The following is a 119,724-nucleotide window of genomic DNA, read 5'->3' as shown; positions in this document are numbered from 1 at the left end:
CCTCTAACTCCGGTCTAGATTTAACCATCAAGCCTTTTAACATGACAAAATGTCTATTTCAACAACATGGAAGTCTTCCATGTAATAATCTCTTAAATTGAAAGTTGTTTAGTGAAACAATAGTCCTTCACATTGTTGGGACTTTTAATTTGGGGTGGAAGACTAGGTTGGATTATTTATTGGCTTAGAGTGACAATGCACCTAAGGTTGGATTAGGCATAGCAATGGAGCAGGGTGGAGACGTGTTTTACTTTCTCGTTCTATATCCTACTCTCATATACTTACTCATTATCTAATGGAGATGAGAAATCGAATATCATCCCTGTCCCCGACGAGTTTGAGTATCCCTGCCTCATCTCCATCCCGGTAGTGGATAAACTTTTTTTTTATTAAAAACAAACATATTTTTCAGCCCCGAGCGCAATGTTGTAATGAATTATCAAACAAAGAGATGATGACGATCGATGGCTATGGTGATGGAGAAGAGAGAGGTCGAGATTGTGAGATATGGAAGGAGAAAAGAGTGTCAACTGAAAGACTGAGACTGAGACTCTGCGAGTAAAATGATTTAGGGTTTGGTTTCTATTTATATAAAAGGGATAATAAATTGATTTTCAACATTCGAGACAGGTTTGAATATGGGTTCGGGGTGGGTACCTATATCCCTGTTATCCGTCTCGTACTCGTGTTTTGAAATCGGAAAAAACTCAAACTCATATCCAAACCCAATCAAAGCGGGAAAAAACCGTCAAATTAGGTTTGGTTCAGGCGGGTACCCGCGGATATGAGTTTTGTTGTTATGCCTAGGTTGGATTTCATATCTTTACTTAAGAAACTTTAAAACATTAAATATTTGAGTTATCTTATGTATGTATATGTTCCTAAAAAAACATCTACTTTTTCATTCAACATGATACCTTTAACTCATGCTTGACACATCAACACAATATAATTCATTCACATTTGTTGGTTCTTTTTACTTGATAAAATCTAAACAAAAATATTAATATGTGAGATAATATGTGAGACTCTTCTTAAATTCGTAAGAGTTGCACTATTATAACAGAAAATAAAAATAAATGAGTTGTTTTAAAATGATTTGACACAGTACTAATGAAGTCCACTCAGTACAACGATTCACGAAAAATAATTTTTATTGAATTGATTTTATAAATTAGATTTTAGTTATAAAAGTTAGTTTAAAGGTAAAATAATTTGGTTTGTATATGTTCACATAAAAACAAATTAAACAACAAATTTAAATGTCAAGATCATATTTAGAGGCAAAAATTACAAACCTTAATTTCAATTAAGAATCAATTTTAAAAACAAAATTAATACTATTACAGAACTATTAAACATATCAAATCAATTTTAAATCTTCATAATCATGTTTGACTTTATCACAAGTGAATTCAAGCATGCAATAAGAGTATCTACAATAGATTTCTTCGTTTTAGATGTTTAAATATATATATATATATATATATATATATATATATATATATATATATATATATATATGTATATGTATTTTTATCACTCACTTTATATTTTTTAATGATAGTATTTAATAAACAACACTTTATCTCTCGAACTCAACAAATCAAAAAAATTCTTAAATATTATCATCAATAAATCTATATCATTATATTTTAATAAATTGTTTTATTTTAATATAAATTATTAAGAGATTTGCAAAAAAGTAAAAAGAGATATTGCATTCATAGCCACCATTTTTTATGAGCACTCAAATTATTTACTTTACATTGAAGTTGACTATTTAACTTGATGTTGTTAAGCACACACAATTCTACTAAATCCATAAAGTGGTCTATAGTTTTAATTAAGCTTAAATATGTAAATCGTCCATGTAAGTTCGTATGTTTTTGGTTTTCGTTCCTATATATTTTTTTGTTCTAAAACAGACCTTGTAAGTTATAAACATTTTGCTTTTGGTCCCTGCCGTCAGCATCTGTTACAAAAACGCTTATGTGTATGACGGAAGCTGACATGGTGATGTGTGACGTGGCAAGTGAGGCTTATGTGTCATTCCAGATGTCAAATGGCAAGATTATAGGGACTAAATCCAAAAACGAAAACTTACAGAGGGATGAAATTCAAAAACACGACTTAGCAAAACTTTAAATTAAAAAACTTTGATTTCCTTTCTTCATCTTCTTCCTTCCTATCTTCATCATCTTCAATCTCACCTTCATCAACATTTATCAATCTTCATAAAACCCAGAAAACATAAATTAAATATTCAAATTCTTTAATCAAAATCTCATTTTCCATTTCCTCTTATTAAACCCTTCTTTTAAACTCTTTGTTTTAAACATATTCTTTCTTAATTCTCAATTCTCCCCTTTCTTTCAATTCCATATTCGGGACACAACATAATTAAACAAAGGAAGGAAAAAAAAAACTTCAATGAAGAAAAATATATATGAAGGATGTTGAGAAGAAACCCAAAACCCAAATCTTCTTCTTCTAATTTCAATTTTAATTTCGTCAATGTGGACTAGAACATAAGCCTAGATCAAACAGACCTACGAATATGATAGAATTTTTTATGGCTGGAAGAACGTTGCAATGTTTCAAATTAGCATCTTTTGGAAAATTGGGCCTCTGAAATTTGCTAGAAAAAATGTGTTGCTCGAAAGAAAAAAATGCAATTGGTGTGTGGTCTAATGGGTTGTTGTTGTTGTGTGGTTTAATGTAAAATTTTGAAGGTTTCTGCATAATTTAATTCAAGTTATGTGTTGTTGTTGTTTGAAGATTTATGGGTACAATTAATTTTCGGTGATTATGAATGGATAGAAGGAAATAGAAAAATAACCAAAACAAGGATCCATAAAGTGTTCATTATACTATATAGTATATCTAAAGAAAAGAGATGCAATTTGGTTGTAGATGTGGAGATTTTACGGTTTGAGTATGATTTAAATTAGGAATTGGGAATACATTGAATTTGGTGAAGGAGAAGATTTTGATGGAAATAGAAAATAAGATTTTGATTAAAGAGTTTGAATGTATAATTTATGTTTTATGAGTTTGATGAAGATTGATGAATGTTGATGAAGGTGAGGTTGAAGATGATGAAGAAGAGAAAGGAAGAAGATGAAGAAAGAAACACAAGGTTTTTAATTTAAAATTTTGTTATTCTTGTTTTTTAATTTCGTCCCTCTGTAAATTTGTGTTTTTGGATTTGGTCTATGTAACCTTGCCATTTGACATCTGGAACGACACATAAGCCTTGCTTGCCACGTCGCCACGTCAGCTGTCGTTAGACACATAAGCGTTTTTGTAACAGATGATGACGGTAGGGACCAAAAGCACAAGGCTTATAACTTACAGGGTCTGTTTTAGAACAAAAAAAAGATACAGGGACGAAAACCAAAAACACGCGAACTTACAGGGACGATTTACATATTTAAGCCTTCTAATTATCCTGCACCTATGCAACCTCGTGGTTCCAATGATGGCGCAAATTCGTGGTGTAAGACAAATGTTAGGTAGAAGTAAATATCTTGGTCTCCCATTTATGATATCGTGGTGTAATAACAATGCAATGCAACATAGGGTGGAATGACATTGGAAGCTCATATGGAATCTTAAGCTACCTCATAAGGTTAACCCTGTCAGAATCATTGTTGTCCTTCATATGAAGAACCATAGAGAGAGTATGCCATAACTAGGTTGAACTTGTGGTGTTGCTACTTCTTCCTCAATCCTCTCATGCTCTTCTGAAACCATGTATGATCAATGTTGTTTTCTATCCTTTGAGGTAGATCAATACCTCTTTTAGGTACATCTTGAGCTTCACAAAGGGTAGTGATTATGATACAGTGTCCTAATGTGATAGCTTGTACTTCAATTATAAGACGACACAGGTTGCTAAGAAACCTACGGAAGTCATAAGTGGGAGTCTCGGTGGGTTCACTTTTTGTTCTCTTGCGAACCATGATATCTTATTTTGAAGAAGGAAAGGGGTTAAGTTGTTATAAAAATGAAATTTTTTTTTTTTTTGGAATGGATGAAGAGAAAAGGTTTTCAAGATGAAAAAGTAGAATCTTTGTTTTGTTTCAAAAATGTGTGAGCTTTAGGTAAAAGGAACAAGTGTTATTAATCATGATTTTAGGAGATTTGAAGAAAAAAAAATTGAAAACGGTAGAAAAAGGGTTTCTAAGAGGAATTTGGTTTAAGAATCAGAGTATAATAAAGGCTAAGGTCCACTTTTCGCCCTTTAAGTTTTAAAATGTTGCGATTTTAGCTCCCTATTAAAAAAAATTGCAAAAGTGACCCCCTATGTTTAGGGAAATATGCTCTTTTGACCCCCCTAACATAAGGAAAATATGTTTTTTGACTCCTTATCTTTACAAAAAGTTGCAATTATGACCCCTTTTTTTGGACATGTGGCGTCTTCTCAGCAATTTTAAGATGAAAGGGGCCAAAATTGCCATTTTTTTAATAGGGGACCAAAATCACAACATTTTAAAACATAGGGGGTGAAAAGTGCAGTTTAACCTATAATGAATGATGTTGAACTATTGAATGAAAAGGAGAGAAAATGGTAGCCATGATGTTGGAATGAATTTTTGTGGTTGAAGGGGGGGGGGGGGGGGGGGGTGGGGGGTTTAAGAAGCCAAAATTAGGGTTGTGAAGAAGGGGAACCCAAAATCCCCTTTTTTAAAGTCAGGGACACGCGCCGCACGTGAGACTATGAGCGCTGCGTGTTCAACGGTAAAAAATAAGGTTGTTTGTAGCGTGTGGCTGGCAATGCATCTTCACGCACCTCGCGTGTGTGTTTATTCACTCTCACATGTAAAATATATGAACTAAATACACATATCTAGCTTGATTTAAATTGGTTTGCATTTCTTAAAAAAAAAAAAACATATAATAACAATTATGATCGTTGTTATTTCTTACAAATAAGGTAAACTCAAAAAGAGAAGTTAGCAATAAACAAGGATCAATAGAAATATAAACTTGAGTTAATCTAGTTCGTTAGGGACTAGCGAACTATCACACGCCCTTCTTATACCCTCTTTTCCTTGAAATGGTGTTTCAACGTATAATTCTATGCATAAAAAATGAGATTAGTTACACTTGTAAAAATTAAGAAGAGAAAACCCTCATTTGAGTCATTGAAAAAGTCCCTCGCTATCAGATCAGTTCCTGGATCAATTTAATGAATCAAAAACTTCCTTAATGTATGTTATGTTAGTCAAATGCATCTAAAACGTTAACTTGGAGTTAACGGCGCTGATGTGTCTGTTAAACATGCCATTTTAGCTACATTGCTGGCCTTCCACAATGGCAGTAGACTTCAATCATAGTCTAAAGGTCTAGTTTTTTAAGAACTAACAACACAAATCTCTAACAATTGTGACCATGAAAAATCACAATTTTTCAATCCAACAAGGATGGTTGATATTTAATTATTAGTTCTTCAAAAATTATCGCTCTCCAATCTTCATAACCAACGATTAAGAAAATTTATCCATCGACCAATCCTACGCTTTAATATTAAATATTTTAGTTCTTCAAAAACTATATCACAAATAATCTTCGTAAACAATAGTTAAAACAAAAAATTCATTCTCTAAACAATCATTCAGAAATGTTTTAAACTTTTAATATTAAAAGTTTTTATTCTTCAAGAGCTAAACAAAGTTTATCATTGAAGTTAGTTTTTAGATCTTGAAGACGAAGACTTCTATGCCCGGCACAATACGGCGAAATGTGTAAACATGTGTTTATCCCACTTGCATGTATCATGCATACCAATACTAATTAGTAATTAACTAGATTTTTGACCTCCGCTCCGTTCGGGTTTATTGTAAAAGGATTGACATACGAATAATAAAATGTAATATATAATTGGTAACGGTGAGAAAAATAAGCTGTAAGATCGCGTCTTTCCATTTGCAAAGCTCTAAATATCAAAATATATGATTTTTGTGTTGTGTGTGAAATTTTTACACGGTTTAGGTTTTTTTTTTCTTCGAGAGAAACACGTTTAGGACTTGGTATATATAACCAAGTTCACATGGAAATTAGGGTAACCGAGTTTGCATGGAAATTAAGGTATTCTGTTTATAAACGTATTAAATAAGTGTAAAAAATATTGTAAAAAAAAAAAAGGACAACATGATAGGAATGAAATAAAGGTATGAAATTGGTTCAAAAAAAAAGTGTACAAAATATTGTCAAAAAAAAAGCATGAAATTAGTGCAATGAATTTTTCTAGTATTGTGTATAAAATATTGTCAAAAAAAAAAGGCAAGAGGATAGGAATGAAATTGGTGCGATCTATTTTTTTATTATTAAATAAGTGTACAAAATATTTCCTTAAAAAAGAAAGTGTACAAAAAATTGTAAAAAATAAAAATAAAAATAAAAGTATAAAATAGAAGACATCAAACGTGATCATTGATATGCTCATAGTTTCTAGAACAAACGTGCAGCATCAAATAAGTGTAGAAAATATTTCCTTAAAAAAAAAAATGGGCAAGAGAATATGAATGAAATTGATGCTGTGCATTTTTTTAGATGGAATTTATTAGATTAAATAATTGCAAACCTAATAAAGCAAATGAGCGGGAAAATTAGTTTAAATTATTACAAACCTAACAAAATTAATAAATAAGGATCTATCTATAACCTTTTTAAAAATAATAATCTATAACCATATCCATCATTCTCCAATCCCCATCATTCATTAAAAAATTAAGTACCCAAATTTAGCTTGCTTACAAAACAAGTCCTACTAATCTCACCATTTATTTACTGACAATATTAAGTTATAATTTGCAGATATTTAAAATGTAGAGTTAATAGGTCTTTACCCTCTGTAATATAGGTCATTTTCCATTTTTCTTCCTGTAAAATATTTTTTTGATTTATCCCCTGTAATTTTTGTTTGTTTTGATTTATCCCCTAATAGGCCAAACAAAAACGAAAAATTGTTGAAAAAAAAAAAGAATTCGTTTTTGTTTAGCCTATTAGGGGGGTAAATCAAAACAAAAAAAATTATAGGAGGGTAAATAAAAAAAAATATTTTACGATGAAAACCGAAAATGACCTATATTACAGAGAGGTAAAGACATATTAACATATAATGTATATCTTTGGACCTTTTAAAAAAAAAAAAAGTATATCTTTGGATCCGTCTATATATAACGTAAACATTAAACTTATTCCTTACTTTTTTCCTTTGATGGATTGTTCCTTATTTTTAAAAGATGGTAGTATCCTTATTTTTATATTCTAAGATTCAGGAGCTTTTTGCAAGGCATACAAGAATCACAAACATTGCAGCTGTGTTTACAGAAACAATGATTCTGTACTAATGACCAAGCCTTATGGGAATATATTGAAACTTCAAACATGCCCAACACATTTGGGTCCTCTCTGAATTCAACAGGTAGTCCGGTTATACCTTCATAATATATTAACTATAAAGCAGGGATACGGACACCGACACCGGACACGACATAGATACTGACACGCCGACACCGCTGATTATTTGAATAAATCATATAATTTAGTGTAATTGTGTGTCAGTATCGGACACGACACGTGCCCGACACCGAGACACGTCTAATCCGAGGAATGTCCGTGCTTCATAGTATATTAATATGCCTTCATATTTTATAAATACTGTTATCACTCTTCAGAAAGAAAAAAAAGTTATATAAACCACATAAACCTGATTTATTTATTTTTTTAAATGTTCACCATAGACTATATGTTTGTAATTGTAGTACAAATATGGTTATATATTTTTAATGTATACTCCGTCTGTAGTTTTTTATAAGACCTTGTAACAATAATCACAAATGTATACGAAACATTGATGGAGTAAAAAATTTGTGTAAAAAATGTGTGACTATTATTAAATTATCCTTTGTGTGTCTGCCTATAATATTTTTTTTTTAAACTAAGGTGTGACTAAGCTAGACAGCACTCAAAATACATTAAACTGAAAAGTGATGTAAAAAAAGGAGCCAAACCTGACCCACAGATAAACATTAACAAAACCTATAAGAGAGGAGACCTAGCTTATTTTTAACCAAATCCTCATTTTTTTTGTCAAGTAGTATAACGGTTAAAAAAATTCATCTTAAAAGTGAATAAGTGGGGTATCCTCCTTAACTACATAAGGGGTGGAAGACCACAAAGTGAAATATGTTGGTGAGTTTATCTACACAATGGTTACTTTCTCTAAAATTGTAACTGATCATAAAGTTCATGTTGGTAATCTTGTGCATGCAATTGTGTGCATATATAATTTAATGTTAACTTTTCAGTTAAATTGATAATATTAATAAATGATTTTTTTAAAGAAGTATTAATAAATAATATATTTGTAAAGTTATAAGAGGTTTTATGTTTAGAAACATTTTTTTTTAAGTCGTTTTTTTTTTTTTGGCTAATATTACCTTATAAGTATTACTAGTTACTAAGGTCATTTTTATGAAATTGGAAGCCCAACTTTCATAGTAAAAATAGACCCATAATAAAATTAAATAATTTTATTTAAAGAATAATATTTTATTTAATTGAAAATAACATCCGTAAACATAACATATAGTCTTGTAGCTAACACAAAAAAATTCAAGGATAGAGGGAGTAGCATGAATAGCATAAACTTCTAAGTTCAACGTGAACACTTAAATGAAGTAGTACCCTGAGTACACGATTTTCTTTTTCTATTTTTAAACAATTTGTATTCTTGCACTCATTTTAAAAAGTATCGTAAACTATACGGTACACACTAAACTATATTTATGTGTCGTAAAAATATTTATTACGTACACACATGGATATTTGGTTTATGATTCTTTGAACATCATTCATCCATTTCTTTCTACAAAATTTTATAGGGAAAAGTGGGTAGAAGGATAAGTTTGGTTTTTAAATGCAATATTATTTTGTTCTTTCTTACCCTTGAAGTTTGGACTAGCTAACCAACATTCTTAAGAGCCTTTTCAATTGCAAGATAACATTCAATAAGATAAGTAAAGCCACCTTCATTTGGCTAGAGCAGCTTTTTCAAATAACAGTAATGCTGACTAATCCCAACACCTCAGTAACATACATGGGTGTTTGACAAATTTGGTAGCATTGGATTGGAATTGAAAGATCTCTATGGTCTGTCAAATATTATTGAAAACCATGAAGTATGAGAAGGATAGAAAACAAAAGAGTTCTAATTACATTATATTTTTATAAAATGACTTAATTACTCTTCTAACTTATAAAATTGCTTATTCTCTTATATAAGCGGCAGTTAATTGCCGCCAACACTTTTAAGATCGGTTAAACCGACTTAAAATCTGATTGAACTGATTTTAAAAAGAGAGAAAAACAATTTTCATAATGTGATGATTTTTATTTTGTGCAATCTTAGTCCAATTCTTGATTTCAATAACCAACTTTAACTAGGGTTATTGGGATTGAGTATACTAATACCAATCTAGGTCAAACTATCAACTCTAATACCACTGCTGGGTCGCAAGGGGGAGCCTAAAGCACTGACTTGAGCACCACGTTTTTATCCAAAATTTTAAAGTATTGGACATATGGTCTCATCTCTTATATGTTTCTCAACGTTCACATTTCCATTCAATATAGGACTCTTCGCTCAAACTTGAGACACCTATATCAATTATATGTCTGCTATTTCAATTTTGTATATGGATACAAGGAGGAATCATCTAATTTACCTCAAGTTCTGGTGAAATGCCTTCTCTGGGCTTCTTAAGAGTCCATGACAGTCACCTGAATGAAAATATACCTCCAAGTCTTAGCTACCTAGTTTCTCTTCAAATAGTTTTATTATCAAACAACAAATAGTGGTATTGATTTGTAGCTTGGACAATACCTTGTATATAGAGTATAGACAAATACCAAAATCAATAGGTCAACTCTTGTAGCTCTTAATAATGTTGAACATTTCCAATATTTTGATTGAAGGGTCTTCCCTTCAAAATCTTCAAATGCTTCATCTTTCTTTTAACCTTATGAACCTCTCTGCCTTTCTAGTATGGTTACAAACCTATCACCCCCTTTTGCACAAAACTCACTGTTACGACCTGGTCGACGAAGATAGTTCAATTTAAAAGACCAGTCCATTAGGTAGGACTATATATGGAGTATTCTTATTTATTCAATATGAAATTCATAATATTTTTGCCTCCTTTAAGAACAGCATCCACAACGACTGAAACTATATCATCGCTAATTTTGTGATAGCCCTCTTCTCTTTGTTTACTTTACTCATCTGCCTAAAATTCGACAATTTACCTTAATGCCGTCTATAGGTAGCCATTTTCACAGCCCAAATCCCAATCAAAGTGCCAATTGTTGTGATTTCTCATGAAAAAAGTTCAACCCGAAAAGATAAGTCTATTAAGTAGGAGAATCTCGTGATTTAAGTACTGCATTGAGCTTTCTTATCTACTCAATATGAGACTCATGAACACTCACATTCCAATACATGAAGGAACTAGACCTATAATGTGATTGTCAAAAACAACTATTAAAAATATTGCAATGAAAACCATGCTTGTATATCTTATAAATAAATAATCATATATGTTTTTTTAATTGACAGCATGATTTTGCATCACTCAAGGCCAGGATAAATCAATCTCTCCCAATAAGATTATTAAATATTGTAATGAAAAGTGAAATCATGCTTGTATTTGTATATCTTATAATAATACTACTATAATAAACAAATTATCATCTATTTTTAGATAATTAACAGAAAAATTTGCCTTACTCAAGAAGGAAAGGATTAATCTCCCAATAAGATTATTATTTTGCACAGAATGCAAAACCTGTGACACTACACTATGATTCCATTATTAGTTGCTTTCAATCACTACTAACTATGCACACGTTCATCTACTTGTTAGCAGAAATTGTCCACCTCCATGAAAAAACAAACAGGAATATGACATTGTTTTTATATTACACAAAAAAGGACATTGTTTTCAGAGCTCACTAGTTTGAATTTATGTCTCTTTACCTTTGTTTCTTTACCAATAATAATAAATTTTTCATTTAAATAATGAAACAGTTCCTTTAGTATGTAGTATATGAATGGACCCTATATGGTTTTGAAATTTAAGTAGACATGAATGAGTAGTAGGTCCATGTTTCCTTTCTTGTGCCACTTGACCCCTCCTTTGACTTGTGGCTGGCATTGGCTATTATCACAAGACACAAACACAGTTTCTATCCCATCATCACACGCACGTTGCTTCAATAATTGTGTATGACAAGATGTCTTAGCCTATAAAATTTTGACAATGACACTTGACACATTTGACAATTTTGACATTGACACATGTTAGACATTAAACAATAGACATGTTTTTGACATGCAAGAGATTCTCTGTATTCATGTAATGAGCAGCTCGGAACCGTTGAATCAACTTTGAGCTACTAATTATGTGAATGTATGAAATACAAATCCATAGTAACAAAGAGTTAAATTGGGTTATATAATTATATTGGAAGCGTATACTAACACATTAATATTGCATTCATGCAATCAGCAGCTCAGAATCGTTGAATCAACTTTGAGGATTTGATTGCATGAATGCATGGAATCACTGATGGTACGAAATCAAAATTCATATTAACAAAGAGCTAGATAAAATTGCATTGAAAACTCATCTTGAAATAACCATTATTAATAACTAATTCCAAGATATGCAAATGCTTTTTCCATTATATTATTAGAGGGGATCTTGAGTTAGCCCTAGTTGGTGGTAATTCAAGTGGTCAATGCCATTTAACCTAATACAACATAATACTTGCTCTGGCAGCTCCTCAACTTTGTTCCCCTGAACCAAATATTATATGATAATAATTAGTAGAAGCATAAAATAAAATGTATTTGATTTTTTTTCATAAGATAAAAACTACTTGCCTGAATTGTAAGACCAATATCTAGAGTGCAGATCTTTAATCTGTCCATGAATGCTTCAAACCCTTTTCTTGAGATATAACCAAATCTATGCATATCTATATCAATCTCAAAGTAATTTTCTCCCTGCAAAAATAAATAAACATATTGGTTAGGTTAGGTTATTAGAAATAAAGGTCACAGAGTAAAGTACTACATCTTTTATAGTGGAATGACACCACTTTAAATAGTGGGCCAAAGATAAAGGTACCACAATTAATCCATAAAACTGTAAGCAAATAGTTGTACAAAATTATCAAAAAGTGGAAGGAGCCCCACATGAAAAATTGAAGTTTAACACTCACTTTATTTGATTGAAAGCCAATTATTTAATTTAGGGTCAGCTTGAATTCGCTTATTTGAGCTTATCTACTGATTTATATAACTCTATAGTATGACATGTTCATAAGCTGATATCTACTTAATTCTATAAGCTCTATAGTATACCCTACGAAAATAGCTTATAACTTATGAAAAGAGTTTGACTTTGTTGTATTTATTTTTATAAAAATAGCATATACATAAGCACTTAATCAAGCTATTTGTCTAGACAGGGCTAGTGATATAAATCTTTTTGTCTTTCTCAGTTTGAGATCCACTTGAGAATTAATTCTACATTAACTCTTAAACATTAAAGAAAGAACTAAACTAACCACATAATTACATGAATATGGATGGGATCAATAATGAAAAATGCATATGCATGTGCTGAACTTCACATTCAACTAAGGGAAAAAACAAACTTTCAAAATGAATGAAGGAAGTAGAAAACATTGATTGCAGTTATTGTCATATTAAGCTCTAAGGTGGTGTCAAAATAGATTATTGAAAGAAAACATTAAAAATTTACGATTAGTGAATGAGACATACCGAGTAAAACTCGTGTTGGGGACGCGAAAGAACAGGTTTCTCATTGTAAGCCTGCATAAGCTTCCTTTCAGCTGCACTCAAATGAAGGTCTTCTATATTGCCAACACGGCCTAGTATTTTCAATCGTTCTCGAAACGGAGCAATTGTATCAACCGGAAAGCCCTTTACCTTTTCAACTTCATCATCCATCAACTTCTGTCGAACGACATGGACATATTTTATTTCATTAGCAACACATAAGTCGGTGACATGTATCTATTAATTTCACAAATTTTTGTTTAATGACAACATTGTAAGAAATAATCTTAAAGAACTTATTGACTGAAAGAAACAGAACAATAGCATTTTTAGCCAGATATATCGATAAAATCAAGCACTAAATTGAGACATGAAGAATCCAACTTACTCTAATGTTTTCTTGAAAATGTTGAGGAAGTTCCTTCGCGTAACTTTCCGAAAGCTTAAAATACAAGACAAAACTCGCTCCTTCTCCATCAATTTCACCTTGAAAAAGCGTTGTAGGGTAAAGCGGAATCTGAAATCCACAAAACAAAGAGTCTGAGAATATGCAGCAACAATATGTTCATATAACTTTTTTCGAAAAAGACTAAAAAGTGTGTAAACAAGTTTAAGCAAAGTAAGAGTACCTGAACATTTACAACAAGAATTGGTGGAAATTTGGCAGTGGAACTAACATTAGGAAGTTCAACAAACCGAGCGATATGGTCCACTTTTCGCGGAGATAAGAAAACATCAACTCCAAATGGATAATATGCAGAATAGTTTGGAGCAAATTCCTTCTTCCTATCCCTGTCATAATGAACAACAGCTACTTCAACACTATTTTCTATGAATGTGTATGCATTCAAAGCATATGTTTATGATCATGTACCTTAAACTGTTTATGCATTTATTTGTGCACATGTATGCATTCTTAAACAAGTTACAGACAACCACCAGGAGTGGTCGGTGCACATTAATGTATGCGAGTGTTGTAAACTCTGAGATACCGAGTTCAATTTCTACCCGTAAAAACACAAATTACAAACAGAATCTAAATCTTACTTGAAATAATTTACGCTTCGGACTTTGAAAGTTCCTGGCTCAATGTGTGACCAACAATCAAGCATTTTCTTGTCAATAGGACAAAAGGGTACTTGAGAACCTGCAATTGGTCTTTGTAGTGTCTTTGAAGAAACTGAAAACCATAAAATGAAACAAAAAGAAGAATTAGAATATTTACGTTTACACACAACTGCAACGCAAGATGCATACTCCCAAAAAAACAGCGATTCCACACTATATATGAAAAAAGTATTCGAACTTACATCGACTAGAAAGTTTCGGAGGAGCCTTCTTCTTTGAATTAGGAGGACTTGAACATGATCTTCTTTTTTCAAGAGAAGGAATGGTAGATGCAAGACATGGCAAACAATTGTTTGGAATAATGCCACAATTATCCAAAATTCCTTCATCCTTATTTGAATTCGCATCAACCGAGGAAATATCGTCAAGGAACACAGGTTCGGTTACTTCAATCATATTTCCATCTACACCGACATGCTGAACATCTGAACTTCTAGCAGCCTCAGAGATATTCGGTTTCTGCGATTGATTGGCATCTCTTGAATGTGGAAAACTTGATACAGATCCGCCTTCAATTCCATTCAGAGATACAACATCTGCAGATATTAATTGTATTTTAACGATTTAGTTTATGTATACACCAGTCAATCAATCATAACTATCCGATCATTAAAAACGTTTGATTTTATTGACAGTGTAAAACTTTTTAAACCCGCAGTGTATCAAAATTAAACTCTTAGTTTATTGTTCCATAAATCAAGGAGGTTGTAAGAAAAATATTCAAAATCATACCATCAGGAACACTCTGGTAATCATCATCACAGTCAGAATCAAATACAGTAACTGAATCAAACCATGCCTCTTCAATGCTTCCTGCAAACACAAATTTAAAATATCATACAAAATTCAACTAAGATATGATGAAAAATAAATTATGCATTAAATGATGAAACAGATTCACATGGCCAAAAAAAATTAAAATATTATATTAACTGGTCAATAGTGATAGATATCATAATAAGAATTTAATATTACCATTACCCCATTTTTGACTCTGGCCTAAAATGGCTGAAAACTTAGACAATGCTAAGAGAAAAAGGAAAAAAAATGTAATTTGCACCAATCATTAACATCTTTTCTATCATCCTCCTAAAGTAATTGCTCAACTATAATTTTGCTTTGGTTGAAAATTTCCACAAGTAACAAACCAACTTCACCTACAATATTCTCTAAAGTCTAAACTTTCAACTACACCAAAAACATCAAAACAATTGAAAAAAAAAAAAAAAAAAAACTCATTAAATAAAAGAACCTCTTAATGCATGTTTGTATTCGGCGTAAGTTTGACAAAATCACGGTGATACTAGGATTCTGTAGAAACTATAAAGTGTAACTTTTGCCAAAATAGCGGTGAAATTCACCTCCGACAATCCAAACATGCACTTAAAACACCGAATTCAATTTGAAAAACACACAAACAACAAAACCAAAACAAAAGCAGCTCTATAAACTTAAAGTACAAAATAATTTATATGAAAAAATGCAAGTCAATAAAAAAAACAAAAACAAAAACAAAAAGAAGAAGAATAACATGAACCTTGGAAAGTTGGGTTGGTAAAAGAATGTTGAGGCAAACTTGGCAAATCAACTTTGTTATTATCCAATGATGAAAACTGAGAAGAAACTCTTCTTCTGAATCCAATGATTCTTTTCCTTTTTCTGTTTTTCTTCTTAAACCTTCCTCCAACACAACCTTGTTGAGTTGACACACATGCTCCCATGTTTGATGATGATTCAGATCCTTCTCCAACAACAATATCATACAAGAAAGTTCTGTCACATAGAAACAATGATATGAAAGAAAGAACATAAGCTTGAAAGTATATAATAGAATAGACAAAAGGAAAAAATAAAAAAGATATATTAATATAAATAAGAGAGGTTATGAAAGTTGAAGCCACCTTTTATTTATTTGTTGAAGTTACAAAAAAGACTCCAACTATCTTGTCCCCATAATCAAATTAATAAATAAATATTAGTATAAGATATAAGAGATATTTAATATCTTACCAAACCATGCGTTTTAATTTGATGCACTGGAATTTGCCAACTTCGGGGGTTAGTTATATTATATTGTTTTTCTTTTGGTAACATATTCTAATGACACTCATTGATTGTTGGTATCGTTTCTGGATTCGGCTCCTCTAAAATAAGTTGTTTAATTTAGAACGTAAAATAAACAATATCATTTATTCGTTAAAGATTATAACAAATGAATTTGTTACACTAACAATCTTTAATCTTTAATTTTCTTGTTTTACACTGTAATCATTTTAGAAGACCTTTGTCTATCTCCTTGAACCAAAATTCAAATTTTGATTTGTTATGATCGAATTCTCATGATTAGTATGTTGGTTACATTGTATTGAAGTATAGTTTTTGTTATAAGAATATTGAAGTACAGTTGGTTCAACTAATTTTGATTTGTATGTATTTTTTTTAATATATTTTACATTTTAGATATTTTTATATATTTATTAGTTTATTTTTCGGTAATTGACTAAATCAATTGAATTATGAATGTTTCAACAGTTTGATCTAAAAAGATATTTATAAAAGAATCAACAATACTAAAACTTTATCCTCTAAAAAAACATTAAAAATTTATAAAAAGAAACTAATGAGTGAAGATTTATTTAGTCTTTAACAAAGTTGGGCCATTATGTTTATTTTTTTTCAATTGCAACATCTCATAAAGTTCTTGAAAAAAATAAAAATAATTTTTAAATTACGAAAAAATAAATCAAAACGACTTAATCTTTACTTTTTTTTCTTCAGGAAATACATTGAATTTCATATTTAATTTGTCACAGAGATGAAAAATGAGACATCATTCAAATGAAGTTTTTCTCTGAAAAAAATGGCATCAAGGAAAAAAAATAAAGTCAAAATTGTGATCCTAATTTTGATTTATAGGAGGAAAAACCATGAACACAAAAAACATTGTCAAACAGTGACGGCAGTTGTCATAGTTGGCAGCAATATAAGGCACCAAAACAGGTCCCACTAATCAACTCCACGTGGCAAAAGACTATTCGACAAACGTGTGAAATAAAAATAGTGGCACAGATTGCAGAAATTGTGGACCAACTTGTATTTTCATATTTTCTACGTTGTTGTTGGAAAATACTGTCAAGTTTTGGAGTTTATCTAACGTCGTTTCACGCACTCATGTAAAGTTACAAGTATCTTTATCACCTATGTTCGTGTATAAACGAGAATAACGATGCATACGTGAGATAAGTCTTGTATCATATACAATTTTGTTTATGTGATCTATGATCGTAATTTTTAAAGGATGAGGGTATTCAAATCAACTGCCTGAAAACTTGAGCCATCCACCTTCACATTAGCGTGAGCCTGGACCCAATTCTCATATTACAATCTTTAACCTGGTTCTGATACCATGTAAAATGAACTTGAATCTCATCTTAAATGCTAAATTAAAAGATGATGATATTCAAACATATTTATACGTTCTAACATTCCAAAAACCTGATCGTTTCAAAACCAACTTCAACACTCCTATTAGATAAAGTCTTGTCCGTATAACTTGTGTAGTGTAGTCAATCCAATTGTGAGTTTGAATGAATGAATGAACAAAAACTCTGTGCACCATGACATTGACATTTGCTACATTCATATCATGTTTGTATAGTACTATATTTTTTGAGAAATAATTAACATCGTGGGTCCTATAAAGCTGTGCATGTGGTTTTAATGATAGGTGTTGGATATGTGAATCAGATTTTTAGATTTGTTTCAAGTGAATGAGTTTTTGTTTTGTTTTCTTAATTGTGTAAATTTCTCAAGCTTTGTTAATTGGTTAATGAGACAGAATTCAAATTTCACTTATGGTCGTTGGTTTTCTTTCTTTATGTGCTTTCTTCTCAAATTTAATCTTGATAAATGTTTGAGTAAATTATGTTAGATTTCATTCTTAAAGGGATCAAATTGATTATAGAAGTGTAGAATTGATTTTAACATGTTTGGTTGCTCACAAGATTGATTTTGTCTCTAAAATTTTAATTTCATTTGAAGTTATAAATCGAAACGTTTGATTATAAAATTGATGTTAACAATCGAATTTCTTATTCAACTTACTTTTTTCATAAATGATATATACAATAAAAAAAACTTATTTTTAATTAAAATAAATTTAAAAAAAATCAATTTTTGTCAACACAGAGTCAAATATATACTAAGTCGACATGTGGTTCTTCGAGACACTCTTAAAATATCTCTAACTCTCTTCATTTTTTAAATAGTCTTCGACTTTGTCAAACATTACGCAAGTATGTTCATCCGTCAACACATGTTTGATGATGATGTTAATGAAGTTGACATGGTCAATTAAGTGACCAAGTTGGCCCCTAACTTTGTAAGATGCTATCAAAATCGTCCCTCACTAAATCAATATTTTAAAATAGTATCTGACTTTGTCAATCATTATTCAGTTAAGTCACTTCATCGATAACATATTTTTATTGGTATTATGTTGATGTAGGAAACCGGAAAAGAAACACATGTTAGAGGGTCATCTCCATATCTTTAGGTATCTCTTAGAAATCGTGGTTGGGCTTAATACAACTCCACAAACTAGTTTGTGAAGTGAGGATTGCCCCACTTATAAACACATTGTTAGATCATCCCCTATTTGATGTGAGACTCTTAATCATATTACTTCCACTACCACCATAAAGTGAAACTTCTTTACGGGTACAAACCACAATGAAAACTATACCAACACCTGATCTAGGTCCTTTAGGACTAAATCAATTGAGTTTTCCAGCTCCTAATTAGCCTTGATGGCAACTCCAAATGCAAGTTTTATTATGTTTTACTTTCGTTGTTATTTGTTTTGAATGTTCATGGTATAGTTGCGTACATTTTGGATATAAATGGCATGTTATGCCTTTATCTTATGGTTGATCTCTACACTTTTTTTAATGTTATTTTAGATGTACATGATATGTTGTGTCTTAACTTATGGATGATCTCTACTTTTTTTTATTGCTATTTTAAATAAAAATGACATGTTATGCCTTTAACTTAGGGGTGAGCTCTAGTGGGTGTTATTTTGGCTTGACATGCCTTTACTTCATTGCAATGTGTTTCTTTATGGAGCTAGAGTATTAATAACTTTTTCACTTATTTACCATCAATTTAGTCTCTATCTTTGTCTAATTTTCTTTAAAATGGTCGCGACATCAACGAGTAACAATAGAGTGGGAAGCTTGGACACATACATTCACCTTAAACTCCAAAATACCTTTTAATTTGACCAAAAACAACTTACTATCATCACGATATACAACTCAAAGACAACATAAACATTAGCAAAATAGAACTCATCAAAGTGATACAAAATCTTAGCATTCTATGTTCAACTAATGACCCTTCAAATTTGAGCATAATTTATGTCTTTGCTTTTTCTTCTTTTCTAGTTACATCGGATGCACTCACAACAGGTGCAAGTTCACTTACTTTCAGCTTCATGAGAAAAAACAGCACCCCACCCAAAATAATTACAATTATCTAAATGGTTCTAAAAGAATAAGCATAAATATTACCATAAAAAAAATAAAAATAAAAATAAAAAAACTGAAAGATTCCTTCAAAAAATAAAAAATAAATCAGAAAGATATACATTTATGATGATTCATTTCTTGAATGAGAAATGATATTTGTACAATTATTTATGATAACTTTTTAACAACTTTCTCTTTCATACTTACATTATATTCCTATTTTCTCTCTTCCTTTTTTCTCTCTATTGTTTTTGACCAATAAAAAGCGAGAAAATAATAGTTGTCTTCAAAGTTGTCATCAATGGTTGTACATATATCACTACTCTTCTTGAATACCCATTATGAGTAATGTTTGACTTAGAGACTTTTTTTAATATGAAAAATGCTAAAAAATTGTTTTTCTAATATTAAAAATTTCACAATAACACAAGTAAAATACTTAAATGCCTCCAGCAGTAGTTAACTATCATTTAGAATCCGACGTAACTACCGCTGAATTCATCCTCCTCACAACTTTCTCATTTTTTCATTCCATCTTTTTTCTTCATTTTTCTCCAAACCAAAACTCTTTCAATTCAATATCCACAACAAAAACTTTATGTATACAAAATAAAAATACAAAGAAACCACAATTGGATGTGTTTCAACCATAGTCTTAATTTTAATCTATCATCCTTGGTGTCATCAAAGAAACCGTAGATATTCTGTTGAACCAGCAGAAAATTCTAGAACTAGAATTCATAATCACATGTCAAGTGTCTATCATCAATTAGAACGAGGTAGTAACAATAACAATAATTCTCTGTTCTGCAGTAATGTTTTTGGAAAAAGAACAACAAATTTGTTCAGCTGGGTTGAAAAAGAACCTTTTTCAATTGAATCACAAATAACATAGCCCATATTCTTTTCCACAAATTGTACCTTCACCGTACCATGAGGAGTTTTGATTACTGAGTTTGTTGAAGTAATTTTGTTTACAGATCTAAGTGGAAAAGGAAGAAGAAAAGAAGACAGAAAAGGAATCGTACAGGCAAACATACTTAGACTGTATTTAAATAAATTTAGCGGTAGTTAACAACCGCTGGCGTCTAGCGGTAGTTAACTGTTGTCAGATCTTCAACGGTAATTAACTACCATTTAAGACATTTAAGTATTTTACTTATGTCATTATGAAGATTTCAATGACAGAAAAGCAATTTTCAAAATGCTAACTACTCCTATTTTAATATTGATAAAATTTAACGTATTTAAGAATGACTCACAAAATTACAAACTAATTTGTTCACTTAAGTGGCCACATGAGCGTTGTTAATAAGGTCATCAAACTTATTTTGATAGAGGGACTTAACTAAGTATCATAAACTATTTTGTGATATTGATATAGTCAGGGATGTGTTTGAAAGATTACATCATCACAGACATACTTTATGGTTTATCCTAAATATCTTAAAATTTTAATGAGAAAAAAATTTCATCAGCTCTTTGTATGTTTTTGCAAGCAAATTTTTTTTTTAGAATTTATGAAAATATAGTTTATAGCATATCATACACTAATTTTCTAAACTCTATGGATCCATTTGGTGCGCAGGATAAAGAGACAGGATATGATAAAATTATCTTATCCTGTTTAAATCCTTTGTTTGGTGCTCCCATAGGAAAGGATAAAATAAACATATTAGTTATCTTATCATATTGTCTTTTTTTTTTTTTTTTTTATCCTTAATTTTTGGTGGGTTAGCAACTTGATAAAAAAAATACGAACTATTCTATGATTTCTCTGTTGCTACCAAACCGAATCTTCTCATTTCTCTCTTCTCCATCTCTCCAAATCCTTCGACTTCATGCCTCTCCCATTGCCGGCCACCTCTAATTCATCTTTTCAAATTTGATTATCTTTCAAATTCATGAAACCATGAAAGCCTCTCCATTTCATCTTTTCTGATTGTTTATTTCAAAGCTCGTTAACTTTCGGTTATTATTGTCTAAAGAAAACATTATTTTTTAATATTATTCTTATTTTTTTATTTTTATCATTTGTACATCGAACACATGATAGGATAATTGTCTATCATGTCACTATCATATTCTATTTTTATCCATCACATTATCATATCATGTCTCCATCATATCATGCGCACCAAACGAGCTCTATATACTTTTAAAATATTTATTTTACATGATAATTGAAAATGATTTAATTCATATACAATATTTTACATTGTTGTGAATTAATCATAATCAACATATCATTAAAAATGTTTGACTTTTATTTTCAAAGTCGTACACATGATTAATTATGATTTAATGTGAATATTTAAAAACCGAACCCAATTTAAAATAAGTACTTTTAAGTAACTCCAAAATTTAAATTAATTGTAATTTGAAGATGTTTGGATAATTTTAACTGGTACTCCATCCAGCCTATTCTGGTTTAGATTGTCAATTTGATCAATGATTGGTCTTGACAATTGACATCAATCATATTTATGGTGAGGCTAATTCTTGCATCAATGTTTTATGCTTGTCACTTTGGTGGCTTTTCTTGGACCATCCTAGATGACCCTCCTTCCTATTCATGTCTTGCACGCCTTGTTCCTTAAACTTTAGGCAAATTCCATTTATCATAAAATAAAAATAAAAAATTGAGCTAAGGTAAACTTAGCCTTATAATAAAATTTAATGGCCTTCAATCATTTTTTTTTCTACTAGAAATTCAGTTAATTTTGTTTAAAATTTTCATTTTAATAAAAGGTAAAACTACCCTAAGTTTATCTTTTTAAAAGTATTGTCAAAAAAAATATATTTGTAAACGTAGAGGACTTATCCTAGCTAATGTAACATCTTAAAATTATGGTTAATCTAAGATGTTAATAAAAAAAAATGTACAAAATATAAAATATACGTATAAATAATTTCATTGCTTAGGGGAAATTATTAGTTGTTATAGATATTACCAATACTTAGGAGTATAGGTTACATGTCAAGAGGGTAGTGACTAGTGAGCAGCTGGTACAACTGCAAGAGAGAAAAAAATAATAAGGTTGTGTAGAAAGAAATTAGTTTCACAAAAAGACAGAAATTAGGTAACTTTTTTTTGTACAAAAACATTGTCAATCAATGTAGATTGCACACCTATGTCTAGGGTATTTATATCAAATTGGGGACAAGTGAATTTCCTAAAATAATGTCCTTATGTACTTTTACCTAATCAAGATGGGGACCAAGTAATATTTAACTTAATCTCGAGTGAGTATGAATGAAATTGACAATGCCAATTTTCCCATAAAGAGGGAACTGTAAGATGTAGTAACTGCTGTTTCAGATTGAGATAGTTCATCGTAACAAGGACATTGATTGTTTTCCTTAGGTATATACTATAGGAATGATATAGGGAAATTGTTATACAAAAGACAAAACTGTTGATGGAATTGTTCTTTTTTGTTTATTTATAAATCCACTAAAGAAATGTCTATTACGATGATGTGAATGTTACTGAATTTGTATTTGTTTAGTTTTTTTTTTTATAGTTTCTAATTATGAATGTTATCGGATTTTTTTTTGTGGTCGGAGAGTTTGAACCCTGGATCATGTGCATTGTTCCTACCAACTGAGTTAAGCTCAGAAATTTGACAAAGCAATAAGTTAGTTTATAATTTATTCATTTTTTTTTTTTAGAAGGAAGTTTTTTTTATAGTTTATACTTTTATACTCCCTCTTTTTACGTTCTGCATGAATATGTGATGTATCTCTCTTATGATCATACAATATTGGTTTGTTGTTGCTCTCTTGAACTTCCTAACAAGTGGTATAAGAGTCTTTGTTTAGCTTGGTGGGGGAGGGGGAGCGAGAGCTCAATCTCATGTTGAATTTTGTTATATGAGGTGGAAACTCACATTTCATAGGAAGATTGTTTTGTTTTTTAAGTGTGGGTGAATGAAGATGTAGTGTTTCTCTCTTTTATGGTCATGTAACACTGACTCATTGTTAACCCATCTGGGTTGGCCTAGTGATATTGGTTTGGAACCTACAAATGTGTTCTTCTTCAATTTCTCAGGTTCAATTCTCTCTAGTACCAATTTAGGTAGGCTAATTTAACTTCTTCAAAAAATACGGACTCATTGTTGCTAGTTGCTATTGATTTTCTCAAACTCACCAACATGAAATTGCTTCTACTGTTTTGACTTTTGAGTAAGTTTTTTTAAAAATCATTTTTTAAATGTGTAAAGTAAAATAAAAATAAAAATTTAATCTATAAGAAACAAACTCAAAGTTGGCTTTGGAGGGATTTTCCCCTCTTCCTCTCTTAATAATTGAATCAAACAAGTCAAGTTTAAAATAAATCTTATCTCCTATTCCATCTAAAAAAACCGGTGGAAAACAAAACAAACTAACAAGAAAACATTTTTTAAAACAATGAAACCATGCTTTATCAATTTCACAAATTCTAAAAATACTTTATCTATTTTCGAAAATTACAAAAGAAAATAGTGAAAATAATCTTGAATTTTAGTTTTCTTATAGTTTCTCATTAGGAATAGGAATGTTATCTAGACTTTAAAGGTCTATTTGACAAGGCCAATAAAATGTTCCTAGACTTTAAAGGTCATTCGTCAATAAGTTAGTTTATAATTTATAGTTTTTTTTTTTTTTTAAGGAAACTAGTTTATATTTGGCTTCAATGCACTTTTGACTCCTTATGTTTGTCGTCGTAGCAATTTTGGCTCCTTAACAAAAAAAATACAATTTTGACCCCCTAATTTTCGCAACTATCATGAGAAGCCACAACGTGTCTCAAAAAAAGGGCCAAAATTGCAACTTTTTGTAAAGATAAGGGACCAAAAGAGCATATTTTTCTAAACATGGCAAAATTAGGGGGTCAAAATTGCATTTTTTTTTGTTAGGGGGCTAAAATTGCTACGACGGCAAACATAGGAGGTCAAAAATGCATTTAAGCCTTTATAATTTATACTCCAACTTTTAAGTTTTGGATGGACATGTGACGTCTTCTTATCTTGTGATCTTGCGGTATTGATCTGTTGTTGCTCTTAGCACTCTCTTAAACTCTCCAACAAGTGGTATAAGTTTCATTGTTTAGCTTGGTAGGGGAACGAGATGTGAATCTTATGTTAAATTCTCTTATATGAGGTGGAAACTCACATTTTAGAGGAAGATTATTCAATTTGAAGTGTGAGTGAGTGAAAATGTGGTATCTCTCTTTTTTGCATCATATAGCATTGATTCGTTGTTGCTACCGGTTTTCCCGAACTCCAACATGAAATTGCTTTTTGTAAAAAATCATTTTTAAATAAGTAAAATAGAAAGGAAAAAAATTAATTTATAAGAAACTAAGTCAAAGTTTGTTTTGGAGGGATTTTACCCTCTTCCCCTCTTAATAATTGAATCAAACAACTCGAGTTTAAAATAAATCTTATCCTATTCCATCCTAGTGGAAAACAAACTAACAAAAAACATTTTCAAAAACAACGACACCGTGCTTTATCACTTTAAAAAATTCTTTTTTTTTTTAAAGGACTTTCAAAAATTCTTAAAATGCCTGATCTATTTTTAAATATTATAAAAAAAAATTAGTGAAAATAATCTTGAATTCATATTCTCGTATATTTATTAATTAATGTAAAAAATAAAAATAGAAAACAAAACAAACTCTAATATTAAAAGAATATTCACAAGTTCTGATGAACCTAATCCATTACGGTAGCTTTCCCTCTCTGCACCTTGTCCTTGTGTTGTCTGAAATTCTTCACCTCCATGTCTAAGTAATTAGATGACCACAACACAAATGTGGTCCATTTCTACCCGACCAGAATCGTGAAGGAACTTTTAACTATACTAAAATTGTATCACAGTTTTTTAACTTAATTTAAAATTTCAAACAGGTCATTTATATTTTTAGATCAAAATTGACATTTATCTTTTTGAATAACAATGTTTGATCTTTAACGTGGAAAATGACCATATTTTGGTTTTCTTTTGAAACACAGTTTCTTAATTATTTTTTTTGAAGGAATATACAGTTTCTTATTATATTTTAGTTTGAAATTATGGCATCATTTTGGCCTTATTGTTTGAAATTATGTAGTACTTCCTCCGTCCTAAAATATAAGCAAACAAATCTCATTTTCTTTGTCTCAAAATATAAGTAAAAAAGACAAACTTTTATGCAATTTTTATGTTTTTTCAAACAAATTATCTTTTTCAATGTAAAATTAAATGCAAGTTGCATTTAGTTTGTTCTCCTTTTTATTTTCTCCATAATTTTTAACCAATGAGAATTATTTTTACATCTTTTCATGAAACTTATTCCAAAGAGAACACAAAAAATTATACCTCAAATCACTAAGTGTTAATTTTCTTAATAAGTGTGAATTAATGTTTTTTACTTATAAATTAGGACGGAGGAAGTAAGATTTATTATCAATTTCTATTGAGAAATATTAACTTGTGTCCGTAGACACATGTTAAGAATTTCATTAATAGAAATTATGCATTGAAAATTGTGTTAATTTATTGCTAAGAATATTTAATATTAATTTTTTAAGACCCTAATTTTTTTCATTAAATTCTTACAATTATTAGAATAAAATTAATGCTTATCATATACCCTAAAAGCAAAAGCACACGTTAACGTGACCCATTTCTTTTTTAAATCTTCATGGGTTCTATAACAAACACATGAGTCATTTAGTTAGCAAGACACTTCAGTTATTGATGTGCTAGATCTGGTTTTGGGATTTATTTATGATTGAATTATCTCACCGTGTTTAAAGGGACACTTAATCATTTTCCAAGAGTTATTATTACCAACATTTATGGTCGATGACCATATTATTATGGCCACTGCTTTATTTGACTTTGACCAAATTCAATTCGCGCGGGATCCAACCCATACGTTCATATCCATGCTCACCATTCCCAAAATTGCTCTTAAATGTGGTGTTGACTTATCATGAACCCATGCGATAAAGAAAATGAGTAATGTTATGAAACTCACTTTTCAACATTTTCTTTTAACACTTGTTCCAACTGTCCTAAATTATATGTCGTTTTAAAAAAAAATTATCTCAATATCGTCAGTGGTGGAGCCCTTCATGGGCTGGGGTCGACCACGGTCCACCTAGAAAAATAAAAAATTAATAATTATAGGTTCATTTTGTGAGATTTTAAACAATTTTACGACAGTTTTAGTTTTCGGCACATCCAAATCTCCACATATTACTACCTCCTTTCCTAATTATAAGACCCTTTTTAAAAAATAATTTGTCCCTTTTTATAAGACCCCTTTGATATTTCCAAGTACATTAATTATTTCTTTACCAACATACCCTTATTTATTTTGCATCTTTTTCTTCAATAAACAATAAATATTATGTTGAAAACATAAATTAATTCAATCTCTTAAGGATAAAATTGTAAAAACAATAATAATTATATACAAATTTAATATTACAACCAATTTTCTTAATCTCCGTAATTTTGACAAAAGACTCCTATATTTAGGGACGAAGATAGTATTTATTAAGGATAATTTTGTAAAACAACTCATAATATATTTTTTCCACACAATATTAATTGTATTTCTTAATATGTGTGAATGCCCAAAACATCATACAATTTGGGACGGAGGAACTATTTTTTTTATTGGATAAAACTAACGTATGTTCCATCATTTTTAATGAAACTCATTTTAATTTGTAAGACCACGTTAATTTAAGACAATAATAAAATGAGTGTTTGAAAGAATGTTGTTAGCTTAACTCACTTGAAAGACAATGTTGCTAACGGAAATAGTACTCCATCAACACAACTAAGGGAAATAGTACTCCATCAACACAACTTTATGAGTTATCTTTATATAAAATTGAAAAAGAATAATCGTAAAAAATACTCTATGAGTTATCTTTTTCATACACAATTTTTATATTTGTTAATATGTGTAAGGATTGTTTTTCAAAGTCACGCAAAATATAGGGACCAAAAATATACTTAATCCTAAAATAATTGGGATCCACTAACTGCCACACCACATCAGCATTCCGTTAGAGAATTAACAACAATGACTAATTTTGATAACGGAGATAAAATATGAGGATTTTAAAAACATTTAATAAAATATAAAGACTATTCTTCAAAAAAACGCAAAATGTAAGGACTAAAAACATATTTAACTATTTTTTCTTTAATTCACTTGAAAGTTGAACCGAAGATCTCTAACTTCTTTAACTTTTAACTCAAACCAACATAGCTAACTTGCTCAACACCTTGATCCAGATGTAGTATCTAGTGTATATGGTACATCATACAATCCTTTATGACTATTTTATCCCATTGTTTACAATCATGGTTCATCATGGACCATTTGAAACATTGTGCATATGGAAGTTTAATTATTAATAAAATTAGTCAAATGTTAATATGTGCTTCAAAGGCATATGTTAAAAAATTTAAAATAGAAATAATTGTCTTAAAAGTTGTGCATTCATCTTTATTCAACTTTTTAAAGTCAAAATTTTGTTCTTTTTAATAAAAAACTTTTAGTTTTAGATTCCTTAACTTGTGCCCTAAGAACACAAGATAACAAGACCCATAAAATTAAATGTGTAAAGATAATTAATTGCTCGAGGCATTGTTCTTATCCAAAAATATTACTCCCTCCGTCCTATAATAACCGAACCTTTGGAAAAAATATTGTCCTAAAATAACTGATTTATTTCACTTTACAATAGAATATTAAGTATTTTTTTTAATTATAACTCTAATTGATGCTACTTTCATCACTCTCAATTCAATATATTCCACTTTGCATTTATGATAGTTGAGAATGCACCAATACATAACAAAATCATTTAAAACCATTTTTTTCTCTCCTTCATTTATACATTTTTTTTAATACATGTGAAATGATCAAATAACTCAGTTAATCCGGAACAGATAGAGTAAGTGAAATGCTAACAAGTGTCTCATTGGCACTTGCTTAAAATTTAAACTGGAACCTTTTATCTTAGAAACCGTGCATTCAAGATATTGAAACAACAAAATATATATATTTTTTTTTATAAAATTTAACAATTATTTATATTTTTTAATAGGGCACTTGTTTGCATAACTCTGGTAATAATTACTTATTACACTCACGAGCAAAAAAAAATCTCATTCAATTAATTGGTTGAACTCAATACACGTACTTGTCTATCAGCTCGATGTCCGCCGAAATGAATTAGACTTCTACAATAGTAAGAATCAAAGTTCAAATTCTAACAAAAAAGTACCACCGTTTAATATCCAACAACGTCTTAATATGTCTCTAATGAAAAGAATGAAAAATAGGGTACAATAGTACTCTTAATGCAAATTTTAAATGCATTTAATACTCTTTTTTCAAATACTTCATCCGTCTCAAAATATAATTAAAATGGATCAAAGAACGTTAATGTTTATGATCCAAATTTTGCATCAAATACTATAATTTCTTTGACTGATTTTTGCTTATATTTTGTGAGGAAATTGAATATATCTCTTATTAACACTACCGATTTATTTTAGAAGATGAAAAGTTAACACTAAAAATACATAAATAGAAATTTAGTAATGGTCCTACACACATTATTTTTGTTATAAGATTCTACAAAAATGGATGGATAGAGTATTATATGAGTCATGTTGGCAAGTGTCCTAAAACATTTAATAAAAGCTTTACATGGGAAAACACAAAATTTGAATTTTAAAAAGTTTATTAACCACTTTTAAGATAATATTTCTATATTGTTTCATAAAAAACATAATATTTCTATATTTGTCTTCTTGACCAATATTTCAAGGATATTCGTTAGCATCTTCCTTAAAATAGTGAAATTGTATGTTATTATTTTTTTATTTATAAAATGAAGTAATATTTAAATTTAGAATGATGAATGATGCACGCAGACACAATTGATTTGATATTGGAGTCTCTTGAGACGAACGGTGAGTAGAACGGTCGTACTTCGGACGCAAACGTATAGTTGGTTAGCAATTGACAATATTGCTCTCTCAAATGTTTGTAACCAGGAGGTTAGGCAGCTTAAGTGATTTAAGTTAAGAATTAAAAGAGTTGATGCGATCAACGTTTAGGGTTTAAGAATTGAGGAGCCAAAATTTGGTCTCGGGCATTTCACAATTAGTTTATAATTGTTTCAATGTATTATGACCTCTACATCATATTTCGAAAAGTGTTATGGATTATTTCTGTTTAGTATTTGTTTTTTAAAGTTTCTTGATTACATGCGTACTCCTATTTGTTTTTTCTTGATTACATATTTTTTTTTAAGGAAAGAAAGTTTCTTTGATGGATTTACGCTTTTATTGTTTTAAACGAAAGCACAAAAAGTTTTCAAAATAATGTATGGATTAACGATGAAGAAAATAGCGTGGAATCTCCCTCTTATATGTTGTCGTGGCTCTTGATAAAATGCCATTATTTGTTTAATTTTTTTTTGAATCGGGCCACTATTTGTTTAATGAAATATCAGTCTACTGCAACAACAAAAAAAAAAAAGGAAAGCTATCATTTGAATGGTTTTTTTCTTTATTTTTTTATTTCAAAGATGTTTAGCAGCAAAAATATCTTTGGAGTGCGAGATATCAATTAATTATGCTCCTTTTCAAATTAAAGTTTTTTTTTTTTCCCTTACACTTTTGAGACACAAGAGTCGGTCAGTCTCTTTATCGTTCAGAGAGCACCTAAATTAGATCAAAAACAACTACATAACTAACATAAGTTCCGTCAAAAAAAAAAAAAAAACTAACATAAGTAATAGGGACATCACATCTTAACTTAAAATCCTAATATATTAGATTTTTGACCTTAAAAAGGTGTATACTTCATGATTTCAAGCCAACACCAATAGATCAATCCAAATTGGTTTAACAATCTTTACTTATCTAAACGATGTGAGACCTCTGCTCACATTTGTCATAACAAAAACATCACGTACAAATTTAAAAATTGCAAGTTTTAATATGTGCCCAACCTATGATCAAATATCCCCACAACTTTTTACTATTTAAATTGCACTTATGATGAAACCATGAATGGACATCTATTCCAGTTTACCCTTTTTATATACTTGTACAAACCCTTTTTACTATTTAACAAGCATACGAAAGAAATACTAGATACATTGCACATTATGTGTGTATGAGAGTCCAATCTGGGTTCTTAGAGCATAAATATTGACCGACACAAAGCAGTGTCTTCACGAAGTGCAAGCTTTTTTGTCAATGTGTCTTGTATGTTTGGCATGGTAAGAGAGTTTTCAAACTCATTATAGTATCGTGCACGTGAACTCTCTTTTGCCTTTACTTAATTTTGATTTTTTTTGTTCCAATTAATAGATGAAAAGGAATATCACAATGAATATTTTATTAATATGTGAGATTAGTGAGATCCATTTTAGAGTTTTGAAAAAGGGGTTTAGTATGAATATTTAGAAAATATAGTTGTGTGATTTGAATAATTGAAAAGTGTGAAGTAATATACTACTATATTGAACAGAGTCCATTTATACCATCAATATGGATAACGTGGATGTGAGTGCTCTTATATATTCTTGCTTCTACTCAATCACTTCACTAGTTGTTGCCATTCTAACCAAACTCCTGCCCCACATCATGTCACACCTTCATCCCAAGTTAGGAATTATAGGTATTTCCAGCTTACACAATTGAGTGGGTTTTGCCAAATGGTTAAGTCCTATCTAGTTATTTGCTCGATTGTTCGTGTTTCAATTCCTTTGCATATAAGCTACATTCTATCTTAGCTAAAATACAATTAGAACTCTAGGCTGACTTTGTTGGGAGTTAGGAAAAGAGACAAGATTTTAGAGAAAATGGGAGAAATGGTTGGAAGGAAAATTGTGCACCTTAATTTGGAAGAATGTCTTTAAAAGGGAGGGATGAAATAATACTCCAGAGTCGGTATTTTATGAAGAATGGAATTAAAATTTTATTCAAAACCTATTCTCCAAAATTATTTCCTATACATTTTTTTAGTTCTGTCATATTGAAAGGTTTTTTTTTTTTTTTTTTTTTTTTTTGTCAAATAGCCTAGTGGCTAGAGCTCACACAATTTAAATGTGGAGGAGTGGAGTGTCCGGGGTTCGAACCCCAACCCCTACATATAAAATGCAATATCTCTACCAACTCAGTTAAGTTCGCGAGAATCCTATTGAATTCCTTATGGATGACTACTCTTCCTTGCTACTATCTTTCTCCCCCCTTCATCCTCAAAGTTATTCTCTTCTTGTCCCTCCAAACTATCAAATACTACGAGTAATATAACTTATTGAATAATTTGTACTTAAATTACAAAGTAATTAACAATGAAATTTCATAATGTTTTAAAAGAACTTGATATAAATATCCAATATGATAGTTTTTTACTGAAAAGGTTCTGTTGCATTTCCAAATGAATGAGATGGGTAATACAACCGGTAACTACATTAAAAACTTGACAGCAATATGACAACTATAGTAATAGAATGAGCAACTATATTTGTTTATCGCCTCACAAACTCAACAGAAAAACGAGTGAACCAAAAACCTAAGTGTTGTCTACATTGACTAATAATGGCACCAAACTCTGAATCATCATCGACCCTTGGATAATTGATATTATCTACCAGGATTTTTGAATTTAGTTCAAAAACGATGTGAATCTATAGCTCGAATGTCCATTTCATAGCATACCACAAACCTATGGCTTCACCTTCATTGACTGTTAATGATTGACATTGCCTATAGTTTTAGCCACCAAGAACTCTCCCAATCATCGGGTAAACAAAGGTTGAATCCCATATGTTCATTATGAGATGAAAAATCCACATCTAAGTTGCCCCTCACCATATACCTTTTGACAGTTTCCTACATACAATCCCACTAGGATTATGCGATGACCAATCAATCTTAAGCCAAAGGTTATTATATTGATTTCTTAACTAAAATATTTAACATAGTTGTTGACAATGTTTTAAAATAATAAAACTTTGCTGAACTGAGACTTTAAAGACATTATTAAAAAACTTCACTAAAATTTCTAATACTTTTACAGACACATGTGAAGGTCACATGAGTTTCTCCTTCACTAGATTCGAACATTTCTTTCACAAGAAAACCCCAGTGGCAAACACCGCAGTTGCGGTGGAAACACTTTTATTTGAGGACTACAAGTATTTGTCTTGTAAAATGATGAAAGCTAAAGTGAAAACATTGAGAATCAAGATATGTACCATATTCCCTCCTAGAAGAATGAATAAAGGATCTTGTAAAATATAGAAACGATTATACAGATTAACGATTTCAAAAACCAACAATTTTTCGAAACCCTACCATTACAGCAAGTTCACAAGCACATAAGTAGGCTGTTATTTTTCATTCCTACAATGCTGGGAACTTTTTAGAGTTCCCCATAATAGACGACACATACATGTATATTTTGCTTCCTGCAGCTAAATATATAATGTAAGCAAAGTAGGATGTTCAAGTAACAATATGGATCAAGTCTAATTATATGATTGAACATCAAAACTTGCTGCACAATTATATAATACACTGAAGTACACAACAAACTTAAAAAACTTATGAGCACATCTTTACAATATCCATCAATTTACATGGCCAGTGGGAGCATAAATGAATAAAAAATTAATACCTTTCTGTCAGTCCTTAGAGATATAGTTGGTTGTAAGATGCCAAAGAAGATTGAAGCAAGCCAGCAGAATAAGCAGGCATATAGCCAGTGAATCATTCTATTAACACATTTGGTCTCAAAAGTACATGGTCAGACCAAAATATTTTTAGTATTCAAGTAAGCAAATGCCTACAACAATTGCCTTGAAAATAGAGAGTAGAGACTGACATTTTGCCTAAATTAGATCACTGACAAAATTAACCTGAAATTAAGCTAAAAATTCTTTTCAAAAACCAAATGTCCCCGGCCAAATTCAGAGTGATGACCACCAGTGGGGTCAAGCAGAATACTCCATGCCTGTGACTCATCATAGTTTAACTGTTCTGTCCATAGATTTTAATATGTAATGACAGATGTTTCCCTTACATAATGAAATAAGTCAATAATTACTTTTCAAACCTTTCATTTCTTAAAATTATTTCAAGCAAAGATTCTTATCCCACTGGCTGTCTAATCATTACATCTTTTGTTTTCCTCCATCACAAGATACAGATAATAGTTACAATTATGACTACCCAATCTGAAATTCCTCACTCAACGGAGGACCTTTTGCACTAATATGCCAAGTGCCAACCACAACCTTTATTGGTATATAATAATAGCTTCTCCTAGATTTCGTCATAAATCGGCATTGACTAAACATTTTCAGCACATGAATGCTGTTCATTTTTTTTTTTGGGTCTTAGAACCACTCTAGGAAACCAAACTCACTTTGCAAAACTAAGCAAACAAAATTATTTTACCCTTTTTTCCAAAAACTTTCGAGGAATACATGACAAGTTATGCAACAAACAACTAACCTAAGAATCTTCCTTCACAAAGATCCATTGCAGAAAACTGTAATTTTTATGCTGCTTTGGTTATTTGCAGACTATGCGTACTAACCAATTGCTAGTATTTGCTAACAGAAGTATAAAACAAAAGAATAAGAAAAAATCTCCATGAAAATTATGTTGTTTCATTTTGACCGCTATAGTTTAAAGTTATTGTTTCTCATGTAGCTAAACAATCGCAAACAATCTCAGTTGTTGTTTGTATAAGCAGGTCAAACTACTATGCCTTAAGTGTTTCAAAACAGAATTGAAAGACTACAAACCTGTGCCTTATTATACAACAATCAAGTAGGTTCTTGTGATTTCTCTTCATTATTTTGAACAAAATCTTCCGTCCTAGTAAAGAGACAATATTATTTTAATTTGAATGAAATGAAATGAGAGGACTATTCATCTAAAGTGGTCTATTTGCAATAAGGTCACAAAGCTGTGACATTATAAAGATGCTTACGCGTGTATTTCCCTCATCGAAAAACTATGAATTTCTCATCAGGTATGTTTTCTTTCATATCTCTCATCATGAATTGTAGGAACAAAATATTGGTTTATAAAGACTATTATAGAATCTGTTTCTTGTCTTATTCAATTTCAGTTTAAAAATCTATATCTTTTGGTTTTGCTTTGGAATTTGGTTAAAAACATGTTGAATATGGCATAAAATACAACCAAAATCAACGGGCTTGACCTTAACTACCAACCAAGAAAAGACATGTCTTGTCTCCAACAGAGTATATTATTTTCTTTCTATATTGAATAAGCCTGTATATTCAGACATATATTTGTGAAAGAGTTAAATTAATTAATTTTACCTAATATCTTCTATCTTCATATCTCTTTTTCTTGGATAAACGTCTATCTTCATATCTGTTGCAGATGCTTCTTTAGGTTGCAAAATTGACGAGAATAACTTTTTGTCCTGGAATAAAACAAGCTTTGCACTCAAATACACATATATAAATAAAACATGCTCCTCAATCTTGAGAACTAACAGGGAATGGTGTCAAAGATTTTCTAGAAGAATATTAGAATATCTTTAGCATTTACCATAGATATCAGCTTTATCTTATTTTATTTGAAAACATCTCTCTCTTACTGAAATAATGCAATTCTCAATTCATATAAATGCTAAAGATATTGCTCATTCTTATTAGTGAAAATCAAACCCTTCTACCTAGAAAAAGATTAAGAAAAATCCATTTACCTCTTCATTCATATTAGTAATAGTGCCCTGAAACCTCTGTAAGATGAGTCTTAAGCTTCCAACTTCATTATGTAAAGCCTTTGGATTATTTTAAAAAAAGGTAAGAAAATAGTGAGATTTCTAATCTGAAGTGAAAAAAATAATAAAAAGTTGAATATGATACCTCTTTGTCTGAAATTAAATTATGTATCTCTGCATCCTTTGCCAATATAGTTTTCTGAAGGTGACACTAGTTAAGAAACAAATTAAAAAATAATTAATGAAAATGCAATTTTTTTTTTATTACTACTATTTGATATAGATAACTATTCCGTGGTGGTATGGATATATCTTCTATTTGAGCTTGGTTATTGTTGCTAATTTTAGCCCCGTCCAGCTTTGCTTCAAGTTCTGAGATGACTCTATCCTTTTTTCTTGACTCGGCCTCTTTGTTTTCCAGTTTGTTTCTTAGGTCTGTGATATGTTCTAGAACAAAAAGGAAGTTATTTCAGTTGATAGAGCTTAGATGAATATATCACTAACATATTTTAAAATGTAGAATAGAATAAAGGGATATCTTAATTACCAACAAATTCTTTTTCAAATGCTGAGACCTGGTTCATTTTGTTTTTCAAGCTGGTCACTGAATAAAGGAAAGACAAAAATAACAGGAATATGCAATGAAATTTCCGTGGTTGATAAGAATATCCAAAAGTATGCATGCTTCGAACCTGCGCCAGTAAAAAAACTACTTACCAACTTCTTCTTTATCTTTGACAATGTTCTGGACTTTATCCAGAATATGCTTGATATAAAACACCTCCTTCTCTATAGAATCAAATAATAGTAGATGAGAATTTATCTTCTCTGAGAGGACACTAAGCATCCTATCTTTGTTTTCAATTGAACGTTTTAAATGAGAAGTAGATTCCTGCATAACCCATTTTTTCAAAAATCAAAAACACATTCAACGGCAGTCCATAATCAGAATTTCCAAAACAAAAACAAAAGAAAATAGTTCCGATATAAAGTATGAGCCGTCATTTTTTTAGTGATATTCACAACATCATCCAAAATTCTAATCCAAAATCTTGGGGTGTAAACCTACTAACTCAGCTTTTGCTCTCAGTTAAAATAAAAACTAATAGAACAGAATATTAAATAAAATAAAAATGCATACCCTGATTTCATTGCATGGTTATCTAAAAAGCTCAGAAGTTCCCTCATCTATTTCAGTTATGCTCAAATTCAGGCATAGTTTGTTTAACAGCCAAGTTGAACTACCAAAGGTAATTAAAAATCTTGAGTTGAGAGAGGGGTGAGAAAAGCCACGATTCCTCTCATACTTAGAATTTGGGCTGGGTCTAACTCAACCTTACAAAACCACCTTGTAAGGTGAGGGCTGCCCAAACTTTACACACACTACACAGGCCATATCTCTAGGCAATGTGGGACTAAATCCACCCCTTGACATCCAACACAATGAAGGTACGGAGGCTGCAATGAAGGCAACCCAAATGCCGCAATCAGGTGGCTAGGGGTGGACCGCAATGAAGGCGGAATTTGTAACACTTCATTACGGTTCATACCATAGGGAGCCTCTAACACAATCTTTGTAGAAACAACAGACTCCAGTATTGTGTATAACCGTTGTATTATAATATAAAAAACTGTGATTTTCAATTAACATGATTCCAATCAAACACAGAAAATCCAATGTAAAATCACATTCTATTGGAACCTAATAAAGGGAATATAGTAGAAGTCACATTATGCAATAACATAGCATCTAATAACAATTAGAAAACAATAAAAACGGCAATCACACACAATAACCTCGTAAGCAATCACAAAATTTTCCCTGGACTGAAGTAAGCTATTCAATGTTCCCTTCAACTCTTTCTGCTTATTCTCAAGCATCATATTATCATTCTGTACATAATTCACCTACAATACAAAGCCAAAATCAATAATCCCTTTTCCAAAAAAAAAAAAAAAAAACACACTTCAACAGCACATAAAATTAAATTCCCCAAACCTTTCTCTCCAATTTCTGTCTCTCTTCTTTAACAAAAGCCAATTCACCCTGCAATTCCTGTATCTTTCTACTCCACTCTTCCTCAGTCCGCTTCTGCTTCTATTCTCGAAAATCACAAACAAAATAAGGAATAAACCACCAATTTAGTCTCTAAACTATATCAATATACTAAGCAGCCTTAAAGTATATGAAAATCGTCAACTTAGTGTTGGGACCCGCGCAGACCTGACACACAAGACATCGACATTGGACACAACAGTGACACATTGACACCAGTAAAAATTTGAGAAATGAATTAATTGAATGTAATCACATGTGTCTGACACCGCCTGACACACCTTTGATCGGAGATGTCGGTGCTACACTAGTAGTTAGGACTAAATTGACGGATTTTCATATACTTTATGGACCAAATTGAGTGTTAATTAAACGAAAAATCGATTCAAAATGAAAAACTGAATTGAAGAATTTTGGAAAACCTGGATTAGAAGATGGTGTTGTTGAGTGGCGGAACGTTCTCTGTCCTGAAAAAGTTGAAGTTAGAAGAAGAAGAAATGGAAATGGAAATTGGCGTTGGAGAAGAAAATGGTTCGTTACCCTGAGATCTCGAACTTCGGTTATGAGAGATTGTAGTTGAAGCTTCAACTTCGAAAATTTCAGTAACTCCATTTTTGTTTTTTCTACTTTGCGTTTTCAAATCAAGGAGCATTTTATATTCTGGAAAACGTTTTCAAACGACGACGTTTATGGTGCGTGACGTGACCCGGGTCGGGTTCATAAATGGACGGGCAAATCCAAATTCAGCCCAGCACGGTCAGCACCGAATGATTGTGGGGGTAGGTGGTAAGTGTTTCTTTTTGCACCCCCCTATTTTTTTTTTGCTTATACTCAAAGCTAGAATATCCCAGAGACTAAAATATTGTTATTAACGTACTCTCTATGGGTTTTGCTAGAAGACACCCTTTATGAAGGTGTCTTTTAGCAAGTTATCTTATAGACATTTGCTAAAAGACACAAACTAATTTTTATGAAGGTGTCTTTTAGCAAGTTATCTTTTAGCAAATTGATAATCACACTTTGAGGTGTGAATTGCTAAAAAACACCTTCCTAAAAACTAAAAGGTGTCTTCTAGCAAAACACTAGCATACACTTTCTCTCTCTTTTTTTGTGTGTGAAAATTACACACTTTCTTTTGTATTAGTTGAAATTCATGAGTTTCATCAAATTTATACGAGATTAACAAGATTTAGTGAAACTCACTTGAACTTTAATCAATAAAAAAATATGTTGAATTGTGTGTTGCTGGCACTTCTATGTAAAATATACATGGATCAGAAGAAATATATATAGAACGATCCTTATTATCAACAACGAAAATAGAATGATCGACAATTTAAATAATTTTGTTAAAAATACTGCCGTATATCTATACCAATATATATAAAGGGAATACATGATTTTTTTTTGACTTAACTTTTTCATTATTCTAGTTATATCTTTAAGCAAATTATTTCAGTATAATTTTGTTGGTGTTATTGATAAAGAAGAATTTTTATTATATTTGTTACTACTTAAAAGTCAAAAATATCTATGCATATAATTTTAATCAAAATCAAAATTTCATAAAAGACATTGTTTATAATTTACACGTGTTAATACACTAAAAAATGGACAAAGGATGAATGCTGATGATAATAATAAATATACAACATAGCTATTGCTTTTTAGGCAAAATGTACTACTCTTCTATTTTATTTTCGTAGTACAATCTGCTTCTCTTTTGCTATCAATGTGTGGAGTTTGCGAAGATATCTCTTTTGCTATGAATTTGTGGAGTTTATGGAGGTATCGTAGTGATAGATATTGGGAGAATGCCTTCTAATTTGCTAACAAATCACAACAAAGTGTGTTCATGATTTGACGATTGAGAACTCTCGAAAGTTTTTATAAAGAGAAATGATACTTATACAATATTTTAAGACAACTTTTATAATAATTTTCATGTACTCACATTATATTTTTTATTTCTTTTTATTTTTCTCTAATGTTTTTATCCCAAAAGAAGAAGAAAAGATTGTCTAAAAAGTTATCACAAAAATAATTATACAAATATTTTTTTTTTTTTTTTTATAAATGTAATGTCGACGTTGGTTTCTTTGCGGAACTCAAACGTACTAGCTGTGATATGTGCGGTGCATGCCAGACAGTAATGAAAGTTTTATTGCTGCCCAGCAGATACCATAGTGTCTCTCAACGACAAAAGGTGAAGTCTTGGGTCTTCTTTTGTGCTCTCAAGTGGGTGAGGGACATGGAACATCAACAAGTCATCTTTGAGGTTGATTGCAAGATATTAGGGTAAATTTTGTGCCACGACAAGCGAATGGTGTAGTTCATTCTATAATTAGAATGACATCTATCGTGACTAGTCCTCATGATTTTTCATATTTTACAATACGTATTCCATTTATTGTGTTTGATAAGGTAGTCTAGTGACTAAAAATTCAAATAATGTCTTTACCAACAGAGATAAGCTCACGAAGAAATGTATTCTCTTGTTATCATTGAAATGAATAGACTATCTTTATCATAAAAAATAAAAATAAAAAAATTAATTGCTGTCAATGTTACAGTAAGGTGTCCCTTTTTCTATTCATTTACTTGTCTTTCGCTCTCAAACCTTGCTGGACAATAGACAATTACCAAATGAAAGCTTCAATAATCATAACAATTATCATACTGGGGACATATATAGGGTACAAGAAAGTACGACATACTTAAAGATGACTCAATAAAACAAAACTGATGAATGTAAGTGGACAAGTTTAGTGTCGATATCAAACAAGGTCCATACCAGTGGGTGGGATTCAAATACATCCCCAAATTAAATTATTTTTTTCCCTTGAAAATACACCTGTTATATCATCCCTAATTGCCTTATTCTTTGCTTTCCAGTATGATCAACTATTTCCCATCCAAATCCAAATAACGTACATTATGTCACACAATACTCTACCACATATAAACAACCAACCAAATTGTTCAGCATGCGTTGCACCCTAAGCTATAGTAATGCAAAATACCCATTATTAATTCGATACAAAAATAAGTGATGAAACTAGTCTTTTAATTTTGTCAATCACATCTATTTTTGTCACAATTCTTATAATATTAATCACATCTCTTCACAAAAAATTTATTTAATTCGAAATAAAAAAAAAAGTAGGAAATGGAAGACAAGTGAGTGAGTGGAAGTGAAGAAGTGAGTTGTATGTGTCTGAAAAGAACAAGTGAGTAGATATGATACTATAAATAAACAGTGCATTGTGACCACCACGCTATACTGTACTGTCCAACCATATCACTATTCAGTATTCACTGTTGCATTCCCTCACACCAAACTCTACAACTTGAATTTGAATGCTTTATTTTATACTACCTTTCTTCCCTCCCTGTTAACGGTATATTTCAGATTTCATGGATCCAGCATATCATCTACCGGAGATCTGGCAGTCCAGACCACCGCATCTCGCCCCGGGTTATCCAGATTTTTCAATTCAAGATCTCACTTCTGAACAGAAACCACTCAACCATGCCAGGAAAATTACAAGAGTAACAAATGAAGATTCAGTTCAATGCGTTTCTACCACCAATGGTGGTGCCCGTGGCAATTCCAACGCCGTGGTAATTGCCCGTTCAATTATGTGATAGCTTATGAAAACAACAACTTATAGCTGATATGAAAATAGCTTTATTTAATTTAATTTAATTTTTATTATAGAAATTACTGATGCATAAGTACTTATATGATAAGTGTTTATGTTACAAGAGTTTGATTAAGCTATTTATCCAAGTGGAAGTTTTAATGTGTTTTAGTTAAAATCGAATTGACCAAGAGTGTTGAGTTTGATATGTAGCAATCCTAGTCAAACTCTGAATTAAGAAGGTCCTTTTACTTTGAGAGTTCAGACTCAAAATAATGTGCAATTTGGTATTATAATATGAAGAATGGATCTGTCTATTCAAATTGCTATATTGTTTTTTGGTTGGAATTTAAGTCTTGTTATTGGAGTAGAGGTATTGAATTTGACTTTGTGCAGAATGATGATGGTGGTGACGGAAAAAGGAGTAAGACATCAGGGAACAGTAAAGGAGAAGAAAACAGTTCAGGAAAGCATGCGGAAGAAACTAGTGATGAGCCACATCCTAAGAAAGACTACATCCATGTCCGAGCTAGAAGGGGTCAAGCTACTGATAGCCATAGTCTTGCAGAAAGAGTATTTTCCTACTTCCTATTTCTCACAAAGTGTATTTTTATAGGGTGTTCAATTTCTTATTTTCAAATAATATTGATCCTCAAAGATATTGCTTGCTTATGTTGCTTTTGTCTTTTCGATTTTATGTTTTACAAATTGGCCAGTAAAGTTAACGACTTTGAATCTGTAGGCTGCATTTGTCAATAAGTTGAGAACTTTAGGAACCAAATTCCATACTCCCTCTTGTATTCCTAAACTAATATAGGTTTTATTTTATATAATTATAATACTATTTTATTCTCATCGAACAAGTTGTTATAAGACACTTTTGAGAAAGTACATATTTTTTATGAGACTAAGAAGATTAGTTGCACTTGACTAAGTTTCTTATTCAGTATGTATGAACTATGAAGTTAAGTACTTTTGTTTATAATTAAAACCGAATGGTGGTTTTGCTAAATAGTTATTTTAGTTTTAGGTAACTTTTTGTGCATTTATTTGCAAGGTTCATGTTCTTAACTGGGATAATTGTAATATTGAGGCTGGCACGCTGACTCAGCTATGGTACAAGTCATGTGATCCGAAAATTTCCGAAAAATGTTGTGTTAAGAAAATTAAACTGTTAAGGAAATGAGAGGAAATATTGATTTATTGGATTTTTGCAATCAGTGTTATTAGCTTAGTTTTCTAATGGAATATTGATGGACACTGATGGACAGGCTAGAAGGGAAAAGATTAGTGAAAGGATGAAAACTCTTCAGGATTTAGTCCCTGGATGCAACAAGGTATGGTTAACTTAGTGCCTGTTAAGTTTTGTCTCTGCTCTCGCCGCATTTTTATGTGTATAAAGTAACCAAGAAGAAAACAAGCATAAAGACAGAAGAGTAAAATGTGTTACTTTTCATATGAAATAGAAAAGAACAAAATCATCAGTGAATATTTGTGTTTGTAAATCTCTGATAAGATGATCTGAAAATATTCCTTATGGCTGGTTTATTTATTTTTTTATTCAGGTTATTGGGAAAGCATTGGTCCTTGATGAGATAATCAATTATATCCAATCACTCCATCACCAAGTAGAGGTGTGAATTATTTATCTGTCATTCTTTGTGAAAATAATATAATGCTTTATAGTTTATTTCTGAGTCTTTAAATTTTACTTTACATGTACAGTTTTTGTCGATGAAGCTTGAAGCAGTAAATTCAAGACCGACACCTGGTATGGAAGTATTTCCTCCTAAAACTGTAAGTATTTAACAGCATCCTTACATTTTTACATTGAATTCTATATATTCTAAAATTTGGTTTTATCCGCTTTATTCTATATAATGTCCTTTGGTGAGTTGAGTATAACTGCACTTTTATATCGCAAGGATACCGGTTTGTTTAGAAGCCTTTTTTGTGCACGCTATTTGATTAGTAGATAGTAGCAGCAGGTAGGAAACATAATAAATCTATTTGAGGTTTTCCGTTAAAAATTTGAGGACTAAAATCACCCATTAATCATTGAGTGACCATAATCAGATCTAGTCCAAATTAAAGAGTTTAAAGTGCAATTAAGTTTTCACTTTTTTAGCTAAATCTATCTTCATTCTCATGGACATCAACTTGTATTCCAGTTTGATCAGCAAACATTTGATACAACCGCCATACCATTTGCTTCACATGCTACAAGAGAGTATAGCCGAGGTGCATCACCAGAGTGGTTACATATGCAGCTGGGAGGTGGTTTTGAAAGAACATCATAATCTATGAAATTTCATCACCTGATATTAAATGCAAATAGGAACATTATTCTCTACTTCAGAGCTCGCATAAATCATATACGCAAGGTGTTGAAGTCCAAATGGACACTTGATTCCAGTTTTTTATACCACAGGGTCGCTTTGGTTTGTATTTAAGGAACTGCATTTGTTATTAGTGTGCTGGAAATGAATTCATTTACATCAGATCTAGCTTAGTGGACTATATACTCTTCATAGCTTTTAATATGATCATTGTTTTTGTAAAAGAAGAATGCTTGTTCTGAATGCATAATGGTTATATATTGTATAATCGTCTCAACATATTTTTATAGACTCAATATTGTTTTTTGTTTGTGAATCTATGTTGAATAAATTGAAATCCATGTGATTTTGTTTGTTTGGTTTAGTCAATTCAGCACCTGTAAATAGCAGAGTTTACCAATAATATGGATTATTTATTGCTTGTTAAGTGTAAGTTGGTTGTGTTTGATGATTCTTTTATGGATTTTTCTGCTTGCCACTAAACGCGTGTTTGGATTAACAAAGAGTTCAGTGGGATCATAGAGTTTCAACAAAATCATAGGTAGACCAGCTCAATTGTGGTGAAAGAGTTCTATTCAAAAGAGAGATAGGCATGAGTTAAAAATTGATGTATCATGAAGTTTTTAAATTATTTAAAACTCATGTACATGTGTCTACCCCTCTTAAATGGAATTCTTTACTTTCATTTTTTTTATAAGTTTAGAGAAAATAATCAAGTCGTGGTTCATCATAGATCAGGATGTCAATGCAACTTTATTTTTTATTTTCTTACGAAAACAAGTTTAATGCATTTCATTTAAAATTAATGTTTGGATACATGTTGGAATATTGATAAAGATATGGAAACTAGCCCGAACTAAGGTATGAATGACTTCATTGGCTTGTCTACTAATAAATCTAACCTAGAAGGTTACAAGATCTGAAGCAAAGAGAAGACGACAATCAGTATTGATAGCTCCAAAATCCGAATTCATGTTCCTCTTCCCATACACACTGTCCACAACCGTTTGTGAATCCATCTCAAAGTCCACATCATGTAACTGTAGGTCTCTCACCCACCGCAAGGCTGTGAAGAGCCCAAGTGCTTCACCAGTATCTAGGTCGACTAATGGGGAGAACCAATCTGTTCGGGCTAGAACAAAATGAAAACGCTGATGCCTACTCTATTCAACTCACTTGAGAAGGAGGCATCAATGTTGCATTTGTATCAACCCTCTACCGGCTTCTGCCAACGCATATTGCTGGCTGTGACAGGGTTTTTCGCCCAGTATGCTTAATATCTTGAGCGTGTTTCCAGCTCTTCAGTAGGCTATTAGCTCATGCACAGATGCTCTGATAGGACACTGAAAAGGTTGGGATTTGATACTTAGCTTAACACAGACTGAGTAATATTGTTGTTTGTGAGATTCAGAAATATCAAGTCTATCAGAAGCATACCAATTGATCAATTGAAATTTGAAACTTTGAAGCACCCTATGAAATCACCATAAGTACAATTAAAACAAAAGGAGAGAACAATTGCTTACACTTGAGAGTCCCTGCACTGCCATAGAACTGCCATTTTTGTCACCTTTTCTCACTAGTAGCGAATTAATCCAAGTACCAACCCAACAATCCCATCTGATGTTTGGTTCAGTTTAGTGATATGGTTCAATTAACCACAATTTTACACACCCCTACCTCTGATGTTCTAGGATCATAATGTCGTGGTCAGGTACGCGAGATTATTTTAGTTTCCAATGTAAGGTTTCACATGTTCTTTATTGTCCAAATTTGAGTTGCAAATACCTATTTTTTATTTTTTTTTATAAGTTTTATAGATTGAATATGTCAACCTCAGGCTTAGATGTTTTGGTAGTAGAAGAGATCAGTATGTGTTTGGATTTCACTGAATCCAGTGTCACCACAGTAGCTCCAAAGCTACGTATTGATACTTCAACTTGACAGGCGATACATTGATTACCCGATGTGGTACCAAACACGTTGTGGGATTATAAAAAAGCCAAGACAGCCACGATGTGGCCGCATTCAAGAACCCAACCCAAACCATCTTATTCAATTTTTGTTGATTACAAATACAAGCTAACAGTTGTTCATGAGAAGTTCAAACACATTGTTACATTGCGAAAATAACTTATGTAAAGACATTGTCACTGTCTTCATCAATTTAAATAATCATCTGGCAAACGTCTTCGTAAAGCGATGAGAGATTCTCGTATCAATTATATATGTAACAAACTTGATTCATATAATTTATATGCTTCAGCTTGAGAAAGTGTGTCAAAAATAATGTAAATGGCATAATTATATTTGATATTGTTCATATGTTATGTAATTACAATAACTAAAATGATTGTGAATCTTTGTATGTAAGACTTACGTTGTGGTGTATATAACATCCTTCTGTGTACAGACACATACTTATTCATATCTAATTTTCTTCTTTCTCGACACCAAGGATGCGTTTATTCAGCTGAACCACGTAAAATATGCACCTCAAGAAAATTCCATATGAAGATTACTATCAAACTAAATTTATAGAAGATGTCTATGCTATAGCACCGAAGGAATTATTCCCTTGATTGAAACTATTCCCATTGGACTGGAAGTGAGAAACAGCTGCCCATATCACACGTAGGGCCAAAATTGCAGCAAATACAGTGCCTCCAATGTTGCAGATGACCTGCAATTCACAGTCAATATTCACCAATTGTTGTTAGCTACTACTTGATCATGCATTTCCAGTTATAAAGCAAAGAAATTTTGTGAAGGAAGTACTACAAAATTCTAGAACCATAATTTTGGTTAGCTTATATAAATTGCAAGACCAAAAACATAAGAATAATCTTAAGCCTGTCCCAGTAATTGTTCTAGTTCACTCGCATCATTTTTTTGTCTCAATCATAAACAATGCCTCAAACTACACAAATGTTATCACCCTCACATAACTAACCCCGTGGTGCATCACCCAGGTCCATTATCTAGTAAGAGAATCAAGGAAGGTGTGCAATTTACAATGACCATAAACATTGTGCAAAAATAACATTTCAAATTTTCAACACCTAACTTCTGGTAAAATGAATTCTAAGTTGTTTAGCAAATATGAGAAAAAAGACTCTTGAAGTGAACATTTGTCTTGCATTTCCAGAAACAATGAAAATGTCAAAATAGCTATTTTCATTATTTCCTGAAATGCATCATCCGTAGCTAGCGCTTTGTCTTCTTTCTATCACAATAACTCACTTAAGTCTCTTTTCTACTTGTTAACAAGTAAAACCAACGCAAGTTTTAGCAACTGAAAATAGAAAATGTTGACAAAGTAAACGAAGGATTATTTGCAAACATGTTATTGCAAACCTTCTTTTCCATCTCTTACTCACGTCATGAAAAGTCTCAAGTAGTGTTTATAACAGACAAAGAAGATAACTGTAAACACAGTAAAATAAAATAGAGGTTTTGAGTCTTTCAACTAGACATGAACTCTTCATTAAGCCACACAGTAGTGGAGAAACAATACCTCAAGAAGTGCTTTGACAACAGAAAGTGTAGCAAGTAGCAGAGTCCCATCAACAGCAAAAGAAACCTGAATTTCCCCATCCAAATGGAAAGTAAAATGAAAAAGCAGTTAAGGACACATTGAAGGATAAATTTCAGCGCCTAAACTTCAAAAAACACCATGCAGCACATTTATATTCTACCTTGCCTAGTGTTTAGAAATCAAAGGCAAACCATGCCTCATGAATAACTACATGTTTGATTCAGCTTAATTTTTGGAAAATAACAGTTTCTCTTTTAAAAGCTCTCTTATTCGATTTTCATCATAAGCTTATCTACCACAAGATTAGCTAATCCAAAAACAACCCCGATCATAAAATTAGAGACTTGAAAAGGCAAAATATATGTTTAAAACTCTAAATTGCATAACCATCACAATTTCATTAAGGATTTACTAAAATAAAAGATGGGAAGGAAACTTGAAGCTAAAACTTCATGCAATATATTCAAAAACCGACTAATGACCGGTGATGTACATTTTTTTCTTCCTTCAGTACAAGGTGAGATATACATTCTAAAAATGTTACTAAACACTCTACACTTAATTATTGGTAGTTTCTCTAAGAAGTAAATTTAAATGTCATGCAACCCAACCCAAGAGCGTTTAAATTAGTTGACACAAGTCTCTTCCAGTTTGAATAAAGCCCTCGAGTTCGAACTCTGAAAATGTAGCAGCACATAAACTCTTAAAGGGGAGATTTTGCTGTCCATGTGGTCCTACCAGCTCAAGGGTTGCAATACCCAGTTCATACCAACATGTCATGCAACATAAACCAACTTTTACAAAATGTAATAATGTTGAGTGTGTAGTTTTGCACATTATCATACTAATGGTCTAACCTATAGTACAGTACTGCATCTTCTTCTTTTAATCGTCAGCTTTTTTCAAAAGATTTGTTCTTATTTAACCGTCATTTTTAATTCAATGTTAAATTAACTAATTATTTTTGTCAATTAACCCTTTATCAATTACTTCATACTTACATTAATGAAGAGGGAGTGTAAATGGGTGAGTGAGCTAATGAAAATGAAGGATATACTTGAAATTTGCAGTTATTTCTTTTGCATGCAAAAGAGTCTTTATATACAAACCCAAAAGTTTTTTTTTCTTCCAAAAATGGATGATGATAGTAATTTAAAATGAAAGCTTCCAAACTCCAGAATATGATAATTCATACTAGAATTGTTACTAAACACTGCACTTTTTTTGGGGGGTCAATTAGCGTAGTGGCTAGAAATTCACCCTTTAAGGTGAATAAGTGGGGAATCCGGGGTTAGAACCCCGGCCCCTGCATACTGCAATATCCCTACCAAGTACCAACTGCTCACAGGGACTAAACACTACACTTTTTATTATTGGTAATTTGGTAGTTTCTCCAATAAGTAAATGTAAATGTCATGCAACCTAAGAGCATTTAAATGGAATAACATGTGTGGCTTCTAGCTTAATCAGAGGTCTCAACTCTCAAGCTTGAACTCTAAGAATGCAACAACAATAAAACTCACGAGCAAGAGTTTTGTCACTCATGTGGTCCTACCCAGCTTAGGGTTGCGATGTGTGGAGCTCGGTTTATACGAAAATTCCATGCAAAATAACAACCTTTACAAAATGTGATAATTTTACAGAGAACGGACTAATAAAAAAAATTAAATAGAGAATGGACAACTAATGTTGAGTGTGTACCTCTGCACATGATTATTCATGATCACTAATGGCCTAACCTATATTTACTACAGTAAATGCATGTTTGACAGAATCACAGTGACTCACTGTCAGTGAGTCATTGTGATTTTTGCAACCACAAATCTAAACATACACTAACATGGTTGCAATAAAAGAACTCGGTTTTTTTTTCCCTAAGGATAACTCATTTAAAAGTGATAGGCTAAAGTGGTTAATGAGCCCCACCAAGGATGAATTGTTTAGGAGAACCTGAGTTCAATTTCTGAGTGGAACAATTTTTAGCCCGACTTAACTTAGCTCGAGGCCGAACTCTAGATTACAAGGGTCTCTTAACACAAAAAAATGCCAGATTTCGCCAAATTTGTGAAGACTGAAGAAAAAGAGAAACTTACAAGTTGAGGAGATATAACTGTTGGTAAAACACTCCTCGAAGCCTTTTTAGCCCTTTTAGCCATCTTCTTAAACATACTTTGCAAGAATTTTATCAACAAATCAACACTACTCTCAGCATCATCCTCATCACTCTCCTCTTCAATCCCATCATATCCTCCAAAAACACCTTCATCAATCTCATATGCTTCTCCACCACTTGAGTTATTCAGCTACAAAAATCACAAACAAGCGTAAAAAAATTCATCAACAAAATTTGAGTTACCCTTTTTCTAAAAACAAAATTTTGAGTGACCCTTTGGCTGAAACAAGAACATGAAGGTGAAAATTGTATACCTTGCTATTGCAATTGATGGTTTTGAGATTTGAACGATGGTTGTAGTAGAGTTTAGAAGGAAAGGGTTGGTGATGAAGAATATGAACATTGTTCGGTGAGAAGTGGTGAAGATTGGAGCGTGGAGAGGACGTGAGATTGATCAATTGTGTTGTTGTTGTAGCTGCCATTTGAGACCGAACATTAAGCTTTTAAAGATTTTGTTTTATTTATTATCACCCACCATCGTTAGGAAAAAGAACAAAAACGAAAACAATAATCTCTTATTTTTTTGGTTAAATGTAATTTGGGAAGAAAAAAAATGGAATTGTAATACTTTTCTTTTTAATTTTACAATAATTCAATTTTTATTTAGCCATCCAAATTTAATTGAAGTTATTTTAACTCTATATCCTTGGTCATGATTTAATTTTTGTTTTCTTTTCAACTAATTTAATGGTCAGAGCACACATTTTAATGTGGATAAGTGACTTAATTTATATTTGCTTTTTAAGACTTAACAATTAGCATTTTGTTGTTATTTTATGTTACCTAATATTTTATCATCATTAAATTGGATGGTAAAAATCATGAGTTGATTAAAATTTATAAAATGGAGACTAAAACTATAAAGTAGAAATATTAGAACCAAAATTGTGGTTTTGACAAAATAGGAAATCAAAGATGATTGTGGTTTACACAATAATCTTAAGTTGTTGTTTGATGGATCGTTGCAATTTCTTTCTTTCTTTCTTTCTTTTTGGTGTCTTGTGATGGACTTTAGTGTCAAGTTGATCCAAATAGCTTGCTTAGCTAATCTAATATTATTGGGAGTGGTAATTGGCAACCCCTCGCTTTCAACATTGCCTCTTACTGAAAGGGTTCATCATAACATCTTTTTTCAAGAAGTACCCTTCTAAAAACTAAGTGTGTCGTAGTTTGGAAGCTCGTAACTTTTCTTACATTCTAACTCAAAACCTCTCCCAAACAAATTTTTTTCACAAAATTTGATTTTCAATACACAATTTTATCACTCATTGAATCTATCAATATCATTTTTTTCCTTAAAGCAAAGATAATGTGATTCTAAAACCCTTCTCGTTATTATTTTTTGCGTATTTTCTCAAAAATCACATTAAGAAAATGTTTTGTTTGGCACCATCGAAGCGAAATGAGAACGATATGATTGATCAACAACTAACAATGTTGTTCATTAACAGGTTGTAACTCATACCCATAGAGGAAAATAACAAAATTATTTAGAAATAAGATAGAAATTGTCTAACTTTCAAAACAAATGGATGAAGGAGAGTGTGTTAAAAAATGAAGATGTCGTAATTGCTATTTGTAAAGGAAAGGAGAGCATCAAAGGTAACATAGCCTCATCATAAGCAAGCACGAACGGGTCAAATCCATTAAATATGATTGAAAATTTCAACATATAGAGTGTAGTGGTTGGTGAAACAAGTTGTCATCGACCATTAAGTTACAAGAACTATGAAGTATGAGGTGCAAACAAAAGACAACAAAAAAACTACATCATGAAAAGCTACGTCAGGAAAAATACAAAATAATCATACTTAGTTTCCACCTCGGCGCTAACAACCTAAAAATTTGCATCTCTCGTTTAAGTGTTCTCATAGTCACGATACTATTTGGCTCGTTAGGATTCACCACCTCAGTGGCATCCTTCGTCCCACTAAAGGAATCACCAACCATACTTTCTCTACCTCGATCATCTCAAACTTAACATGATTGACTTGGTGATTGGCTACACTCACCTTCTTAGGATGAACTTGCTTAGTAGGCACCTCGTCAAACATGGTCACATTAGCATTAATGTAACACCCCGACTTCCCAACAATTATATTTATAAATAAAATCAGAGTTTAAATCAACAACGGAGTGTTACACTGCTTTTCAAAATTTCTTAAATAGAATGTAAAACTATTTAATTTAACCTCAATAAATTGCAGCGGAATATTTTTCAACATTAAACATCCTTCACTAAATCTGGCACGAAGGCCTCAACATAATTAATTTTCAAGGCTTTATTCCATCACAATAAAACTCCAAAGACATGTTCCAAAATTGATACATAAGGAATGAAAATGAATATATCTAATCCCCATCCCGAACGTATCAGAGCCCTAGACAGTTGAGCCACCGCACCTACTACTCAGAAATACCTGCACGTTACCCACGGTCGAGGCAACATTCAAACAGAAGGGGTGAGATTCACAAACAATAATAATAGATGTATATATAATCATCAACTGCATTTAACAACTTAATTAAATAAACATAATTAACAATATATAATCAACAATGATATTCATGATTCTTCAACTTTAACAACACTTACTAAATCAACCAATAGTGACAACAACGACTCAATCTCTCCGTCAACGACAACGACCACTACATGATCTACAACGACATCTACAACAACCTCAACAACTACATCAACAGCAACTACATCAACGACAACCTCAACAACAACATCAACAGCAACTACATCAACGACAACCTCAACAACAACAACTACAACAACTACATCAACGACAACCTCAACAACAACAACTACAACGTGGTACTATTTTCAACGTGTTGAATGACTAAGCATTCCGGAGCATAAGCCCCCAACAATTTGAATGATGAACATTCCAGGGCATAAGCCCTCAACGGTTGAATGACAAAGCATTCCAGGGCATGAGCCCTCAACAATTTGAATGACAAGGCATTCCAGGGCATGAGCCCTCAACGGTTGAATGATTAACATTCCAGGGCATGAGCCCTCAACGGTTTCCTAATCATGAAGGACTCAACTTGTGTATATCAGCATACAACTCAACTACGACAACGACAACATAGGCAACGACAACGACCGTGCATAATAACTATGACTCACTCCCCAACTCGATCAACATCAACCACCTATGACTCCGTTACTTGGAACAACAGCTCGCCACTTACAACTCGAACCAACACATTGTTCATTCTAATTGAATGCAGTTAAGTATAAATCAGCGATCATTAACAATCATAATCAATCAACGGCAACACAACAGTATACGACAGCATGATATAACAATATCTTATACAATTCAATGATGTCTAGCATTTTCACATAATCTAAGTATTACTTATACAATTTTATCACATTAATAACCTCAATTTGCCATGACCAGCTTCACAGTTCATCATTTATATCCTATACGTCTTTCATTGTTATCCCAAAGTTCAACTCACAACTACTCGTGTGACAAAACCACAAGAAACCTAAACACGGCAGTCTGTAAAGCACTAGCTCGCGAGGCGAGAGCCTCTACTCGCCACGGCGAGTTAGGGTAAAACGCTCAAGAATCCATTCTGTCTCATTCCCGTGTTCAATCTCATTCTAAAACTTTGCCTAATCATTAGAGTACATGTTCAGGCCCTCATAAACATCCAAGGTTAAACTCACAGCTCAAAAACACAAAATCTTGCAAGCTCTCTGCCCACACTCGCTACGGCGAGTAAACTTGCTCGCTATGGCGAGCTGCGAAATGCAACTCGCGAGGCGACCACTCCTGCTCGCGAGGCGAGCGATGATCTTCATCACTCGCTATGGCGAGGTTCATCACTCGGGAGGCGAGCGATGAATAACAGTACGGCCAGGTTACAGTTTTTCTCAAAAATTCACCCAAACCCATTGTTCTCACCTTAAAACTGATTCTAAACACCAATATATGAAACATCTAAGGTCTGTTCATCATTACTACATCAATTCACCCTAATTCCATCATTTAATCATCAATTCTCATCATAACCCTAATTCCCAATTATCCAAATTGTTCATAACTTTTGTTAAAACATAATCAGAATCATATACACTAAAATTAATGTAAGTTAGCCTCACCCTTACCTTAGATAATCGAAATCGCAGCCCTTCTTGGTTCTCTTCCCTTTTCTTGACTTTTCTCCCTTTTCTCTGTTGTACGTAAAAACTGCTTTCCTCACTTCTATTTTCTAATTCTTTTATAAATATAATCTTCCCAATATTCACTTTACTCCGCCTAAGTTTACTTAATTCTCGTAAAACCCCCAAACTCCAATTAAATCCTATTTCTCACTTATTCTATTAAATAATAAAATAGTCATTTAATAAAATATACCACACCACAAAATCAACGTAAATCATTTAAAAATCATATAAAAAGACTTTAAATCAACTAAAAATAATTAAATAAAAATGGGGCGTTACAACTCTCCCCAACTTGAAGAATTTTCGTCCTCGAAAATATACCTCAGATCAGACGATCCTCATTCGCTGTCTGAGTACCAGCTAAAGCAAACACTCTTCCACTCGCCTGACCCTTCTTAGGCTTCTTGCACTGCGAACTAAGATGACCTTCCTCATCACAATTGAAACAAACAATATCACCACGCTTGCATTCAGCTATTGTATGCCCTTTCTTCCCACATCGGAAGCACTTCTTCTCCTCACCATTGCAAACATTACTCTTGTGGCCCTTCTCACCACACTTGTAGCAAACAATCTCAGCAGGATCATCTCTCCTCTTAGGTCTCCTCTCATCAGTCAATCTCTGTTCCCCTTGGTTTACAGGAGCACTGTAGGGTTTCGGACGACCTTGTTGACCCTTGTTCCTCCGCTCATTCCTAATCTTATAGTGAGCTTTGGTATCCTCCTCATATATCCTGCAGCTATTCACCAACTCGGAAAAGACTCTGATCTGCTGATACCCAATAGCTCTCTTAATGTCAGCTCTCAAGCCATTCTCAAACTTAATGCACTTGGAGAACTCCGCTGTCTCTGCACTGTAATGAGGGTAGAACTTAGCAAGTTCCACAAACTTAGCAGCATACTCCGTAACTGACATATCCCCCTGTTTCAGCTCCAGAAATTCAATTTCCTTTTTCCCTCGGACATCCTCCGGAAAATACCTATTCAGGAATTCTCTCCTGAACACAGCCCAGGTCACCACAGCACCATCTTGTTCAAGCATAGGTAAAAGACTTATCCACCAATCATCTGCCTCTTCAGCTAACATGTGCGTACCAAACCGCACCTTCTGCACCTCTGAACACTGCATAACTCTAAAAATTCTTTCAACTTCCTTGAGCCACTTCTGGGCTCCGTCAGGGTCATACCTTCCTTTGAATGTTGGTGGATGATTTCTCAAAAAAGTTTCCAACATTCTTACTCCATCGTTACCAGCACCAGCTTGTGGGTGTTGTCCTACAGCTTGAGCTATAGCCTCAAGCGCAGCAGCAATAGCAGCATCATTTCTCCCAGCCATTTTAAAACTCTACACCACAAACAACAATCAGAACAACAACAAAAAGCAACATTAAAGTTGACACTCTATCCTAGGTGGCTCAACACGACTCTACTACTTGGCCGGACGGACCAACCTGCTCTGATACCAATTGTAACACCCCGACTTCCCAACAATTATATTTATAAATAAAATCAGAGTTTAAATCAACAACGGAGTGTTACACTGCTTTTCAAAATTTCTTAAATAGAATGTAAAACTATTTAATTTAACCTCAATAAATTGCAGCGGAATATTTTTCAACATTAAACATCCTTCACTAAATCTGGCACGAAGGCCTCAACATAATTAATTTTCAAGGCTTTATTCCATCACAATAAAACTCCAAAGACATGTTCCAAAATTGATACATAAGGAATGAAAATGAATATATCTAATCCCCATCCCGAACGTATCAGAGCCCTAGACAGTTGAGCCACCGCACCTACTACTCAGAAATACCTGCACGTTACCCACGGTCGAGGCAACATTCAAACAGAAGGGGTGAGATTCACAAACAATAATAATAGATGTATATATAATCATCAACTGCATTTAACAACTTAATTAAATAAACATAATTAACAATATATAATCAACAATGATATTCATGATTCTTCAACTTTAACAACACTTACTAAATCAACCAATAGTGACAACAACGACTCAATCTCTCCGTCAACGACAACGACCACTACATGATCTACAACGACATCTACAACAACCTCAACAACTACATCAACAGCAACTACATCAACGACAACCTCAACAACAACATCAACAGCAACTACATCAACGACAACCTCAACAACAACAACTACAACAACTACATCAACGACAACCTCAACAACAACAACTACAACGTGGTACTATTTTCAACGTGTTGAATGACTAAGCATTCCGGAGCATAAGCCCCCAACAATTTGAATGATGAACATTCCAGGGCATAAGCCCTCAACGGTTGAATGACAAAGCATTCCAGGGCATGAGCCCTCAACAATTTGAATGACAAGGCATTCCAGGGCATGAGCCCTCAACGGTTGAATGACAAGGCATTCCAGGGCATGAGCCCTCAACGGTTGAATGATTAACATTCCAGGGCATGAGCCCTCAACGATTTCCTAATCATGAAGGACTCAACTTGTGTATATCAGCATACAACTCAACTACGACAACGACAACATAGGCAACGACAACGACCGTGCATAATAACTATGACTCACTCCCCAACTCGATCAACATCAACCACCTATGACTCCGTTACTTGGAACGACAGCTCGCCACTTACAACTCGAACCAACACATTGTTCATTCTAATTGAATGCAGTTAAGTATAAATCAGCGATCATTAACAATCATAATCAATCAACGGCAACACAACAGTATACGACAGCATGATATAACAATATCTTATACAATTCAATGATGTCTAGCATTTTCACATAATCTAAGTATTACTTATACAATTTTATCACATTAATAACCTCAATTTGCCATGACCAGCTTCACAGTTCATCATTTATATCCTATACGTCTTTCATTGTTATCCCAAAGTTCAACTCACAACTACTCGTGTGACAAAACCACAAGAAACCTAAACACGGCAGTCTGTAAAGCACTAGCTCGCGAGGCGAGAGCCTCTACTCGCCACGGCGAGTTAGGGTAAAACGCTCAAGAATCCATTCTGTCTTATTCCCGTGTTCAATCTCATTCTAAAACTTTGCCTAATCATTAGAGTACATGTTCAGGCCCTCATAAACATCCAAGGTTAAACTCACAGCTCAAAAACACAAAATCTTGCAAGCTCTCTGCCCACACTCGCTACGGCGAGTAAACTTGCTCGCTATGGCGAGCTGCGAAATGCAACTCGCGAGGCGACCACTCCTGCTCGCGAGGCGAGCGATGATCTTCATCACTCGCTATGGCGAGGTTCATCACTCGGGAGGCGAGCGATGAATAACAGTACGGCCAGGTTACAGTTTTTCTCAAAAATTCACCCAAACCCATTGTTCTCACCTTAAAACTGATTCTAAACACCAATATATGAAACATCTAAGGTCTGTTCATCATTACTACATCAATTCACCCTAATTCCATCATTTAATCATCAATTCTCATCATAACCCTAATTCCCAATTATCCAAATTGTTCATAACTTTTGTTAAAACATAATCAGAATCATATACACTAAAATTAATGTAAGTTAGCCTCACCCTTACCTTAGATAATCGAAATCGCAGCCCTTCTTGGTTCTCTTCCCTTTTCTTGACTTTTCTCCCTTTTCTCTGTTGTACGTAAAAACTGCTTTCCTCACTTCTATTTTCTAATTCTTTTATAAATATAATCTTCCCAATATTCACTTTACTCCCCCTAAGTTTACTTAATTCTCGTAAAACCCCCAAACTCCAATTAAATCCTATTTCTCACTTATTCTATTAAATAATAAAATAGTCATTTAATAAAATATACCACACCACAAAATCAACGTAAATCATTTAAAAATCATATAAAAAGACTTTAAATCAACTAAAAATAATTAAATAAAAATGGGGCGTTACAATTAACATCGACAACTTTTTCTTTTTCATCATCGTCGTCGCCGTCATAATTGATTTCCTTTTCTTCCTCTACATCATCTCCATTATCATCTTCATCAACATCACTTATAATTTCTCCACCTTGTACTACTTTGGTATAGTGCGCCTCAAAGCTTCCACCTAGAACTATCACCTTAGCCTGATTGATACAGTTGCATAAAAACCTCAAACAAACTATCACCTTTGCCACCTTGACTTTTTCCTCGAAGGAACCTTTGTCTTTCCTTAATTTCTCCACCTTATACTCCAAATCTTTCACTTGGAGTTTTAGGCCTTTGATCTAAACTTCAATGTCTGAAGCAACCCTTTGAGCGCCCATGTGAATTTTGATCTCATACTCCAATAATTTACGAAGGTTTTTTATGGTCTTCTCAATATTGGACTTTTCATTTTTTACCTTCTTCTCTTGCTTTCTTTTCTTAACATGGGCTTTGGAACACCTTCTTGATTCATTATATCATTATCTTTCTACATTAGGTGGTTAATCAACTAAGAATAATTATCGGCAACTTTCTAAAATAACTTGAAAGAGGATTCCCCATTATCAATAAACTCGGGCAAATACTTTGCCCAATCATATAGGGTGGACACTCCTAACTTCAACCCACCTTGACAACCCCTATATTTCCTCACATGTAAATTATCTGGCTCGGGGCTTTATGGTTTTCTTTGAGGTGTCCTTCATTATTGGAACATAAGAACTAGTAGAAAGAGAATCTAAATAAGTAGCAACACATGAAGTCTCAACAAGAGCAGAACCAGAAGATGACAACCTCTTTCGAGTTGACATAACAGAAGCATCATAATGTCTTTTGCAGGCACAACCCCTGTTGCTTGGAGAAGGAACAAACAACCTATCGCGATGAGTCAGATAATTGACGAGCGACATACTGTTAGAATTGAAGTCCATTAAGAGAGTCCAACCCAAAAGATTAGTCCATTAGTTGGGAGAATCTCGTGACCTAAGTACCACACCGAGCATTTTTATCTACTCGATGTGAGACTCCTAACACATACACCCTGCTCAAAAGGTAAACCCTGTGTTCATACATGAACAAATTGAATAGGACAGTAAAGTATTTTCGAGTCAAATTCAACCTTTAAAATACAGTAATGTTAAATCTTTTGAAAGATAACTTTGTCATATATTGCGTTGGTCGTCTATAAGATATCTAGTTCAAATAAAAAAAAAAAAAATCTCAAAGTATTTTTTTTATATTTTTTTGTCAAATTTATTTATCTTTTCTAGAAGTAAGTATTTATTGAATTAAAAAAAAAGTAAGTATTAATTAATGAAAATGAAGTGGAACGAACGCGGGTTCGAAAACTGAAGAGAATAATAAAGGTTTAAATAGCGCATCTCTCATTTTCAGTTTCATCCTTTCTTCATATTCGCCACAGAATAACCAAAACACAAACAATGTACGGTTAAATTCAAACCAAAACCGTAACCTTCATCTTCCTCATTCTTTCTCTCTTCAATCAATTCGACTTTTCACAATGAACCAGAGCGTTCCTTCATCTCGAAACGTTCGAATCGGCCGAGTCAAGCCTCAAGCTCCTGGTAACCGCACCATCTTCTGTAACGATCGGCTAGCCAATCATCATCTTCGATTCAAGGTTCGCTCCATCCATTTCTTCACCGCATTGCACTTTTCCGATTTCGTTGCTCCAACGAAATTTTCGTAACCGTAGAATCTTGATATTTTCGGCATTGCGTTTTTTTTTTTTTTTTTTAGGATTTTAGTTTCTGGAACTCGTGTGAGTTCGTTTTCCGAAGTTGGTGATTTTGATTTCATGAATTTTGTTCAGTATTAGTATTTTTTATTACTCCGAAATTGATCTTGAGTGTTACATTGTTTTAAAATGATTATGAAAAATTGAAAATATGTAAGTATATGAAGGACTATACCAATTGTACAACATTTTCATTATTAACTATAAAGCACAGACTCGGACACAAATACGCAGACACCGATAGTAATTTGAGAAATGATATAATTCAATGTATCGTATATGTTGGTGTATACATAACTACATTGAGACACACCTAATCCGAGGAGTATCTGTGCTTCGTAGCTGTCAACACATCACAATCAATCATGTGTGTGACTTTAGAAGTGATTATGAGTAAGATAAAGTTATTTTTAATGACCTAACAATTATGATTAATTTATATTGTAAAAACTCTTTCGATATGAATTAAACCCTAACATTATTGCAAATGCATAATTGAGCATAATTAACTTGAGAATAATGTATATAGTTGCATCAATTTGAGGTAGAATTGGATTAAAATATGTAATAATAATAAAACAAAGAATTGGATTAAAATAATTATGGTTACATTGAAAACATAAATTTAAATTTATGCTTATTTTGGGACAATTTTTGGCTTGATTTGAGATTTGTCACTTGCAGGATACATTTATTGTTTGTCTAGACAAATTGCTATTGTTTTGCGATACACTATTTTATACAACGTGTCCCCAAATAACAATTTTAGTGGCACTATAGCCTATAGCCATGTAGCGTCACAAAATTAGAACAAATTGATATTTTTTGCGATACTCAATTACAAACACTGGTTTGAAATTGAGAAATGTTGTTGAGTGTGGAATCTTGAGTTTTAGATTTTATCAGCTGAGCCATGTTGTTTATGGTAGTTAATGTATACTTTATATTTTCAGAGTGAAAAGTCATTTTCTTTATGAACTAAGCGGTTCCTAGTGATCTCTAACAGGGTGAAAGAGTAATAGCATTCTACTTTGTGAAATATTTTGCACTGCTTAATCAACTTTCAGTATCTTTTTCTTCGGTTCTTTTACTGAACTTATTGGTTGAAACTTGAAAGAAGATAGCCCGACACATTGCACAGGAATATCGTTTAAGAGTGTAGTTTCAATCTAGCACAATTATGAACACACTGAAACAGAATGGAGTGTCATTTTGCTGAACTTATCATTGAAATAAGTTCACTTATATTACGTTTTCGAGATTTCTGCTTCATGGATGATATTATATTGTATATTCATTCACACTTATACTTTGAGATTTTTTGTTAATTGATATGCATTATGCCAGGGGAATTCAATATCCACTACAAAGTACAACTTTTTCACTTTTTTGCCAAAAGGATTGTTTGAACAGGTAAGTTACTTTTAAGTTTTTTGATTTTGATTCTTGGGAGTGTGATGCATTCAATTAGTTATTGAAAGCTTACAAGCTTGGGTCGCCATTATATGAATTGTTGCACTGTTGCTGAAGCTTTATTCATCACCTGTTTTTCAAAGTACATAGGATGATTGTTGCAGATGGCATGCCTTTTGTCTTTACGGTGTCATATATATGATCACTTTTCAGTTTTCACAATTTTTATGAATCTGGTTGGTTCTAAGTAGATGTTGTGTTAAGAATGCCACCCTAGTCCTGGAATATCACTTTTTTCAAGTTATGTGATTGTATAAGGCATTTTATTCTAGTTACTCTTAAATTAGCTTTCTTTCAATCATCATTGATGCAAAATCACGGTGGTGGAGTCCAGTGGCTTTTTGATTTATTTGGCACAAATAAAATGGCTTTTGGGTATTGTTTTAAAATATGTGAATGTCGTGAAGTCAAAGCAATAACGGCTCAAAATAATTTATTACTGTTTTTTGTGCCTGAATTAATTTATACTGAATTGTATGGGTCAATGAGTTCAATCTGTTTCTAACTAAACAATCCTTTTATTTAACTAACGATAGAAATTCCTGTTTATCATGCAGTTCAGGCGGGTTGCTAATCTGTATTTTCTTACAATCTCTATTCTTTCTACCACACCAATCAGGTACGTATATGTTAGTTAATTCACAATTAGATTAGATGGTTGTTTTTCTACTCGCAAGCTAAATTGTGAGAAAAGGGTATACTGACTGAATGGGAACAGGAGTAATTTATTTTCTTCAGTTGACCTCTTATCTTCCAGATATAGACTAAAGTCGACAGTAGCTTTTCCAGCTTGTTAGTTCTTATTAGAAAGAACCATTATGTTAAGGCATTTTATCTGTAAACATGGGCTTTCTTGATGCCAGTGCAGCCTTCATCAATGGTTTTATTATATGAGCCTCGTTTTTTTTTTTTGAAGATATGAGCCTCGTTTTTAATTTGTTCTTTCTGATTTCTTATTACTACATGACTACTTGAGTGCTTTCGTTGATAAATTGATAATTCAACTGAAGTTACATTTGCTGAACTACTCTATATGAAGCTTTTATAGATGTCATGCTGAATTTTTAGCAATTTCTAGGGTGCACTTTAAAACACAAGTAAGAAGATCAACCCAGGGCAAATCCTTGATTTTCAAGACAAAGAGTAACTGTATCTTAATTGGTGGACAATGTACAATTCAAACAAAATAATGTGAAGTTTACTACAATACTCTTTACAATATATATATATATATATATATATATATATATATATATATATATATTGTTTTGAAGACATTTTATCCTTCATATAGAGAGAGGAGAGATATAGAAGAGAGGACAAAATTCTTTAGCAGGAACACATATTTTTGTCTTTTAATTTGTTTGTTTATGACACAAGAAGTTGTTTCATGGTTCACTGACTAACAAGATATTGGGTTTTTGCGATTATCTTCGTCAACTTTTTTGTTGTGTTTTTCATCCACTTAAGTCAAACATGGAATAATTATTCTTGTGCTGTCTAGTCCCTTATTTTTTTGTACATAAAACAGACTGTCATAATTTTATTGATTTTGATTGTAATTTTCACATTGATTTTATGATACTTTGTCCCTTATACGACTTATTGCTTTGTCCCATTTTACTCTGTCTTTGCATTATACTTCTCTTCTCTGTCTTGCTTTAATTATTGTGAAGGTTACTATCAATATGTACTTGATCTGTTTGTGTGATTCATATTATTTTCTCTGCGACTTTGTAATTTTTCTGTAAATCAAAATCAGTCAAATTGCTGTATTAAAAAGATGAATAACTGTAATTAATAATTATATTTTTTCTGATGTTGTAGCCCCGTGTCTCCGATTACTAATGTGCTTCCTCTATCTATGGTGCTTCTTCTCTCTCTTATTAAGGAAGCTTTTGAGGATTGGGTGAGAATGCTATTTGCTTTCCTTGTGCATTGTTATTGTTTTCTTCTTTATATAAGTTTTCCACAAGTCTTTGAGGTCAAGGAGATTGTGGTTTCATTTTTCTGGTAGCATTTCGTTGGAAATTGCAAACAACAATCTTACAGGAGAAAGTTAGGTAGAAATAAACATTTTATTATACAGTTTACTTGTGTGCAGATTAACGGGTTTTTTTAACGTTGCAGATTAATTTGACAGTTTTTCCAATGTTTTCTATTTTTCTTTGTTGTTTGTTTTCCATTTTTCATGATGTAGTATCCCTTTACTTCCACATTCCTTGTATTTTCTTCTGTCTTAATTTATTATTTTAAAATACCATAAAGAGACATGGTTATGACCTCATAAAAAGGGTAACCTAGTACTACAAAGCTCCTTCCATGGTAGACTCCACTCGAAGATTGAACCCATGGGGAGTCTGATGTAGGAAGCTTTACCTTACCTTTGCATGAGGTTGATTCCATCACTCGAATTCGTGTTCTTCTAGTCACAGTATCAACTATCAACTCCATCTGTCGCGTCAAGGCTCCCCTTCTTCTTATATGGTTATGATTTAACATCTTGAATTTTTCTGATGGCATCCTTAATTAAATATTGTCGACCTTTTTTTGATCATGGAAGTAGTAATGGGCCTCTATTCCTCTTATTGATTTCGTTGATTATAATCGTAATCAAGATTATTATTATTTATGTCTATCACCTTTGTTAAAGTTCCCTAGTCGTAGTAGGTTCTTTTTCTTATTTTCATTTTTTAGACATATTCTCTCTTGTATATAAGTTTGTATAGTTTGGTTGAGTAATACAAAGTTACTCACTCTAAATTATTCAGGTTATTTATTTAGTTTTCTTAAATTGTGTTCAACAGAAACGTTTTCAAAATGACATGGCCATAAACAATAACATGATAGATATTTTGCAAGACAAAGAGTGGGTGTCTATACCATGGAAAAAATTGCAAGTTGGTGACATTGTTAAGGTGAGTGAAGTATATTTATGTTAATATCTTATTTTGACATATTTGCATTTTGAACTTGTGCTTACAAGGGTATCATTAATAGTAAAATGGTAATAGGCTGTACGCTTTCAAATCACTTGTTGATTATACTCCCTCCATCCTTAATCTTTGGACTTTTTAGCCTTTTGTTTTTGTCCCAAAACTTTGGTTGTTTTACTGAACCAAGATACAATTAAACATGCTTTTCCCTTTGTATACATACAAATCCAAAAGCATGGGTTAAATGAATTTTACTTCTATAAAACAAATTAAGGGTAAATTTTTTTATATTTGTCTAAATTTATTATTTCTTAATATGTGTCCAAAGCTTAAAGGAATAAAGATTAGGGACAGAGGGAGTAATGTTTTTGCCTAGAATCTCTGTTTTACACATTCAAAATAATGCTTTTTCCTCCTACAACTGATAAACTTCTCATTATCTTGTAAGAGAAATCCCTTATTATCATCCCTGACCCATATCTAGATGACAGTTGTTTTTCCAGCTTTGTGTCATTCAATATTAGTAAGAATGATCTCGTGTCCATATTTCATCCCCCTTTCTGCTATTTCCTGTGTGTTGTTGCAGCAGTATGAGTAGAGTTCATAGATCAATGTGGTTGGAATTCTTTGTTAAGTATGTGCTCATGTGGGATTTTATTTGCATATTGAAGTGTCTGTTTCTGAATAAATATTTCTTTTCATATACAACTTTTTTGTGTGGTTTTCTTTTTCTATTGGTCATAAGGAAACTGGCTGGGGAATTAAACTAATTATTTTTATGTTATCAAATTCGTTTGTCAATATTTTAAATTGTTCCTGTTAGTTTTGGTTGTAGTCTTGCAGATGTATGTAATCTGCGTCCACTGCAATTCATTTTCTCAAGCTGCTTTTATTGACTTCATTGTGGGTGTTTCTATTTACAGTGAAGATAACTTTGTTCGTTGTTGCAGGTTAAGCAGGATGGATTCATTCCTGCAGATTTGCTTTTCCTAGCTAGTACAAATGTAGATGGCGTCTGCTACATCGAGGTTTATTCATTCATTTCAATCTGAAATTGTGTTGTTTTGTCATTCTTTAGGCAGTCATTGCAGTTTATTAATCGTGGGTTTTGGGTTATAGACTGCTAATTTGGATGGGGAAACCAATTTGAAGATTAGAAAAGCATTGGAAAAGACTTGGGATTACGTGACTCCAGAGAAGGCATCTGAATTTAAAGGTTCAGATTTTATTGATTGACCTACATTTTTTGAGCATCATCATTGATTTACCTTCTTATAATTTTCTGTGATTCTATGTGGTGCATTTGATTTGTTATTGAAGAATACTTGATGAACCTACCAACTACTTTTTTATCTCAGATTCTCAGATTTTTCTTTCTAGCTTTGGTGGTAAATATAACTGTTCTTGCATCATACTGTTTGACTCTATTTGAGTGGTGTTGGCTTGGGACCTTGCAGTGTGCTCCTATCAAGGTCTCAGGTTCAATCCCCCCCGGTGCCAATCTTGGTGGGCTAGTCCATACAGAACTTTGCTTTGGGTTTAAATGGGCTCCCCACAAGTGGACGGTGGGATTGGACCCCTCGGATTAGTCGGCCCTCGATGCGGATACCGAGTTCCCCAAAAAAATGTAGAAATTATCCTTCCACCATGTATGAATAATTATTAATTTATTATGAACTCCTTATAGCTTTTTTTGTCCCGTTCAAATAGCCTAGTGGTGAGATCCACACTCCTTAAGTGTGGAGAAGTAGGCAATCCCGAGCCCTAACACATCAAATGTCCCTGCAGCTACCAGTTGAGATGCACTTACGGGGCGATTTAACTGTAGTTATGTCAATTTCTGATTGTTATGACGATTTCTGATTGTTTAACAGTATTTGATGCTAGAGCAAATTATATTTACCTGAGCTGAACATATGGGACCATAGAAATATCCCTAACAATACTGGTTAATTGCATCAAATATAATCGTCACACATTTAACTGTAATTATGACGATTTCTGATTGTTGGCTCATGATTAGGATGTGAGTTAGCTGTTGAATAGCTGTGATTTATCACCATCACACTACAAAGAAGAGAGCAGTTACACCCAACATACACAGTTTCTCTCTAATACTTTATGTCAACATGTTATTCTAATTTCTAGTATTACCATCACCAGGGACCTAATTCTGTCACTATTCCCCTGTTAGTTTCCATAAATCCAGAAATTCTTTTACATGGCATCTCTGCTGCTCATTGGCTGAGCACTAACTGGCTACAAAAATCCTAGTTTTTTCTCCTACTACTTGTGTATTGACCTTGCTATGCTGGTAAATTTTCCCAAACTTTTTAGGAACTCCTAAATTGTGTTTGTCCATACACTACAGAACTTTGTGTGGCTTTTCAAGAATGTCTTCCTTTTTGATTTCTTTAGGTATAAGGCACAATTCATATCAGAAATCAGATTGATATAGGTCAGTTACTCTTAGGCAAGACAGTAATGAACCAACAAAAAGGACTCTGCAAGTCTATTACAGGAAGAAGTTTAAAAATAGGAATTAGTTTATGCTTCTGTATTAGTTGTTTAATTTTCTTTTTATGGTAGTTATAGTTAGTTAGGTTGTTAGTTTTCTGTCATAGGTCGCTATGCTTGAGATTGTATAGAAAGTTCTATAAATAAGATTTTGCTTTCTGTTTTAGGGATCTGTTTGGAAAATACTTTCTTCCACTGGGTATCCCTTTTGAGGGGAGAATAGCTCTCTTGTGTAACCATTTTCTCTTGTGAATTGTGATAAATAAAACTCCAGGGGAAAATATTATCCTTTCTTCCTACTGCTACTCAAAAACACTTTACAGTCACCATGGTTTTTGCAAAACTTCACTTATGGCCCATTTAGTTCTAAGTTGTGATGTATAATTTCTTAAACAACTTGCAGGTGAAATTCAGTGTGAACAACCAAACAATTCATTGTATACCTTCACTGGAAATCTTATAATTCAAGACCAAACACTTCCTCTCAGTCCAAATCAACTTCTGTTGCGAGTATGATATATTTTTTTCTGTTATTTTTTTTTTTTGAGCTCTTATACCATTTGTTAAATAGTAATAAGCCATAACTGTTGGAAGTGATAGGACTTGTGAAGTTCACTTCTTGATATATTTTTAAAACTTTAGATATTGCTTAATAACAATGACAAATACTTATGTTTTGTACTACTTGTGTAACCAAACTGGTATTGACATGTTGAAATTTCCTAATTTTTCAGGGATGCAGCCTCAGGAATACAGGACATATTGTTGGGGTTGTTATTTTCACAGGACATGAAACAAAGGTTTCTACTATGAGATGATGCCGAATGATGATTCATTGACACCTCTTTCAAATTTCTAGTCCCTGGTCTTACATTTAGTCAAAATATGGTCATAAAAATGTAATTGCAGTGTGCATTAATTGCTGAAATGTAGTGCTAACGACATACTGCTGTTGTTCACTTGTTTGATGTTGTCATAAATCACAATCGTCATTAGCATTTCTTTCATCTCTTCAATTTTCACATGGTACCTCTTTGAATTTAGGTTGAACTTAACTCGACCCCACCAAATAGGCTTGTAAGGTGAAGGATACCTTTCACTTATAAAAGCTCTTCGGAAATATCAGTATCCAATGTGGGACTTTCAAATTCAATACTCCCCTCACACACAAGACTGAACATTTATAGCGCGACCCAGGTGCCCAATAACGAGTAGCTCAAATGAATTTAGGATATACTCCAATAGTGTCTTAGAATATAGATTGAGCCAAGCTCAATCCTACGAAACCAGCTTGTAAGGTGAGAGATTCCTTCCACTTATAAAACCCGTTACGTCGTATCACTATTCAAAGTGGGACTCTCAACAATACCAAATTTTGTGATTATTCTTTTATTTTATTTTACGAAATGGCCAGTGTTAGTAGTTAGTTATTATTTTTGTTAGAGAGGGGAGTTGAACCCATGACCTCTTTATCACTTCTATTCTACATTCCTCCTCCAACCACCTTATGTCTCCCTGTTCGTGATTATTCTTTTAGGTGAAGATGGTGTATGCAAAGGAGAGAACAACTGTTCACTTTCTTCATGGTTGTTTTGATATATGTGCATTTATTTGCAAGTTTATGGCAATGGTATCTCAAAATTGTGAGCACCACTTGCAAGTTTTTGTACACTATTTGTGATTTTTCCTGATGTAGTGTGGGTTAATTTGTGAGTTGTCTTGACTAAGTTGCTTGAAACTACTCGAGCTTTATTTGCCTCATAGTTTTTTATAGTTGTTTTTACCCCTTGTGGCAGTAGTAGCATGTTTTCCTTCTGTGAATGTTCATAGACTGTTTTAACGACATTTGGAATACATTTCAGGTGATGATGAATGCTATGAATGTTCCTTCCAAAAGAAGTACATTGGAGAGGAAGCTTGACAAGCTCATACTCACTCTATTTGCAACTCTCTTTATGATGTGTTTTATAGGAGCTATAGGCAGGTGTGTTTGTAAAAACGATCAGTACGCCTGTCATTCAATTATTTAACTGTTTGTTTGTGAGAACCCTAATGAGAGGGTGATGGGGCTAGTTTTATTTACACACTACATTAGATTTATTTATGTTATTATTAGAATTTCTACAACTATATTCTCTTTATCTATGAATGATGTTCGTGGATTTGTGAAAATTGCAGTGCTATCTTTGTAAACAAGAAGTATTTCTATTTGCATCTTGATTCATCAGAAGAGAACGGCTTAGCACAGTTCAATCCAAGAAATAGATTTGTGGTACATATATTTCACATTGAGATTAACAGTCATTTCCTTTATCTCTTTTCCTCTTGACTTACTTTCTGTTGGTTCTACTTGCCATGTTTTCAGGTTTTTCTTCTGACCATGTTTACCCTCATCACTTTATACTCAACAATCATCCCCATTTCACTCTATGTATCGATAGAGGTTTGTGTCTCACCCATTTATATGCCCTATAAATGCCGCTGTCTTGATGAAGAAGTAAATTTGTGTTTGTTGTTGTATCAGATGATCAAATTTATTCAGTCCACTAAATTTATAAACAACGATTTGCGCATGTACCACTATGAAACCAATACTCCAGCATTGGCCAGAACTTCAAATTTGAATGAAGAACTTGGACAGGTATGTTGTTCTACATTTAGTTTTCTCAAAAGAAAAGCAGTTGCAACAGCTCACTCGTTTGAGCTGTGGGATGTGTAAGGATTGCACGTGGATTCAAATATTTTCCATGACCAAACCAGACATATCTTTTCCAGTCAGTGTAGTAAGTCTGATATTGTAAATAGGATTAGAGAAAAGATTCTCTCCATGTGACAAAAGATGAATACATATAATTTATATGCACGGGCGCCATCTTGAGGCGGAGCGTAGAGATATTGTAAATAGGTCTAGTACCCGTTAGGATATTGTGTGATAGTGTACTGATTATATTTATTTAGAATTCCTTTCTTCGTTGATTCTTATCCTAATTCTTGGGATTGATTAGGAGACTCATGTGTATATATATGTACCCTCCCCTCACATAATATAGACAAGAATTTCAGTCTCAAGTACCTCTTTACTCTCTTTTTTCTCAACAACCAGAATAGATCTGACTTCTTCCTATGGGATCGTCTTACTTATTCTAAGGTGTCTTCCTTTCAGTGTCTGTACATGGGAGGGTCCTTTTCATAAAATCAATGTTGTTTTAAGTAGCTTTTTGATAGATTAATCCTGCCCTCAAGTATTATCTCATGTCGTTATGGTTGATTCTTTTTGTTAGATTTATAGCTTTTATGGTTTGGAATCGTTGTGTGCTTGATTCTTTTTGTTTTCTCATTTCTCCTCTTCCTCCATCACTTCCCCAACTTTTATATTTCTTAAATATAAATAACGCTATATATTAAGTAGTGTCTTACAAAAGTTTTTGTGTAGACTTGTGTGTAATATTTTTGTCACATTTCTGAGTTGCATTATGCAGTTTTACTTGGCTGATTTGAATAGGTTGAATACATCTTCTCAGACAAAACTGGGACTCTTACAAGAAACTTAATGGAGTTCTTCAAGTGCTCGATTGGAGGAGAGGTGTATGGAAATGGCGTGACTGAAATTGAAAAGGGAATAGCAGAGCGCAGGGGCATAAAACTAGAGGTAATACACATGTTCATTGAATAGAAGTAGTCAAAGGGTGGTGATTATAAAAGAACTGCTCTTTCTTTGCAGGAAAATATTTCACTCAATGCAGTGCGAGAGAGGGGTTTCAATTTTGATGATGCCAGGCTCATGAGAGGAGCTTGGAGGAATGAGCCGAATCCTGATAGCTGCAAGGTAAATCATATTTCTCAACTTGAATCTGCGACAACAGTTTTTAAGCTTTCAATTTTGCTTGTTTTATATGGTCTGTATATTTGATTTGTACTGAGTAAGGATGATCTATATATAGCTATGTACTTTTCTTAAGTGTGTTTTGTTTATAATGGTAAATTAGTCGGCTAGCTCCTTGCTTATCCTTTATTACAATAGTATAGGTTCTTGGTTGATATAGATCTTAGAAAGTAACAAGATTTATCTACAGCTAAAATATGATGGAACTTTAATGCAGGGCGCATGTATGACTGGGCTGCATATTTAGAAACTCAGTTTCCTAGAATTTTGTGTTTATGTATTTGAGCATCTGAGATTTTAAAAACTGCACAATATATTCACGATATCAACAGTTATGTAGCTCTATATTATATTTTAGCGTGTAAATTTGGTGCCAATATTTTCATCAAGCAATGTCTATTTCCTGTGTGACTTCTGTACTTGGAAATTTCTCATAAAGGGTTTTTTATTTTAGATAATGTTCTACACACCTGTACTCAATTGCAAAATTTGCATGGTAGTATATTGTTGGATGTTAGCTTTGCTGAAATTTTATGTGTCGATAATCTTTTGGTTTTCAAATTCTCTTCAATTGGTAAAAGAAAGAATATCAAAGGCCTATTTTTTGTTGTTGTAATAATTAGGTTTTCTGTTTAATTGCAACTAAGTCTTGAGTATAGTTGGTACGACAAAGCTTGGACGAGGGTCTAGAATTCTATCAGTTACTGGAAGAGAAGTTGATTCATGTTGTATAGATTTCATTTCTCTTTTACTAAACCTTGCCTTTTTTTTAAGCACTTAGCTGCTATTTTTTCATTTATACATGAATTTGGTTGCTCGGATGTTGCACTGTTGTTAGATTTGTTACATTACATGACATGAAGAAACAATTTTATTTATTTAATTTAAAAAAATGGCTATGTAGGAATTCTTCAGATGCCTTGCTATTTGTCATACTGTGCTTCCTGAGGGAGACGAGTTCCCTGAAAAGATCAGATACCAAGCTGCATCACCTGATGAGGCTGCTTTGGTTATTGCTGCAAAAAACTTCGGTTTTTTCTTTTACAGGTTCAGACTTCTTTTGTGTGTAAATTTTTGTATCATTTTATTTTTACCTCAATTTTTATGCTGCATACAGCTTATATGGGTAATTTGTACGAGAAGAATGGGTAAAATCTGTTGTGATTTATTAAGCAGTCTACGACTGTTTAAATAGAAGGGTTGCAATAACGTCTCTTCTTTGAAACAAACAAGAATAAAAAATACACATAATCCATGAGATCATGATATCCCCGGATTCTCCTCTCCTATATGTACTGCTATGTAATAGATATTCTCTAACCCAAGTCTCGAATACTGTCCGATGAATAATTGGTTGTCAACTTGTCTTGCTCCTCAGTGATCCCTTCACATGACCTATGCAGAAATGTAAGCAAGTAAAAAATTATGCAATCAAATTCCTGTGCTTCATGTAAGACACTTGATTGAAACGAGATCTCATACTCTGCTTGTGCTTCATATAATGTTTAGGCAGTCTTCACCTTACTAGTGGGTTTTGTGAGGATGAGTTTATCTGAAATTCTAAGGTAGTCCATTTTCTTTATTACAAGATTATAAAAGGGTGTGATGTTTACTTCGTCTTATCTTCTGAAAGCTGAGTCTGAGTTTAGCCTTCATTTTAGAAGCTAAGTAGCAATTTTATTCCTTGTACCCAGCCTAAATATGGACATCGATTCTTGGTTCTGGTACCAGTTTTTTGATAGAGCAATTGAGTTTTAGGGTGATTGCAGTTTGAGTTGATCCTAATCAGTATTATTCCTTGCCAGACGTACACCTACAAAGATATATATTCGTGAATCTCATGCTGAGAAGATGGACAAAATTCAAGATGTCTCGTATGAGATTCTGAATGTGCTTGAGTTTAACAGGTACTCATCTATCTCCTTTTTTGGTACATGGTTTCAAGATTTTAGGTAGCACTTGTAATTTTTGTTTCCTTAATAGTACAAGGAAGCGTCAATCGGTTGTGTGCCGTTATCCGGATGGGAAGCTTGTATTGTACTGTAAGGTAATAGTTTATTGAGACTTTAAGGTTAAAATTGCATGACTTTGGATAATAAGGTAATATTTTCCCAATCTTGCTTTTCACAGGGTGCTGACAATGTAATCTATGAGAGATTAGTTGCTGGTTCTAATGATATTAAAAAAGTTACTAGGGAGCATTTGGAACAGTTTGGATCTGCTGGTCTACGCACATTATGCCTAGCGTACAAAGAATTACATCCTGATGTTTATGAAAGCTGGAATGAGAAATTCCTTCAAGCTAAATCCTCTCTAAGTGATCGGGAAAAGAAGTTAGATGAGGTGCATTTTATCCTCTGCTCTAGTAGCTTTCATGTGCATATTAACCTCAATATTATTGTTTCTTGGCAAATTTTTGTGGACATAAATGGATTAGGATGACACTGGGTAGGGTCTGGATAGGGTACTATAGCACTCATACACATACTCTTGTGGGCATCGATTTTAATACATGTAACTGTCACGGCGTCACCTGCACTGCGCTTCAATTAACTATGAAAAATCAATCAAAAAGTAACAATGCTTCAAAAATTCATTAAAAAAACTATTTAAAAGATTATTCAAGCCTAATTATAAAGCATTACATATAAAACTATTTACCAAGTTAAAATGCAACATAAGGAGATTATTAAATATAACAAATTTCTTGTTTTTGAATTTTTAGAACAACAAATTCTTAAATTTAAATTGAATTTTTTTTAGATATATTATTATAATTATGATTATATTATAATTAAATGTGGGTATGGGTGAGGTCAGTATTAGGGAAACCCATTGAGTTTTTTTGTTAATCACCCATACTCATATGCGTTAAGCTGGTAATTGCCCTACTTATTGTTAGTGTGGGATCCCAACACCCTCTTATGCCTAGCACAATGAAGGTGCTTGAAGCTGCAATAGAGGTCGGCAAATGTGGATATGAAGGCGACCACGGTTTTCAACATACCTTTCATGTCTAGAGCTAGACATCTGAAGTGTGGGAAAATGTGGTTTTCCCAATATCAAATCTAGAATAGGCTCGGATACCATATAAAAAATTGTGCTTGGCACTCAACACAAAAGTTAGCTCAAGGGGTGAGGATTATCCAAACCTTATAAGGACTGCTATGTCAAGACACCTCCAGAAACACAGCATAATGAAGGTGCTAGAGGCTTCAATGAAGGAATTCCAAGGTGTCCACAACAAATATGGCTAGGGTTTTCAGTTGATCAGAAATAAATAAACATGCTATTCTCGTTGGAACTATATTTTTTATTCTAATGATCTTTCTTTAACTGCATATTAAAAAACTACTGAATCATAATCTAGTTATTTAAATCCTATGCACCCAATCATGAATGATTGGTGCAGATATGCATGATTATTTTCACATATTTCACTAATTGAATTAGTGTGTTTATACTGATGCCTATGGAGATAATATAGGTGGCAGAACTTATAGAAAATGATCTCATTTTGATTGGTAGCACTGCCATAGAAGACAAGCTTCAAGATGGAGTACCAGCCTGCATAGACACTCTTCAAAGAGCTGGCATAAAAATTTGGGTGCTTACAGGGGACAAGATTGAAACAGCAATCAATATTGCCTATGGTGAGTCTGCTTCGAGTGGAGGCAGATTTTCTGTATATTGATGATTGATTGTTTTGTGCATGATTAAAATTTAGTCGTTACTTATTTTATATTTGTGTTTCCACCCTTTGCCTGCAGCTTGCAATTTAATAAACAACGAGATGAAGCAATTCATTATCAGTTCAGAAACTGATGCAATTAGAGAAGTTGAAGACAGGGTAAGCTTTATATTTTAACTTATATGTTTTGCTGATGTAATCATAGTTCTTATATTTCTGATTGTCAGTACTGTTTTATAATTTCTTTAGGGGGACCAAGTAGAAACTGCGCGATTTATTAGAGAAGAAGTTATGAAAGAGCTGAAGAAGTGCCTTGATGAAGTACAGAGCTATTTTAGCTCTTTATCTGCACCAAAATTAGCACTTGTAATTGATGGAAAATGTCTAACGTATGCACTGGATTCAAGTTTGAGAGTCATGCTGCTGAATTTGAGTTTGAATTGCCATGCTGTTGTTTGCTGCCGAGTTTCTCCTTTGCAGAAAGCACAGGTAAAATTCCTGCATCAATGCCAATGACTTTGTTATTTCTGCAAACATTATTAATATTCTAGTTGTTCTGTAGTGTTTATGTTAGTCATCAAAGGTAGTTCTTAATCAATTTTATCCTATTTAATAGACATGCTTGAGTTACTTGCCTTGTTGAATTTGGGATTGTTTGGCTTATAACTCCATGTGCTTACAGGTCACAACTTTGGTCAAGAAAGGTGCACGGAAAATAACACTTGGTATTGGTGATGGTGCCAATGATGTTAGCATGATTCAAGCTGCTCATGTTGGTGTTGGAATAAGCGGGATGGAGGGTATGCAAGCAGTAATGGCTAGTGATTTTGCAATTGCACAGTTTCGTTACCTTGCAGATTTACTTCTTGTTCATGGCCGGTGGTCATATCTTCGAATATGCCAGGTGTCTTGTCTTTGTGTACTATACAATTATTTCCGTAGCTCCTTTTTTTGGTTGTAGCATCCTTAAAACTTAGTTATTGCAGGTGGTGATGTACTTCTTTTACAAGAATCTCACTTTCACTCTTACTCAGTTTTGGTTTAACTTGCAAACTGGGTTTTCCGGCCAGAGATTCTATGATGATTGGTTTCAGTCATTGTATAACGTTATCTTCACTGCGCTTCCTGTGGTCATGGTTGGCCTATATGACAAGGTATCACATTCTCTCTAATCATCTGGATCTATGGTTTTTCCCCCCACAGAAACACATACTAGCTTTATTAGATGATTACGTGTTTCTGATTATTTTACTTGTACCTCTGCAGGATGTTAGTGCATCTATATCCATGAAGTATCCTGAACTATACATGGATGGAATAAGAGATGTCTTTTTTAAATGGAGAGTTGTGGCTATAAGGGCATTTCTTTCCGTTTACCAGTCTCTAATATTCTTCTATTTTGTGAGTTCTTCAAGTTTAAGTGCTAAAAATTCAGATGGCAAGATATTTGGACTCTGGGATGTTAGTACTATGGCCTTCACATGTGTTGTAGTAACTGTTAACTTTCGACTTCTGATGAACTGTAATTCAATCACAAGATGGCACTATATTAGTGTTGGTGGAAGTATATTAGGATGGTTTCTTTTTGTTTTCTTATATTCAGGGATCAGAACTCGTTATGATCGACAGGTTAATTTTTTATTTATTGGAGAATATACTTTGGTATTATCCTTTGGGCACAATTAACTCAAGTTATATTACATGTACCTGCAGGAGAATGTGTATTTTGTCATATATGTCTTGATGAGTACGTCTTATTTCTACATTATGCTAATTCTTGTCCCTGTTGCGGCACTTTTTTGTGACTTTCTTTATCTAGGGTAAGGTTCAAAATTGAAGTCTTGACTCATTTTTGTCTTGCTTGTTTTTATTGAGATATTATTATGCTGTTGCCTTGGAGGATCAATCTACTTCTGGAACGATAGATCATGATGCACAATTATGAATCACTTTTGCGTGGACATTTAAAATTCCCATTTACATGAAGCTTTCTTTTAAAATATCCAAGTTGAGTCATCTTTTGGAAGCCAACCTGTTACGAAAGCTAAAGGGTCCTAGTTTTGACTCTCAAGAACTAGTAAATTTTTCTACGGATGATTAATTGATGATAATATTGTTGTATCATGATCTTGTGGTAATCGTGATATGTTGTGCCCTTTGAGGTGACAACCAATTTATTTTATGGATGTGACACACACATGTCAATTAAATGAGAAACTTATGTCAATTGCATATATGGTAGTAACACATAGCTTGGGAGGGTCAAACTGATAACTATGTTGCAATATCTATGTTGCAGGGTTCAGAGATGGTTCTTCCCTTATGATTATCAAATTATTCAAGAACTGCATAGACATGAGAGTGATGACTCTGCCAGTGTCCGACTGCTAGAGTCAGGGAACCAGACTCCGTCTGACGAAAGAAGCCATGAAATATCTCAACTCCCACGTGAAGTATCAACGCACACAGGGTTTGCTTTTGATTCGCCTGGTTATGAGTCATTTTTTGCTTCACAGCTTGGTATACATGCCCCCAAAAGGCCTGGGATGTCGCAAGACGTGCTAGCACAAGATCCAGGGCGAAGAATGTACAAAAAAAGTAATATGGTGTTGGATGGTTGTACATGTACTTTCATTTTAGTCTTAGTTTGCAAACCGTCCATAGGAGGAGGTTTATAAAATTAGAATGTGCCATATCAAATATTGGTCATTTTCATTTAGGTAAATATTTTGTTCATTTACGCATATTTTGTCTTTCTTCCTGTGACAATAGTTTCTTTCATAGGGGGAACTAGAGCAGCGTAAGGATTATCACAGATGTATATACTCCACTAGTTTTTGAAAGTCGGCCAATGTCCATTCCTAGAGGTTTTGTGAATTTGCTTCCGTAACTTTCCATACAAGTTTTTTGTAACTGTTTTTAAGTTTTTGATACATACAATCAGAATATCGTAGTCAAATGCAGCATGTGTCCCATATAGAAGGTAAATAATTACACAAACTATTGGTGTCTGGTCAGTGAGATGGGGTGGAAAAGTTAGTTACATGGTTAAGGTGTAAATGCTACGGTGTTTTACTGGTGCTTTGATTCTTGCTGTGGTTGCCTTGGTGTAGTAGCTTCGGTGCAGCTGATTTAATTGAGAAAAATAGTTTGAAATCTCTGAATTCAAAATTGAACTGCTCTGCAGTAAATGCAATAAAGCAACCCCTACAGAGAATTTAAGTCCGTTTAATTGTCGGAAATAGGCAATATTTCAGTTTTCCCATTCTTTAGTGACCTTGTTTTGCATGTATACAAAAGGAGTGAAATACAAGGGTTGTAGTTGGAGGATGTTCCTGAAGGTGAATAGAAGAGAATTGATGCTAGAATGATGCATGAAAAAGGAGAATGATGTTTGGACTGTATATACAAGAGACGTGAAATACATGGGTGTAATTGTCGGATGTGTTTGAGTAGGGGTTATGCAAGCGTCGAATTTTAGTTTGTGTGGGTTGGGTGTAGGGATGTTCTCCAATCTACAGCATGTTGTTTCTTGGTGTTTTTGTAAGAGTAATAACTGATTCACTCACTGCATTGGTATCAATACAATTTCTAGCAATCTTCTACTCAAATTCGTACTCAACTCCAAAGTTCTTTACCAAAAGACAATTGTTTAATGTTTATGGACGCCTGCTTTTTTATACACATACAACTGTGAGACCTAATTAATCACATGTAAAAATATGATTGGTTTAGTTGAGTATATATATATATATAGTTTAATCAATTAATACTAAAAATTATGGCTAATTCATGTAGTTGAATTAATCACAATTTTGGTTGCAAACTGAATTAACCTTTTTAAGGTAATTAATTAGGTGCACACGAGTAAAAAACAAGTGTAAGAATAAAAACTAGGGAGCTTGTTTTTATTCTTAAAAACTACCCTCATATTTGATGAGATAAATAAATTAGCCAATATGACTCTTAAAAACCACCCTCACCCAAATTTACCAATTCAGATGAGATAAATAAACTATTTTTTCCTAGTCCACTCATCCGAAAGGACACTCTACAGATTAACGTGAAACTCACTGCAGATAAATAGTCAATTAATATTCCAAATCAAAATAGTCAAAAGTATGCAAAGTGTGAAAAATATTTGATGATTTTAAAAGCATCGCTTCATTTTATTTATTCTTTTTCAGGATTTGGTGAAAATTAATTCACCATGTTCTCTACAAATTCTTAAAGAAATATAAACGATATTTCCCGAGTACTAATGAACACAACTATTTATATTTTGATCTAAAAAAAATAACCTCCTTAATTCCCTATTTCAGGAGTTTCTAAGAGCAGCTTATCTTGATTGCTTATGATACTTACTTTTTGTGGGCCCGAACTGCCACATTGCATCTAAGAAATCTCTAAGCAATTTTAATCATTTTTACTCCAATGGTAATCTATCTCAATAAGCAACCTATACTTGACCCTACCCATGATGTGATATCATAATAATATGACTCAATTTTATGTAAAAATCAACACCTGCACTTGTAACCATTCACAATCTTAAATGAACATGGTGGTCACAACTCAAAAATCTGCTCTCTAACTTGAGATTTAATTAAAAAAAATTACAGCACAAGATATACCATGTTATTGCCGCTTCCTCCTATCAAAAATATACAATACCAATTGTGTCAATTCTATTGGTTTCTTGTCCAAATAAGACAGAGCAGCAGCAGCAGACAAACTCCAAAAAGAAAGAATTATGTTGTTGATGATAACCCTCCACCACTTAAACAGTGAAACTTCTCTTTTTTCTTAAAGACAAATCTACAGTAATAGCAGAAAGAAGTAACTACATACAGGGAGATATATGAAGTTACAAAAAATAATCCGGTGTCTTTCGTGTAGTGTCAGGCTCAATTTGCCTCGGAGCTGGATCAAACTGCAGAAAATTCTGATCCATATTCTCTCCAATTTCCAGAATGGCAGCCATATTCCCACATCGGTAGCAGTAATTTGGAGCACTAAAAACAGTCACCACATTCTTCTCCTAAAAGAGTAATAAAAAAAGACAGTGAATACATAGAGCGTAATAGGTATCCTTGAAATGAATCAAAGTGTTACAGTCAATCACCTGGCACCAATTATATCCTTCCATCACAAGCTGGTGAGCTCTAGATATCAGCGAGAGACCATTTGTGTGGTTGAACTGAGCAGCTATATCCTGTCCAAATGTATATCCAGCACCACGTGGAGATATTCCCCAACCACAACGATCGTCTGGATCAGACCACAAGAGATCACACATTGGTCCTTCATGCGGAACCTATGTATTGAAAAGCACAATTGTTACTTACCAGGCAATATATCTGGTCAACCTCTACAACATGGTTTTAGGCAATACAGAAATGAAATACTAATTGAGGGAAAGATGAGAGATCCAAAGAGCATAGAGCAGCTAGTAAGGCTGAAGCAAATAATTAATAGTTGATTCAACCAAAAAGAAAATGCAGACAACTTTCTAAACTAATGACGAAATGAAACATCTTGAAAGCAATTACAAACTACAATGAAGAATTGCAAGTTGAAATATCAAATAAAATATATTACTTTGCATACCATACTTTAGGGGGAAAATGATCATTAACTCAAACGTGATTTCCATAAAAATGTTCTTAGTATCAAATAGTTTGCAAGAGTAAGATATTGCCAGTTACAATAGCCATTTAATAACACACAAACCTCCTGTATGCGATCCAAGGCGCGGATATTATCCAGTGTATCCAAAGATGGCGAGAGACCTCCATGCAAACAGAAAATCTGCAATAAAAAAGGATGTTAGACAATGGTATAAAGAAATCAGATAAACATTTAGAAACATATTTAAGCTCAAACCTGACTCTCAATGAGGGCAGTCAGAGGTAAATAATCAAACAAATCGGTAAAGAATTTCCAGACATTGGCATTTCCATATTTTCTCAAACATTCGTCATAGAAACCATACCTGAAATGGTAAGAAAACAAATTAACAACTTCCAAAATAAAATTCCTTTTATGTTTCTTATATTCAAAGATTACATTTTTCTCTTTTCCAATTTCATATCATCCCAAACCAATAACAGATTTGGCATTCACAAGTATGAACCACGTAATTCACGTCTGCACAATAGCACATTCACTCAGATACGCATACAAGCCAGATATAATGTTTCATTTGTGCGATCCATGATGCTATTGGTAAAACCACTATCCATTCACCATACATTTTACAACTCTTTCTCTAAAGCCTTAAAAACTCACTAAAACACTATCCACAGCATCAGCCAGAATATTGAGAAAGATATAGAAAAATAAGAACATCATAATACGATTACAAAAAATCAAGTTGCGGCTCCTAACCGAACCCCCCCACATTGAACTTTGCATTAAGATAGATGGAGCCAACAGAAAGTTGTATAACACAAACACAAATGGAGCAACATAAAGTTGTATAACACAAACACAAACACAACGAATAGAGTCATTAGAGATGCTCATCATTAAACTATTCTTAAACTTTAAGCAAGAATTATAATGAAACTTCAGCTTAAACATGATAATATTTACATACACAAATAGAAATAAGTAATTCGAGAAGTGTTCTTACACTTGAGTAATTTGACGGCTCTCATGATTTCCCCTGAGAATTGTAATTCTATCTCTATAGCGTACTTTCAGTGCCACCAAAAGTGAAACAGTCTCCACTGAATAGTACCCACGATCTGCATAAATTTATGCCAGAATTATTAGGAAATTGTAGTGGTTCCCACAGATGCAAAAAATCTAATCTGAACATAATTAAATGCAGTAAGCGAATCAACGGATGTTTATGGCCAAAGTTGGCACCTTATTACATCTGAACCTAGTAACATCCTCAGATATTGAAGTTGTTAAGCCTCGTAACCTTCCCTCAAAATATATTACAGTAACACTCAATTTTGATACCTCAATACACTTAACAGACATTTATGTCATTTTTATGCTATCAGCAAATTCCATCAAAATATACACCATGACAATAGATAATAGAAAACTTCACTTAGCACTGACATTTATTCTATAAAATCCTCTCATACAAGTTTCAATGTCCATCAACAGTTCAATGAACAATCTCTCTTTTGTCATCACTCGCCACTCTTAGACACAAACTTAAAACATTAAGAAAAACACAACTACCAAGACTATTTTACATTTATCCAATTTTTTGAGCTCAAACTTATATCTCCCCATTTCTTAATTGTGTTGCACATTGGCACCGCCCTAACCCCCTACGATGAGACAGTAACCGCACTCCCATAACATGATCAGTATATCCAAATCCAAACAAAAAATCTATCATATATGAATAACATTAACAATCATTGCAACAGAAAAGCAGGACGGGGACAAGATAAATAAAAAGACAAGTTTTATTAAATAATTCTCCTTTAAACAAATGGCACATACTAAAACCAAGATCTAATAAAATGAGATTATCATACATTTCAACAGTGACATGAAGCTATAAGTTATAACACAATACGGACAAAGAAATGGTCAAGATTTAGTGAGGCAACTAATAATACATGCATAAAACAAACTAGCGTGACATTTAAAAAAGTTAGTACTTAATCCATATAACATTGTCAGGGTAAAGATTTTTACACTGTCAATCGATCGTAATCGACTGATCATTTAAAATGTTTGACTTTAATCATAACTACTTCTAAAATCAAACATATGATTGGTTGTGATTTGTTGAAAGGGCAAAACTTTCTACACTGTATCAAGATTGAACTAAAAACTTTGACTACTCACATGATCTCGACATTGCTTTGATTTTGATCCAAACTAGCCGACTACATATCAATATACAGCGAAAAAAGCAGCTAAATCATATTGCTTCAACAGTTACACAACAAACATGACAATTTTACACAATCACTGACCAATTAGTCAAACAAATACAACCGACTAAAAAGAGCAATTTCCATTTTTCAGAAAACATCATAAACAAAACCCTTTCCAAAAAAGACTCCAACATATAAACAAAGCAATTAATACAACATCAAATCAAAGCATAAAACAAAAAACTACCAAAATTCACCAATAATTTATCAAACTCTATATATACATCAAATTCACCTCATAAAACCAACCAAAATTCGAACTTCAAATCCAACCCACCAAACAATCATCAAAAATCAATAAAATATACTCAAATACAACACAAAACCAATAATTCATTTCAAGAACAAAAATTACCAAAATATAAAATCAAACCTCAAGCACATAAAATTCACCTCATAAAACCAAAAATCACACCCTATATGCATCAAATTCACCTCATAAACCAAGAATTACCAAAACCAAAATTCAAACCCTATATATACATCAAATTCAGCTCATCAAACCAAGAATCACCAAAACCGAAAACCAAACACTATATAAATCAAATTAACCTCATAAAACCAAAAATCAAACCCTAAATAAATCAAATTAACCTCAAGAAAACAAAAAATTAGGAATTTTGAGAATCGAATTCAAGAAACTAACCTACATAATCTCCCATAAAGAGATAATTAGTATCCGGAGCATTTCCACCAATCCGAAAAAGCTCAATCAGATCATAAAATTGACCATGAATATCACCACAAACCGTAACCGGACACTTCACCGGTTGAACGTTCCATTCCTCAACAAGAATCGCCCTCGCCTGATCACATAGCGCCTTCACATCCGCCTCCGGTAAAGGCTTGCACTCCATCAGACTCTCGATCTGCCGATCCAGATCCGCGTGTGACGGCATGGTTGAAAGATTGTTCTTCAGATCCGATGAGATCGGAGATCAGTCGGCGACGGTCGCCGGAGATTCGTCGGAGAAGATAAAGATGAAGATGAGGGTTTGGTGCGAAAGAAAGAGAAAGAGAGCGAAACGATGCGTTTTGAGAATAATGGTTTCTTTATATTACTGGTTCTTGTATTAATCATTTCATTTGGTTGAGTTTTTTTTTTTTGGTTTTTTTTTCTTCTTTGAATTCAATCTTGTAGTTTTTCTGGTGAAAATGAAAATGGGAAGAAATGAGTATAATAATTAGAGAGATACTATAAAGAGATACTCGAAACAAAAAATATTTTTAAAAAGTAGTCATTTTTTGTTCCAATAATCTTTTACTATTATATTGAAATTTTAAAATAGTTTTTGATTCTACACAACCACAACGTTATTTAAAATATTTATTAATGTTAAAATTATCTTTCAATGTTGATAATAACTTTTTCTTATAAGTAATGATATTTTTATTTTGTGGTAGTCTGTGTTCGAACCTCGGACGTTTATCATACCAACTGAGCTAAGCTCGTGAGAATTTATAAGGAATAATATAACAATAAATAGGTAGGACAGATATTATTAAGTAATTTCAAGAACTTATATGACATTATTAACAAAACATTTCGAGGTTATTGACTATTTCGATTAGCATAGTGCATAATCACCGACTCTTCTACAATTTTGATACATCGATGGACTATTATACACGTGTGAAATTTATGGATTAAAATAAAAATAAAAAACAAAAAAATACCAGGCGGCATGACATGTATGGTTGACTGGGTCAAAATTGAGGTTTTGCAAAAGGGTGTAAACATGAGGGTCACTTTTGCCGTTTTCTTAAAAGGGGGCCAAAACGGCTACATTTGAAAACTTAGGGGGTGAATAATGCGTTTAAGCCTAAAATAATTGACGTGTCATATGTTGATGGGAGAACAACACTAACCGGATGTAGGGTACCACACATAAGTTTTCTCCATCTATAAAAAAGAAGATTTATTTTTATATAAATCTAATATTCATATTGATTTGTTCATTCTTGAAAACAAAAACAACCCTTAACTTCACGTCGCCGTTTACAATAGCAAGCCAAACCCTAAAGTCGATGGAAATGGAGAAATCTGTTGCGGCAAAAATTAAAAAGGTTAGAAATGATATACCTGATGATCTTGTCTTCTTTATTTTGTCAAAATTGTATGTGAAATCATTGAATCGTTTTGGATGCGTACACAAATCGTGGTCTAGCTTATTTAAAAACCCTTATTTCATGAGCATGTTTCGCAAATATTTATTATGTCAGAATCATTCTTATTACAAGGATACCTCTTTACTCCAACTTGAAACTGTGACCATCGATTATGAACTTAAATTTGTGTTATATTCTCTTTTTGGTGAGAGGTGTCAGAATAAAACTAAATTAGACTGGCCAAATCCATTTGAAGAGGCTGACCCTGAATTTGATATGGTGGGATCCGGTAGTATTAATGGGATTCTTTGCCTAGTTAGCAAATCACAACCAAATAATAGAGTTGTATTGTGGAATCCAACTACCGATGAATTTAAGGTTGTTTTGATTAGCCTTCGTGAGTCTGTACGCTATGTGGATGTTGAAATTACTAGACATGGTTTTGGTTATGTTTCTATTGGAGATGAATATAAGGTGATTAGACAGTTAATGTATAATCCAAAAAGTAACATTGATAATGACATTGATGATTTATCATTAGAAGATGTATCTTATGAACTCTTGTGGGAGATATATAGCCTACGAAGTAACTCGTGGAGGAAACTTCTCTAATGTCCCTTATGATTATAGAGAAGATGGAATTTGCTTGGATGGAATGTGTCATTGGTTGGGTGAAGATGGCTATGACATTGATAGAGTTGATGAGGTATATCTATTATCATTTGATCTAAGCAAATAGGCCTTCCTGATAACACCCATATCCTTAGAGTGTGATAGTCGAATTTTTCAAATGGCATGGAAAGACTTGGTGGTTTTAAATGAATTCTTGCTTTAATATTACATTATAAACAAAATGATACTTTTCATATATATGTTTTATGGAATTCTCTGGGAGTATATTTATGCTCAAATAAGTTGAGGGCTTGATGCCCTAGATTGGTACCACATGCATGATTAAGAGGATTAAGTTGCATATGTTAGTCAAAGTTGTCAAGTTTTAAGTTGTTGTTCCAAGATATTGGAGTCATATAAGTTGTTGATGTTGTCCAAATTGTACACGTTGTGGAGTCCATGCATACTCATTTAAGTTGGGGGTTTGATGCCTTGGAACCTTTGCTCAACACGTTGGGGGCTTGATGCCCTGGAGCCTTTGCTCAAATAAGTTGAGGGCTTGATGTCCTGGGAGTATATTTATGCTCAAATAAGTTGAGGGCTTGATGCCCTGGTTGGTACCACATGCATGATTAAGAAGTTGAAGTTGCATATGTTGAGTTTAAGTTGTAGAAGTCGCATTGTCGTTGTCGTTAAGTTGTCATTTGTCAATGAGTTATTAATGAAGAACTATGTGAAGTATTAATATTTATTAATCGTTGTTGTTTATGTTGTTACAAAATGATGTTTATGTTGTTACAAAATGATGTTTATGTTGTGATGTTTATGTTGTTATATGATGATGTTTATAATGTGAAATATATGATGTTATAAGATGATGTTTATGATGTGATGTTTATGTTGTGAAGTATATGATGTTATAAGATGATGTTTATGATGTGAAGTATATGATGTTATAAGATGATGTTTATGATGTGACGTTTATGTTGTTACAAAATGATGCTTATGATGTGAAGTATATGTTGTTATATGATGATGTTTATGATGGGAAGTATATGATGTTATAAGATGATGTTTATGATATGACGTTTATGTTGTTACAAAATGATGTGTTATAAGATGATGTTTATGATGTGAAGTATATGATGTTATAAGATGATGTTTATGATTTGATTATTATGTGTTATATGATGACGTATATAATGTGATGAATATGAAGTTAATGATGATTAGAAGTTGATTGAGCTATTAATGAAGTACTATATGAAGAATTATTATTATTAATTGATGATGTTTAAGTTGTTAAATGCATTTGATGAATTATATGCTTATTATTATTGAATGTGAAATCTCACCCCTTCTGCTTGGAAATGTTGGCTTTACAATTGAGTAACTTGCATGTAATCAAGGTTAGCTGTTGAAGTGAGTGACTCTCTCACGTGTCGTCTTAGGGTCGCTCTGATACGTAACGGGAAGGAGATCTTGATTGTTTTCCATGTGTTGTGTATTTATTATGAATTTATGTTGAAGATTTGTCTAGACTGGATTTTAAATAAGTTGTTTAAGTTGAGGCCGTTGTGCCAACACGAAGTTGAATTTAAATGTTTTCCGCTGCATTAAGATTTAAATTGATGACATGATATGATTGAAATAAATAGTAATTTTACTATATTTATATTTAAAAGAAGTGTAGCATCCTGTTTAGTTGTTTACTCTGATTTTATGCAAAAATTTTCAAGTTGGGAAAACGGGGTGTTACACATAGACCCACCAAAAAGTCACACCAACAAATCACCAAAACATATTTGCAATTAGAAAACACTGTCGATTTTTTTGAACTTCCGCTAATATGCAAGAACAACCAATGTAACAAAGAAACCAAGTACTTAAACTTTACAACAAATCTTGCACTTTATTGGAACTTGCCAAAGCAATAAATATTTCTTGAGATTGAAATAGATAAATGAAGGGACGACAAAAGATGTTGTAGAACAAAGATGTTACAAAAGATAAATGTTTATTGAAGAGTCAAAAAATCACCATAGTTTATTGGCCTAAAGCAAAACATTATGAAAGTAATATATATGGTTTCTGTCCCTGATTCATTCGAAAACTCTACCTTCATCATTTTGTCAGCTATCCTCAAATTTTCAGATAAAGTCTCGGCAGCTGCCGCGGCATTCACTTCATCAACAAACTGTACAACACCATCACCCCTGCTAAGTAGTGAGACCTCATCGAATATACCAAAGGGAAGAAAAACCTAAAAATAAAAGAAAAAAATGTCAGTCATCTCAATATTGTATTTCTAGTAACCTAAAAAAATAGAGGGAGCATAATGTTGAATACAAGAATACTGTTAGCGTGAGCTGTCAATAGAGTAAGAAAAGGGAAGAAATTATGTGCAATATCCCATTCTTTATGGGTCAACCATAATTCTAGTTTCTGACTATGTATAGTAGTAATTAGATTTTATTACACTACCTTTATGGTCTGATGTATATATTTGTACAATTGAGAGAAGAAACATACAAGAAAACATAGAGTACTGTTTTGACAAATACCTCTATTAGATGTTTCTTGGTCATTTTTGGGTGGAGGTTTGACACAATCAGCCTTCGATTCTTCTTTACTGCATATGGTCTTGTCACGACAGTTGGATTGACTAATTTTTTTTGAATCATTTCGACATCAAGAAAACGTCCCATAAAACGGTTGTCCATGACAAATTGACAAAGGAGCAAACTTGGCATCCACAAATTGAATATAACTGCAGTTTAATATGTCAACTTAGAGGAAGCAATTAGCGAAAGGACCAAAATAAACCAATATAGATTGTAATCTACAATAAGGAGCATGCCCATCAACTGTTTTCCCATTATCTATTAGAAGCATCTTTTTCACCTGGAAATGAGGTACATACACACTATTTTTAAGAAGATGATCTTGATTAAGAAATGAATTTATCTTTAAAGAAAAATAAATAAGATCAACTGACCATGGCAGCTTTAGAAAAGTATTCGTTGACATTCTCATACGTTAACATTATTTGGGGCAACTCGACGAAAATAATTTTTTGTAGCCATTCTAAATCTTCAGGTGTCGCAAAAGCATGTTGAAGGAACGCAGGAACTTCTGGTGGCCTGCAATTGCCAATTCAAACAAGCATAAGATCAAGGTTTCATTTAACAATTTCCAATTATGAAGGTCATGTCAGTCACATACCTCTCAGCATGACTTCTCTCCCTACTATGTCTGTTCCATTCCCTCTCACCACCGCCATCTCTTGTAACGCCCTATTTTATTATTTATTTATTTTATTGAGTTTAGATGTCTTTTATAATTTGATCGATTTATTTTGATGAGTGATATTTTGTTATGTTATATAATGATATTTATTAGTATAATATATATGTTATCTGGTGTGGAAATATATTTGTTATTTTGTGTAGAAATATATATGTTATCTCGTGTAAAAATATATTCGTTATTTGGTGTAGAGATATATTTGTTATCTGGTGTAGAAATATATTTGTTATTTTTTGTAGAAATATTACATTATTTGGTGTAGAAATATTATGTTATTTGATGTAGAAAGATGGCAAAAGTTATGGTGCATAAGCCATAACTTATGCACCATGAATAAGGTGTTCACAACCATCAGATCAATTGGACACTTGTAATAATCCTACGGTCTTCAGCTCAGACCCCACAATATGATTGCACAAATCCCTTATTCTACGATCACCGAAGCATTCCACGGCGTCACTGAAGCATTCCACCGTCACTATGTGATTTTCCGGCTAAGGTTGTGCGACCCTTGCCCGACGTGGTTTTCCGGCTACTTCACGGCGTGATTTCGCTGATTTTTAATGGCAAACCTTGCTCGCCGCTCCGACGTCGTATTCCCAGCTCGCCGGTCGTTGTTTCATTGTCTAAGGTTGCAAGAATTTCACCCTTGCTCGTCGCCGGTCGTCGTTTCATTGTCTAAGGTTGTACGAATTTCACCCTTGCTCGCCGGTCCGACGGTGGTTATGAAATGACGGTGGTTCTAACACAGCGACGGCGGCCATTCAACTGATCGGCGACGACGAGGGTGAGCGATTCGTTTGGTTTTGTTTTGAGCGATTCGTTTTCGTTTTCGTTTCGTTTTCGTTTCGTTTCTGGTGGTGATGAACACAGTGACTGTGGTGGCGATGAACACAGCGACCGGCGAGGTTGTGGTGAGCGACGGTGGTTTGGAGAGAAATGACGGTGACGGTTATGGTGAACGTGAACGACGTGTTATTGTTTTTGAAGAAATGAAATGAGGTTCTGTTTTTGGAGAGAAACAAAATGGGTTTTAGTTTGATTTCATTTGGTTTGGGGGGGGGGGGTGTATGACAAAATGAGTTGAAGTGTAGGAAGCAATTATGCACTGTGCATAAGGAAATCCTTATGCACTATAACCACACCCAAGAAAGATTATGTTATTTGGTGTAGAAATATATATACATTAAAATAGAATATTGAGGCCGAGGGGCAGAATAGGAATAAGGGAGAATGTGTTAGGTTTATAAAAAGAAATGTTTTCCGCTGCAATGTAATTTGAATTATTGATAAAAGATGTTTTAAATAAATAGTAATTTTTCTCTATTTATCTTAAAGAAGTGTGACATCCTGTTTAAGTTGGATACTCTGATTAATATGTATTATTTTACATTTTGGGAAAACGGGATGTTACAATTGGTATCAGAGCAGGTCGGTCCGTCCGGCTAAGTAGTTGAGTCGTTTGTGTCGTGTGACAGTTGAATACTGTTGTTGTGATTTCTGATTAATGGTTATATTTTATTATGTGATCATGTTTGACTGACTAACTTTAATGTGGTGTATGTGTATTGTTGAAGTTTCTATTTGGCTATACATAGTTTAAGATATTTAAGCAATAATTAAAATCATTTTCTCTCGTGCTCTGAATTTTGAGGACGAAATTCTTTTAAGGGGGTAGAGTTGTAACGCCCTATTTTATTATTTATTTATTTTATTGAGTTTAGATGTCTTTTTTTAATTTGGTCGATTTATTTTGATGAGTGATATTTTGTTATGTTATATGTTGGTATTTATTAGTATAATATATATGTTATCTGGTTTAGAAATACTAGATCGTCTACCCGTGCTGCCGCACATGTCATATATAGCTAAAAACATTAGTTGAACTTCATTCTAATATGTCAAACGTAATTAATACAACTTATGTGACAACCCGTGCGCTATAATACACATAATTTTTTGACTAAGATGACCTTAATATTATTTTTTTAACATCATTGTCAATGTTCATACATTATGGAAAATTTCTTTGTATACGACATTGGTAGTAGTATCATTGCAATTACCATTTTCATCGGTTAAGATAACATATCAATTTCAATTTAGATTTCCATTTTCATTCCCGTTAACTTTCCTTCCTAGTAAATGAGAGTGTATTTCGATCCACGTTGGTGAGGCCAGTATATAGGTCGGAAATGCATTCAGGTACCTACCTACCCAATCTTATGTAACAGGGATTAAAGAGTGGATTATTAGTTTATTTTAAATGTCATTTACCTTATAACACTTTACTATTTTGTATTTAATCTTGTTTTGTGCCTCATATGAAATCAATAAGATAGTGATATCTGTTATTTTGTGTAGAAATATATATGTTATCTGGTGTAGAAATATATTTGTTATTTGGTGTAGAGATATATTTGTTATCTGGTGTTGAAATATATTTGTTATTTTGTGTAGAAATATTATGTTATTTGGTGTAGAAGTAGAAATATTATGTTATTTGGTGTAGAAATATAATGCTATTTGGTGTCGAAATATTACATTATTTGGTGTAGAAATATTATGTTATTCGGTGTAGAAATATTATGTTATTTGACGTAGAAATATTACATTATTTGGTGTATAAATATATATATATATATATATATATATATATATATATATATATATATATATTAAAATAGAATATTGAGGCTGAGGGGCAGAATATGAATAAGGGAGAATGTGTTAGGTTTATAAAAAGAAATGTTTTCCGCTGCGATGTAATTTGAATTATTGATAAAAGTTGTTTTAAATAAATAGTAATTTTTCTCTATTATCTTTTAAAGAAGTGTGACATCCTGTTTTAAGTTGGATACTCTGATTATTATGTATTATTTTACATGTTGGGAAAACGGAGTGTTACAATTGGTACCAGAGCAGGTCGGTCCGTCCGGCCAAGTAGTTGAGTCGTTTGTATCGTGTGACAGGTTAATAGTGTCGTTGTGTTTTCTGATTAATGATTATGTTTTATTATGTGATCATGTTTGACTGACTATCTTTAACGTGATGTAGGTGTATTGTTTGAAGTTTTTATTTGGCTATATATAATTTAAGCAATAATTAAATTCATTTTCTCTTGTGCTCTGAATTTCGAGGACAAAATTCTTTTAAGGGAGGTAGAGTTGTAACGCCCTATTTTATTATTTATTTATTTTATTGAGTTTAGATGTCTTTTTATAATTTGGTCGATTTATTTTGATGAGTGATATTTTGTTATGTTATATGATGGTATTTATTAGTATAATATATATGTTATCTGGTGTAGAAATATATTTGTTATTATGTGTAGAAATATATATGTTATCTGGTGTAGAAATATATTTGTTATTTGGTGTAGAGATATATTTGTTATCTGATGTTGAAATATATTTGTTATTTTGTGTAGAAATATTATGTTATTTGGTGTAGAAATATTATGGTATTTGGTGTAGAAATATTACATTATTTGATGTAGAAATATTATGTTATTTGGTGTAGAAATATTACATTATTTGGTGTATATATATATATATATATATATATATATATATATATATATATATATATATATATTAAAATAGAATATTGAGGCTGAGGGGCAGAATAGGAATAAGGGAGAATGTGTTGGGTTTATAAAAAAAAAATGTTTTCCGCTGCGATGTAATTTGAATTATTGATAAAAGATGTTTTACATAAATAATAAATTTTCTCTATTTATCTTTTAAAGAAGTGTGACATCCTGTTTAAGTTGGATACTCTGATTATTATGTATTATTTTACATGTTGGGATAACGGGGTGTTACACCTCTCATCGCTGCCACAACGACGTCTTCTCTCATCACAGTCATGACTTCTCTTCCTATCATGTCTGTCCCATTCCCTCTCACTGCCGCCACGTCTTCTCTCATCGCCGTCATGACTTCTCACCCTACCATGTCTGTCCCATTCCCTTTCACCGCCGCCACGTCTTCTCTCATCGTCGTCATGACTTCTCTCTCCACTCCCATTCCCTCTCACCACCTCCACGACGACGTCTTCTCTCATCGCCGTCATGACTTCTCTCTCTACCATGTCTGTCCCATTTCCTCTCACCGCCGCCACGACGACATCTTCTCTCATCGACGTCATGACTTCTCCTCCCTATCATGTCTGTCCCATTCCCTCTCACCGCCGCCACGACGTCTTCTCTTATTATCGTCCTGACTTCTCTCCTTACCAGGTCTGTCCCATTCCCTCTCACAGCCGCCACGACGTCTTCTCTCATCCCCGTCATGACTTCTCTCTCTACTCCCATTCCCTCTCACCACCTCCACGACGACGTCTTCTCTCATCGCCGTCATGACTTCTCCGCCACGACGTCGTCTTCTCTCATCGTCGTCATGACTTCTCTCCCTATCATGTTTGTCCCATTCCCTCTCACCGCCGCCACGACGTCTTCTCTTATCGCCGTCATGACTTCTCTCCTTACCATGATTATCCCATTCCCTCTCACCACCGCAACGACGATGTCTTCTCTCATCGCCGTCGTGACTTCTCTCTCTACCATGTCTGTCCCATTCCCTCTCACCACCGCCAAGATGACGTCTTCTCTCATCGCCGTCATGACTTCTCTCTCTACCATGTTTGTCCCATTCCCTCTCACGACCGTCATGAGTTCTCTCCCTATCATGTCTGCCCCATTTCCTCTCACTGCCGCCACGACGTCGTCTTCTCTCATCGCCGTCATGACTTCTCTCTCTACCATGTCTGTCCCATTCCCTCTCACCACCGCCACGACCGTCATGAGTTCTCTCCCTATCATGTTTGTCCCATTCCCTCTCACCGCCGCCATGGCGTCTTCTCTTATCGCCGTCATTACTTCTCTCCCTACCATGTCTGTTCCATTCCCTCTCACCACCGCCACGTCTTCTCTCATCGCCATCATGACCTCTCTCCCTACCATGTCTATCCCATTCCCTCTCACCACCCCCACGACGACGTCTTCTCTCATCGCCGTCATGATTTCTCTCCCTACCATGTCTGTCTCATTCCCTCTTACCGCCGCCGTGACATCTTCTATTCCTCTCCTCCATTGCGTTTTCAAAGTACTAAGAAATTTGGGGTTTTAGGGTGTGTTTGGTTGTATCAAAGTGCTAAGAAATTTGGGGTTTTGGGGGTTTTAGGGTGTGTTTGGTTGTATTGTAAGAAGAAAGTGTAAATTGGGGAGAGTAGTGTGTTTGGCGTTGCTATTTTGTACGAATACAAAAAGCGAAGAAATGCAAGAAGTAGTGTGTTTTTAAAGCAAGGAAAATGTAAAGAGTCTATTTGGTGGAAATCAGATCGTCAGTTGGCATTAATTAAGGGTGTAGATCCGTTTCGTGCTATTCTTGCGTGCATAATTCGTAATAATAAGCATTTCTCAGAATATATATGAATATTTAACGAGTTTTTTTTTTATATAAGAGGAAAAGTGTGATTAGTTTTAGAAAGACAAAAATACCCTAAAATTTAAAACTATAACACACTTTTGTATTGTTTAAATTTTATTTTTATTTTTATCAAAATCTGTTATTGACTTATTGTTTATTCCTAGTACAATTAAAAAAAGGAATAATTCATGTAATCAAACTTATTTTTTAATTTACATTAAAATGTTAAATATGATTTTGATCCTTCTAGATATGTCAACTTTTCGTTTTAGTCATTCTAAAAAATTTCTTCAACTTTTAGTCCCTAAAATATTTCTCATTTTCACTTTTGGTCCCACTTATAAAGTAAACTCATATGTAGAATTCATATTTTTGAATAAAATTTTGCAGAAAAATTCATAATATTATAAGAATCTCTTAAAAAAAAATTAAAATTTTTTAACAAAATATGAATTTAATATGAATTTTTATATTTTTGACGGTTTAAAATTCATATTTAATTTATGTTTTGATAAAAAATTCTAATTTTTTTGGGGAACCTTTTTTTTACAATATTCTACACATTTATGCAAAATTTCATAAAAAATACAAAAGTTAAGGACTAAAAGTAGTGATTGAAAATTTTATAAGGACTAAAGTTGAAGGTAAATTTTAGAGGGACGAAAATGAAAAGTTAATATTTTTATAAGGACCAAAAACATATTTAACCCTACATTAAAAAATACTTTTGCTTTGTTTGGTAACACAAAAAAGCTAGCTTATAGCTTGTTGGATTAGCTTATAAGCTCGTTAGATGAAAACGTGGCGTGTTTGGTAACAAGCTTTTTTCATGAGCTTATAGCGTTTTTTGAAAAGCTATTTCAAATAGCTTATAGCTGGTAGCTTTTTATATTTTCTTCCAACTTTAACCCTATTAATTTAAATTAATTATTTTTTTAATTAAACAACTACCCATGTTCATCTTTATAACCGCCCCATTTTGTCCCTTAAAAAAAATGCCACGTTGTTTTTTTTTTAAGGAGCACTTTATATATATGCATTTTTTTAAGGAAATGCTTTATATTTTGCTATAACTAACCTGCCGTACACCACACAAAAAATAACTAGCCTATTTTTTTTAAAGGAAAAAATAACTAGTCTATTGTACGTTGTAAAATTTTATATATTCTAGCTCACATTTTGTTTCCACCTTTCTCTTATTTTTGGGATTCATAAAACAGAGATCAAAATTGTCGGTGAATATTTTTTTTAGGATTAAAGGTCGAAGAATTTTTTTATGGAGACTAAGACCAAAAGTTTGAATATTTATAGGGACCAAAAACATATTTAACTATAATTAAAAAAATTAAAAAATAAATACATTACAAAAAAATGTGTGTGTCTATATATATATATATATATTAAATAAAAAAGTCCTTTTATGTCATTTTATACTTATCAGCCACTTCAACAACTAATTTTACCAAACACATTATTTTTAATAAGCAAACTTTTCAGCTATAAGCTATCAGCTAGCTTTTCAGCTATCAGCTAGCTCATAGCTTATTTTTTACCAAACAGAGCCTGTGTCAAACTCATACTTTAGAAACTAAAAAATAAAAAGCTGTTTTCAGTTTTGTTTGACTATATTTCGAAAAAAAGTTTTCCTTGACTAAAAATAAAAATTTGTTTTTAGTATTTAATAGAATTTTGTTGTTGGTCAAAAAGAAAGTTCGTAGTTGGGTGTTGGGGCTCAAGGCTTAGGTAACGCGCTTATAGATTAAATCCACTAATAAATTTTTACTTATAAGAGATGAATCCATAATCGTTGTGGAATATGAGTCAACTCTTTACAATTTTGTATTGGTTATTATATAATACTATTTATTGAGAAGTTTTAATTATATAATTAAATAAATTGATAATTTTCTGTTGTTTATACTACTTATAGCAGAAAGAAATTGAATCTTAGCCAAGAGTCATTTCTTAAAAAGTCCACATGTCCAAGGTCCAACCAAACTTTAGTGTGTATTATCTTCAAATAAATTGTTCCCTAACAACGGTCCAAATATACAGTTATAGATCAGCCCTTATAAATCTGTTGCTTATGGACCCAAAAAATCAAATTTCTCGTTTCTATAAATGCATATTAATTTGAATGCATTTATTTTTCTTCAACTGTGCAATATATAGTGTACCTTGGCCTTTTTGTGACTCACTCACCATTCTTAATTTCTCTCTCTCATTCAGAAAATATGAAGAATTTCTTGGTTTCTTTATACTTTTTGTTTCCTACAATCTTTACAATTATTCTTGTGCTACTTACTCCAATTCCAAGTGCACAATTAACAAATAGTGAAACTAGAATTCTTCTTCAACTTCAAACACTTCTTGAATATCCTCAAGAATATCCACAACTTCTTCAAAACAATCTCACAAATTTCTGTAACATCTCTTCATCACCTTCTTTCAACATTGTCTGCACAAAGAATCATGTAACAGAATTAACAATCATTGGAAACAAAACAAGGCCAGTTTCTTGGAAGTCAAGGAAAACGCTTTCTGAAAGATTTTCTATTGATTCTTTTTTCACTGTTTTGACAAAACTTTCAAACATGAAGGTTTTGTCATTGGTTTTACTTGGTTTGTGGGGTCCACTACCTTCCAAGATTAGTAGGTTAAGTCACTTGAAGTTTTCAACATTTCATCAAATTTCTTGTATGGAAAAATTCCATTATCAGTTTCTTCAATGAAAAATCTCAAGAGTCTTGTTTTGGCTGATAATTTTTTCAATGGAAGTGTTCCTAATCTCAAAAGATTAACCTCTCTTGAAGAGGTTAATTTTGCTAACAACAAATTAGGACCTGGATTTCCTTCATTTTTGATCTCTCTTCCTTTGATACAGAACCTAAACCTGGCTTCAAATCAATTTAATGGTTCATTTTCTATGAATATATCTTGTGGTTCTTCTCTAACATTTGTTGATATCTCAAACAATTCTCTAGAAGGAAAATTGCCATCATGCATTAATTGATTCGACGTTGTCGGTTAATCGAACAATAGTTTATTCTGGTAATTGTTTGTCAGCAAGAAATATCAGTGATCAACATTCATCTTCACATTGCAAGAATTCAACAGTGTTAGCCGCTGAGACGAGATTTGATAAGCCGAAAAAATCAATGATGCAACTAGGAGTATTATTTGGTATTATTGGAGGTTTTGTTGTAATTGTAGGGCTTTTGATTCTACTCTTTCTGTTCATTTTGAGAAAGTCTAAAGCAGAAAGAGAAGATAGTAAAATAGATCATAGATCTGTTGATATTTCAAGAGAATCAAGACCAAATATTTATGCAAGTAAGGCCACAATTTGGATCATATTTTTCATTTCATATTAGATTACAAAAAATATTATTAGTCCTTTGTTTATACTATTAATTTTTTTTTCTTCTTTGTGAAATTAGGGAGTAATGTTCCTCAGCTAATGAGGCTAACTACACTTGGATGGATTACCACCATACAACATTTTCTCAATAGAAGAAATTGGAGATGCAACCAACAACTTTGATCCATCAAATCTAATAGGAGAAGGATCACAAAGAGAGGTACAAGAATTTGAGTTTCATATATTGTTTACCATTTTGATACTACATCACTAGCAATAAAAAAGTTTACCCCGTCAATAAATCATATCCAACGATATATATAACTTTAGAAGTAGTTACGATTCAAGTCAAACATTTTTAATAATCTGTCAATTATGATTCATTGAAGGAAATGGGGCCCACAAGACTGAATTTGTAATGGCATTGTCTCTTGTTTTTACACAGTTGTTTAAAGGCTGGCTCGAAGACTAATACCCTAATTTTTAATATCCTTGATAAATCAAACATTTCGTAGATCCAATCATAATCATGTTAAATGTTTTGTTTGCTTCCGCTATTGATTCATAATTGTTGAATATGTGTTATGAAATCTGTTTTTATAAAGACCTAAATTTCTAACAGGTAAGACTTCGTATGTAATGATGCAGCCAGGTAGGAGGAAAGAAGAGAAAAATGCCACCTTATGATTGCATGCTTTTGTTCAAGCCATAGTCACATAATATGCGGTTCGCATCGGTACGCGGTACGGGTTCGCGGTACGCGACATGAGAAGAATTTGGTACGCATAGGGATATAGAGTTTCGGTACGCGTCGGTTCGTAATACTAGTAAAAATATAAAGTATTTTTTAAAGATAGAAATATAGTGTAACAGAAGGATAAAATTAGAAGAGTTTTGGTTGTAGATAGAGGAGGAATCATGAGAAAGAGGAAATATAAATGGCTAGTTGCTGCTATTGTACAAAAGCTTACTGACTTGGCCTAAACCTTCTATAAGAGCTTTGGTTGTGGATAGAGGAGGAATCATAAGGTGTGCCCTTGGAAGGAATTTGGTGCAGTTGGCTAAAAACATGGGGTGGTTTGGCATATTTTAGTGAATGGTTGTGTTAAACATGGAATAATTCTTGGGTGGACACAAAGATTTGAACCCTCTATTTGGTCACACACACAAAAAAGTGGACATGTTATAATCATTCGAAAATGAATTATTATTTAATTATTATTTTTTCTACTTTTTCATTTTTATGTATGTGTGACCAAATAGAGAGTCCAAATCTTTGTGTTCACCCAAGAGTTTCTCTTAAACATGTGGTGAGACTAATATTTGAAGTCCCACATCGGATATTTTTGGTAGACTAGAAGTTGATTTGTTGGATGTTTAAATAGAAGGTTATGGAGGCAGCTTAATTTATTGAAGCAGTTAAATTAAATAGATTATTTATATTTGGATATATGCATTGGAAAACTATTGTGTTCTCAATATTTGTTCTTCAAGTAAACAAATAGAATTTGACATGGATAGGAGACAAAAAGTGGTCAATAAATAAGTCCCCATATGGATATTACTATTCTCATTATTGTTAAATAGTAACTATAGTGGTAGCGGAATTTGAACTAATCGCTGTTGTTCCATGATACGCAATTTAGTACATAATGTTGTCAAATAGTGACTATAGCAACGCTATAGTACTGCTGCCTAGCGGAATTTGAACATGCCGCTATTTTCCTATATCTACGGTTGACAACACTGACTATTATAGTCAATGTGACTCAATAATATGAATTCGAAGAACATCCTATTGAAAATTCTAAAAGTCAAGTGTTTATTGAATGTGCTGTTTTCCACTTGCTGCTGATGAAGAAGTTTCAGCAAACTTGCATATTTCTTAGTTTGAGAGTCTGCCTTTGATGAAACAAATAGAGTTGCATGTTCTTCTGGAACATCGAATGGAAATTATGCAACTGTTAAGTTATGTGTTGTTTTCTGTTTTTAATAAATGTAGGGCCAAATGATGCAAGTGAGCATGATGGCTACACCCGAAATTAACAAAGAGCTGCATTACCTAAACAAGGAGGACAAACTACTGCGTTGGCTACTGGTTAAGCAGGCGCGACACAAAAATTGGGCTTGAGTTCATGGGAGATGAAGGTAGATTCGAGCTAAACAGATTCTCTGAAATAAATAGACCTGATGGCGAGGATAGTAATACAGACGGAGATGATGATGAATATCAAGTGAATGAAGAAGAAAATAAAGTGAACTAAAATATGGTTAGTTTGTTTCCATTAGGAGAGGATAAAATCGTCGTGCATCATAGGTGCCAAGCATGTGCTTATTGATAGTTTTACATAACAATCAGACATAATCAGTGACCTTGAAGATGTTTAGTAAACTGCATGATGTCTCTTGATTTTAGATAATTTCTTTGTAGTTTGGTAAAATGATTGATTTACAAATGTACGGCTTTGAACAGTCGAGTACTTGAGCTTATCCGATCACCAGGTGGCATAAGTTGATATCTCAAAAGAAACAGTTGTTGTAAACAGTTGAGATAGGTGCTACTAATGAATATATTGCCTTCTAATGTATATTACTGTGAACTGGTGTCTATGCGCAAGTTAAACTAATGTACGCCTACTTGAGTCTAGGGTGTGTTTGGAATTTGGATTGAACAAAAACCGTGGTGTGGACTTGAGTTTCGATTTTAGCTATACCTTGGAATTCATAAAAAAACCATTACACTTTGAAATGGTGATTAATCGTGCGGTGGAGCTGCTGTGATGCATTACCAAAAAAACACCAGAAACCATTGCTTCCATATTATCAGTCATACAGCTTTGGAATGCAAGAAAAGTTTGCCCAACTCAGATCAAAACATGTTATTAGCCGATTAAGCACTTGTTTGGAATCCAAATCTCCCTGATTTTTTTTATTTTCTGTGAATTTTCCGAAGCTACAAATTGTAGTGTGAGTCTAGACGTGCGTTTAATTTGTTTTCACGGAGGTGATGCCATACAGTCTTAGAATAGCTGCAATCCCTAATACAACGGAGAAAAGTTTCATTTTGGAGGACGCAACAGTTACAAACAGCAGAGGGCACTATGTTTCTGTGATTAAGCAAAATTAAAGTAGGCATTGCGTTGTGGACAGCCAACCAAAAGAGAAACTTATACTTTTCCGGGAGTTTTAACTTCCAAATCCAAGACCAAGAATATAAAGTGAGACTGTGAGATTGGATCTAATTTGAGTTATTAAGATTAATAGTTATCCCCACCTTTTCAAATATTTGGTTGTATAAGATTTTTGCAGACATATTTGTAATGATCGATCAAATACTTCATTTATGAGAATAACAATTATTAATCTTCTATAGGACTTATGCCATGATCAACCTAGACATTATTAAGAAAAACTCAAATCTCACATTGAAAAGAGGTAAGATCTAAAACGATTTATAAATAGTTACGCATCTCATCCTACGAAGCCGGTTTTACAACAATGAGACTAAATTCAAAACCTAATTAACAAGAAAACATCCAAATTCTTACATAATGTATAAGCTCCTTTGTCGGACTACAAGCACATATTTACAATGTATAAGTTTACATATCTTAAAATCTCATGAATAAAAGCAGAACAAGTTCAAAATTATTTATTTTTCCTTTTTGTTAAACGTCTCAATTTGAATCTCACTTGCTTTGCACACATTCTTTGCTTCTCAATCCAATCAAAAAGAAACAACAAGGAAAAAAAAGTAGATCATAAAAATGCTTTGGAGTTGAGAGAGCATCTTTTATTTTTTCACTTTGAAACATTGAGGACCATATGTTTGTTTTCCTCCTTTATCATTTTCATTTTATAATCTCATTCTTTTCTTACCACTTCTGAAAATTATAGAATCTAATAAATTTAAAAAAAATGTTTGAATGGACCAAAAACCAAAATGCCAGTTTCACCACCTTCACAAAAGAATCTAGTGAAAAAGACTAACATAAGATGCAAACACCCTTCTTTTACATGTTCCCCAACACCTTTAAATGGTGGAATTTTTACTTTTACTTTAGGAACTCACATCTATTCTTTTCCAATAAATAATTTAAAACAAAATAGAATTTCCAAATTTAATATTGAGCAAACCAAAGCCAATAATTTTTTTCCCCTTAAAAAATATGCATATGGCTGCTTCTATAGCTACAACATTTTGTACATAAATCTCTCTTGCTTTAAAATTTTAAAGTAATGTTAAATTGCTTTACATGCAAGCACTGATTTCGATTTCGATTTCAATTTCAATTTCAATTGAAATTTGTGACTCTCAATTTCTCTCTAGCTCAACCCCATCTTCACAATATAAGTTCAAAAAAAAAAAAAGTGTAACACTCACTAAATTTCAGTTTTTTCATGAAACAAATTTTTTATTCTTTTGAACTTATTTTCTTTGGGACACAAGCTACTTTCCTCTTTTCCCTTTTAAGGCCACAAAACTCTTCCCTTAACAAATCAATTTCCATAAGTGTGATTAGCCCTTGCATACAAGCCAGAAATTCTAAGAACCTTAGGGATGTAAATGAAATCACTTTCATTAGCCCTTTTTTGTCATCTTCTGCATGTTTGATGAAGCTTCTCTAATTCTCAGTTGACTAAGTTTGACCAGGAGGTCTACCAGAATTTCCAGCTCTCCTGAAAACATGTTACCAAAAAAAAATTGTTACCAAATGATCTCTTAAAGGGAAATTCAAAGTTATTATTATAGATGAATAATATATTGGTTCCTGGTCCCATGAGCTTAGCTCAATTGGTAGGGACATTACATAATATATGTAGGGTCAGGGTTCGAACCCCAGGTACCCCACTTCTCCATATTTAAAAATGTGAGCTTCAGCCACTAGGCTACATGATAAAAAAAAAAAAAAAAAATTGGTCCCTGAAATATTTGAAGATTTTTAAATATAGAGGTCCATGAACTAAAAACAATTGAAGTTAGATCCTGAATTTGTTAATAATTTGTGATTAGATATGAGACTCAATGACAAATTTATTTAATGTAAAGATCTAGTTAGAATTTTGAAATAGATATTTAGGAAATGGTTTTATTTCATAGTAAGTGTAACTTCATGCATGCTTGTGTCTTGTGCTAAAAGAAATAAAGCAATCAAAAGAAAGACAACAAAAAAAGGTAAAAAGTTGTTAATTCAGAGAAAACAGAATGACATGGATAACTTTAATTGCTTATGAGTAATTAAGAAGTGGAATAAAGTTCTTAACCATACACTTTATCTTTTTTTTAATATTAAAAGATTTTAACCTATTATAAAGGACTATCAATGTTAAAAGAAGTTAAATCAACAATTCAATGAAACAGTTAAAAGCATGATAATCAGTTTTCATAGTTAGCTTTCTTTTTGGTCAAGTTTCCAATATAGCAGGATAAAGATTTTAAAGTCAGAGTTAAGCAAAAGATAAAGATTAGACATAAAATAATATGTGTATTGTACTTTGAGAAAGAAGATCTAATCTAATTAAGGTATGTGATAAGAATAGAAAGGACCAAAAAAAATCCCAAAACTAATACTATCTAATACGTGTTAGGAAAGGAACATAATGGTCTCACATCAAATTATAACTCAAACAAAAAAGCACTAGTTTTTCTTTTCTTTTCACTTATATATCCCTTAGTTTTTATTTTTATTTTTAAATAATGGCACTTATATAGCCCTTGGTATAATATCAAAGTTTAAAAAATCAAACCGAACAGGTCAAATCAACTGGTTGAACCGATAATTGATTTGTTGTTTGATTGGTTTGATCTTGTTTGAACCCTAATCTAATCGAACTAGATTGAGCCCTTAATTGAACTGAGTTAAACTGATTGAACCACAATTGGTTCAATCGATTTTTATTTTTTTTCATTTTTTGTTTACTTTTATATACTCTTCTAATATTTCTTTACTTTCTATTTATTTATTAGTCATTATTCGGTTCAACCACGTTGAACCAATTGAACCATAACTCAAATTCGATGAGCCGAACCTCCTATCCTATTTTGTAAATGTTGTATAATATATTATACTTACTAATTTACTATAACCTATATTGCAACACGGACATGTTAATGAAGCATGTTAATAAAAGCAAAGTAAAAGACAAGTTTTTTTTACTAGTAAATAGAAGATAAATAGATGTTCTTATTTATTATTAAAAGCAATGTATACCTAATTAGTGGCAAAATTTGAACATAAAAACAAAAAACAATAAAAAATTTATAAATTATTTATAGACATAAACTAAACAAACCTGTTGTGAATAGGATCTGGTCCATTAGGAACTCTTCTTTTACTCATATAGTTAAAATCCAATTGTGCATCATGGTTGACAACAACACCCTTGTCTTTACCAACAACAACTTGTTCATCATCATGTTTGAGTGTTTCCTCTGACCAATGTCTTGTAGTTGTTTGTCCTGTTCCTCCACCACTAACTAAGCTACTAAAAACCATAAAACAAACAAACCCCACCACTACAAGTACTCTAAAGAAAAACCTTGAAAACAAAAAACTACTACTACTAGTATTGCTATTAGTATCCATATGCAATGCTTTTTCTCTTGTTATATTATATTTATATGTCATATAGGACTATATAGGATGAAGCAAGATGTCTCACCCTATACTATAAGACATATAGAAGAAGATAAAAAAAAGGCTATAATAATTGCATAATGATTGAAGTGCAAGAAAACAAGAGAGAAAAATAGAGGGAGAGAAGGAAGAGTAGTATAACTATAAGGTAGCTATGAGTTGAATTTTTTTTACTACGAAGGATTAAGGGGTGTGGTTGGTTTTCTTTATAGGTTGGAGGGATTATGCTATACTTTCTCGAACTAAGAGAGGGAGAGAGAGAGAGAGTGGGAGAGATTTTTGAGCGTGACATGGAGGCAACACTTTGCTTTATACGGAGCAATATAGGACACTATTCTTTTGCTTTGATTTGTGTATTTTCATGCAATGCAACTACGGTGTGCCAAAAGAACTCCTTATCCTTTACGTACAATTTTGTTAAAGGAAGATTTTGTGTTTCCTTGCATGTTGTGTCTCTCTCTCTCTCATGCTTGTGGAATCAAATAGGGGAAGGGAAAAAGGATAGAATCAAACTAATTTACTACATTATTTACATGATTTATGAATAAATCAGTCGCAACATCAATTGCGTCTATATAAGTTGCATTTGACAATAACTCGGTGCGATATCAAAAATTGTAGTTGCAGTAGCAATTGCGGCCATCAATTACATTTGACTGCGACTCTTCACAATATCAAGAATGATTGACCACCGTATAAAATCTTGTTGTTAACAAAAGATTATTGAAACCTGGACTTGTAATTTACTACATTATTTGTGACATGCTATTAAGTGTTAATAAGCATAGTAAACAAAAACCGGATTATGGTAATCGATTCGCTACAAATTTGTGTATACCCTATAACTATGATTGATGTTGCATCAATCACATTTGATTGCGATTCTCTGCAATATCGCACTTGTTAATTTTGAGCTGCAATTGGAATATTTGGTTCTATGTTCATGCATTTATGTTTTGTTAGGCCAAATGCACCAACCAAAACAAAAATAAAACATGAAGTAACATGATTTTGAAAAGAAAAAAAAGTATTTTGTCTATATCTATTCTTATTTGACTACTAAAGTAAAGCTACAAAAAAGCAAATTAAGAATAAAACAGTGCAGAAAACATAAAGGAAATAAATATGATCACAGTGTAAACATGTTAGATTGTGTGGGCATTCAACATTCTTGTTCATGAAAATTTAAAATCTAAAGGGTTAGTCAAGTCTTGCATTTTAAAAGTTACATGATTGAACTCATTATGCAAGTTCTATATAAGTAACAAAAATTAGTTTTCAAAGATAGAATGTTACAAGGTATGTGTTTTTAATTTTTTTTTGCAATAGCAATCTAGACCGTTAACATCGAGCTTTTTTATGTCTTAACGGCCGCAACGTGATTGCAATCTTGGCTGCATGCGACTGTGATTTTCAGCAATATTGATGGCCGCCTATGAAGTACGGACAAAAAGAAGAACACTGAGACGACATTGAGACGGACTTGTCGACACTTACAAAATTTAGAGAAATTGACATAATTCAATGTAATCACAAGTGTTGGTGTCAGACACTAAGACACACCGTCAATTAGAAGTGTTCGTGCAACATAGGCCTAACACAAGTAGTGTGCTCAACTTTATGAAAAGAGAAATTGGAGAAGAATGAAATTATTACTAATTAATGTGTCATTAAGGTCATTCTACACCTCCCCCCAAGAGAGAATTTCAACTTCAATTCTTAGAGTTAGAAAATCAAACTCTTAGCATTAAGTTGTCATTTCATGGACAATTATGTTGAACTTTTAAATTTTATTTTTATTTATCATAAAACAGAATAATTAAATGGTTTTATTGGATATATATCATTTCATTTCATATCAATATCAATAATATTATAAAATTTATCACCATTACAATTGGACTGTAATATTGAGGTATTTTATTAACTCCATTGGTACTATGTTTGGAATTATAGCCTACACAAAAATAAAATAAAATTTATGTCCTCATACACACATACTCTCTCTCACTTTTTCTCCAAATTTGTACTTTGAGCACATCTTCATCAAAGTATGCTACAATCTTTAATTCCAATTATATGCTCTTTAGTATGTACCAAACAATGGCTGCCATACAAATGGCCCACATACTTATATGCTTTAATATATCTTTTGAACCACTCTTAGTTGCAGCTGCAACTTCTATACAACCTTTGTACTCTAATAATCCATTAATTGGACCTAAAGGGTGTTATCATATAGAATCTCTACACCAAATTATATAGAAATAAAGAAAAGAACATATGCATAAGAACTATAGCATAAGCCGGTTCCTTTGAATGAGAGCTTTGATTAGGAGAATATATACATAAATATGTTATAGCACATCAAACACATTAATACTATTTTTCAATAAGGCCAAAGCATAAGGCACATTTTTGTGTCTTATCCATTATGCATGAATCTTACTATACTAAAAAAACCAAAAGTGATTTTTGTTGGAGAATCTAATGCTTTTTACTGTAATAGCTTCCCCTTGAAGATACATGGATAACTGTGTTATTCATAGCATCAAGTGATAAATTAATGTTATGAATTGCTTTAGGAATTGATGCTTTGCCTATGGCACATGTTAGAGGTGTGGAATATTACAATATGTATTTATATACTTGACAGTGATTTATACCTATAGACATATATGCAAAGTTAATCAATTTGAGAGTTGTGAGAATGAGGGCCTTATGCTGATTAGTTCATTGCTTAGAACTTTTTGGACTTATGTTAGTTTGCTAATGTAATACTTGCCATGCCGGTATTATGGCAAGACTCCTCGAACAAGATTATTATGGCAAGACCTGTAGGGTCCGCCTAAATAAAAGAAAGGGGACAAGACATATTATTCGAATGCGCTCTTTTTACTTGTTTTAAACTCAACGTAGTCAAAAAGGGTATTTTCCATTGATTATTTGGACCGATTATGAGACTAATCTACAATTCATTGATTGAGAATAATTTTTTTCTTGGTTCTCAAACTCCCAATGCGGCTGTTCTACTATCCTCTCTCCAATTTCAGTTTTTAGTGAAATCAAGACACATATTATGTTGTATTTTAAAAATTGTAACATAATATATTTTGTTTTCTTTTAAAAATAACTAAATAGAACAAAGCACATATATTATGTTGTGTTCTATTCTAATTCATCTACAAAGCACTACCTAAACTAGTAAAATTTGTAATTTGTATGACTTGTCTGTTATTGATGTATATTTATAAGCATTAACTTGAAAAATATACCTAATTCAACTAGACTGGAAGATGGACATGACATATGAGAAATATTCTTTTTAAAAGGTTGTTTTATAATTAGCAGTTTGGTATATGCTATTGGTGGCTTACAGCTATTTTGTGCATATTATGGTGCATTAGGTTATTCTGTATGTATCATATACATAGCATAGCTTCACTACATATACATATAGCTGTACCATTTGAGTCTAACTGGATCAAATGACTATATATATGCACTCGATTAGCTTTAAGGAGCAACTTTTCCAACCATAATTTGAAAATACTAGGCATGTTTTCAAAATTATACTTCTGGATGGTATATTTTGTTTGAAACTATACTTTCGAACAGCTTAAAATAAGTGTTTTTTTTTCTACATGTATCTGAAGTCAATGAGGAGGTGTTCCTTCCTTAACTTTTTTTGTGATACTACTCTTCTAGACCAGTCTCATTCCCATATAGGCTTAAAAGTAAGCACTTATTTACGAGTGTTAGAGAGTGTATTACTAGCGCTCTTTTTAACCATAATCTGCTAAGTACAACGAACTGAATATCTAATAGAAATGGTCATCAAAGCCACCAAGACTATATAAAGTGTATGTATATCTAATAATCTCCCCCAATTGTTGACTCGAGTATCGTAGTGTTTGCAAGTACCACCACGTTTCTAGTCTCCATTTCTAGTCATCATCGATCACTCATTCCTTGTAAAGCCTAGTTTGTCTATTCACTAGAGTGAATAATTCAAGTGAAACAGAACATATGACAGAACTAATAGTCCTGTAAATCATGAGATTCAACAAAAAAAAATCAAGTTTTCACTACTGGTGAAAACATATAGTATAAAAGATCTTTATTCGTGGAATTGATATTTTGTCTATAAAGTTAAAGGCACATCCAAACATGAAGGCTTCATAAACTTTTAGAAAAATGCTCGTAGTATATAATCTGAAAGCCGCATGAATAAAGAAACAAAGAATATCACGACAATGAGACTGAATTTGGATTGTTTGCAGTGTTACACAGTCAACCATATGTGGACCGTCTGATGATCAGACGGTACATATTTCAATGTCGTTTTTTATTTTTATTAATCTAAAGCTTAGTATACCAAATTTAAAATACTAAGCTGAAGATTAGAACCATCAAAATTTTCATCGGACGATCCGATCCGTACGTAGCCACCGTGCACAACCCATATTCCATGAGACCATGTATGAAGTAATAATTAAAACTAAAAGCAAAAGCACTGGTGTAAGTTTTCCTAAATATACCATATTACCATCAAATCAAACAGTTAAGAATGTTTTTTCGTAGAGAATCTATAAGGAAGATATTATATGCAAATCAAAGTTGGCAAACACATATAAGCAGTGGAGGCTAAAAATTATCTCTAAGTTTCTGCATTTTCCATATCTATATGGATTTGTGCTATAAAAAAGATAATCTTTTTGGCATCTAAAGCTAGATGACTGACACACTAGAGAGTGATATGCCAATACTAATGCTTTTATTTGGAAGTATGGATTCGTTATATGGAATAAAACAAAGTATCAAGCTTCAAACTTTAAGTTTGTGCAGGAATCTTTATTATATGTTGCATATTTGATTTTGGCTTTTCTGCATGCTAAGTCTAAAGGAGCTGCTGTAGAATTGTGTATCCTCTGCATCTGAAGTTGGCATGTGAAAATCTTCATTTATGGACCTTTACATGTATTGGTGAGATACCAAATTTGCAAACTTAATCATCTACTTCACAGAAAAATTTCATCTATTCAAAATCTTGGAAGTATGAAAGTATTTAAAATTCAACCATTAATTTTGGGGCCTAAAACAGTCTTGATAAAAATAAAACTGAAGGGACAATAGTAAATTAGTAATACAGCCCTACGCAGTAATAAACCAAATAAAGGTCAAAGATTTTCCACCTTATGTGAATCTTTGCCTTTTATAGTTAAACACAAAGATATGAAGATACAGACACAGACACCGAACATGACACGGACACTAACATGCCGACACTGCTAATAATTTGAGAAAATCTCATAATTTAGTGTAATTATATGTGTCGGTGTCGGACAAGACACACCGGTACACGCTTAATCCGAGGAGTGTCTGTGCTTCATCCTTACACTGTAACTTTGTCAAGTGTTTCTCTACAGTTAGTTGTGATCTGTCATAGTCACAATTGGTCATCTTGAACTCTATTGCATGATTCTATGCAAAGGAACATATAGATTAATTTTGTGTACAAAAGCATGCACTCAATCCTTATTTAGGCTCCTCACACCCTTATGATTAATATAATGCTTACAGTACTAAAGTGTCACTTATGAACATCATTCTCCAATAAGCTTCTTTGAGATTTGATGTTTTATATTTGGGTAAGTGGCTATTTACTGTGTATGATTAATATAATGCTGCTTTAAAGATGCAATTAGACACATTGAACTTCCAGAATGAAGGAAAAATCCTCAAATTTTAAATGTGCAGTAAAAAAAACATACGTTTTTTTCTATTAAAAATCTTACATTGATGCAAAGAACTTTGGTGATTAAAAAATAAGACAAGATAGTATTGATTAAAAAAAGGACTCACCATAGCATATGTCTATTTACAGAACTCTTGATAAAGTCACAACACAGGTAAGTATTCAATAACTGTAGTTGATGAATTGATATATTATATGAGGATGCTTACTTTTCAAAATGGATCTTAAATTCAGCTATCATTAGATTCGAGTTAAGAATTAACATGTGCAGAAAACAACCTTTCAGACCCTGAAAAGCACTATTGAAGTTTGTTGTAGGGTATTCTGTTGAGGACAAAACTTATATGCAGTGCTAGCCATTGTTCTTACTATATGTTCTTACAAAGGGACGGTTTTTTATTTTTAAAAAAAACACCATTTCAAAGTTATTGGTGACAGTTATACTATTTTTAGTAGAGAATAGTAGGAATAATATTTGAGTAGTGATATTTGAACAATCATTTCATACAACTTTTAGTGACAACTTCTTTTTTCTCTCTTTCTATTAGTTGAAAATAATGGAGAGAGAATAAAGAAGAGAGAGAATAAGAGGATAATGTGAGTATGAGAGAGAAAGTTGTCACAAAATAGGTGTACATATATCATTTCTCATAATATTTATAGCACTACTAACGTTTAGGTGGACACTCCGTGTCCGTGCCCATCTCTCTTTCTTTTTTATTACGCTAATGCGTATAAATTACGAACATTAGTTTTTATGAAATTCTTTTTACTGCGCTAATGCGTATAAATTACAAACATTAGCTTTATGAAATTTTGATTTTGATTAAAATTGCTTTATGAAATTTTGATTTTGATTAAAACTATAAGTATAGGTATATTGCACTTTCATGTTGTAACAAACTATATTTATCTATTTCAACGATACTAACAATATATCAAATATAATATAAATTTTAACTTTCTAAATGACACAACAGTATAACATTCCTATAGGAAAATTTGTTTGAGGGTATAATGGGAGGTTCAAAAAATCACTACATAACCATGTATTTCTTTATATATAGTTATAGAATAGATACAAAGTTATGTCCTTTCTGTTAATGAAGTTAGTGTGAAGCATTGAGTGAAATTATTTAAGGCGTTTTGCTTTTGAACAACCTAACTTTACCTAAGAATTGGTCATATTAGCAGCCATGGGTTGAATTATGGTATAACACTACTTTTCATGTCACTACTCACTAGTATACAACATTTTATAAAATCACTACCTGAATCTCGAAATTTCCTATTACAATACATTGTTGTTAAAAAATGAAGAAAAATAAATCAGTGTGGAATAAATCGCATCGTACAGCCAGTTTGCATTTCAATACCGAGAGTTTGTCTGACCCCTTCCTGCTGCAACATAACCGGACATGGCAGCCGCCTTCTTTTTTCTCAGGTATATGAATGATCCGCTAATGAGCAACAAGAAAATCACAACACTCTGTACAAAGTTTTCCACATAATATACACGGTTAACATAAACCTCATTTAATGACAAACAAGTAAAATGCAGTGCAGCGCATTTTAGTAGAAGTTACAGAAATGAATATCCTATAATATCAACACAAAGGTTAAGGCAGCTGAAAACTGAAAAAGTCACACGCTTTCAAATTTGGAGGACATTGCATGTATGATGTATCTTCATTGACATTCATGAATAAACTAGTTCATGCTTAATCTAACATTCATGAATAAACTAACTCATGCTTAACCTCTTTAACAAGTTGGCAGAGTAGCAATAGAAGTGTGCCAAAAAGAAAGCTTAGAACAAAGAATAAAAACAAAATTATTAACTATTTAACTGATTAGCGAAGAACTAACGAGATAAAGACGGTAGCGAAACCTCAAGCACTACAGGTACGTTGATATGAGCATGTGTGGTTGAAGTATTTTAATTTCCATTGTTTTTCTTAAATTCTCGGTGGAGATTAAAGCCCCTGTGGGAACTAGTAGTCCTAATACCAACAAACTAACATAACAATACCATAAAGCAGAAAGCTAGATCATGGAACCAGGACAATAATATTGCACCGTCTCCTACCGACCCTGAAGGAGGAAGGGTAGCCACTAAAATGGGATGGAGATTATTAAGGAAAAGTACATGTGACATCCTTAGAGATTCCAATGTATAATACCATATTTGGATTTTTATTGGATGAGAAATCCCGTATTGGATGATATGTGGCCTTAAAAACTGTTTATAAGTGGTGTGCAGTCGTCACCTTATAAACCGGTTTCGAAGAGTTGAGTTAGACTCAACCCAAATTTTAAGATGTTTGATTTTCACGTGTCCCTATACTCTCAAGATGTGCTCTATAGGTGTTTGATATCAGAGTCCGTACACCATATGGTGGCAGCGTACTTCTTAAATTTTCCGAACACTGAATAAGATTTATCAAATGATAATGTTTCGTACTTCCGTCCTAATTTATGAACATGACTGACATTTTGAAAGCTTTTTGCAAGAATTACCTTCGTGCTTAAGGCTCATGACAACATGCAAAAACATAGTTCATGCAGATAAATGCAGCTTTTGGTCTAAGTAATAGAACTTTCCTTTGCTTCTTCTAACTTTACAACAGACATCCCCCTATTGACAGATTGCTAACAAGTGACAGCTTTTCTATAAGCTCGACTCAAGATTGTGGTCATTACTTGTTTATATATGCATATATGAATGACACAAATACTTTCCAATTACACATTCTTTCTTGAGATTTAAATAACCAAACACTAAATAGCAGCAGACAACACAGCTTAATCCTCTAAGTTGGACACATTAGTTCGAAAGAATAATACACAACTAAATATTCAATATATGATATGATTTTTCCATTCGACCAAGTTCAGAAGTTATTCAATGAATATAATAAAAATCTGAGATAGGAGCAGAAAATCACCTCAAAACCAAGCACTGACAACTTCTCTTCAGTATCTGCAGGTATACAGCTTCTATAAGTGACATAAGCCTGTGACTTATTATCTGAAGCAGAAGAATCATCCAGTAATGTTCTCTGTGACTGCGAAGTTATGAGCTCTCCATAAACATGTTCAACTATATGAGGTTTTGCACTACTATTAGAAATTTCCAAAGTAGACCGATTTTTCTGAGGTTTTGTTTTCTTAGCATCCTTCGTTGAATCTTTAAGCTCTTCACATTTGAATGGAATTCGGTACCCTGTCTCACTACAGCGATATTTCTCATCACCCTATAAACTCCACCCAAAAAAGCTTGTAGTTAACAACAAAGTAAAGAAGCCTATGAATAATAACAAGGCAAAGGACATCATGTATAGTACAAAGTGAGAAGGACCCAGGCATACATATAACAAAGAAATCATAAGTGAAATCCTAGCGTAGACATAAAATCAATGTTTTAAAAATTGAACCAGACAGTTCAGCCTGTCGAACCATAAAACGGCACTGAATATGGTTCATCTATTTAAGCGGTTTGATTGCGGTTTCGTCCCAATTCGAGCAATTTAAAAGAATTGAACCATGATCCCGAGATTTCACCAGTTCGATGTTCACTTCAAATTTGAAAACATCATATAAAAGATCGGCAAATCTTTTAAATGCTTTACAAAACTTCTTTTGGATGAGGGAGACTACAGATGTAACTTGAATCCTGTTTAATAAACGATCCTCATTCCCCATTTAACCCTTTGACATCACATCAACATTTAAGTTCGAAAACAAGACTTCAGAAACAATTATGTACAAAGATACATAATCTCCTAAAATCCATTATATTTAAGCAGTCTTAAAACAACAAATAACACATTACTCCATAAATTGAAGTCAGATCTTTGCATTCATAATCTTGCTAACCTTCAACACCCATTAGCTAATTTCAAAATGTTAAAAAAAAAAATTCAAAAAAAGTGCAAACACTTTATATATTGTACAATTTAAAAAAAAAAAAAAAAAAAAAAACATCCACGACTCAATCTGAACCACAACCTATGAAGTGCAAATACTGACACATTACACAAATAATAATTTGACAAAATGACATAATTCAATTTAATCACATGCATCGATGTCGTGTAGAACACTGACACGCGACAGACACCAAACAAGCCTTTGATCAGAAATGTCGGTGCTACATAGACCACAACAAAACAGTTTTGCAGAAACCACAACAAGGCTACGATCAGCTACATTTGACCATGGTTCTATTTTTTGATAGAATAAAGTTTAGGTGAGTTGGGCTACAAGGGTTCACCGGGGTTAGGGCCAGGCGCGGCCCTGAGGGGGTGCAAACAGCTCAACAGAGCTGGGCCTCCCTCAGTCATGGGCCTCAATTTTTTTTTTAATACCCACTAATACTACTGCCCTCCAATTTTTTTTTAATACCCCCAGCCATTTTCTGTCCCCTTGTTTTAGCCTTTTAGGCCTATTAGAATTAGGTCCTCTTGCTTTTGGTGTTAGGTGGGGGTTCCTCATGTATACGGTAGTCATTTTCACCTTTGGGTGTATCGCATATATACGACACCTTATATTTATCTTTTAAAAAATATAAATAGAACATTGCTTTTTAAAAAAAAAATACGTTTTGATTTTATCACTGGCCTCTTTTCATTCCCAGAGCCGAGCCTCCGAATTCTTAGGGAAGGCCCTGGTTAGGGCATGCCTCAAGGCTGAAAGAGTACCTACAGATCACCAACCAAAGAAGTCTTCACATTGGCAGCGGGAGTTAAACCCACTGCGGTTGAGTTAACTCCAACTGAGCCAACCTTTATTGGCCATGATTCGCAGTAATATCAAGGACGGCCACGCAATCATAACTTTAAACCTTAAACCACGACCACTATTTAAAACCTTAATTGTGGGTGCCACAGTCAAACCCCTATTTTTGTTTTCTGGTCAAGTAGCCTAATGGCTAGAAATTCAACCTTAAGGTGAATAAATCGCAAAATTCAACCTGGTCGCTACCAATTGTGCTATGCTCACGGGACATTCAAACCCCTATTTATGAATAACTTCAACTATAGTTCTAAAATAACAGAAGGAAAAGAAAAAAAAGAAACCTTTTCAGAGTAGATGCAGGGAACACAAGGACCAGAAGGAGCGCAATCAAAGGTAAGATTACTTCCTGAAGGTTTTTCTTTGAAACTCATAAGAACTCTGCGTCCAAATCCATGTCCATTTTCAGAATCTTCGCTGAACCCAATTCAAATTAGAAAAAAAAGATTATAAATTTGAAGTAAAAGAGATCAAATCAAAGAAATTGAATAGATCATGAATCATGCTAGAGAGAGGGAGAGATTAGAGCTTACGTTTGTTGACCTAAAGCGAGAAATGAAGAAATGGCGAAGAAGAACAAAAATGGAAGAAAAATTGGTGAATTTGATGAATTCATTGTTTTTTCATCAGTTTGTAACTTTTCTCACGGATCCTTCTCCAAAATACTCTAAACCATTCTGTTTCTTATTTTATTACTATTATTTTGTTTTATTTTCACTCGACATTGTTTTTTTATTTTTGATGAAAAAATTGTTGACATATAGTAGAATTTATGTAACATGATTTTTTTTTCCTCTTTTGTACCAAAAAAAACATGATTTTTTTTTTTAATATGGTGTAGGTAATTTTTACTACCGTTTAATTTTTTTTTAAGGGTTTTAAGTCCAATGGTGATCAATGTTGGTTGAAAAATTTATGCGACGTATGTAGCGTGTAGGTGTGTTCTCTCGTCATAAGTTTCTATTAAGATTTTGAGGTTTCGGAGATATAAAGTGATAATATAAAGGTTTGATTGAGAATAAGACCCAGGGAGAATCATTTTTTTTTTAAGAACGAAAAAAAAATTATGATCAAGATAGAAACTTATGACGAATGTTATTCTTGATTGTTGATCAAGATAGTTTCTTTCTTTTTTTTAGAGGAGGTTGCTTAATAACTTAATCTACGACAATACACTTTCATAATATTCTCTTTTCCACTTTTTTCATAACCCTAATCATATCATATATTAAAAGAGAAAAAAGTATAAAGAGATTGAGGGACTAAACTAAAACTAAAGCGAAACGAAAATGAAAAAATCAAAACAGTAACTGGCCTAAAACAAGAGGGACAACTTCCACCGAAGAACCAATGAGTCAAACGGCTAGAAACACCTACCTTGAACCCTTTGCTCGTCTCAGGTTGCTGCTTCTTAGTCTTCTTCTTTCTTGGGTCCGTCAGATGAAATGGATGACTTGTGTTTAAAGCCGAATCTATGCTATCTTCTTTTTGAGCCATGTTAGCTCATGAATCACTCATATAATCCATATCTTGTTGTATCAAGATAGGAACAAGCCTTAAAACTTGCATATCATGAATAACATTTACATTGAAGTTTGATGAGTTAGAGTATGTCATCATTATGGAGCTACTTCCCAAAGTAAATGGATTCTCTATTACTTTCTCTTGATGCTCATCTCGAAAGAAAGTGTCAAAGAATCTAAATCATTATCACGATTCTAATCAATTTTAACCTGATCAAAGGAGTTTTCTATAATCGCATTAGATTTGTTATGTTCTATCCTGAGCCAAATTTCCATTAATTTCAGCCTAAATAACATGTATTGTATACTTACTACTATTATCAGCAATCACATGATTGTCTTGATCTTAGCCTCAACATCAACAATAGCCATATGGTCTTTATTGATCCTCTTACAATAATCAATATTATGACCAAGAATTTTGCGGTGATTACAAAATTCAACAAAAAGAAACAAAGCCTTTCCTTTCAAATAAAATTGTCTATGATCCTTTCTTTAAGATCCGTGTCAACCAAAACTCTAGCAAAATGGCCAAAAGGCCTATCAAACATAGATTTGTTGAATGTGTCATTCACTAGATTTTTTAGGTCTCCAATATTCCTGTGAAAGACCATAAATTCAAACTAAAACCTGAGATGTTGATTGTTGTTGCGCCTAAGGGTTAAAGTACCAGCTCCGAGCAAAGAGCTTCAAGTAACCATGACTTAAATTCCAAAAGATAATTGCTCTGACACTTCTTACATCATCAAGGGATGAAAATGAGAATTCATAAAAGTTTTTATCAAGGGAAGTGATTCCCCACTTTCTTAGTGGTTTCCAAAAGGTCGATAGTTTGGTGCACAAAACATCCACTCTTAATAGGGTAGCATCCTTGGGCCAAATTATTCTATCGTGCAAGTTACGTTTGCACGTTTCTACTCCAGCATGATACTCATCTTCTGGTATTGTGATAGCAATTCTACGACCTTTAGCACAAAGTTGAGGTAGCTGACTCAAGGTATGTCACAAACGTGTTGTTGAGAACTTGAGCAAAAGTCTTATGTTGTGCGAGCGGATTCAAAATGTCTTGGATGATTGATTGCGATGATTATGTTGAGGGATTTGCCATAAGAGCTTTCTACAATAGAAGAACTTTCCCAAAAGGGGGAACTTTATCTACCTCCATAATTTTAAAAAACACACATCCCTACCATTATACTTCAACTTATTTTGCTGGGAGTGTATTTCCAAACGACACAAAAATTGTTTTTTGGAATTTGTACATCAAATGTCATCTTCGGGTTAAGAAAAGGACATGTCGATTCTTTGTGGCTAACAAAACCCTTTTTTGGTTATGGATCACATAATTGGCCATTTAATTATGATGGTTTCTTTATAGACCCTCTGTATTGCTCAACACAGACAAAATACATCATCGAAAGATATCTTTCGATGGGCAAAAAGAGTAAAAAGATACATCGAAAAAATATCTTCTAATAAATCGGGAGAGCTTCAAACCAATATAGACCTAAAGAGCAATTATCTTTAGATCTAGTTTATTTAATTGCACAAGTTGTGAGCCTTTATTAAGATCTCATGTACTATATAGATCAATAATACAATACGAGCCCATACCCGGATTGTCGTAAGGTTCCTTTTAGGTTCACTAGATTTTTATGATTATTCAATAAACACCTCAAAATTGCTCTCTTTACTAAAAAAAAAAAAAAAAAAAAGAGTCGATCGAGAGTTACAACCTAATCAAGAGCTAAATTGAGATGTCTATTGAGCAAATTTCATACTTTTTTTTTAGAATACAGATTCACTAGATATAGGTCCATATAGTTTTTTTTATTATCTAAGACAAATGAGTTACGATCACAATAAAAAAGGCTAAATAAAAAGGTGGATTCTAGGGTGAGGGATCAATTAAGTCCATCACTGGTGTACCACATTATTCCACCGTCAGATTAAACAAGCCTACGTGATCTAATTATTTACCACCATACTTGATCCTAATTATTTCTCCCTCTACCAGTAGATCTCGCTATCCAGTCTCCATCGCATGCACCTTTTCTTCTCTCACCGTTATGTTTATGAATGCTTGCACACAATAGCCCTTCAAATAATCAGTTTACACCCTTGTTTTACATGTTTTCAAAGCTTGTCAATGTCATTCATTATTGCTCCCTGAGTTGTAGGACGAATTTACAGTCATAAGTCCAAAGAGGATATCAATAACACAAAGCCCTCAATAAATTTCACCATTGAAGCACCTTGTGAATAAAATCGATGGCAAGAGAGAAATGGAAAAAGAATCATATGCAGATATTATGTAGTATTTAAATTGTAAACAAACTGTAATTAAATTGGGATATAGTTATGATAAAAATGGTAGCTTTACCCCTCAAAATTGCTAAAAACCCTAAGCTGAAGAAACTTCAATATCAAACCTACACAATATTAAATCAAAGCACGAGTTAAAATTTATTGTGAAGTTAAGGATTGTGCAGTTCTGGGTTTGTTAATTTTTTTTGTTTTGAGTTGTTAATGATTTTGGTTTTCATCAGGGCATGAAAGGGAACGTGAACACAGAGAGAAAAGAGGACATGGAGCAAAGATCCAGTGTGGTAATAAGTAATGAAATTCTAGAGACATATTTAATCTGACGGTGGAATAAAGTGGTTCACTGATGATGGACTTAATTGATCCCTCACTCTATAATCCATCAAATAAAAAAAAGACCATATCACCCGAAAAAACAAAAGTAGAGAATTATGTTATGAAATAAGCTAGTAACAACGGATTGACGGGCATTAACGTAATAACGTGTTTGTTTATCAGTTTTTCTGCTGTGTTTAGTTCTATATAAAGACCCAATTTTAGGGTTGTTTTAAACATTTCAGGACTCTTGTGTTGTAGCCCAGCTTGCTTTGTAATTGAAAAGAGTGAAAAAAATGAAAAAGAAAAATGTGTATAATATATTTATGCTAGGCAGAACCCACTTAAATACCAAATTTAGCTAATGGATCAAAATGCAAAATAGCCACCATGTCTCTTAGAAAGGAGGAAACAATGATGGATGGGAACAAACGATATTAAACATGGAAAAAAGAGGAGATGGGTTTAGCTCCACTTTCCATGTGCTAGATTCTATTGTCTAACTAAATACATTTGGCATCCATACATGGAAAATAAAGATAGCTCAATTAAGAGTAGAAGGAATCAATGCTTCTATGTTTTTGGTTCTCTCTCTAAAATGTATAAGAAGACAAATTATTAGTGGTGAGAAGAGATGATGACTGGTATTTTATGGACAAACTTATTTCCAAACAAAATTTATCTGAGGCAAACATGATAAGGCATTTAAACAGAGAAGATATGTTTGTGCTCAATGTCATAACAAATAAAGAAGTTGGCAACACATGTCATATTGTCAAATGTCAAGCTATGTGTATGTTAGATTGAAGTTGTTGCAGTGGGGTGTCCCTTCTTTCTATGATGTAGTTTTTGTGAGTGAGATTCAAATACATTTAATTTAATTTAACATTAAAGTCAAGTTAAATATTACAATGTCGTTCAAAGAAAAAAAGTTAAAGATTACACTACGATGATTGGAGTCTATGCTAGATGTGATGGTGACTATTATAGTTGTTGGAACGACGGTTCTTAAAACGTTGGATGTATATATGTGGTTAGACACCCTCAATATTTGAACTAATCTTTGAAAGTGAGGTCCAAACTTATATAACATTTTAGATAATTGATATTTTTACAATTAATTTGGACAACTTTTATAATAACTATTTCTTATACTTTCATTTTATTCTTACTATATCTCTTCATCTTTATATCTCAATTGTTTTTAACCAACGTGTGTGTGTGTCTATATATATATATATATATATTGTTAGGGTTCGGACTCCAAACCTTACATATTTTATGCATTGTTCATACCAACTGAACTAAACTCACGAGGATATATATATGTAGAGAGAGAAGATTGTCCTAAAAATTACCACAAAATGGAAATATAAATATCATTACTCAACATTTTAACATCCCTAAGTTTTTAGCGTATGTTTCCTCCATCATTCTATATGACATATATACATACATGATTGAAAAGGAGTGGATTTAGCAAGGATTCATCATTGAAAAAGAGCTTATAACGAATTAGAAAATATGAGAGAGGAGAAGACAACAATATGAGGTTAGTCTAATCTCATTGCATTTTCTAAAGATTTTCTACTATAATCATACAAGATTACAAATATTTAGATACACAAGTCTTAGATTTTCTTTCCTCACGATTAAAGTTTCCTGAATCCTTATTTCACTCTAATATCTAGTTTCTAAATGATGAAGCAATTATCTTTTTGGTTATAGATGCAATTATCTAGTTTAATATTCTTCATTAAACAATTTGTGGAAATACTTTTTCCATTTATCCTTTATATTTTTTCGTGACTAAAACTTTGTCTTCTTCCAATTATCTTGTTCGCTCTCATATTTTCTAATAATATGAGAGAGAGAGAGAGAGTTGGGGTAGCACCTATAATAAAAAAAAAAAAAAAAAAATATAATCGATATTAGACCTACGTGAGTTTGGGTATATAAATTATGTAATAAGAAGAGTAAATCAAATAGAGATGAGTAAGATCACTAGAGATATATCTAAAATAACTATAATGAAATATCTTAAGATAAATGAGTTGAAAAAAGAAAATATGATTTTTGATAGATCAGTGTAACATCGTTTAATATAGATGGTTGATCCTACTTAACGGAAAAAAGGACTTCATTGTTGCTT

At 32.7% G+C, this 119,724-nt stretch overlaps 9 protein-coding genes across 10 annotated transcripts; 2 read left to right on the top strand and 7 right to left on the bottom strand.

Moving 5' to 3' along the window:
- Window positions 1-11,501: 11,501 nt before the first annotated feature.
- LOC11412917 (uncharacterized) lies at window positions 11,502-16,015 on the bottom strand. The gene is made up of 10 exons (XM_003613442.4): window positions 15,913-16,015; window positions 15,549-15,784; window positions 14,744-14,824; window positions 14,194-14,547; window positions 13,931-14,063; window positions 13,513-13,675; window positions 13,272-13,400; window positions 12,866-13,060; window positions 11,960-12,082; window positions 11,502-11,873 (listed from the first exon to the last, which is right to left on the bottom strand). The coding sequence occupies exons 2-10, from the start codon at window positions 15,730-15,732 to the stop codon at window positions 11,766-11,768; spliced, it is 1,470 nt and encodes a 489-aa protein (XP_003613490.1). The 5' UTR covers window positions 15,733-15,784; window positions 15,913-16,015; the 3' UTR covers window positions 11,502-11,765.
- A 15,725-nt stretch (window positions 16,016-31,740) lies between these two features.
- LOC11412241 (chromosome partition protein Smc) lies at window positions 31,741-38,074 on the bottom strand. 2 transcript variants are annotated; one of them, XR_005646162.1, is made up of 12 exons: window positions 37,935-38,074; window positions 37,817-37,861; window positions 37,338-37,436; window positions 37,136-37,246; window positions 36,056-36,230; window positions 35,886-35,942; window positions 35,649-35,785; window positions 35,484-35,543; window positions 35,321-35,398; window positions 34,929-35,035; window positions 33,248-34,455; window positions 31,741-32,460 (listed from the first exon to the last, which is right to left on the bottom strand). XR_005646162.1 is itself a non-coding variant. In XM_013598293.3 (11 exons), the coding sequence occupies exons 1-11, from the start codon at window positions 38,004-38,006 to the stop codon at window positions 34,404-34,406; spliced, it is 993 nt and encodes a 330-aa protein (XP_013453747.1). In that variant the 5' UTR covers window positions 38,007-38,074; the 3' UTR covers window positions 33,026-34,403. The 2 variants fall into 2 exon arrangements, 1 of the variants encoding a protein (XP_013453747.1); XM_013598293.3 differs by lacking the exon at window positions 31,741-32,460 and having other exon boundaries at window positions 33,026-34,455.
- Window positions 38,075-40,569: 2,495 nt separating this feature from the next.
- LOC11408849 (transcription factor BHLH089) lies at window positions 40,570-43,673 on the top strand. The gene is made up of 6 exons (XM_003613440.4): window positions 40,570-41,018; window positions 41,435-41,611; window positions 42,310-42,375; window positions 42,604-42,672; window positions 42,764-42,835; window positions 43,210-43,673. The coding sequence occupies exons 1-6, from the start codon at window positions 40,812-40,814 to the stop codon at window positions 43,336-43,338; spliced, it is 720 nt and encodes a 239-aa protein (XP_003613488.1). The 5' UTR covers window positions 40,570-40,811; the 3' UTR covers window positions 43,339-43,673.
- A 1,980-nt stretch (window positions 43,674-45,653) lies between these two features.
- LOC11408848 (protein SHORT HYPOCOTYL IN WHITE LIGHT 1) lies at window positions 45,654-49,584 on the bottom strand. Its single transcript, XM_003613438.4, has 4 exons — window positions 49,343-49,584; window positions 49,009-49,218; window positions 46,895-46,960; window positions 45,654-46,060 (listed from the first exon to the last, which is right to left on the bottom strand). Exons 1-4 carry the CDS (start codon window positions 49,508-49,510, stop codon window positions 45,926-45,928), a joined length of 579 nt encoding a protein of 192 aa, XP_003613486.1. The 5' UTR covers window positions 49,511-49,584; the 3' UTR covers window positions 45,654-45,925.
- A 9,005-nt stretch (window positions 49,585-58,589) lies between these two features.
- On the top strand, window positions 58,590-76,351 carry LOC11407613 (phospholipid-transporting ATPase 3). Its single transcript, XM_003613437.4, is given in 28 exon segments — window positions 58,590-58,857; window positions 60,322-60,387; window positions 61,005-61,066; window positions 62,275-62,356; window positions 63,255-63,365; window positions 64,334-64,411; window positions 64,503-64,599; window positions 66,304-66,410; window positions 66,635-66,700; window positions 67,763-67,884; window positions 68,079-68,172; window positions 68,266-68,343; window positions 68,425-68,541; window positions 69,403-69,549; window positions 69,622-69,726; window positions 70,688-70,830; window positions 71,589-71,690; window positions 71,767-71,830; window positions 71,914-72,126; window positions 73,271-73,436; window positions 73,554-73,633; window positions 73,724-73,963; window positions 74,157-74,378; window positions 74,461-74,628; window positions 74,741-75,103; window positions 75,188-75,294; window positions 75,774-76,000; window positions 76,003-76,351. Coding segments are annotated over 28 exon segments (3,621 nt in total). The 5' UTR covers window positions 58,590-58,737; the 3' UTR covers window positions 76,077-76,351.
- Window positions 76,352-77,981: 1,630 nt separating this feature from the next.
- On the bottom strand, window positions 77,982-82,562 carry LOC11406603 (serine/threonine-protein phosphatase PP2A catalytic subunit). The gene is made up of 6 exons (XM_003613436.4): window positions 82,040-82,562; window positions 80,112-80,226; window positions 79,361-79,469; window positions 79,208-79,285; window positions 78,600-78,791; window positions 77,982-78,515 (listed from the first exon to the last, which is right to left on the bottom strand). The coding sequence occupies exons 1-6, from the start codon at window positions 82,290-82,292 to the stop codon at window positions 78,342-78,344; spliced, it is 921 nt and encodes a 306-aa protein (XP_003613484.1). The 5' UTR covers window positions 82,293-82,562; the 3' UTR covers window positions 77,982-78,341.
- A 9,009-nt stretch (window positions 82,563-91,571) lies between these two features.
- On the bottom strand, window positions 91,572-95,713 carry LOC112422048 (uncharacterized protein DDB_G0290685-like). The gene is made up of 3 exons (XM_024784765.1): window positions 95,699-95,713; window positions 95,285-95,313; window positions 91,572-92,466 (listed from the first exon to the last, which is right to left on the bottom strand). Exons 1-3 carry the CDS (start codon window positions 95,711-95,713, stop codon window positions 91,572-91,574), a joined length of 939 nt encoding a protein of 312 aa, XP_024640533.1.
- Window positions 95,714-100,203: 4,490 nt separating this feature from the next.
- On the bottom strand, window positions 100,204-103,286 carry LOC11417521 (uncharacterized). Its single transcript, XM_003613431.4, has 2 exons — window positions 102,511-103,286; window positions 100,204-100,896 (listed from the first exon to the last, which is right to left on the bottom strand). The coding sequence occupies exons 1-2, from the start codon at window positions 102,843-102,845 to the stop codon at window positions 100,857-100,859; spliced, it is 375 nt and encodes a 124-aa protein (XP_003613479.1). The 5' UTR covers window positions 102,846-103,286; the 3' UTR covers window positions 100,204-100,856.
- A 6,453-nt stretch (window positions 103,287-109,739) lies between these two features.
- LOC11417056 (uncharacterized) lies at window positions 109,740-114,104 on the bottom strand. The gene is made up of 4 exons (XM_003613429.4): window positions 113,943-114,104; window positions 113,694-113,826; window positions 111,561-111,869; window positions 109,740-110,101 (listed from the first exon to the last, which is right to left on the bottom strand). Exons 1-4 carry the CDS (start codon window positions 114,023-114,025, stop codon window positions 109,982-109,984), a joined length of 645 nt encoding a protein of 214 aa, XP_003613477.1. The 5' UTR covers window positions 114,026-114,104; the 3' UTR covers window positions 109,740-109,981.
- Window positions 114,105-119,724: the final 5,620 nt, after the last annotated feature.

This window comes from Medicago truncatula, chromosome 5 (assembly GCF_003473485.1).
Source record: "Medicago truncatula cultivar Jemalong A17 chromosome 5, MtrunA17r5.0-ANR, whole genome shotgun sequence".
Taxonomy (NCBI): Eukaryota; Viridiplantae; Streptophyta; class Magnoliopsida; order Fabales; family Fabaceae; genus Medicago; species Medicago truncatula.
The sequence above is the reverse complement of the archived record's forward strand: the minus strand, read 5'-3'. Positions and strand labels throughout refer to the sequence as shown.

Excerpts from the sequence above, each read along its gene's own strand:
- LOC11412917 (XM_003613442.4), bottom strand. The coding sequence starts at position 15,732 with ATGGGAGCATGTGTGTCAACTCAACAAGGTTGTGTTGGAGGAAGGTTT. Across the intron at positions 13,676-13,930 it reads CGAAGCGTAAATTATTTCAA|GGATAGGAAGAAGGAATTTG; the intron begins GTAAGATTTAGA and ends TCATTATGACAG. Across the intron at positions 13,401-13,512 it reads TTCTTGTTGTAAATGTTCAG|ATTCCGCTTTACCCTACAAC; the intron begins GTACTCTTACTT and ends TGTGGATTTCAG.
- LOC11412241 (XM_013598293.3), bottom strand. The coding sequence starts at position 38,006 with ATGGAGTTACTGAAATTTTCGAAGTTGAAGCTTCAACTACAATCTCTC. Across the intron at positions 37,862-37,934 it reads CCGAAGTTCGAGATCTCAGG|GACAGAGAACGTTCCGCCAC; the intron begins GTAACGAACCAT and ends CAACTTTTTCAG. Across the intron at positions 37,437-37,816 it reads AACACCATCTTCTAATCCAG|AAGCAGAAGCGGACTGAGGA; the intron begins GTTTTCCAAAAT and ends TTTCGAGAATAG.
- LOC11408849 (XM_003613440.4), top strand. The coding sequence starts at position 40,812 with ATGGATCCAGCATATCATCTACCGGAGATCTGGCAGTCCAGACCACCG. Across the intron at positions 41,612-42,309 it reads GCCATAGTCTTGCAGAAAGA|GCTAGAAGGGAAAAGATTAG; the intron begins GTATTTTCCTAC and ends ACTGATGGACAG. Across the intron at positions 42,836-43,209 it reads AAGTATTTCCTCCTAAAACT|TTTGATCAGCAAACATTTGA; the intron begins GTAAGTATTTAA and ends CTTGTATTCCAG.
- LOC11408848 (XM_003613438.4), bottom strand. The coding sequence starts at position 49,510 with ATGGCAGCTACAACAACAACACAATTGATCAATCTCACGTCCTCTCCA. Across the intron at positions 46,961-49,008 it reads CAGTTATATCTCCTCAACTT|GTTTCTTTTGCTGTTGATGG; the intron begins GTAAGTTTCTCT and ends GGGGAAATTCAG. Across the intron at positions 46,061-46,894 it reads TTGTCAAAGCACTTCTTGAG|GTCATCTGCAACATTGGAGG; the intron begins GTATTGTTTCTC and ends TGTGAATTGCAG.
- LOC11406603 (XM_003613436.4), bottom strand. The coding sequence starts at position 82,292 with ATGCCGTCACACGCGGATCTGGATCGGCAGATCGAGAGTCTGATGGAG. Across the intron at positions 79,286-79,360 it reads CTGCCCTCATTGAGAGTCAG|ATTTTCTGTTTGCATGGAGG; the intron begins GTTTGAGCTTAA and ends TTTTTATTGCAG. Across the intron at positions 78,516-78,599 it reads AAGGATATAATTGGTGCCAG|GAGAAGAATGTGGTGACTGT; the intron begins GTGATTGACTGT and ends TTACTCTTTTAG.
- LOC112422048 (XM_024784765.1), bottom strand. Across the intron at positions 92,467-95,284 it reads AAAGAAGGTGATGAAGAGAT|ACATGGTAGGGAGAGAAATC; the intron begins GTTACAGAAATT and ends GGAATGAGACAG.
- LOC11417521 (XM_003613431.4), bottom strand. The coding sequence starts at position 102,845 with ATGACATATAAATATAATATAACAAGAGAAAAAGCATTGCATATGGAT. Across the intron at positions 100,897-102,510 it reads CCAGATCCTATTCACAACAG|GAGAGCTGGAAATTCTGGTA; the intron begins GTTTGTTTAGTT and ends ACATGTTTTCAG.
- LOC11417056 (XM_003613429.4), bottom strand. The coding sequence starts at position 114,025 with ATGAATTCATCAAATTCACCAATTTTTCTTCCATTTTTGTTCTTCTTC. Across the intron at positions 113,827-113,942 it reads CTCGCTTTAGGTCAACAAAC|CGAAGATTCTGAAAATGGAC; the intron begins GTAAGCTCTAAT and ends AATTGGGTTCAG. Across the intron at positions 110,102-111,560 it reads TGTCAGTGCTTGGTTTTGAG|AGTGTTGTGATTTTCTTGTT; the intron begins GTGATTTTCTGC and ends AACTTTGTACAG.